The sequence below is a fragment of the Lithobates pipiens genome, unplaced genomic scaffold (genome assembly GCF_037356315.1).
Source record: "Lithobates pipiens isolate NorthernLeopardFrog02 unplaced genomic scaffold, aLitPip1_a1.2 Scaffold_27, whole genome shotgun sequence".
NCBI lineage: Eukaryota > Metazoa > Chordata > Amphibia > Anura > Ranidae > Lithobates > Lithobates pipiens.
The window spans coordinates 196,053,461-196,194,457 of NW_027507788.1; the positions used below are offsets into that span (position 1 = coordinate 196,053,461).

Here is a 140,997-nt window from a genome sequence, read left to right on the forward strand (position 1 = left end):
GCACCAAAAGCAATATAACAGGTCACATCTCCAGTGCATCTCATACCCCCATAACCCTTATAACTTTTATCATTTATAATTAGAATTCTTTCTCTCGACAGCCCGTGTTTTCAGTTTACTGATCTCTGGACTGTTCCTCATCTTTTTCCTGTTAGACAGAATGTTCTGGTTGATTTGTGATCTGTAATGTGATTACTTGTGTGCAGTATTATATTTCCCCTCCCATACTGGAAAAAAAAAAAAAGGGCAGGGAGCTAGGAAATACCTGGTTGTGGACAGAATTGGACTTGTAAGAGTTTTTCCTACGTGTCACTCTTGTCCTGATATCGTTGAAGATTTTCTGCCTGCCAAGTCCATGTATTCTAAAGTTCACCGGAATGCCTCCTTTTGTTGGAACTCCTTCCCTTCTTCGCAATTCTCTACTAGAGGGGACGGTGACAGCAAGTGTCACTTGTAATTAAAGGCCCGGCATCTTGGACTGGTATAATAAGGGTTAAGGTCCTTTCACTTTTTCCTTTGTCAGTCTTTTCTCCTACTCTCACCCAGCCCATAAGCTCTTTTCTTTCTGTGAAATTGAGAAACTTTGCTGAGCCTCCCTCCCTCCCCCCCCTCAGGTCATCTCATTCTACAGGAAAAAGAAACAAGCTTGAATCTAACAGGAAGCTCTCTCTATTTCACACTGCCGGTTTGTGAGTTTTTCTAGCATATTGTCTGTATCCAGCTCCAATCCTGATCTGTAGGAGGAAGGATGTGGGAGGCCATCCCAGCTCCCTACATCTCTCTGGCTGGCTCCTAGGAGCTGTACTGCTCAGTAGCTTGGAATGACACCCATGTCCTAGGATGGGCTGCTGTAGTGTGACCGCCAGGGGTTCCAACACCAGCAACGATGGCCACGAAGAGGTGGAACTGCTGAAGAGAGACAACCGGTAAGCTTTTGCTATTCTAATAATGCTTAAATAAATTGAACACAAACATAGCAAGAGTAAGGGGGCTTTAAAAATGTTTAAATTGTTTGATTACTGTGTACTTGTATTTACTCCAAGATTAAAGTGGTTGTAAATCCTTACAAACCACTTTGACCTATAGGTAAACCTAGATTAAGGCTTACTTGTAGGTCCAAGAAATATCTCCTAAGCCTACACGGTTTAGGAGATATTTACAAAAAGACAGGTATCGCTGTGTACGGTGCATGCGCCATAGACAGCAGTGTGCAGGAGCACTGGGCATGCCGCTGCTAACGGTGATATGCCGTTAGTGGCGGCTCCTGTGCGCATGTACGGGAGTTACGTCATTGTTGCTCCGGCGCTGTGAGTGGTACCCGGACGAAGATGGACGCCCCGGTCTACAGGGGACAGTAGTGACTTCGCTGGCTCCTGTGTCAGGTAAGTGACACATAATGGACTACTACAATGCGATGCATAGTAGTCCATTATGCGTTACCTTTGCAGGGAGACAAAGAGGAAGTAAACCCATCATGGTTTACTTCCTCTTTAAAAGCAGGATTAAAAGCAGGACTAAAGACCGAAAGAAAGTGCAGGTTATTTTACAGCAACATCGTTTTGGAGAACAATGTGTGGGTTGCTATTGCTGATCTTTTTCTGAAAGTGACAGCTGCCTGTCTGTTACTGGTGTCAGTACTACTCGAGTCCCTGAGCAAGAACATCGTACAGCAAGTGAAGGCAGACTGGAGTCAGATCTTCAGATCTGCATACTTGCTTTAGGACCATGACGCTGAAAGAAGTGCACCAATCTTTCTCAGCAGGAGGTTAGCAATGGCAGCCTACACATTGTTCTCAGTACAGTTTCCCTTCAAGAGAGTATGTTACCAAAATGTTATTACAGGGGATACCTGCAATCTGAATTTAAAGCGTTTGTTAACCCAAAAAAATAAAATAAAGATCCTGTTCCCTTAAAGCATGTTATACAGCACAGTGCTTGTGCTGTGTCATTTGGACCCCCGTATCACCTGAAATACCTGGCTGATCCTGCCTGGCTACAAGCTTCCCTCTGCAAACAGACCACAATAATCATGGCTGCTGAGCCCTGACACCGTGGTCAGTTTGCATGATTCCATCAGTCGCAGCCTGCTGTTTCCTGTGTCCTTCTCCCCCTCCTCCCACCTCCCCTCTCTGCCTGTCTCTACCCAATTGTACATGCATGAGCTCCACTCCTGGTGCTCAGCTGATTCCTCTCTCCTCTCTCTCACTCCTTCCCAGCTGACGTCAGCGGAAGGGTTTGACCTCATCCACTGCAGCTGTGAGCCAGAGAGAGAAGAGAGGAATCAGCTGAACGCCAGGAGCAGAGCTCATGCAGGTACAATCAGACAGTTATTTTACAGAACACAGGGACAATTATTATAATGGTGCAGAGAGGATGGAAGAATTTAATAAAAGTAGGTTAACAACCACTTTCAAGAGGAAGTAAATCATGGGTTTTAGTTCCTCTGTCGTTCCCTGCAAGGTAAAAGAATAACGGGCTAGTATGCACCGCATAGTAGCCCATTATGTGACACTTACCTGCAATCGAAGCCCGCAATATCCCAGCTGGTGGAAGCACCTATCTTCTGCCCTCTTCCTTCTGGAACCGCAGACTCTGGCTCTGTGACATCACTCTCGCGCATGCGCACAGGAGCAGTCAGTCTCGGCACATACGAGTGAAGAAACAGCACAGAGGTTAGTTTCTTCACAGTGCATGCGCCAATGACATCATCTGTGCACTGCAAGATAGATATATCCTAAACAGTGCACATTTAGGAGATATTTCCACTACCTATAGATAAGCCTCATTATAGGCTAACCTATAGGCTATAGGTTAAAGTGACGCAGGAGGGTTTATAACCACTGTAAGCTCTGTGCAGACTGTTGTGTTAAAAAAGGAAGAGCGAGCATTATTTTAAATGTTCTATTAAAGTGATTCTAAAGCTTTAAGGTTTTTCACTTTAATGCATTCTATGCATTAAGGTGAAAACCCTTCTGTGCTGCAGCTCCCCCCAACCCCCCAATTTTCTTACCTGAGCCCTATCCAATCCAGCAATGTGCATGATAGCATCGGCTCCCGCCACTGTCTCAATCCTCATTGAGCAGCTTGATAGCAGCGGGAGCCATTGGCTCCTGCTGATGTCAATGAAATGTTGTGATGTGGGGGGCGGGCCAAGTCCGTCTGTGTCTGTGTCAATAGATGCAGCAGCGGGACTCTGGAAAATAGTTTTTCAGGGGGAGACCCGCCGAAGAGGAGGGGCCTGGAACATCAGTGGGGGACTCCAGAAAAGGAGGATCTGGGCTGCTCTGTGCAAAACCATTACACAGAGCAGGTACCCTGTTTTCCCAAAAATAAGACCTAGCGTGATTGTCGGTGATGGCTGTAATATAAGCCCTACGCCCCAAATAAGCCCTACCCTGTTTCCCCGAAAATAAGCCTTACCCTGAAAATAAGACCTACAAGGACTTTAACTAAGGCTTATTTGGGGGGGTAAGGCTTATATTGCAGCCATCACTGACAATCACGCTAGGTCTTATTTTCGGGGAAACAGGGTACTTATAGACATAGACAAGTATAAAGGTTTACAAGCACTGAACAAGAACAAGGCTATATAGATGCCTTCATTATGTTTTTAATCCAAGAGTGATCTCAAACAATATGTACATGTTGGTTTTATTGGTCTATACCAAGTTCTCATGGACCTGTTACATTATGTGAACATAGATTTTAGAGTCTGACGGTTTCCTTTTATCATGTTGTTAATATCATGTACTTTCATGTTACCATGTTACTATGTTACTATGTTATCTTCTCACTATGTGGTTCATATGTAATTAAATAATATAGTCATGCAATTGGTTTATGTTCTGTTACTATGTACATGCCATAACACTATGCGACAAGGTTATTTATCATTTTATATCCACCAGTCACTCTTTGTTCATGTTGTTCAATTTGGCCGCCTGCTTCACACAAAGTCCCAAACTCTCTCCTTATGTCTACATAAAGGTCGTGTCATCATCACTAGATAGGGAAGGTCTTGCCTTGGGTCAAATTAACTCCATATTGACTAGACCTCAAGCATTAGGGTGGCTATATACCCGTGGATTCTGGTAGAAAATCAAATAGATCCCTCCATCCACCCTAACAGCAGAGATGGACAACCCCCCCCCCCCCCCCCCTGCCGGGCTATTGAATTCTGATGGCTGCTACTGATTGGATGCGGCCACTGTTCACCTGGCCTCTTTAATGTTTTAATTCGAAGAATGTCGGCAGGATTTGGGGGGTCCAACAAGGCCTCCCACAAAGGGATCTTCCTCTGGTTCATCAGGAATCGGATGGAATTTGCACAGTGTATGGCCAGCTTCACTCAACCTCATTTGACCTTGCTGGGCCTTTTAGGACCCATGTACAATGGCACAGGGAATGTGTCCACCCATGACTCGGTAGCGTGCAACAAAAAATTGTTAAGGTGTATGTAAAGCCAAAACATATTTTTGTCATTTTGCAAAGCGGATCACTTTGAGATTTCCTTAGCTGGTTTTCTATTGTTCTCTGTGTCCGGTTGGGGAAAATTTCCCTTTACTTCCTGTCCCAGAGACACTGCAGGAAATTAGAGGAAATATTTCCAAAGTGAACAGAAACTGCCTCTTTGCCAGTTGTCACCAATACAGGTGTCTTCTTAGGAAGATTTCCCATCATCTCCTGTTCCTGTAACAATTTTGCAAATGTGGCTGTTCCTTCACTTTCTGTACAATGGTCACCAGGACCAAAAAAAAGGGTGAATCCCCCCAGCAGGGACAGACACAACAACCTACAGACCAACGAGAGCACCAAACAAATGTTCAATCCAATATATATATATATATATATATATATTTCAAGAAAGAGGTTGTACAAGAGAGTGTCGCAAAGTCAAAATTGTCCAAAATGAGACAGTATGTATTCAAATCAACTATATTTCCCCCGTACACAGGAAATGTATGTCAAACATGAACCATTTGGTGATAGAATCCAAGAGTCCAATATTTTAAATGATAAAATGTGTATGTTATCAATAAAAACCTTAGACTCTTGGAAATTTGTTTGGTGCTCTTATGGGATTGTATGTACTGTATGTGGTCTATCTGGGTTCTTTCCCTATTTCTAAAGCCTCATACACACGATAGGACTTTGTACAAACTTTCCTGTGGATTTTTGTACAAAGGGCGTCGGCCCTGAACTTGTATTGCATACACACAGCAGGACTTTTTCAGCCAACTTTCACCAAATCTCGTGGTTTTTCTGCTCTTTACTGCCACCTTTGGTCAACTTCTGTATTGTTGTCTGATCTTTTGCATTGGTTCTGAGCATGCGTGTTTGTACTTTGTACAAAAGTCCTATGGTTTTCTGTACACACGATCGGACTTTGCTCCATCAGACTTTTGTTGCCAGAAAGTTTGTCCGTTCGCACAGCCAACAAAAGTCAGATGAAAACCAAAAAAGTTTGTCCGATGGAGCGTACACACGGTCGGATGTTGCTGCAAAACAGCAAATTTTTATGTTTGTTGTCAAAAAAGTCTGGGCCTTTAGGGGCGTTCCCATATTATGGCGTGCAGCCAAACTAGAGCCAGTGTGCCTAGTGACAATTGCAGTGACCCTTAAGGCCCGTACACACGATCAGACTTTTTGACAACAAACATGCAAATTAGCTGTTTTGGAGCAACATCCGTCCGTGTGTACACTCCATTGGACAAACTCTTTCAGTTTTCATCGGACTTTTCTTGGCTGTGCGAACGGACAAACTTTTTGACAACATAAGTCCGATTGAGCGAAGTCCGATCGTGTGTACACAAAACCATCAGACTTTTGTACAAGGTACAAACACGCATGCTCAGAACCAATGCAAAAGATCAGATAGCAATACAGAAGTTGACCAAAGGTGGCGCTGGAGTAATTGAACGTCCTCTTTTGAAGTGTCATCAGTACGTTGAAACATCACTACGTTCGTGGTTGTTGCCTAAAAAGTCCGATCGTGTGTATGCAATACAAACTTGTGGACTACGCCCTTTGTACAAAAGTCCACTGGAAAGTTTGTCCGATCGTGTGTATGAGGCTTTAGAAAACAAGGATCTGTTTGTTCTTGTGTTTAGCTATAACAATCTGACAAGGTTCTAAAGGCCCATACACACGATCAGACTTTTTGACAACAAACATGCAAATTAGCTGTTTTGGAGCAACATCCGACCGTGTGTACGCTCCATCGGACAAACTTTTTTGGTTTTCATCGGACTTTTGTTGGCTGTGCGAACGGACAAACTTTCTGGCAACAAAAGTCCGATGGAGCAAAGTCTGATCGTGTGTACAGAAAACCATAGGACTTTTGTACAAAGTACAAACAGGCATGCTCAGAACCAATGCAAAAGATCAGACAACAATACAGAAGTTGACCAAAGGTGGCGGTAAAGAGCAGAAAAACCACATGATTTGGTGAAAGTTGGCTGAAAAAGTCCTGCTGTGTGTATGCAATACAAGTTCAGGGCCGACGCCCTTTGTACAAAAATCCAAGGGAAAGTTGGTACAAAGTCCTATCGTGTGTATGAGGCTTAACCCATCCACACTTTATGTAAAATTCAAAGGAAAAGTTTTAGCATTGGGCACGCTTTAAATTGATTATTTTTGTATGCATTGGGGTTGATTTACGAAAGGCAAATCCACTTTGCACTATAAGTGCACTTGGAGTCGCTGTAGATCTGAGGGGGACATGCAAGGAAAATAAAAAACAGCATTTTTGCTTGTACATGATTGTGTGATACAATCAGCAGAGCTTCCCCTCATTTCAGATCTTCCCATCAGATCTAAAGAAACTGCAATTCCAAGTGCACCGTAGTGCAAAGTGGATTTTCCTTTAGTAAATCAACCCCCATTGTATCACTGAATACATCGCCATTACATCTGAACATTAGATCAACATAGCGGGTATGCCTTCACTTCCGAGGCAACACAGATACTGCGAAACGTCACATTTCTCTTCCGCAACTTCACAGCTTTTTAGGTTTTGTTCATCAACCACAATGGCACATGTGCTAACAGATACTCTGTAACCACATATTAGGAAGACAGAGAATACGAAGATGTGACACTTGCTCATTTTGCTTTGTCATTTTCACGCCAGTACAGTCATTTAAACTGTAAGTCAAAATCAGCAAATTATATAAAATCCATGGGTAGAAAAGTTCTAGTTGCTAATACTATGCACTTATAGTGGTTTTATGTGTGCAGATGAGTGAATTTTTAAAGGGAATTTGAAGTATTGCAAGAATATTCCCTGATTGTCTCATTGTAGCAAAATTTCATATTGCAAACACTAAACTATTTACAACAAGTACCATAAACATTATGTGGCTGGCATATAAAATATAAAAAGGAAATGCTAAAGTATAAGATCAAATGGCATTGTAATAAAAAAAACCACTGGCAATGTTTTTGTTTTTCGTGTCATCCAAAACTGATGTTTTTTTCCTTTTGTAGGGTAGTTGCAAAGTTCTTCACTAGCTAGCCCTTTATAGTGCAAGGACTCCATCATTTAAATTATAGATAAATAAGAATTTTCTTGCAGCAAAATTTTCTTGCCCCTGAATTTTGCTCCACTAACATGTTCACGGTCCTGGATAAGATCCACATGTACTGCACCTACTGTGCTCGTAGTATGGAGTAGAGGTCCTTTGCATGGTGGCCCTATGTTCATGGGGTATTCAAATGACCCGTTCCAACAGTGATGCTTCCCATTTATAGGAAATTGTGCTCAGGTTCCCTAAAGCTGCCTACACACAATACAAATTTCTTAAGATTTTTTCCTTTAAATTTACCAAAAGCATATAATATGAGGCCAAACCTAAACATTTTCAATTTGTATGCAATCAGACAGGCCCTTGCACTACATAGTTGAAGGTAACTCTAAAGGAAATTGAACAATAAAAGTTGTATAATGTGTATCCAGCTTAAAGCGGAGGTCCACCCTAAAGTGGACCTTCCGCTCATTGGAATCCTCCCCCCCTCCGGCGCCACAATTGGCACCTTTCAGGGGGGAGGGGGGTGCAGGTACCTGTACAGTACAGGTATCTGCACCCACTTCCTGGATAGCTCTCTGTGGAAAGGGGCGTAGATTACGCCCCTTTCCAAAAGTCCCCCGCTGCCTGCTGGGAAACACAAAGATCCCAGAGGCAGCGGATCCATCCTCATTGCGCAGCGCGACTCGCGCATGCGCAGTAGGGAACCGGGAAATGAAGCCGAAAGGCTCCACTTCCTGATTCCCATACCCAAGATGGCGGCGGCAGCACCCGAGAGACGATCGAGAGATCGGCTTCGGGTGCCGACATCGCGGGCGTGCTGGGCGGGTAAGTGTCACTATTTTAAAAGTCAGCAGCTGCTGTATTTGTAGCTGCTGGCTTTTAAAAAAAAAAACGCACACTCCCGGCGGACTCCCGCTTTAAGACAAGCAATGCCCAATCAAGCTAGTCATGGATGTTTATTAATCATGCGTTCTCCAAAAATGCAGAATTACTGTATTTTCTAAATTGGAAACATACATGGTAAATCAGGCTTCTGTGACAATATTTGGAAGATCCTGACCACTTTTGGACCATTTTTGTCCTTGGAGAAATCCTAAGCTACATTTAGGAATGTTGTAAATTATGCTACTAAGCATCATGCAGTGACTATGAAGAGGTCAAGTATTATCAACCATCTACCCTGTTGCCCCGAAAATAAGACCTAGCGTGATTGTCAGTGATGGTTGCAATATAAGCCTTACCCCCCCCCCCCAAATAAGCCCTAGTTAAAGTCCTTGTAGGTCTTATTTTCAGGGTAAGGCTTATTTTTGGGGAAACAGGGTAGGGCATATTTGGGTGGTAGGGCTTATATTACAGCCACATCACCGACAATCACGATAGGTCTTATTTTTGGGGAAACAGGGTATCAAATGTTATTTTATTCAGTTGGTTATCTTAGTACACATACTTCTATTTATTTTGACGTATTATCAGTGATGGTTAGTGTTGCAATGCTACAGCCGCTGGCTGATGATGATCGTCAAAGACTCAGTCACTTTACACTTCCAGTACAGATAATGGCGATGGCCCAGGTTCTCCCTCACTAATGCGGAGACTGCCAGCCCACAGACAGCACCATCCAGGCACACTAACACATTGAACAGTCTAGGAGATGTCTTGTGGTTTTATTGTTGAATAACTTGGATGGGGTGTAGGATAACATGGCATACTAGCTGGAACACTGGTACACACAACCGGACTTTCCAGCAGACTAAGTCCGAAGGGATTAGTCCTTTGGACAATCTGATCATGTGTGGGCTAGTCCGATCGTAAAAAAAATCAGACGGCCCTAGAAATATAACATGTTTCAAATCTATCCGATGGATTCAATTCCGACAGACTAAAATCGGGAAAACCGTTCGTCTGTGTGCTGGTCCGACTGACCAAATACGACGCAAGGGAAGCTATTGGCTACTGGCTATTGCACTTCTTTGTTTAGTCCCGTCTTACGTCATCACGTTCAAAACGATCAGACTTTCAAATGGACTTATTCCGTTCGTGTGTGGTCAAGTCCGTTTGTTCGGAAAGTCCGTCGGAACTCCGCCAAAAGTCCGTCGGGAAGACCCTCAGACCAAGTGTATGCAGCATTACAGAACAAGAAGACACTCTTCTCAATGTTGCAAACAGTTCTTCTACTCAACTCAGCATACAATCCTCCTGTGAGAGGTCAGAGGTATGTACTCCTCAAGAGGGGAACTACTTGACTTAGCTTGCAAGGACAGTCCTCCCATGAGAAGTCAGAGGAGACTAATGTATCTACCTCTCAGGGAAGATGCTACTTAGCTCAGAAGCTTTCCACAAAACTATAGGGGACTGGTCAGTATGTACTATCTCAGAAAAGTAACTATAAGACCCAGCAATCCCAATAGAATACAGTCACTAGGATCTTGCAACAAAGCAGCACTCACAAATCCAGGGGAGTAGCTGATCCTATTCAGCTTTTTCCAGATGCCTGTCAGTGAGGTCAGATCCTTAGGTGAAGCTTCACGGAGTCCGGTACCCTCTGCCACAGCTGGGAACTTGATGATTATCCATTTGAGACAGCAGGATGTATGGAACAAGGAGGTAGTCACCTCCAACCTAAACAGGTGGAATTTATGTTCTTCTCAGCCACCTTCTAGGCACACATCCCAAGGGATTGGTTGCAGCGCCATAAATATTCATACTGTCTATTTGCCTTGCTCCACTTCTATGTTCTAGAACTTTCTGGAAGGCAGGGGAGAGGAATCAAACTTGCGGGCTGTGACACCCAGAACAGCCAAAGAAATCAACAACTGCTCCAATGATTACAAATGAGACAAAGAAAGACTAAATGTACCTAAGATCCTAGCAGCCTAACTAGGTGGGTGCTACATCGTAATTGTTTATCACAGGTATTTATATAGCTCCAAAAATGTATGTAGCATTTTACATGTACGTATATTGTTCATTCACATTAGCCTCTGCCCTCACTGAGCTTACAATGTAAGGCCTATACCTCACATGCATACACATACTAGTGCAAGTTTCCCTACCAACATGTCTTTAACTGCTTGCCGGCCGCCGGCTGTCAAATGACGGCCAGGTGGCGCGGCTCTTGTGGCGGGAGGCCGTCATATGACGGGCCTCCCATTTAAACAGGGAATGTGCGTGATTGTGCACACACATCCCTGTTCCTTCCGTGGCGGCGTGTCACCAAAACACCGCTCGCCACTGAGGGGGGTGAACAGCCATTGGGTATGGCTATTTACCATGTGATTGACCGTGATGAAGTCACGGCCGATCACAGATGGTTACACCCCCACTGTGCACGGATCGTGCGTGCGATCTCGAGCACGCTGCCCGTGCACGTCGGTGGCGGCATGTTCCCGGGAACACTGCTCGTCACCGACGCTGGTAAACAGCCATTGGCCAGCTGTTTACCCAAGTGATCGGCTGTGATCCTTTTACAGCCGATCACTAAATGTAAACAAACTGCGGTAATGAGATGTTACCGGGTTCTCCCCCTTACACACTGATCGTCATGAGGAGGAGATTGCGGTAACATCTCGTTACCGCTTACAGTGTACACACAAATCACACTGATTGCCCCCCCAATAAAGAGGACCTGTCACCACCCATCATAGTACCTGTCACAGTCCATCTGAGTACCCGAGTACCTATCACAGCCCATCAGAGTACCTGAGTACCTGCCACAGTCCATCAGAGTACCCGAGATCCTGTCACAGCCCATCAGAGTACCCAAGTACCTGTCACAGCCCATCAGAGTACCCAAGTACCTGTCACAGCCCATCAGAGTACCTGTTACAGCCCATCAGAGTACCCGAGTACCTGTCACAGCTCATCAGAGTACCCGAGTACCTGTCACAGCTCATCAGAGTACCCAAGTACCTGTCACAGCCCATCAGAGTACCCGAGTACCTGTCACAGCCCATCAGAGTACCCGAGTACCTGTCACAGTCCATCAGAGTACCTGAGTACCTGTCACAGTCCATCTGAGTACCCGAGATCCTGTCACAGCCCATCAGAGTACCCGAGTATCTGTCACAGCCCATCAGAGTTCCTGTCACAGCCCATCAGAGTACCTGTCACAGCTCATCAGAGTACCCAAGTACCTGTCACAGTCCATCAGAGTACCCGAGTACCTGTCACAGTCCATCTGAGTACCCGAGTACCTGTCACAGTCTATCTGAGTACCCAAATACCTGTCCCAGTCCATCTGAGTACCCATGTACCTGTCACAGTTCATCTGAGTACCTGTCAAAGTCCATGTGAGTACCTGAATACCTGTCACAGTTCATCTGAGTACCTGGGTACCTGTCAGTCCATCTGAGTACCCGAGTAACTGTCACAGTCCATATGAGTACCTGAGTACCTATCACCGCCCTTCAGAGTACCTGAATACCAGTCACCAGGCCATCAGAGAACCTGTCACTAGGCCATCAGAGTACCCGAGTACCTGTCACCAGGCCATCAGAGTACCCGAGTACTTGTCACCAGGCGATCAGAGTACTCAAGTACCTGTCACCAGCCCATCAGAGTACCCGAGTACCTATCTGCAGCCCATCAGAGTACCAAGTACCTATTTGCAGCCCATGCCTCATAGAATATACATTGGTTTGTTTGCTTTCCAAAATTGGGTCATTTTGTGGGTAATTCCATTGTCCTGGTGCTCCTGGACCTTCAAAAGTGTGATGGGTAGGAATGAAATGAGATGTGTCATTTATGCTCCTAGAACGCCTGAAGGTACTTCTTTAATGTTCGGCCTCTCTATGTGACCAGGCTGTGTAAAAGTCCTACACATGTTTCATAGTTTCATAGTTAGTAAGGTTGAATAAAGACACTAGTCCATCCATTTCAACCTGAGTGAGAGTCTACCCCTATCCCTGTACATTGCACACTCACATTGGTCCCTACCCTCAAGGAGCCCACAATCCAAGGTCCCCATTCATATACTAGGGCCAATTTTTTGACAGAAGCCAATTAGCCTACCTGCATGTCTTTGGAGTGCGGGAGGAAACCGGAGTACCCGGAGGAAACCCACGCAGGCACAGGGAGAACATGCAAACTCCAGGCAGGTAGTGTCGTGGTTGGGATTCGGGGACCACTACACCACTGTGCTGCCCAACATGTGGTATCGCCATACTCGGGAGGAGTAGCAGAATGTGTTTTGGGGTGTAATTTTTGCTATATACATGCTATGTGTTAGAAATATCTTATAAATTTACAACTTTGTGTAAAAAAAAAAGCGTTTAAATTTTTTCCCACATATTCCAAAAACTTCTGGAAAAAAATGAACCATTCAAAAGACTCATTATGCCTCATAGATTACACATTGGGGTGTTAGCTTTCCAAAATGGGGTCATTTTGTGGGCAATTCCAATGTCCTGGTTCTCCAGGGCCTTCAAAAGTGTAATAGGTGGTTGTGAAATTAGATGTTTAATTTTTGCTCGTAGAACGCCTGAAGGTGCCACTTCAATGTTGGGCCTCTGTATGTGGCCATGCTGCGTAAAAGTCTCACACATGTGGTATTGCCATACTCGGGAAGAGTAGCATAATGTATTTAGGGGTGTAATTTGTTGTATGCATATGCTGTGTGTGAGAAATAACCTGAATTTTGTAAAAAATTTAAATAAAATCGACATTTTGCAAATAATTGAGGTAAAAAACTCACCATGCTACTTACTTAATAACTTGGAATGTCTACTTTCTAAAAAGGGGTCATTTGGGGGGTATTTGTACTTTCCTGACTTGTTAGTGTCCCAAGAAATGACATACACCTGATGTACTGAAGGCCTGATCAGATGTGGTAAATTTTCAGTGATTGGCACCATAGTTTGTACACTCTATAAATTTCACAAAGACCAAATTTTGGCCATTTATGAAGAAAAATTACTAATTAGCAAAATTTTATGACAGAAACAAAGAAAAGGCATTTTTTTCACAAAATGTATAGCACAAAAAATAAAAAAAACCTACTAGTGATTAAATACCACTAACAGAAAGCTCTATTTGTGTGGAAAAAAGGACGCAAGTTTCATATAGGTAAAGTGTTGCATGACTGAATAATTGTCATTCAAACTGTGAGAGCGCTGAAAGCTGTAAATTGACCTGGTCAGGAAGGGGGTGTAAGTGCACTGTATTGAGGTGGTTAAAGTATGGGAGGAAACCTACCAAGCGCAGGGAGAACAGGCAAACTCAATGCAGGCAGCATTGTGGTTGGGATTTGAACCGATGACCCCAGGGCTGCAAAGCAGTAGTGCACTGTAGCAAAGTAACTTCTCTATATTGATGAAGTAAATAATTTTGCGTGTGCTGGGTGCACATTAAGTCACTAATGTGCCGTTCAAAGGGATATCATTTGCAGGGTTGCACAGGAGTGGACTGATTTTTCCATTGCATTGCATTGGACGTTCCAGAAATGGAAACATTCAGTGGTTTCAAGCGGAATTAAACTCTCTCAATCACCAATTACTATAGGTAATAATTATGTTGCTAGCATTATTCAATAGATAGGAAGGTATGTAATATTTACTTCTTTCAGGCTGGGTTCATACTATTGTGAATTGGATGTGGGTTTCCCGGCATTCAATTCGCATGACAGGAGATTGTGACCAGCTCTCAATGGAGCAGGTTCACACATCACTGGAGCAAATTGCACAGGAGTCCTGTGCGTCGTCTTGTAGGTTTCAGGTCCAAAGCCAAAAATTTGGACCAAAATTGGATCTGAAATGGTGAATGGGGACGCACCCAACCCCTGCTTTGAGCTGCTCTGTAATGCAGCGTGAACTCAGCCTTAAACTTTTTTTCAACATTCCTTCAGTTGCGCCCTGGTTTCTGGCCTAGGCAAAAATGGTATCATAGACCCAGGAGTCTTCATGGGCATTGTTTTCCTTTCATCTGGAGGAGGGTTGGAGGAGCTTTCTCAGCTAAGCACACCCCTCTACCTGCATGCCTGCACTAAGGGCAGATGGAGTCCAGGAAGGGAATGCTACATGAATCATCTGCCCTTATCCAATATGACTGCAGCTAGAAATATTAGAGGGGTGTTTTCCAAAATGATTTCTCAACAAAATAAAGCACAGAGACAAAGGTGGATTGTTAAGCCTGCTTTGAATGTTAAAAAATAATCAAATAGTGTTTTCAGTTTGTAGTGCTCAGATACAGTTAAGTTCCGCTTTAAGAAACAAAAATAATGTAAATTTTTTCATTATTTAAAGACTGTTTTTGATGGGAGGTTAATGAAGGACACAAGAAGGAATATACATTAGTTGAAAGGATTTTTTGTAAGCCTCAAGAGCCTAATTACAAGAAACCAAAAAGAATCAATGTTTCTCATCCATTTTATAAGAAAAACAGACACTTTTCACATAAAATGTTTGTGTGTATGTATATATATATATATAATCTCAAAAACGTGAGTACTCCCCTCACATTTTTGTAAATATTTTATTATATCTTTTCATGTGACAACACTGAAGAAATTACACTTTTCTACAATGTAAAGTAGTGAGTGTACGGTTTGTATGACATTGTCAATTTGCTGTCTCCTCAAATACACACAGCTATTTATGTCTAAACCGCTGGCAACAAAAATGAGTACACCCCTAAGTGAAAATGTCCAAATTGGGACCAAAATGTCAATATTCTGTGTGGCAACCATTATTTTCCAGGACTGCCTTAACCCTCTTGGGCATGAAGTTCACCAGAGCTTCTCAAGTTGCTACTAAAGTCCTCTTCCACTCCTCCATGATGACATCACGGAGCTGGTGGATGTTAGAAACCTTGCGCTTCTCCACCTTCCATTTGAGGATGTCCCACAGATGCTCATTAGGATTTAGGTCTGGAGACATGCTTGGCCACTCCATCACCTTTACCCTCAGCTTCTTTAGCAAGGCAGTGGTGGTCTTGGAGGTTTGTTTGGGGTCGTTATCATGTTGTAATTCTGCCCTGCAGGTCAGTCTCTGAAGGGAGGGGATCATGCTCTGCTTCAGTATGTCACAGTACATGTTGGCATTCATGGTTCCCTCAATGAACTGTAGCTCCCCAGTGCTGGCAGCACTCATGCAGCCCCAGACTTTGACACTTCCACCACCATGCTCAAGTTGCTGCCACACACGCTTGACACCATCTGAACCAACTAAGTTTATCTTGGTCTCATCAGACCACAGGACATGGCTTCAGTAAGCCATGTCCTTAGTCTGCTTGCCTTCAGTAAACTGTTTGCAGGCTTTCTTCTGCATCATCTTTAAAAGAGGCTTCCTTCTGGGACGGCAGCCTTGCAGACCAATTTAATGCAGCGTGCGGCGTATGGTCTGAGCACTGACAGGCTGACCCCCCACCCCTTCAACCTCTGCAGCAATGCTGGAAGCACTCATATGTCTATTTTCCAAAGACAACCTCTGGATGTGAAACTGAGCATGTGCACTCAACTTCTTTGGTCGACCATGGCGAGGCCTGTTCTGAGTGGAACCCGTCCTGTTAAACCGCTGTATGGTCTTGGCCACCATGCAGCTCAGTTTCAGGGTCGTGGCAATCTTCTTATAGCCTAGGCCATATTTATGTAGAGCAACAATTCTTTTTTTCAGATCCTCAGAGAGCTCTTTGCCTTAAGTTGCCATGTTGAACTTCCAGTGACCGGTATGAGGGAATGAGAGTGATAACACCAAATTTAACACACCTGCTCCCCTTGTAAACCTTGTAACATTAATGACATGACACAGAGAAAATGGCTAATTGGGCCCAACTTGGACATTTTCACTTAGGGGTGTACTCACTTTTGTTGCCAGTGGTTTAGACATTAATGGTTGTGTGTTGCGTTATTTTGAGGGGACAAAACATTTACACTGTTATACAAGCTGTACATTCAATACTTTACATTGTAGCAAAGTGTAATTTCTTATCTGAGATACTGTATATACAATATATATATATATATATATTTACTTATATTTATATTTATTTATTTATGTGTGGACTTTGTTATTCAGTGCTACAAAATATTAAAGAAAAAGATACATTTTCTATTTCATTTTGCAGCCGTTGTGATTTTCTGAAACTGGAAATCCAAATTCCAGGTCTTTGCAATAGAGCAAACTGGAATTATTTTATATTCTGCATGTGTACAGAACACCATTCAAAAAATATTATATTAATCTTCAAAAAGCTTGCTAAAACCTTTCCAATGCATAGGCACTTATTTCTCCCTATTCTTAACAAAAACAACTCAAGCTAAACTCTACACCGGGATTTCTCAAGAAATAGAATTAAATAACAGAATAAATGTTAAAACTTCCCTATTTTATGTGAAACTTATGTTGGCTTTTTTTCTGCACAGATGCTGAATTCTGGGTCAAACTTGAGATAAGCAGTGTACAGGGGGTCACTATGGCAAAGTATAGCAATCAGCATGGCAGAGCACATGGGGTCAGGAGGGTACATTCCATGGGGGCAACAGCAGAGCACATTAGGTTAAGGGCGACAGCAGGGCACATTACATGGGGGTGGCAGCAAGGCACATATGTGGGCGGCAGCAAGGCACATATGTGGGCGGCAGCAGGGCACAATATGTAGGGGGCGGTAGCAGGAAAAATTATGGGAGGCAGTAGCAGGGCACATTATGTGGTGGGCATCAGCAGGGCACATTAGGTTAGGGGCGGCATCAGGGCACATTACATGGGGGTGGCAGCAAGGCACATATGTGGGCGGCAGCAGCAGGGCACAATATGTAGGGGATGGTAGTAGGACAAATGATGGGGGGGCAGCAGCAGGGCACATTATTATTGTCCAGGTTTTATATAGTGCCAACAGTTTGCACAGTGCTTTACAACATGAGGGCAGACATTACAGTTACATTACAATTTGGTACAAGAGGAATCAGAGGGCCCTGCTCGTTAGATGTGGTGGGCATCAGCAGGGCACATTGTGTGGTGGACAAGAGCAGGACACATTACATGGGGAGCATCAGCAGGGCACATTACATGGGGGGCACAGCAGGGCATATAAACATGGGGGCAATAGGACATATAAACATGGAGGCAGCAGGATACATTACACTAGCTGAGCAGTTTCCTTCACATGTAGAAGTCCTGTTGTGGTTACACACAAGCTCCTGGGCACTACAGGGGACAGCGGTGACATTGCTGGCTCCTGTGTCAGGTAAGTGACACATAATGGACTACTATGCGATGCATAGGAGCCCATTATGCTTTACCTTTGCAGGGAATCAAACAGGAAGTAAACCCATCAGGGTTTACTTCCTCTTTAATAACTCAGTAATAATAATACATTATTAAATGTATTTTTTAATGCAAGCATTTTAAGCACCAGAATAGTCCTGGTATCGGCCTCTTGCATGACAGGGAGGAAAAGTCGATCATTTCATATGCTGACAGAAATCATGCTAATAGGAAAATAAAGTGGAGTGACAGAAAGATTAGCTTATCACTGCTGCTTTTCCTTACACTGTGCAGTCTCAGGCAGGGAGCTGCCCAGGGTAACCTGGGCTCAGAGGAAGTGGGTACATTTTGCTGGCTTTAACACTGGGGATAGCCTAGTGGCAGAATAAAGTACTGTGAGGGAAATCTTTGGATTGAAGGCTAGTACCGCAGCAAAGGTTGGCTTTATAACTTTATCCTTCACTGAGTTATTCATTTTTTATCTTGTTGTTTGTGGCTGGAGTTATACCTTAGAACAAAAGCTTTATTGTCAGTCTAGCTCATTGAAATATAGTTGAAATACAAACACAATTTCTCTCTAGACTCTAGAATAGTTTTGTTGGTGGGCCCCATGCAACTACCCTTTTGCCCCTTTGTTTAAAATAACCTTGCATATTTTTCATTACACGACAACAGTCATCAGTGGAAAGTGCTGCAATATCTCTTTAAACGGAATTGCTGCTGTTAGAAATGAATTATTTTATTATCCCCTCGGGCTCCACCTTAGCTCCTGTCTAATGACTGTGTCTCAAGTTACAGACAACTGCAGAAATAATAAAATGGTCTGACTTTGCAGGGAGGATAGAAGCCAAAGTAATTTGACTCTTTTTATTAATTTATAACCCATTAAGTTATCATTATGCTATTGTTATTTTATAATAGTTTTACATATGTCATTACACTGCAGAATACTTTTCTCATTAAACTATTTTTGCTACGTTGCTAGTACTTCTTTTGTTAGGACACACATTTCAGGTTACAGATGGCTGTTAATTTTGTCAATTAGAAGATTTAAGAGTAGTTTTACACCTTTTACTTTATACCCTGCTGCCTCTTGTTTCTTTACAAAAGTCTACCTAGAAAATAAAGCCCACTATAGTATTCTAGGTACATATATTAAGATAAACACACAATTTAGAAATATATGAATATGTGAACTGTTCCCCTTTTATGCAGGATCTCTTTTTCCCCCTCTTCTCTTTAAGCAGACCCCAGTTCTCCCTTCTCTCTTTTTGCAGGGCCCCTTTTCTTTACTCCTTATATGCAGGGTCGCTCTTTACATCCTTCCCTTCTTTATGCAAGACTTCATTTATTTCTTCTGCTCTATATACAGGATCACCCTTTATTATTATTAATATTATTATACAGGATTTATATAGTGCCAACAGTTTGCGCAGCACTTTACAATATGAGGGCAGACATTACAGTTAAAATAGAATTGAATACAGGAGGAATCAGAGGGCCCTGCTCGTTAAAGCGGAGCTCCACCCTAGAGTGGAACTTCCACTCATTGGAATCCTCCCCCCCCTCCGCAGCCACAATTGGCACCTTTCAGGGGGGAGGGGGGTGCAGGTACCTGTACAGTACAGGTATCTGCACCCACTTCCGGCGTAAATTCTGCAGAAGCTACGCCCCTTTCCGCAGAATCTACGCCCTTTTCCGAAGGTCCCCGCTGTCTCCTGGGAAACACACGGATCCCAGAGACAGCGGGGACCATCCTTATTGTGCAGCGCAACTCGCGCATGCGCAGTAGGGAACCGGGAAATGAAACTGCAAGGCTCCACTTCCTGGTTCCCATACCCAAGATGACGGCGGCAGCACCCGAGAGACGATCGAGAGATCGGCTTCGGGTGCCGACATCGCGGGCGCGCTGGGTGGGTAAGTGTCATTATTTTAAAAGTCAGCAGCTGCAGTATTTGTAGCTGCTGGCTTTTAAAAAAAAAAAAAAACGGCGGACTCCCTCTTTAAAGTTTACAATCTAGAAGGGAGGGTCATATGAAACAAAAGGTAATAACTGTGAGGGATGAACTGATGGAGAAAATGAAAATCGAGTTGTTAGGTGTGGGTAGGGTAGGCTTCTCTGAAGAGAAAGGTTTTCATGGATTGTCTAAAACCTAATAGAGTAGGAGATAATTGGACAGATTGGGGTAAGGAGTTCCATAAGATTGGAGAGGCTCTGAAAAAGTCCTGGAGGCGAGCTTGGGCGGAGGTGATGAGGGAACTAGAGAGCAGGAGGTCTTGAAGGAACAAAGAGAATGATTAGTTTGGTATTTTGAGACTAGGCTAGTGATGTAGCTGGGGGCTAGGTTGTGAATGGCTTTGTAAGTTGTTGTTAGTAATTTGAATTTAATTTGTTGGGTGAGCGGAATTCAGTGGAGGGATTGACAGAGAGGAGTAGCAGACACAGAGCGATATGGTAAGGTGGATGAGTCTGGCAGCAGTATTCATGATGGATTTAAGGGGGGATAGTCTATGTAGAGGTAAACCAATAGAAGGGAGTTGCAGTAGTCGACGCGAGAGATGACCAGTTAAGAGCTTTGTTGTGTCATTGGTTAGAAAGGGGTGTATTTTGGAGATGTAGAGCAGGTTGAGGCGGCAAGATTTGGACAGTGATTGGACGTTTGGCTTAAAGGAGAGTTCAGAGTCCACGAATACACCTAGGACCTTGGCATGCGGAGATGGGCTTATAGTTGTGCCATTGATTTTGACAGAAAGATTAGGGGAAGGGGCATGTGGGGGAGGCACATATAAGTTCAGTTTTGGATAGATTTAGTTTGAGGAAGTGGCGTGACATCCAGACTGATATATCTGTTAGTAAATTAGTGATATGTGAGGAGACAGGGGGAGTGAGCTGAGGGGTAGTGAAATAGATTTGGGTGTCATCAGCATAGAGATGGCATTGGAAGCCATGGGAGGTGTAGATTGAAAATAGGAGAGGTCCAAGAACAGAACCTTGGGGGACCCCAACAGAGAAAGGAAGAGGAGAGGAGGAAGTAGAATTGTAAGTAACTCTAAAGGTGCAGTTGGATAAGTAGGAAGAGAACCAGCAAAGAGTACAGTCACAGAGACCAAAGGCATGGAGTTCTTTGAGGAAGAAGGGGTGGTCAACTGTATCAAAGGCAGCAGAAAGGTCCAGTAGTAGGAGTACAGAATAGTGTCCATTGGTTTTGGCCGTTAGTAGATCGTTTGTTAGTTTTAGGAGAGCAGTTTCTGTGGAGTGTTGAGGATGAAATCCAGACTGAAGGGGATCAAGAAAGCTATTCTCAGTAAGGTGATCACTCAGTCGGTTGTAGACCAGACATTCCAGGAGTTTGGATAAAAAGGGGAGCAAGGAGATAGGGTGTAGGTTGTTAAGTGTGAGGGCTTTTTAAGCATGGGGCTGACTAGTACATTTTTTTTTTTTTTCAATAATTTTTATTGGTTTATCAAAAATTGCATAGAATAACAATCATTTGAAGCAAAATAGGAAAAAGAAAATACAAAGTACAGAGTACAAAGAATTCCAGTACGGCTTAGAAACAACTACATTGCGTAATCTAGTGGAAAAACAACAAGGGTTTGTTGTATTAAAGCACATGAACCTTGACAACACTGAAATCCCAAACAATATTGACAGTCTCCCCTGGTGGACAACAGAACATCCCCCTCTCCTAATCTGTATAACATTTTTTTTTTTTTTAATAATGTTTTATTGGTTTTAAACAAGTAAGACATTGAACAACAGTAAGTCAATAAGTCAATAAACAATCAAGACATCCAGATTTTGATGGTGAGCATTGAAATAGACCAAATGAGTTCAGAAAGTCAGAAACACATATGTATTACAATATCGTTACTCCTTATTCCGATTCGCTGGCAAAACAAGGCCAAAGGATTAACCTACGGCAAAACCTGGGGGGGAATCCTCCGAGGTTATAAGAGCAGTATGCAAAGATTATTATTATTATTATTACTATTATGGAGGAGCCATGTAAAGTATCTTAAAAGGTGAAAGGGAATGAAGAGATAGAAACGTTTCACCGACCAGAAGGTCAGATGCTATTACCACCCAAAGATTTAGTGCTAGTTGCAATTTACGTCAACATTAAGCTAGGGCAGCAGGATAGGCAAAGGCGTTGTGCTAAAAGTACTTATATAAGAACTAGTAAGACTCAAACTTGGACTTACTACTGTCCGAGTCTCTTCCGCCCGTCAAACACCCTTTTCGGGAGCTTGCTGTGAACGGCGGGGGGGATGTCTTGTAGCTAGTTCTACAGGCTATGACGTGGACAGGGATGTGGGACCAATATACAGGTCCTTGTTGAGAGAAGGGGGAAGGGGGTGAGGGGGATCCAGTGACTACGAATATGATTAAACCCATGATATGATATCCCTCCAGAGGGTAAGTAAGTGCAGGGCTTGTAAGGACCATCTGGAGTTTCGTGATTCCTTAATGGGGAGGATCGTCATGTGGGGGGTGCAGGGGAGACCAGAACGGGAGGCAAGGTCGAAGAGGGAGTCGATCTGAAGTGTAACCAGCAAGACCAGGTCGTTGAGAATTTGGTAGGATTATCGTGCGCTTGGTGGATCAGTTTCTCCATATCGACTAGTACATATTTAAGCGAGTTGGGGAAGATGCCAGAAGAGAGGGAGAGATTGAAGATGGGGATTAGAGAGTGTAGAATAGAGCCAGAGGGTGAACGTAGCATTTGCGACACAACAAGATCCAGAGGGCAGGTGCTTAGGTGGATGCTAGCAAGTAATTTAGCAACCTAGTCTATAGTGATGGGTTTGAAAGAAGGAAGTAATGATTGTACCTGTGGGCATGAGGGTATCTGAACAGCAGAGACCCCCTCACTAATTTATTGGAGATCTCCTAGGCAGTGAGTGAGTTAGTGCGTGGAGGCAGTGGAGGGCGAGGTAGAGTGGTGAAGTTAGAGAATAGTTGATGGGGACAGGATGATAAGTTGTTAATGAGAGTGATAAAATAGGTCTGCTTGGCAGTGAGGAGGCTGGAATTGTATTCTTGGAGGAATTGTATTTTTGGAGGGCAGATTTATAATGGTTACAATTTTCCTGAGAATTAGTTTTACGCCACACATGTGCTCCTGACCTCGGCTATGCTTTTTCAGACTTCTAGTGTCATCTGTTTGCCTCTTTAAGCATCTGTACAGCCTTTCTATATATGTGCAAGACGCTTTTTCTTCGTCCCACTCCATATGCAGGACCCCTTTTTTAAACCTGTCCTCTCCCTTCCCCTCTATGAGCAGAGACTCATAGAGACCCGCCCCCATTGTCTCTTCTTCTATACATGCAAGACCCCTTTTCTCCATTCCCATTTATATGTGGGGCCCCTTTTTCCCACTCCTCTCACCCTATATGGAGGACTGATTTTGTCCTCCGCTCTGTGTGCAGGATTCCTTTTCTACCCTCTCCTCTATGAGCAGGTCCCTTTCTGCAGTTTGAATGATGATTCTACCCCTGCCTTCATAAAAAAAACATAGCAGTAACACTTAAGTAATTAAGAAGAATTATGAGGTGTAGTCTTCTGTGGTTTAGCTAAACATTTATTTGTACAATCAGTCTTATGCCACGTACACACGACCGGACTTTTCGAGGGACTAGGTCCGACAGACTTTCGACAGAGTTCTGACGGAGTTCTGACAGAGTTCTGACGGACTTTCCGAATGAACGGACTTGGCCACACACAATCACACCAAAGTCAGATGGATTCGAATGTGATGATGTACGACCGGACTAGAATAAGGAAGTTCATAGCCAGTAGCCAATAGCTGCCCTCGCAACGTTTTTTGTCCGTCAGACTAGCATACACATGAGCGGATTTCTCGGTAGGAACTGGGTCCGGCGGAGTTCCGGCGGAAAAATTTGAAACATGTTCCATTTCTAAAGTCTGTTGGATTTTTGCAAATCAAAAGTCCACTGCAGCCCACACACGATCGAATGGTCTGCTGTAATCGTTCCGTCGTATCTTTGATGTTGAAAAGTCCGGTCGTGTGTACGCGGCATAACTGCAACCAAATCTGCTTTCAAATTTCCAACAAAAAATTATATTAATATGCTAATAGCAGACGCATGTTCATTTGTAGAGTTGTGCAAGAAAAGGAGAACAGTAAAGAAAAGCTTTACAGTATATGATTTCCCAGCATAGAGGGAAAAATATTTGTTTTAAAAAGTAAAATAAAGGGTATAGATCCTGTTTAAAATAATGGGTGTGCGTGTGTGTGTGTTGGTGTAATTAATGACATATGCTGTGTGATTCATGTGATTGGGTGGAGCTATGTCCATCAGTCTGTGGACATGAAAGCAAGGCTGTCAGTCCAGGCAGTGGGTTGTTGTATGTGGCCATCAGTCCTTGGAGTGAGCGGATCATGGAGTGGGCTGAAGATGTCATTAGAATGTAGCTGCAAGTTGGTATAAAGTGCCTAATTTCTGTGCTGCATTGCATCATATTATCTTATACTGTATACAAACACATACATTTGTTCCATCTGTCACATAGATGCATTATGTATAGATGTAGGCAGGTGCAGTCTACCTTCTCCACTGCAGGTGGCGCTCAAACACAGTGGCATTGCCAGTGGTGTACCAAGGGGGGGGGGGTGGGCCACTCACCCCGGGTACCACACACTGGGGGGATGCCAGGCCGGCGCCCCCCTCCGTGACCGAAGTGGTGACAGCACCTATGGTGACTGGCAGGTTAGAACAGGGAAAGAGAGGCGAGCTGCAGGCAGTGGCGTTGCAAGGGGGGGGGGGTGACCCCACTGCACCTAACCAATCATCCCCTTTTCTCGTGGCCACGGGCTGTCTAAGTGGATGTCACACAGGCACAGCTGAGCAGAGTGAAGCCACCTCTCCCTCCAGTGCTTATGTGTACACAGGGGAAGGGGACCTGCTGTGCCTGGGCCGTACTGATCTGAGGTACTGAATGGGGGGTTCTGTGCTGAATGGGGGGTCTGTGCTGAAGGGTGGGGGGGTCTGTGCTGAAAGGTGGGGGGGTTCTGTGTAGCATGCAGGGGGTCCAGAGCTGTTGGGGGATGGGGACCATATCTCACCTGGGGATGGGGACCCCATCCTGCCTAGGGACAGGAACCCCATCTCCCCTGGCAACGGGGACTCCATCTTATTTAGGGACCCCATCTTCCCTGGGGATGGGGATCCCACCTCCCCTAAGAACAGAAACCCCATCTACAGACCATGTTGACTGGCAGGGATGGTGTCAGCCACCCTAGGGTGCCAGGATGGACGAGACGGCAGAATATACAGAGGTAATCTGAAAGCCCCAGCCATTTGGGGGGTGTACCAGCAGGGATCACTGGACACCAGGGGATGAGGGGAGGTGTAGCAGTACCAGCATGGGGAGGTTGGAGGACAGACAGGGGTCTAGCAGTACTAGTGTGGGGTGGCTGGAGGATGGAGGGGTACAGCAGTACCAGCGTGGGGTCACTGGAGATGGGGGTGGGTACAGCAGTACCAGCAAGGTGTGCTCTCCAGCCCCTGTGTGCTCTTTCCAGGACTCCTCGTCAGCTCTGCCAGGTTCCCCCACCCCCTCTCCTGCTGGCTGCTGCTGGGGATCTGTCAGGACGGAGAGTGGGAAATGGGTCGGTGAACATGCAATTTACCAAGCCCTTTTTTTTCTGAATTGAGAGTCAGCGATCTGAACCGATCACTGACTCTGTCCATTCATAACTGTGGCATATACTAAGCTGCATTTACTATGCTTCAGTTTATGGATGGATAGGAAGCTCTGTACAGAGCTAGTCCTGTCTATTCATTATATGTAGCTAAGGCTGCAGAGAAGGAGATTGGGGGCGGTGTCCTCAGTCTTCCTCTTTGTCTCAAAAGGTGGAACATCAGAGGTCTGTTTAGACCTCAGATATCTCACCAAGGTCCCCCAACAGGACTCCTAAAAAATGGTAAAAAAATTATAAAAAAACTACTGATACCAGTGGCGGAACTACAGGGCTCACAAAGGTCGTACCTGTGACTGGGCCCTGGAGTTCCACCATCGGAGGGAAGGGCCCCGTCTTAGGTTCAGGGGGCCCTTCATGGTTTCCTGCCCTGAAGGTTATAGTTATGCCACTGCATTCATGGTTCCCTCAATGACTTGTAGCTCCTCAGTTCCGGCAGCACTCATGCAGCCCCAGACCATGACACTCCCACCACCATGCTTGACTGTAGGCAAGACACACTTGCCTTTGTACTCCTCAGTTGGTTGCCACCACACATGCTTGAGACCACCTGAACCAAATAAGTTTATCCCATGCATACCAATTGAATGCAGTGTGTGGCGTATGGTTTGAGCACTGACAGGCTGACCCCCCACCCCTTAAACCTCTGCAGCAATGCGGGCAGCACTCGTACGTCTATTTCCCAAAGGCAACCTCTGGATATGATGCTGAGCACATGCACTCAACCTCTTTGGTCGACCATGGCGAGGCCTGTTCTGAGTGAAACCTGTCCTGTTAAACAGCTGTATAGTCTTGGCCATTGTGCTGCAGCTCAGTTTCAGAGTCTTGGCAATCTTCTTATAGCCTAGGCCATCTTTATGTTGAGCAACAATTCCTTTTTTCAGGTGCCATGTTGAACTTCAAGTGACTAGTATGAGAGAGTGAGAACGATAACACCAAATTTAACACACCTGCTCCCCATTCACACCCGAGACCTTGTATCAATAATGAGTCACATGGCACCGGGGAGGGAAAATGGCTAATTGGGCCCAATTTAGACATTTGCACTTAGGAGTGTACTCAATTTTGTTGCCAGTTGTTTAGACAGTAATGGCTGTGTGTTAAGTTATTTTGAGAGGACAGCAAAATTACAATGTTATACAAGCTGTACACTCACTACTTTACATTGTAGCAAAGCGTCCTTTCTTCAGTGTTGTCACATGAAAAGATATAATAAAATATTTACAAAAATGTGAGGGGTGTACTCACTTTTGTGAGATACTGTACACTCATTTAAAGTGGTATTAAACCCTAAAACAAAAATGTATTCTTTTTCATCTTACACATTATTAGATGTGATGGCTGCATTCGTTTTCTTTATTTTATATTCATATTCTTTATATTTATATAATAGACAAGGCTCTGTCCAAACCCTGCAGAATTTTAGCATGTATTAAAAAGGGAATTTACTCCAGAGATAAAGTGATTATTCTGCCACTTTATAAAACTCTGGTTCGGCCACATCTGGAGTATTCTGCCCAGTTCTGGTCACCAGTCCTCAGAAAGGATGTACTGGAGCTGGAGAGAGTCCAGAGAAGGGTGACTACATTAATATGGGGACTGGAGGACCTCAATTATGACGGACTACAAGCTCTAAATGTATTCTCCTTGGAGAAAAGTTGCGTGAGAGGAGATTCGATAGTGATATACAAATATCTCAACGGTGATCCCATCCTAAGTATGAAACTTTTCAGTCCCAGGGAGTGTAAGAGGACACGGGGCCACACAATGAAACTGGAAGAGAAGCGGTTTAACCTTAAGCTGCATAGAGGTTTCTTTACTATCAGGGCGGTAGGAATGTGGAACTCTCTTCCACAATCGGTGGTGTTGGCAGGAAGTATGGATAGTTTTAAAAGACTCTTTGACATGCATTTTAGCGAAAACAATATACGGGGATATGGGAAAAGCCTGGATTACCACTGTAATCCAGCAAGTAAAAGTGTGACAACTCTATGCATAATTCCACTGTCACCTTATAACTTTGCCACCCATAGAAAGGGAATGAGAACTTTTACTGGCAGGATTAATTAACCACTTCCCGACCAGCGCACGACAATGTACGTCGACAGAATGGCACGGGCAGGCATACTGGCATACAGGTACGTCCAATATTTAACGCCGCCCTGCCGTCGGGAGCGCGCCGCCGGCGGCGTGCTCCCGCGCTGGTCGGGACCCCCGTGAGTCCGGTTGCGGGACACGCGGACTCGATCGCCACGGGCATCCCCGCAATTGTCTCACAGAGCGGCCGAATGGAGGAAATGCTGTGTAAACAGCATTTCTCCATTCTGCCTAGCAACTAGTGACGCTGATCTCTGCTTCATGTGATTAGAGTAGAGATCAGTGTTCACTAAATGAAAGCCCAACCCCCCCACAGTTAGTAACACACCCCTAGGAACACTTAACCCCTACACTGCCACCCACTGGTTAACCCCTTCACTGCCAGTGTCATTTAAACAGGAATCACTGCATTTATATAGCAGTGATTACTGTATAAATGACAATGGTCCCAAAAATGTGTCAAAAATGTCCGATGGGTCCCCCACAATGTCGCAGTCACAATAAAAATCGCTGATCGCCGCCATTACTAGTAAAAAAAAAATAATAAAAAATTATTAATAAAAATGCTATAAAACTATCCCTATTTTGTAATCGCTATAACTTTTCCGCAAACCAATCAATAATCGCTTATTGCGATTTTTTTTAACCAAAAATATGTAGAATAATACGTATCGGCCTAAACTGAGGGAAAATTTTTTTTTTTTATATATTTTTGGGGGATATTTATTATAACAAAAAGTAAAAAATAATGCGTTTTTTTCAAAATTGTCGCTCTATTTTTGTTTATAGCGCAAAAAATAAAAACCGCAGGGGTGATCAAATACCACCAAAAGAAAGCTCTATTTGTGGGAAAAAAAGGACGTCAATTTTGTTTGGGAGCCACATCGCACGACCACGCAATTGTCAGTTAAAGAGACGCAGTGCCGAATCGCAAAAAGTGGTCTGGTCTTTGACCAGCAAAATGGTCCTGTCTGCAAGTGGTTAACAGGTATAAATACTGATAAAGAAATGGAACCTAGAGAAGCCATTTAGCTACTCAGAGGTGTAGAGCCTCCGCCTTTACATGGGCAGTTTTGCATTTTGAATCAACTTGCACTTTAAATAAATAACATAACAGTTCCCCTTATTGTTTCAATGGTATTTTTTTTTTACAAAGCAGATAATACAGGATGTTCTTGTAATAAGTATCAAGCTTTTAAAATATCCACTTGTGTATTGGTCATCATCACTTCTGCATTTCACACAATCTCTAAACCAGGAGTCATTAGATCTTTTCCATCTACTCATTGCCTCATGGTGAACATTTTCCACTCTGGGCTAGAATTGGTCAACACATCATCACAGGGCCTGTACTATGAGAGTGCTCATTATATACTCTATATATACTATATATTGGATTCATTAAACACACAGGTAGTTTTAACATTCTGTGGTTTGCTCAGTTGACATAAGCTTGTCCTCTGGGCAAGATCAAAACAGGGAATTTAGATTTATTTATTTAACGCTTTTTAACAAATTGCCTCCTTTTTTATTTGTCTCTTTACTTCTTTAACATACAGCATTTACATGCACAATTTATAAATTATTTATCTTATTTATAAAACTCAATGGGAATACTATAGAAAGGAAACAAGATAATCTAAAAGATATACAATACTCTGTCAATTAAAAACTTAGTGAATAGGATACCCTTTTAAAAACCTCAATACTTAGGGTGTTCTTACTTATAATCTGTAAGAATTGGCATTATTAATCCCTTTTAGTTATCAGCCAACCTGCCTGGGTTTTGTTCAGGAGCAGTTTAGCAAATCTTACTTGCAAAATTCACAGTGACCCCCCCCCCCCACCCCCCCCAAAGAAGTCTGGTGGGGGGGGGGGGGTGAAAACAGTTTTTTTTATTCTGGTCTTTTATGAGTGGTATGAATAAAACAAGGCAAGACAATGGGCACTGCCATAGGAAGCAGGTACCGTTGAAAAAAGTATAAATTAGTTCCAAAACACAATGAAAATATGGTTGCTGTAAACCCACCCTTTTATAGAAAGCTTGGCTTTTGTGACTCAGCTGACCAGTGGCAAAAACCCTTGCATTGCATCATAGGTTTAATAATTAACATCATAGGGGCATTATATTAATCACCCATATTGGTGTTGAATGTTGTCTATTTTAAACAAAAATTATCGTGGGCGCCTTAAGTGCATGTTGGAACGCACGTGCGTTCCATCAGTAGTATTTTTCCACAATTAATTATCCCTGTGTGCTGGATGCATAGACTATTATGGTTTTGTCCATATGTTTGAGGTATTTTCGAGGCGAATATGCATTCCATTTATAGCATTCTAAGTGGGGAGTTCACTTCGTTGAGCGCACGGCGAATTGAATGTTCCAGTCTTTGCTCTTTTACCCATGTCACTCCTGGGGGGGAGTGACGTGGGTATTGTTTACTAATGGTGGAGCCAATTCAGGACCTATGTATTGCTCCTTTTATGGGGATTGGCAATCCATGACCGACCGGAAGTTTCGGCCGTTGGAACGCACGGAAGTTCCGGCCATTGGAACGCATGGTAGACCGGAAGGCCTGCATCAGGCGCACACATATGTCACTTCCGGGGGGATTGTTTGCTACTCCGGGTGGATGTTTTATTATCAATGAAACTATTAGTGTGACACTTATATGCCACTTCTGGGCGGAATGTTTATTATTCCGGGGGATGGCTCATTACCATTGTGACACACTGGGGATGTATTATTTATTCCTTTCCTTTTTACAAGTTGGTTCCGGCCGTTGGAACGCACGATGAACCGGAAGTTCTGGTCATTGGAACGCATGGCGGACTGGAAGTTCCGCATTTAGTTTATTTCATTTCCTTTATGTGATGGAACGCACGCTAATCATGGCGGGAACACACATTGCGGAATGGCAGTTTCCTTCACACATGGAAGATAACACCTGCAAAAGGTTAATTTTTTAATTAATAATTTTTTTAACATTGATCCTTATATAAAGCTCTCTCTCTATTGTCACGGTTATGCCCCTGAGGACGCACGTTTGTGACGAAACGTTGGGCGAATGAGGGACTTGTGACATTAGAAGGAGCATGAGAGTGGTTTCCATCCCTGTTGTCGGATGCTGCTAATACTTTTTATGCTGTTTGTATCTCATCTGAAATGTGAGTTTAAAATCTCTTTATTAAAGAGTGATTGGCTTATCATGAAGTCTGCGCAATGAAACTATTCTTCTTATATTTTTTTATGTGGCCATTGGGGAAATAAATTTTTCTGAGAACGCTTTTGAGGAGGTCTTGAGAAGCGCAAAAAAAATAAATAAATTCCTTTATGGCCTTTGGACGGTTCCCTTTATGTGGATTAATCATATTGTGATAAGGAGAAGTCTGGAAATACGATCTTTTACAATTCAATCTTACGTGCATGTAATATGTGCACTGACGGTAAGGCCTCATGCACACGAGACGCAGATGAAACCTCTGTTAAAAAAAAGCTGAAACGCGCGTTTAGAAACGCGCGTTTTGCCGCGTTTGCATGCCGCGTTTAGACGCGTTTGCGTTTAAACGCGTTTATAAAGATAACATCATGTAGACCCTCCCCAAGCTCTCAAAGCATTTTTTTTTAACTATTTCTGCTATTTTGATCAGAGTGAGCAGCAGCAGCATAGAGAGCAGTTGTACACTTGCATTTGCCGTGTCACTTGCCACGGCACCTGCCACAAGTTGTGGATTGTCCACTTGCCACGTCACTTGCCACAAGTTGGGGATTGTCCACTTGCCACATCACCTGCCACGTCACCTGCCACAAATTGTGGATTGTCCACTTGCCACGTCACTTGCCACATCACCTGCCACGTCACTTGCCACGAGATGTGGATTGTCCACTTTCCACGTCATCTGCCATGCCACCTGCCACAAGCTGTGGATTGTCCACTTGCCACGTCACCAGCCACATCACCTGCCACAAGTTGTGGATTGTCCACTTGCCACGTGACTTGCCACATCACCTGCCACGTCACTTGCCACATCACCTGCCACAAGTTGTGGATTGTCTACTTGCCGCGTCACTTGCCACATCACCTGCCACGTCACTTGCCACGTCACCTGCCACAAGTTGTGGATTGTTCACTTGCCACGTCACCTGCCACGTCACCTGCCACAAGTTGTGGATTGTCCACTTGCCACGTCACTTGCCACAAGCTGTGGATTGTCCACTTGCCACATCACTTGCCACGTCACCTGCCACGTCACTTGCCACGTCACCTGCCACAAGTTGTGGATTGTCCACTTGCCACGTCACTTGCCACAAGCTGTGGATTGTCCACTTGCCACATCACTTGCCACGTCACCTGCCACGTCACTTGCCACGTCACCTGCCACAAGTTTTGGATTGTCCACTTGCCACGTCACTTGCCACGTCAGCTGCCACGTCACTTGCCACGAGATGTGGATTGTCCACTTTCCACGTCATCTGCCATGCCACCTGCCACAAGCTGTGGATTGTCCACTTGCCACAAGCTGTGGATTGTCCACTTGCCACATCACTTGCCACGTCACCTGCCACGTCACTTGCCACGTCACCTGCCAGAAGTTTTGGATTGTCCACTTGCCACGTCAGCTGCCACGTCACTTGCCACGAGATGTGGATTGTCCACTTTCCACGTCATCTGCCATGCCACCTGCCACAAGCTGTGGATTGTCCACTTGCCACGTCACCAGCCACATCACCTGCCACAAGTTGTGGATTGTCCACTTGCCACATGACTTGCCACATCACCTGCCACGTCACTTGCCACATCACCTGCCACAAGTTGTGGATTGTCTACTTGCCGCGTCACTTGCCACATCACCTGCCACGTCACTTGCCACGTCACCTGCCACAAGTTGTGGATTGTTCACTTGCCACGTCACCTGCCACGTCACCTGCCACAAGTTGTGGATTGTCCACTTGCCACGTCACTTGCCACAAGCTGTGGATTGTCCACTTGCCACATCACTTGCCACGTCACCTGCCACGTCACCTGCCACGTCACTTGCCACGTCACCTGCCACAAGTTTTGGATTGTCCACTTGCCATGTCACTTGCCACATCAGCTGCCACGTCACTTGCCACATCACCTGCCACGTCACCTGCCACAAGTTGTGGATTGTCCACTTGCCACGTCACTTGCCACATCACCTGCCACGTCACTTGCCACGAGATGTGGATTGTCCACTTGCCATGTCACTTGCCACGTCACCTGCCACGTCACTTGCCACGTCACCTGCCACGTCACTTGCCACAAGATGTGGATTGTCCACTTGTCACATCACCTGCCACATCACTTGCCACATCACCTGCCACGTCACCTGCCACAAGTTGTGGATTGTCCACTTGCCACGTCACTTGCCACATCACCTGCCACGTCACTTGCCACAAGATGTGGATTGTCCACTTTCCACGTCACCTGCCATGCCATCTGCCACAAGTTGTGGATTGTCCACTTACCACGTCACCAGCCACATCACCTGCCACAAGTTGTGGATTGTCCACTTGCCACACCACTTTCCACGTCACCTGCCACGTCACCTGCCACAAGATGTGGATTGTCCACTTGCCACATCACCAGCCACATCACCTGCCACAAGTTGTGGATTGTCCACTTGCCACGTCCCTTGCCACGTCCCCTGCCACGTCACCTGCCACAAGTGGATTGTCCACTTGCCACATCACTTGCCACATCACCTGCCACAAGTTGTGGATTGTCCACTCGCCACGTCACTTGCCACATCACCTGCCACAAGTGGATTGTCCACTTGCCACGTCACTTGCCACGTCCCCTGCCACAAGTGGATTGTCCACTTGCCACGTCACTTGCCACGTCACCTGCCACAAGTTATGGATTGTCCACTTGCCACGTCACATGCCAGTCACCTGCCACAAGTTGTTGATTTTCCACTTGCCACGTCACCTGCCAAGTCACTTGCCACGTCACCTGCCAGGTCACTTGCCACGTCACTTGCCACAAGTTGTGGATTGTCCACTTTCCACGTCACTTGCCACTTCACCTGCCATGTCACTTGCCACAAGTTGTGGATTGTCCACTTGCCACATCACTTGCCACCTGCCATGTCACTTGCCACAAGTTGTGGATTGTCCACTTGCCACGTCACTTGCCACAAGTTGTGGATTGTCCACTTGCAATTGCAATTGTTTAAAATATTTTTCTAATGGTTTTTCATCATTTGCAATCATTTTTGAGATTTTTAATGTAAAAAAAAAGGTCACCTTTAAAAACGCATATAAACGCAAACGCGGCTAAACGCGGGTGCCGCGTTTAGCCGCGTTTAGCCGCGTTTTGCGTCTGAAACGCAGAAATTTTTGTTTCTGAACGCATTTTTTTGCTTCTGGAAAAACGAGATTAAACGCAACTGCATATAAACGGAAAAAAACGAGACTGTGTGCATGGACACATAGGATAACATTGAATGAGTTCAGGTGCAGTTGAAAAAACTGTCCAACTGCATCTGAACGCGCGTTTAACTGCGTCTCGTGTGCATGAGGCCTAAGAGTCAGTAATATCAGGTGTTGGTGGTGGTTCCCTCTGTTCCTTTCATGAATTAAAAGACAACGATTTCGTTTAGACCGTTTCCTTGGAATCCGTCCATCAATAATTTGAATTTTATATTTATTACTGTTTAAGCGCTATATCATATTTTATATTTGTTTCCATATTGTTTCCAGCAATATTTGTGTTAGCCGCTGTATTTTCTTTGTTTATTTTCTTATGCTTTTAGCGCAACAAAAACTTTGTTCTGCATCATAGGTTTTACCTGATTTCTGGTGGTGAAACTGTAGTGTTTTTGGTCAAAGTCGCAAGCTTCAGCAATCTTGGGGTTTCGCCATAAACTCATGGTATAAGAGAACCTAAACCTTATCCCCAATCTCTTTTATTATTCTGCCTCAGCTTTAGCAAATCAAACATTTTTAAATCACAACAGCAAGAGAGGAAATTTATTCTAAAATCTTCAATAGGCTCACAAAATAAAAGCATAAGTATGGACAACCTTGCCAACACTTTGGGTCTTACTTTTTTCATTTCTTTATAAAACCTGGAATATTACTGTCTATGTATAGTGTCTTGGATCCTGCAGGGTGGTCGTGCAATTTAGGACCCCCCCCCCCCCCCCACAGTATCAATGTCTCACACAATCCAGGGTACTGGGCACTTGCTGATTATGGATGTTACCAGCCTTGCCAGTGCCTGGTGTACTAAGAATAGGGATGAGCTCTTTGTTCGACTCAAATGCATGTTCGACTCGAAAATCGGCGGTTCATCTGTTCAGCGAATTCAGACCACCCTCACCAAATTCGTGTGGCATGAGCGGCCCACAATGCACTACGCCATCACAGTGCATTGCTGGCTCATGATTGGCCAAGCATGCACTGTGACCCCGCATGCTTGGCCAATCACAGCACCGGCAGCGAGGAGAGCCATAATTGGCCACAGGCAGGAAGCCTGTGGCCAATTATAGCTCAGGGGGTTTAGTACACGCCCCACACTATATAAGGCCGCCAGCACTGTGGCCTTGTGTAGTGTGTTCCAGTGTGCAGGGAAGGAGCAAGATAGGCAGGGACAGTGTGTATTCTCTAATACAGGCACCTGCAGGAGTTAGTGGGTGTTGTGTGCCTCCAGCACAGTATACACCTGTATCTACCCTTTTATGCTGGTGTTCTCTAATACAGGCATCTGCAGGAGTTAGTGGGTGTTGTGTGCCTGCAGCACAGCACAGTATACACCTGTATCTACCCTTTATTGCTGGTGGTCTCTAATACAGGCATCTGCAGGAGTTAAAATGGATGTTGTGTGCCTCCAGCACAGTATACACCTGAAGATACCCCTTATTCCTGGTGTTGTCTGTTGCATATCTTGCATATTAGCCTTTAAAATGAGCACTTTTGATTTTGAACGCTCAAGTCCCATAGACTTTAATAGGGTTCTAAAGTTCGTACGAATTTTTGGTCCGTTCGAAGGTTCTGGTGCGAACCGAACTGGGGGGGTGTTTGGCTTATCCCTAAGAAGACAATGGTAAGGAGAGGAGGTCACATGATGTGTGACCCTATGGTTTTTGGGCCACCCTTTCCAATCAACGCTTCTTCTTCCTTGCACTTGTGTTACTGCTGTAAGGCTGGATACTGCGAAGCACATGATCTGATACAAAATCATTTGGTTACCTGTCATCAGTTCTTCCAGGAAGCTGTATTTTTTAGCTGGGGCCTAAGGTGGGAGCGATGGAGAGTCTGGTTCACTGGCTTTATGGAAATAAATGGCGGGTTTGCAGCACTTTGGTGGCTGCATGGGGGTGGAGGTACATGGCATTATCACAGTGCCACAGTTTCCCTTGACTCATACAGCAGTGCCACACCCGATCCTTGCAGCTTGCCTGGGAAGCGGCTCTACAGCAATTTGGAGAAGGGGATTCTGTTATTGGCACAGTGTTCACAGAATATCCATGATTTGGGGCTTATTTGTCCCACTAAAGATTATGATTTTGGGCTTTTTTTATTCCACTGATACAAAAAATGCGGAGCTTATTTTATCCCACTAACATCAATGATGGGACTTATTTTTTCTAACTGCCCTTGATGATATGGGTCTTATTTTATCCAACTGCCTTCAGTAATATGGAGCTTATTTTAACCCACTGACACCAGTGATATGGGGTATATTTTACTTCCAATTACACCAATGATGCAGGGCTTATTTTATTCCCAATTACACCAATAATATGGTACTTATTTTACCCCCAACTACACAAATGATGTGGGGATTATTTTATATCATGATATGGAGCTAATTTTATACCAATGACAGTGACAATTTCGGGCTTATTTTATCCCACTGACACTAATCATAGGGCTTATTTTATCCCACTTACACCAATGATTAGGCTTATTTTGTCCAACTGACACCAACTATATGAGGCTTATTTTATCTAACTGCTATCAACATGAGACTTATTTTATCCCATTGTCACCAAACATATGGGGCTTACTTTACTCCTAATGATACCAATTATATCATACTTATTTTACTCCTACTAACACCAGTGATTATTTTTTATTAAAGCTTATTTTTATATCTGCATATAGGCTGCTGTATGAATGGGAGACACTTATAAAATGGGGTTGGATACATTTAGGCATGAGTGGGGCTACAACAAAATGGCGCCCAATAGTGAAATATAGGAGACTAAAGCAAAATGTTGCCAGACGCTAATACATAAGGGATGGACTCCAACAAAGTGGCTGCAATACATTATATAAAGAGAGGAGTGCTGTGCCTGCCAATTATATCCCCCTGAGGAAGTTATGTGTCCCTGTGGCGCAACGCATAGGGGGGAGCTTTGATGTCACAACGCTCTAACAGTGGATGCCGGGAATAGCGATCTGTGGTAATATAACATCTAGGAATTTCATGCTGGTGAAAATAGTTGATGTAAAATGGGCTTTACAATCTGGTGCACTGGAAGCACCTTGTAAATGTGAGTGTAATACTTGGAGATTTTAGAAATAAAGGGTGTGTTTTTAAAGATAAAGCACTATTGCCGTTTTTATATTCATATGTACATGGCTGACAGAAGAAACTGGTAGGAGAAGGAGGAAGTGATTCTATCATTGAACCCCAGGATTGGAACTACACTTCCAGTCCCCTTGAGAGGGACAAAGGCGCTATTTGATCATACTAATACTTATGATCCATTATCCCAGGTGCAAGCAAATCCGGTGGAGGGATAGAGCACAGCATACAGCATGAGTGATACACAAACAGTGAATTGTCACCTGAGGAACACTGAATATAAATGTGGATCACAGTGTATGGCCTAATACTAAAAGGCAATATTTATAGACACGTTTTATAGATGGACTTTATTTTGGTGGACATTTAATTTAATTTGTGGTTTACACAATTACAGAAAACTGGTATAGGGTGTATAGTGGCAAGATCTACACTTATACGTTTGAATACAGTATATATACATGGTGTTTTTGATCTTAAGGTGAAGTGCGGCACTTATATTATTTAATTTATTTTATCCCACGATAACTGGTTATACAATGGCTTATTATATTTCACCGACACCAAGGATGGGACTTATGATCTTCCCACTGGCATGAGCAATGAGATTTATTTTACACACACTGACACCAACGTCAGAATGTATTTTAACTTCCACTAACATAAATCATTTTTTTATATAAAACATAGCATGGGAGGGGGAGATGCAGCATTATAAGCTATACACCATGAAGCCACACCCACTTTACTGACCATGCTTAGTTTCTGGCCACACACATTTACGTCTGATGGGTGCTGCGTTTTTCATACCATAGTTTTCTCACCCTTTGACCTGTATACCTTAGTCAATTTTTATATATATATATATATATATATATATATATATATATATATATATATATATATATATATACATATATACATACACACACATACACATGGGACAGCCATATTTACCTATTACTTACATTTGCAAGTTCTGCTTTCTGTTTTGATTTGAATTTGATTATCAGTAAAATCAAATGTTACTAGGCTATTTTTACTCCAGATCATTTATTTTCCATTCATAAGAATAGAATGAATCAGGAAAATACTACATTATGACCACTAGATGGAGGTCCCAATCATAGTAAATAATATTTCAATTTTTACGTTCATCAGCTCCGTCTATTGATGATAATGCAGTATTTTCCTGATTTACGCTATGGAGAATGAAGAATGCAGAAAAAAAAGATCTGGTCCCGCTTTGTCCCACACTGTTTGTGGTCAGGGACCACAGCCGCACCCACGCGGATGTCATACTGGGACACAGACACTGTCTCCTTGCAGCTGCTGTGTCACAATAGACATCAATAAATCTGTCTGCACTGGGACGCATAAAATGCCTGTTTATCTCTATGCGGGTAAATGTGGCCTTTCACAGGTGTACACTTTTGTGTGCTCTGTGTGAATAAGGCCTATGACAGTGATGGTGAACCTTGGCACCCCAGATGTTTTGGAACTACATTTCCCATGATGCTCATGCACTCTGCAGTGTAGGGGAGCATCATGGGAAATGTAGTTCCAAAACATCTGGGGTGCCAAGGTTCGCCATCACTGGTCTATGAGGTGCAAATATGCATATGATTTAATCCATAAAAAATTTGTATTTAGATGGTTGATAAACAAGTGTGTACATTTCAGAGGGTCTGTTTTATATTTTTCTCCTACCGTGCTTTGAGTCGAATGGATAATTCAATTTACAGAAGTAAAACTGGCAATTCCCTTTGGCTAACAAATCTAATGGGAAGACACTTTTCACAGTAGTACATAGTCCTCCTAGCATGGGTTTGCTGAGAAGATATTCATTTTTACATTGTGAGCAAAGGATGGGCTTGACATGTAAAAACGCATTTTCACGTCTGATCAAACAATGCTTGCATTTCAAAGATAGATTTGCACCAGTTAAAAGCTAGATTTCGTTATCAACTGAAATAAGCAAGTGCAAAAATAACAGATTGAATTGTTTTCTTTTTTTTCTGTGCAGAAAAAAGTTGACAGATAGTTCTCATTGTACTCCTTCTCCAAATGGAGGACCATGCTGTATTCCAGAAGAGCTGGCGGGAGGGGTAAGTGTCTGCAAAATGCTTCCCTTCCGACAGGATCTAATCCCTTTGTTTCCCCTTCCATCCAACAAGATCGGATCCAACTGCCTCCCTTTCAATCAGAATGTGACCCTGCTGTCTCCTCTCCACTTCTATCACAACCTAATCCAGCTACCTCCTCTTCCACCATGACCTGATCTCATTGGTCTCATTGGTTTCTGCTCCATTAGAATCTGGTTCAGCAGCAGGTTCCATCTATGACAACCAGCCCATGTTGTCTCCTTCTTGTCCATAAACTGATCCCACTGCCTTCTTCTCCACCAAAATCTGATTCAGCTGCCTCCTCTCCTCATCTATTAGAATCCGACCTCACTGTCTCTTCTTTGAGCACGATCCATTCCCAATATGTCCTCCCACCTCAGCACCTTTAATCTGATACCATTTCCTCCATTTCTAATCCACTTTTAATCCAATATTGCTAATGCATTTTTTACTCTCTCATTGTATCATAATGCTGCCTTCCCTTCCATCATATTCTGATCCTGTTGCCTCCTCCTTCCTTACCATAATGGCATCCAGTAGCTAGAGCTGCATGATTCTGGTTAAAATGAGAATCACAATTTTTTTGCTTAGAAGATAGATCGCGATTCTCTCACGATTCTCTCACGATTCTCTCACGATTCTCGCGGCGTAACATCATCTTTCACATTAAAACAAAACAAATTGTGCTATCTTTATTGTTTTTTATTCATTGAAGTGTATTTTTCCCAAAAAATTGCATTTGAAAGACTGCAGTGTGATATAAAATTGCCATTTTATTCCCTAGGGTCTCTGCTAAAATTATATATATATATATATATAATGTTTGGGGGTTCCAAGTAAATTTCTAGCAAAACATATTGATTTTAACTTAAGAAAGAAGTGTCAGAAAAAGATTTAGACTTTAAGTGGTTAAACTTCCTGCATTTACAGTGGTTGAAAGCCTGGCAGACTGCCCAGATTATTTGTTTACACAAGAAATTCTATCCCTTTGATCTAAGAAGTAAGGGTTAGTTACAATGTTTAAAGTTCTAAACTTGGCAGATTGCCCGGGGTGCTTTCTTTTGATAGCTGAGTTAGCAGATAATGTCTCCACTTGTTTATATGAAAGAATCGCCTACTCTCAGCGGAAGAGATTGTCGGGGGGGGGGGGTTTGAATCGAGATCGCATTTTTTTTAACGATTAATCGTGCAGCTCTACCAGTAGCTTCCTTTCTTCCATTTACCATTAACTGATCCTGTTGCCTCCCTTTCCCTTTCTCCACAATCCTATTACACTGCCTCATTTCCGCTGCCTTAAATCCGATACCACTAGAGCTTATTCCTATTCACTTCTAATCCAATCCTGCTAGTACCCTTACCTCCAACATGGTCTAATACTGCTGCTTCCATTTGTATGTAGATGCAGTCTACATTCTCCATTGCAGGTGGCGTTCAACCACAGCTGCAATGTAGAGGGAAAGTTAAGAAGAACCTGGTTCATCTATGGCTTCCTGGGTCACAGGGAGCAGCTATCCGATTGAATACCAGTGCCCCATGTGACATTGAGGGCCATCTTGGGTCAGGCAGAGTCTACTTAAGAACCTAGCTCCGTGGCTTGGTGTGAATTTTGTGTGTGGTTAGAGTAGGGACATGTCTTCTGTCTGACAGGGACAGTGCTTAGCATCAAGGAAAGGTTCCAGAGGAGTAGGGAAAGTGCATCGACACACCATCCTTCCTTTAATCCTCCCTGCTCGGAAATAGACTGACCTAGCTGCATTCCGCTCCCCAAGACAGACACTGTCGGCTCACCTGTGACCTCCTGCTACTGACACATCCTGTGAGCGCTCCCGGTCGAGTTGGCTTCTCATCAAACTTGCTGACTATTGCTGAACTTCTATTACAATATATTCCTGTTACTCTGCACCTGGACTCTTGGGTGTTTTCTGCCGCTGCAACATGCTCCACCTATCCACAAACTTCCATCACAATCTGACCCTGCTGCCTTCTCTTTCGTTACCACAATTCCATCCAGCTGCCTCATTTCCCGATTTACCATTAACCAACCCTGCTGCCTCCCATCTCTGCCACTGCAATCCAATTACACTCCATCTTTCTCTCTCTGCCTTCAATCTGATCCAACTTCCTCTCTTCTTCTAATCCAAACCTGCTGATACCTCCACCATGGTCTGCTACCGCTGTCTCTCCATTCATCACAATCTGATTCCACTGCCTTCTCCTTCTTTACTACAATTCCTATCTGCTGCCTCCTTTCTCCATCTGCAATTATCCGATCTTGCTGTCTCTCTTTCCCATCCACCAAAATCCCATTCCACTGCCTCATTCTATAATATAATCCCATCTTGCTGCCTCTTTTTCCTACAACGTCTTCTGATACCATTTGGCTCTCTTTGAGCCAGGACACAAATCAGCACCTAATAAAGGATTAGAAAAGAGAGAATACATTTTACATACAGTATGTCATGATCTACAATGAGATAGCTAACACAATTTTCTCCTCTGCACAAGATCATCCCAAATTCTGTTTTATTACCCATCTATATATATAGCTTTATTTAATAAAATTTATTTAACCCCCCTGGCGAGTCTGGCTCGGGGTGGAATTTTTATACCAAAAGCGGTAACCCCGAGCCAGACTCAGGACCGCATCGCTGGATCCAGGAGGACGCTTACTTACCTTCTCCCTCGGATCCAGCGATGTCCCCACGCTGTACGAGTGAGCCGTGTCTCGCTCGATCTATCACGGAGCCGAACTCCGTTCCCTGCGAGCACTGCGACGTACGGGGACGGAGATCGGCGCCAAATTTAAAAAGTATAACACTCACTATACATACAGTATATGGTAATTTTACAAATTACATTGCTGTATGTAATTATTTCACATCCCCTTTGTCCCTAGTGTTCTGCCCAGTGTCCTGCATGCAGTTTTATATTATAAATACTGTTCTTTATGCCTGGAAACTGGAGATTGTCCATAGCAACCAAAACTGTCACTTTACATCAAAAATGATTTTAGACCAGCTGGAAAACAGTGATAATAAATTGAAATCACTCACAGAATTAAGCGATAGCGATTTGTGGGGAGATCCGTCATCAAATACTGAACAGTAATGACAGTGACAATTCTGCAACTGAGCAAATTTCTGTGTTTTTGATTTGATTACATTATTGAATAATTTTTATTATTGTTATATTATATTTGGTATAATTATTTATAGTTATTTATTATATAATAATTTATCATTTCATTTTTCAAACTTTATCATACCCGGGATGTCTGCTAGACTCTGGTTTGGACAGATTTAAGTTATTCCTAAGAATTATAGGACTACAATATAAAACGCCAAATTTTCATGCAAAATAATTGTACCGCTTTTAGCACCTAAAATCCGAAATAATCGTACTGCCAGGGAGGTTAATACACTAGAATTTGGTTTACCTCCACCATTCTGTTCATTAATGCCGCATTTTGAAGAATGTTTGCGACCACGAATGAATATGTGCTAAATAATCAATCATTTTGCCATCAGAGATGTTTATCTTTGAAGCTGAACTCTGGGCACAAAACGTTCACATTAAATATATTGCTCAATAATCACAAAAGATGTACAGTAAATCCTTTGTGTGCACCAAATTCCTTTGTAAACCAGGTTATAACCATTTAAAGTAGCAGTGAACATACCTTGTGCAGAGAACAAAGCTATGCGAGAGACTCAGTATGGATGCCCCATAACAGGCTACCTGCGAAAAAACTATAGGAGGAGGAGGAGGAGGATACAAGATCAATCACCCTGCACAAGGAGACAGAGCAGCAGGGACTGGTCTTTGTTACAGGAAGCTTCTGCACATATACAAAGTTGTACACTGGATTACTGCACAGATGTGGAAGAAATACACAAAACACTCCAAGATGCAAGAAACAAAACATGCATTTTATATTCAGACAGTATGATTTACTAAAATTGGGGAAGGCAACATCTGGTGCAGCTGTGCATAGAAGCCAATCAGCTTCCAGTTTTTTTTTCTTTTTTCAAAGCTTAATTGAACAAGCTGAACTTAGAAGCTGATTGGCTACCATGCACAGCTGCACCAGATTTTGCACTCTCCAGTTTCAGTAAATCAAGCCCAATGTGTTTATCCCAGAGTTAAGCTTTAAATCTCATTTGTTATGCTAATTAAAACACCCATTTCGTACATGCAGAAAGATTCCCAGTTACTTTCTTTATGCCTTTTTTCACATACTGTAGATGACAAACCGAGAGTGTTTATTTTAAATAACTGATTGTTCAAAGGGTAATAATTCTAATTCAAATGATCCCTAGCAAAACATTGATGCCGCACACACGAGCAGACTTTTTGAAGGACTAGGTCCGACGGTCTTCGCGACGGACTTTTGGCGGAGTTCCGACAGACTTTCTGAATTAATGGACTTGGCCACATACAATCACACCAATGTCCGACAGATTTGAACGTGATGACGTACGACCGGACTAGAATAAGAAAGTTCATAGTCAGTAGCCAATAGCTGCCCTAGCGTTGGTTTTTAGTCCGTCGGACTAGCATACACACGAGCGGATTTCTGAATAGGAACTGGGTCCGGCTGTCACGTACCTAGTAGTTGAGCCTGGAATGCAGGGAGCGGCCCCTCGTATCCCCTGGCTAATGAACCCCTGGAGATGGAGACAGGTATTCAAAAGTTCAGGGGGCACAAGTGCCTGGCAGATAGGACCGGTCCGGATAGCAGCTGGGCACCGACAGCGGGTAGGTAGAGCTGATGGTACTTGACTGTAGCAGGCAGGCACAAGTGAGGAGACTGGCAGGCAGGTGGACGTCAGGAAATACAGGAACCCCAACAGGTAAGCAGGAACAGCAGGGTCAGGTGCAGGCCGGGTCAGCAGGAATCGATCAGCAAGGTACAAGAGGATGAGGCAGAGACGTGGTCAGACAAGCAGAGGTCGTAGGCAGGCAGCAACGGATCAGGGTCAAAGAACAAGCCGGGTATTAGGAATCAAGGTAACAGGTACAGGTACAGGAAGCAAGGTCACGGACACGCTGTAGACTGGACAGCACGGATGGAAGGGAGCAAGTGCCTTAAGAAGACCTTAGGGCGCCAAACGGTCGTACGACGGGTCAGCGCGCCCCCGCGAGTAGACGTGCGCCCGTTCGTGACCCACGTGCGTGCGCGCGCTCGTTCATGTTGACGCGAGTGCGTTCGTTAGCTTTAGCGCGCATCAAGGGGAAACGACGGGTTCTCCACGACAGGTTCCTACGGGTAAGTCTCCTGTGTACGGCCGAAACGCCCGAGTGATCGTGACACCGGCAGAGTTCCGGTGAAAAAATTTGAAACATTCTATTTCTAAAGTCCATCAGATTTTTGGACAGCAAAGGTCCGATGGAGCCCACACACGATCGAAAGCTTTGCTGTCAAAGTCTGCTCGTGTGTAGGTGGCATTAGTAGGCCATTCAGATACCAGAATGCTGTTTAGAGTACAGGTATGCCAATGTACATGATTGACCCTCTGAACCACCCTGTTAATGTTGCAGTTCTACTGCTTATTGCAGATTTTGCTGTAATAGAGAGACTAGAGTGTATTCCCAGTGGAGAGAGACTGTTTCCTGACCTGCAGACCTTTGCAGGAAAGCAACTTTTTCTATACCTCCCAAATGTATGAGTAAGGAAAAACTCTTCTTATCCTCTGATAACTTACATCATTTTAGCCTGCACATTAGAATAACCTATAAATTACTCTCATGTTTTTAAAGCAACTTTAAACCATATACAAGTATTATCAACTATCCAAGCCTGTAAACGCATCTTAATGGGTACTTGGTGACATGTGGGGATATGAAGCAATATTTTGCATGGCAAACTGTAATATACCAACCTAATTGTTGTGTCCCCTAATTGTTGTGTCCCCAGATAGAAGCTTACAATGCCAATCAATCTATAATGCTAGTCTTGAAGTCATTAGCCTTTAGCAGATTTATATATAGCATAATAAATGCGGCTAAAGACAATTTAAAGAGGACAGTACTTAATTTTGCTCACTTGGTTTCCCATGCATATCATTTGTTTTTAAAATACATATTATTCTAATATTTTTTCTAGCAGCCCATGAGAAGCCATTGGCATTGCACTCATGACCGACCACTTTCTCCTGATGTCTTCTTGCTCCAGAAGTAAAGTCTTTATTTTATGTATCCTACTCCTGCACTGGATGCTCTGTTAATCCAGGGTTGAGACTGAAGCAGGGCGGAATGTGTTTTCTGAACCAGGGTGCAGTCTCTTTTTCATAATCATAATGCTATTCCGTGATAGATAGGGACAGAAAAGTGGTGCTACTATGCCTAAAAATCTGCAGATAAGAAGTAAGAATTACCAACTAAGGGGCAAAGGGCCAGCACAGTTCTCTATAAGATTTTTAAAGGGTATTTGACAATACGAAGAAAGTGGAATTTTTAGGCATCACACCATATCTGTACATATTAACAACAAGTGTTGGCTTGGGTGTTGAAGTTTAGCCCCCCCCAACGTCCTCTGGCTGGTTGACATTGGGACCCTTCCAGGACACTACATGAAAAAAACTAACCTTATGTGGCCAATCCAGGCGGCACACTTCTATGTTTGACTAACCACATACATTTGACACTGATATATTTGGGAGACAGGAGCTTCAGGGACCGGTCTTGTGCTGGGAGGATCGGAGAACTAGGAAAATATCTCTCTACTCTCCAATCCCCCAGACAGAAATTAGCAGTTAAACCGTGCAGTGTGGGCACAGCCCCACTGCATGCAAGAAAAACAAAAATGTGCAGAATTCGGCTTTAGGCTGGGTTCACACCATAGCGATGCGGGAACGCCGTGAATCCGCAGCGTTTTCCCGCATCGCATGCCTCCCGTCGGCAGTTCACACTGCCCTATGCGGACTGCTGGGAGTGTCAATGAAATCTTAATGACACCCCCAGACCAGTCCGCATATCGCAGTGCGATCTGCAAACTCGGACAGGAATCGGATCGCATGGTGTGAACACCCATGCGATCCGATTCTGCTGCGGACCAAAAAAAGGGTCCTGTGCGAGTTTGCGGCGGGTGCGATGCGAATTCAGCCATACTATCTGTATGGCTGAACTCGCATCGCACAGACAGATCGGATGTGATTTGCACTGCAGTGCGGTGCGAATCACATCCGGATCTCTCACCCGCAGCTGTGTGAACCGAGCCTTAAGCTTTGACAATAAAACCTAGAAGCTAATTGGTTACCCTGCACAGCTGCACCAGATTCTGTGTGCACCAGTTTTAGTAAAAGTGGTTCTAAAGCCTCAAGGTTTTTTTTTTTTACCTTAATGCATTCTATGTATTGAGGTAAAAAAACTTCTGTGCTGCAGGAGCCCCTCACCCCCCCCCCCCCACTTACTCTTAGCCCTTGTACACACGGTCGGACATTCTGACAACCAAATCCGTTGGATTTTGTCTGACGGATTTTGTCCGAAACTGTTGCATACACACGGTCGGACAAAGTTGTCGGAAAATCCGATTGTACATAACGTGATGACGTTATTTCGTTACGACGGGACTACGTTCAGGCTAGTAGCCAATAGCTTTGGTCTAGGAATTTGATCTGAGCATGCGTGGCACTTTGTCCGTCGGAGTAGGCTACACATGATCGGAGTATGTACGATCGGAGCATTTTGTCGGAAAATTTTACGGACAAATTGGTCCGTCGGATACTCAGACGGAAACAGTCCGATGGAGACCACACACAGTCGGATTATCTGACAAAACAGTCACGTAAGAACACATTCCGTCGGAATCTCTGACCGTGTGTACAAGGGCTTACATGAGCCTGATCCAATCCAGTGCAAGAAAGCAGTGGCTTTCGCTGCTGTCTCCATCCTAATTAGGCAGATTGATAGCATCCATTGACTCCCACTGCAATGGCGTGATGAGGGAGCAGGGTACGGGGCCGAGTCGTCCAGTTTGTGTCAATAGACGCAAACTGGGTGGCTCAGGAGCGAGCATGCATGGGTGCCCCCAGGGAGAGTGGTTTTAACATGGTGGCATGGTGGGGACCTGGAGCCCCAGCAGGGGACCCCAGAAAAGGAGAATCGGGGCTGCTCTGTGCAAAACTGTTGCACAGAGCATGTAGGTATGAAATGTTGTTAAATCTCCCCCACTGAGTTTTAAATGGTAAAAAGCAACTATATAGGAACTTTATGTGGTTGTTCACATAATAGCATTACCATTTATACATTTTTATTTAGGTATTTTATGGAACAAGATATTTACATGATTTTACAAAGATTTATTCATTTTCCAAAATGTACAGAAATGGGTTGACGCCTTAAAAATTAAGCTTTGTACTTTTAGAATACCTTCTAATATAGTAATGTGGTGTCTAGATCTACTCTCCTACTTAAATTTACCTGTACCGACAGAACCTATCATGCCGCGTACACACGATCGGAATTCCGGCCAGAAAAAGACAGATGAGAGCTTTTCATCGGAAAATGCGACCGTGTGTATGCTCCATCGGAATTTAGCTGTCCGAATTTCCGCCAGCCAAAAATTGATAACATGTTCTCAATTTTCCCGACAGAAAAACTTTCTATCGGTAATTCTGATCGTGTGTATGCAATTCCGACACGGCAAAAATCACGCATGCTCAGATTCAACTACAAGAAAGAAGCTATTGGCTACTGGCTATTGAACTTCCTTTTTCAAGTCCCGTCGTATGTGTTGTACGTCACCGCGTTATAAATGATCGGAATTTGATGTGACCGTGTGTAGGCAAGACAGCTTGAGCCGAATTCCATCGGAATTCCATCGGGAAAACCATCAGAGCTTTTTCCGACGAGAATTCCGATCGTGTGTACGTGGCATCACACTACACTTCTTTCACCTACCTATGATAGAGGGTGCTACAATAAGTATTTTAGTTCTTGTATCTCTGCAGGCACCGAAAGACTCTCAACTTTTTGGAGTTACTAAGCCTGTCTGCAGCTGAGTATCTAATTTTTTACACTTTAAACTGATGTTTTATATATATCTACATAGATATATATATACAGTATCACACAAAAGTGAGTACACCCCTCACATTTTTTGAAAATATTTTATTGATTTAATTACTTTCTTTTGATGTGACAACACTTAAGGAATGACACTTTGCTACAATATAAAGTAGTGAGTGTACAGCTTGTATAACAGTGTAAATTTGCTGTCCCCTCAAAATAACTTAACACACAGCCATTAATGTCTAAATCGCTGGCAACTAAAGTGAGTACACCCCTAATTCAAAATGTCCAAATTGGGCCTAATTAGCCATTTCTCCTCCCCGGTGTCATATGACTTGTTAGTGTTACAAGGTCTCAGGTGTGAATGGGGACCAGGTGTGTTAAATTTGGTGTTATCACTCTCACTCTCTCATACTGGTCACTGGAAGTTCAACATGGCACCTCATGGCAAAGAACTCTCTGAGGATCTGAAAAAAAGAATTGTTGCTCTATATAAAGATGGCCTAGGCTATAACAAGATTGCCAAGACCCTGAAACTGAGCTGCAGCACAGTAGCCAAGACCATTCAGCGGTTTAACAGGACAGGTTCTACTCACAACAGGTCCCACCATTGACCAAAGAAGTTGAGTGCACATGCTCAGCGTCATATCCAGAGCTTGTCTTTGTGAAATAGACGTATGAGTGCTGCTAGTATTGCTGCAGAGGTTTAAGGGGTGGGGGGGTCAGCCTGTCAGTGCTCAGACCGTACGTTGCACACTGCATCAAATTGGTCTGCATGGCTGTCTTCCCAGAAGGAAGCCTCTTCTGAAGATGATGCACAAGAAAGCCCACAAACAGTTTGCTGAAGACAAGCAGACTAAGCACATGGCTTACTAAAGCCATGTCCTGTGGTCTGATGAGACCAAGATAAACGTATTTGGTTCAGATGGTGTCAAGCGTGTGTGGCGGCAACCAGGTGAGGAGTACAAAGACAAGTGTGTCTTGCCTGCAGTCAAGAATGGTGGTGGGAGTGTCATGGTCTGGGGCTGCATAAGTGCTGCCAGCACTGGGTAGCTACAGTTCATTGAGGGAACCATGAATGTCTACATGTACTGTTACATACTGAAGCAGAGCATGATCCCCTCCCTTCAGAGACTGGGACGAAGGGCAGTATTCCAACATGACAACGACCCCACACACACCTACAAGATGACCACTGTCTTGCTAAAGAAGCTGAGGGTAAAGGTGATGGAGTGGCCAAGAATGTCTCCAGACTTGAACCCTATTGAGCATCTGTGGGGCCTCCTAAAACAGAAGGTGGAGGAGCACAAGGTCTCTAACATCCATCAGCTCTGTGATGTCGTCATGGAGGAGGGGAAGAGGACTCCAGTGGCAACCTGTGAAACCAAGAGAGTTAAGGCAGTGCTGGAAAATAATGGTGGCCACACAAAATATTGACACTTTGCGCCCAATGTTGACATTTTCAATTAGGGGTGTACTCACTTTTGTTGCCAGCGGTTTAGACAATAATGGCTGTGTGTTGCATTATTTTGAGGGGACAGCAAATTTACACCGTTATACAAGCTGTACACTCACTACTTTATATTGTAGCAAAGTGTCATTTCTTCAGTGTTGTCACATGAAAAGATATAATAAAATATTTACAAAAATGTGAGCGGTGTACTCACTTTTGTGAGATATTGTGTGTATATATATATATATATATATATATATATATATATATATATATATATATATCTATATATATATATATATATAGATATATACATTGTATAATATACTCTATATCCTGGTTAACCGGTTCCCGACCGGCAGAATGGCACGGGCAGGCATATTGGCGTACAGGTACGTCCAATCTTCAATGCCGCCCTGCCATCGCAAGCGCGTCGCTGCCGGCGCGCTCACGTGCCTGTTGGGACCCCCGTGAGTCCGGTCGCGGGTCCCGCGGACTCGATCGCCGCGGGCATACCCGCGATCATCTCACGGGGCGGCTGAATGGACGAAATGCCGTGTAAACAGCATTTTCCCATTCTGCCTAGCAACTAGTGACGCTGATCTCTGCTCCATGTGATTGGAGCAGAGATCAGTGTTCACTAAATGAAAGCCCAGCCCCCACACAGTTAGTAACACACCCCTAGGAACACTTAACTCCTACACTGCCACCCACTGGTTAACCCCTTCACTGCCAGTGTCATTTACACAGGAATCACTGCATTTATATAGCAGTGTTTACTGTATAAATGACAATGATCCCAAAAATGTGTCAAAAATGTCCGATGTGTCCGCGGCAATGTCGCAGTCACAATAAAAATCGCTGATCGCTGCAATTACTAGTAAAAAAAATAATAATAAAAAAATTATTAATAAAAATGCCATAAAACTATCCCTATTTTGTAAACGCTATAACTTTTGCGCAAACCAATCAATAATCACTTATTGCGATTTATTTTTTTACCAAAAATATGTAGAAGAATACGTATCGGCCTAAACTGAGGGAAAAAAATGTTTTTTTATATATTTTTGGGGGGATATTTATTATGACAAAAAAGTAAAAAATAATGCGTTTTTTTTCAAAATTGTCGCTTTATTTTTGTTTATAGCACAAAAAATAAAAACCGCAGAGGTGATCAAATACCACCAAAAGAAAGCTCTATTTGTGGGAAAAAAAGGACATCAATTTTGTTTGGGACCCACGTCGCATGACTGCGCAATTGCCAGTTAAAGAGACGCAGTGCCGAATCGCAAAAAGTGGTCTGGTCTTTGGCCAGCAAAATGGTCCGGTCTGCAAGTGGTTGAGTTAATTAAAGAAAATATGTTCAATTCCACTGTACATGAATTTATGAATTTATTTAGAGTTGAGTGCTGTGAGTATCTTTGCATTTAGTAATAGATGGGAAGACAAGTAGCAGCACTTTCTTTATGTTGCAACCAAATTATGGGCTGTAACAAAAGGAAACAAAACACATTTACAAATATTTATCTAAGCTGTGTAAATTTTAACCTTCATGAATAACTTCCTTTTTAATTTAACAGAAGACTGTCTTAGCAAATACACGAATTCTATTAGAACTTAAGTATGGAGCAGATTTAAAAAAAAAACTTTTGGAGTTTTTAAAGCCTTTGCCACATCAACATAGATGCTGTCTCGTATTTTCTAGTGAAGTACTACATCTATGTGCATTGTTCTGATGATCCTGTATTCTGGGCTGCATCCCAAGAACACATCTAGACATGCAAAGTACCTCCGAAAGGGTTATTACTGAGAGGCCACATAGAAAGTGAACCGCCCAGAAAGAGGGTGTGATGTGTGTAGGTTGTGGACCATATATACTAATGCCGCGTACACACGAGCAGACTTTTGAACATCCAAAGTCCGACGGAATGATTCCGTCAGACTATTCGATCGTGTGTGGGCTGCAACGGACTTTTGATTCGCCAAAGTCTGACGGACTTTAGAATATGGAACATGCTTCAAATTTTTCCGACGGAACTCCGCCGGACCCGGTCCCTCCGAAAAATTCATTCGTGTGTGTGCTATTCCGACGGACTAAAACCGACGCTAGGGCAGCTATTGGCTACTGGCTATGAATTTCCTTATTCGAGTCCAGTCGTAGGTCATCACGTTCGAATCCGTCGGAGTTTAGTGTGATTGTGTGTGGCCAAGTCCGCTCAGTCGAAAAGTCCGTCAGAACTCTGTCGGAACTCCGGCAGAACTCCGGCAGAACTCCTTCGGAAGTCTGTCGGACATAAGTTCTCTCGTGTGTACGGGGCTTATCAGTTTTTCTGCTGAGTCTTTCCTTCAGGTTTACCAAAATCATGTAGTAGAAGGACCTGCCTGATTGCATACAAATTGAAACTCCTATGCCGCGTACACACGAGCGGACTTTTCAACATCCAAAGTCCGACGGAATGATTCCGTCAGACTATTCGATCGTGTGCGGGCTGCAACGGACTTTTGATTCGCAAAAGTCTGACGGACTTTAGAAAATGGAACATGCTTCAAATTTTTCCGACGGAACTCCGCCGGACCCGGTCCCTTCGAAAAATTCGCTCGTGTGTATGCTATTCCAACGGACTAAAACCGACGCTAGGGCAGCTATTGGCTACTGGCTATGAACTTCCTTATTCGAGTCCAGTCATACGTCATCACGTTCGAATCCGTCGGAGTTTGGTGTGATTGTGTGTGGCCAAGTCCGCTTAGTCGAAAAGTCCGTCAGAACTCTGTCGGAACTCCGGCAGAACTCCGGCAGGACTCCTTCGGAAGTCTGTCGGACATAAGTCCTCTCGTGTGTACGGGGCTTTAAGGTTTGACCTCATATTATGATATTGGTAAATCTGAAGGAAAAACAGCAGAAAATCTGATAGTGTGTATGGGGAAGGTGACCAGATTTTTAACCACTCAATACAGTGCACTTTCCTGCAAAAGCCAATTTTCAGCATTTAGTGCTGTTGCATTTTAAATGACAATTACGCGGTCATGCAACACTGTACCCACCCAACTGTTATCATTTTGTTCCCACAAATAGAGCTTTCTTTTGGAGGTATTTGATCACCACTGAGGTTATTATCTTTTTCTACATAAATAAAAAAAGACCAATTTAAAAAAAAAAAAAAAAGTTTTTCTTTGTTTCTGTTATAACATTTTGTAAATAAGTACCCTTTCTCCTTCACTGATGGGCACTGATGAGGTGGTACTGATGGGCACTAGTGAGGTGGCATAAATGAGGTGACGCTGATGGGCACCGATGATGGGCACTAATATGCATCACTGATGGGCACTGATAAACGGCACTGATAGGTAGCACTGATATGTAGCACTAATGGGCATTGATAGTCGGCACGAATGATGGGTGCTGATAGGCGTCAGTGATGGGCACTTAAAGGCCGCACTTATGGGTACTTATAGGTGGCACTGATGGGCACTTATAGGTGGCACTGATAGGTGGCACTAATGGACACTGATAGATGGCACTGATAGGCATCACTGATGAGGCACTGGCAGGCATTACTGATGGACATGGATTGGCATCTACAATGGACACAGATTGGCATCCCTGGTGGTCATGGGTGGGCATCCTTGGTGGGCATACCTGGTGGACATGGTTGGGCATCCTCGGGGGGGCTGCACTGATAATAAATCACCACAGACCCCCCCGCCCCGCCAGGAGTGCAGCCAATTCGCTTTCCTCTATTCGTGGCTGTCAGTGCGATTGGAGGAAAATCCGATGAACGGCTCTTCCTGGTTACACTGTGATCAGTTGTGTGTCCAATCACATAATAAAATGTACAATTGATGCAAACATTTTACATTTTATTAAGATTATATATAGGGGGTTCACCACGATTTGCACATTACAGCTCTGCAATATTTCTTACCGTTTGCAGAAAGGGTGACACCATCACTACCATGTTCTAATACATTGGTTAATTTGCATCTCTGTTATTATTATTGTATGTAAGGGGTTTCACCATTATTTGCACATTGAAGCTCTGCGATTTCTCAAAATGTTTTTACAGAGGGGGTGATACCATCACTACTCTACTGCAATACATTGGTTGATTTGCACTGGATATTCATTTATAGATTTTACCATTGCACTTATAAGTACATTTGTACAATTTTATAGATGAAGTGTAGGGCAGCGCTGCATTTTTTGCTTTTTATTGATCCGCGTTAGATGAGGGAACCTCTAATTACTTTTGAGGGGTTTTTTTTGTTGCATGGTAGTTGTTTTACTTGATTTGTTATGTCCTCTGTATACTGCTAACCACTGGCCCTGCATATTGGTGGTCAGTGTGCCCCCTGTATGCTGGTGGTCAGTGTGCCCCTGTATGCTTTTGCTATGTGCAGGGTGCAGGAGGATGCTACATTCAGGATGTAGGGTTAAACAGGATGCTAAATGCAGGGGGCAGGAGGATGCTGCGTGCAGGGTTCAGGAGGATGCTACGTGCAGGGTTCAGGAGGATACTATGTGCAGGGTGCAGCAGGATGCTACGTACAGGATTCAGGAAGTTGCGACGTGCAGGGTGCAGCATTCAGGAGGATACTACGTGCAGGTTTCAGGGGGATGCTACATACAGAGTGCAGGATTCAGGAGGATGCTACATACAGATTGCAGGATTCAGGAGGATGCTACATACAGAGTACAGGGCTCAGGCAGATGCTACATAAAGTGTGCAGGGCTCAGGAGGATGCTACGTACAGAGTAAAAAACACAACAAAAGGAAAGCGCTGAATCCTGGCAGAGGCATAACACAATTCTTCAATGTATGAAAAATGTCTGTTTATTATAAAATAATCCAAGGCATACAGGTGTCCAGGGATGTGGATTAAAAAGCAAAAGCAAAGCTGGTCCAAGTGAATTACCTGGAGAGGGAGACCATATGAGTGACAGGAGGAATCCAGAGGAACCACAGGAACACTGGCTGGCCTGGTGAAATAGCACACTGCAGGACTCGAAGAGAGGTCATAATCCCATAGGATGGATCCAGAAAACTGGGGTGGAGGTGCTGCAATCAGCGAGGGTGATGGGCGGAACCAACAGGGTGGGTGGGCATGGCCGGGGCACCAGAGATTGATGACTGCTCCACCGAGGAAGCCACTTCTGTTGCCTGGGGATTGTGTCACAAGCTGGCAGAAGAAGATGGTGAGCCGTGAGCTATGGGCAGCACTTGGATGGGTTTTTAGTCCAGAGAGAACACTACAGCTGAGGAGGCAAGGGATAATGGCAGATGTCAGCAGCAAGGACATACTACTGTATGTGCACCCACAGTGGTGTATAATAAACCTGAATTTTAATAAACCTGTAGTAGTTATAATTGGCACCTTCTTCCCCGCCCACCAATGTATAAACTCCAGCTGTTGTCTATGCATGGGCTGTCTGACAAAGGGGGTGGAGCTTTGCATATCAGCCCCGCCCATCTCCTACAGCAGAGCTTTGATTCGACAGCTCCACTCACTGTTATTGCGACTGTAGGCCCCGGCTTGTTCACCAATCCCTGAAGCGCTAGATGGATGTTCACACTGCTGCAGGTCCTGCTAGGCTGTTAGCAATGGGTATGTTCCCCACCCCTGAAACCGGGAACAGACTTAGTCCTGGGACAGTGTCCTCGGTCCGGGGACTGTCCCAGAAAACCGGGATCGTCTGGTCACCCTATTGTGGACAGGAGTGATGCGTCTCAGGGACTGGGAATAAGATGGTCACAAGTATGTATGTATTAAGAAGTGCCATTCATAATCTGTAAAAGAAATAAGATTGAAAAAAATACTGTTAGACGGTCAATGCGGAACTAAAGGAATTATATACTTACCTTTCTGTTCCTCACTGCTGCAGGCATATTCTCCTGTGTGCTGGTTTTCAGCCAACTTTATTGGCTGTTGTGGTATGATGTCGCTCCTGAGCATGTGCAGGATGTCGCCATTCCAGCGCACAAGGATTGGGACATATGCTGTAAGCTGAGCTGTGCATGCACAGCTCAATTTACATGCTGGGATACACTGCAAAGAGGAAAGTAAGTGTATTTTACTGCAAAAGAGACATTGGGGTTGATTTACTAAAACTGGAGAGTGGAAAATCTGGCGCATCTCTGCATAGAAACCAGAAATCAGCTTCCAGATTTTTATCGTCAAACCTTAATTGAAGAGCTTACTCTCAAAGGGGACGCTGGAAATTTTCCCAGGTTCTTCAACACCGGATTGCCTCACAGCCAGGCACATGATCTCAGCCCACTTTTTCTCTAAACCAGTCTAAGGGTGTTGTTTTTGTTGTTTCTATTTTTGGAGAACTTGGATAGGGTTGGGAGAATTGAGTGGGATACTCAAAAAACAGAAACTATATACAAGTTGAGGACAGTGAACTCCTTTCTGAAAAGCTAAAGAAGAAGTCCATGCTTGTAGAAAACTGTGGTCTTGGCTTGTGGTAGAATCAGTTAAATGCAGATTTTTTTTCTTTAGAGTCTCTTCACAAAGAATCAGACTAAGCCAGGAGTCCCCAATCCCCAGGCCACAGATCGGTGCTGGTCCATGGCCTGTTGATGAACAGGCTGCACAGCAGGCCTATCACAGGACTATCACATGCCTGTGTTTTCCTCTCCATGCTCCTCCACTTGCCCGCCCAACGATGTCATCCTATCAGCAGGGCAGGGGACGGGAGGAGCTGCAAATAGAGATGCTTCCCTGCTGATAGGATGACAATGTTGAGCAGGCAGAGTAGCCGGGAGAGGACACATGGACGATATCAGGTAGGAGTCCTGTGCAGGAGATGCAGAGCTTGGAATTGGGAAGTGTGCTGTGTGATGTTAGAAAGGAAAGAAGGGGGCAGACTGCAGGGTCTCTGTGATGGAGGAGGGTGCGATTGCTAGGGGCACTGTACTATAAGGGGGACTACACTCTAAAGGGGTACTGTAGTAATTAAAGTGCCCCTTTACAGTGCAGTCCCCTTTATATGACAGTGCTCCCTTTACAGCATAGTCCCCTTTATATCACAGTGCCCCCTTTACAACACAGCCCCCATTTACATTATAGTGCCTCCTTTACAACACAGACCCCTTTACATTATAGTGTCCCCTTTACAACACAGCCCCCCTTTACATTATAGTGCCCCCTTTACAACACAGCCCCCCTTTACATTATAGTGCCCCCTTTACAACACAGCCCCCCTTTACATTATAGTGCCCCCTTTACAACACAGCCCCCCTTTACATTATAGTGCCCCCTTTACAACACAGACCCCTTTACATTATACTGCCCCCTTTGCTTAGCAATTCCTAGAAGGGGGAGAGGAATGTCAAAATTACCCCATACTTGAAGTGGTTTTAAATTTTGAGATTTTTTTTGTGGTTTTAGATTTTTTTTTTTAACCAGAGTTTAATGTCACTTTTATTAGGAAATTGACAACTCTTGTAGCTCAAGATGATGTAAAAAACCTAATGAGTGTGCACATCATCACATCAAAAGATCTTGTTTAAAAGGCATATAGAAAACTGCTGGCTTTTATAGCTAATGACTAGGATGCAACATTTAGAAAGCAGGCACTGGGAGAAAGATATATAAATGATTAACTTCATTTTTAGCGATTGAAACAAGGTTATTCCCATGTATGACAGACATCAATTATTTTACTTTGAAGCTAACTTGGGAGGTAAGATATATTATTTATAAGCTTATATAAACAGTACATATGGACTTAGAACTTGGACCTGCCAGTAATGTGGAACTCCAGTCTTTTATTCCAAGCTAGTCAATGAATTGCATTTGAAAAACAAACAAAAGTGCAGCGCTTCAAAATATATAGTGAATTATAAGTCTTTGAAAAATAATATTAATAAAAATGGAGTGTAAAACTCCAACAAGTCTATATATGAGTTAAATTAGAAAATCTTGAGAGGTGAGAAGAATCCAGCATGTAATGAAGAGGGTACTATCAATCCATCACCCCTATATCACCAGAAATCAATGGTATAAACGCATATCCATAACATGAAAAACAACGGTGCTATGCCTCCACCACCATATATGCATTTACCAGAAGTACATTAAATATATGCATGTCACAATCTTCACTTAGTAAAACAGTCCCCCAGATCTCCAGGCGTAACCCCTGATGACGTGCTTGCATGTGTGGCGAGCTTGTTTATTACAGCACTCAGGAAGGTACTGTGGTAACTTGGAGATCTGGAGGACCCTTTTACTACCCTAGAGGCTGTAGATGTTGCGGCAAGTGCAGCAGAAAAATATTGCTGGGGGTGAGAAAGATGCAGAAAACAGGGGAGTGTGGGTCTCTTGTTATCGACTTGTCTCTTTGAGGTGCTGCTCCCACTCATGTATTTTCCCATGCATGTAGTACCCAAATGACTGGTGCTTTTGTTATGGCTGATATACTGCAGGCAGAGGCTGCAGACCACAATGGAGCTGTTGGCAGCAGATTTGTTGAAAAAAAGCCCACATTGCGTAACCCTGTGAACCAGCCCTAGAGATAACATTGGCCTGTAAGGGTCGGCTCACATTGGGACTACTTATCAGACGACTTAGCCACCTGACAAGTCGAGTCCCATTCTGTACAATGGATCCGACTTAGAAAAAGGTTCCTGTATGACTTTGGGGGCGATTTGGGGCACTGACTTCTATAGAGAAATCATTTTGCAAGTCACCACAGCAGTCGTGTCCAGGTCGCCTGAGGCAGTCTCGCTGCAAGTCGTGCTACCTTAGTCTGAACCGACACTAAATGTGGGACAGTGCTGCCAAATGTATCAAAATAAGCGCAGGGACGTGCAGTCAGGGGAGGCAGGTGAGGCAGAGCCATGAACATAATAAAAAACAAAAAAAACAAACAATCAAGCTTTGAGGGTCATAGCTCAGGGATGGACGGCTTGAAGCCTTGGACCAATGGTAAAGCACCGTTGGAATAAGCTATCCAATAAAAATGCTGCAGTGGAGGCTGTCCTCTCAGCTTCCTTCCAGCCCAACCCTCTTAAAGTGGTTGTAAACCCTTACAACACACTTTGACCTACAGGTAAGCCTAGATTAAGGCTTACCTGTAGGTCCAAGAAATATCTCCTAAACCTACATGGTTTAGGAGATATTTGCTGACAGACAGGCGCATGTGCCGTAGACAGCGGCGCGCAGGCGCACTGAGCACGGCACCGTCAACGATGAAGATGCCGTGCATTTCGGCTCCCGTGCGCATGCGCGGGAGTGACGACATTGCGGCTTCGCCGAATGACAGTGGCGTAGCAGCGAGACCCACGAGAAGATGGATGCGCCGGACTACAGGGGACAGCGTTGACATCGCTGGCTCCTGTGTCAGGTAAGTGACACATAATGGACTACTATGCGATGCATAGTAGTCCATTATGCTTTGCCTTTGCAAGGAATGAAAGAGGAAGTAAACTCATCAGGGTTTACTTCCTCTTTAACTACAAGGAAAAAACATGTGTTTATGTTTATAGGATTTACCCATAATCCCATGTTTTTTCTCACACAGTTAAGAGGGAGAATGAGAATCTTCTGCTGCTGAAAAGGTACTGTTTTAATCAAGCTAAATCATATATTATCATTATTATTATGCTATACGTTATAACATAATAATTTATTGTTTATCTATTTACTGTGAAATTACTGGTTTGAAGTTATAACTTCAAACTTCAGTAATTTGTCCGTTAAGCCACCAGCTTGAGTACAGTTTTTGAAAATATACTAAATTACCTTAAAAACAATATATATTCATTATTTGTATATTACTTATGGTAATTAACCCCTTGACACGCAAGCCAATTCTGATACTCGAACTCCCAAGCATTATATATATTGCTTTAGCAGACACCCTAGGGAATAAAATGGTGGTCGTTGCAACTTTTTATGTTAAACAGTATTTGCGGAGCAATTTTTCAAATGCGTTTTTTTCATGAATATAGAAAAAAAACACACTAAAGTTAGCCCGATTTTTTTTGTAAAATGTGAAAGATGATGTTATGCCAAGTAAATAGATACCTAACATGTCACACTTTGAAATTGAGCACACTCATGGAATGGCGCCAAACTTCGGTACTTAACCTGTTCAGATCCGCGCTATAGCTGAATGATGGCTTCAGCGCGGACATGCTTTAGCATTGACATCCTCCCATGCCTGAGCAGCCTGCGCGTGCCCTGTGATCAGTGAGTCTATGACACTCACTGGATCACAGATCGGAGTAAGGGGTCGATCCTGAACCCTTGCCACGTAAGCTGTAAGCCAATGACAGCTGATCATGTGATGTAAACAGAGCCATATTTGGCTATTTTTTCTCCTCATGCTGACAGCGTGAGGAGAAAAAAAAGCCTATCACCGGTGGCCGTGAAAGGGACATCTCGTCAGCTCATCAGTGCCCACCTGTACCACCTGCCAGTGCCACCAACAGTACACAACAGAGCCACCTACCAGTGCCCACGGGGGGAGGGGGGTTAAGTGCCCAGTAAGCAAGTGGTTAATTATTAATCTCCCTAGGCGATACTTTAAAAATGTGTACAGGTTAAAAGTTTAGAGTTACAGAGGAGGTCTAGTGCTTAAATTATTGTTATTATTATCTCGCTCTAATGTTCATGGCGTATGTAACCTGTGTGTATCTGTCTCTGATACTAGCTAGTGCCTCACCAGCCACTGGCCTCACCACACATCCCTGGTGCAACGCTGAATAAAACATAAAAATATCCAATTAGGATATAAAGAGCAATGCTGTAAACAATTATAAATTAAAGTGCAATATGCAAAAATTCTCCACAAAGTGTCCTTATATGAATCAAACAATATGATTTGAAATAAAGTGTCCTTATACGAATCAAACGATGGTGAAGACAACGTGCAAGTCCATTTTGTGAATAATGGAAACAAATAAAAATGAAAACGGTCTCTCCACACTCATCCACCTCTGTGCATATACTCAAAATCCTTGTGCTCCCTCCACCGGTTGTGCCCTCACCTTGTAGGCTTTGTAAAAGCGCTTTTGAGAATAATCAATCATCTGGATATCCCCCCCCCCCCCCTTTTAAACTGCCCATGAGCTCAGGTCACATTGATCACCTTTTAATATAATGCCTCCTTATTGCTGCCCATGAACGCCAATCTCATCGACCACGTGCAAAGCAATCAGATCTTGCAATAGTCCTTTATCGTTTTAAAATGAATTCAGAAACGTCATACAACAAATATACACTCACATTTGGAATAAATTAATCAGGCCTGTGTATGTTACATGTGCCACTGGTGCTAAGACAAATGTATCACCCTTCAACTGGATCTGCAGCCCTGGCTGTCAGTGCTTCCTCTGTCCATTACACACTGAATATCCCTTCCTGGCTCCATGTTCATCAGCCTCTCAGGTCCCTCCAAGTCTAGGAGGGGCTTTTTAGCATGGACAATCTGAGAAAGAAAATGCAGACGTACCCTGCCTCTTGATAGTGAGTGAGAAATGTCACCAGCACACCATGGGTCTCCATAAATGGATCCAAAACTTTATTCAGTGACCACATACAGTAGTTACAAGCAAACAGCAACGTTTCGGAGCCTTGCATGACTCCTCCATCAGGCATGTGATGTCCCATGCCTGATGAAGAGGTCCTACGAGGCTCCTCTGTTTGCTGTAATGATGTGATTGCTGAATAAAGTTTTGGACCAACTTTTGGAAACCCATGGTGTGCTGGTGACATTTCTAGCTCTGATTGCTCACGGTTCCAGCCGGTGGTCACATCAGCATCCACTTATACATACAGCCACTTCTAGGGAAACATGTGCATTGGGAATAGTACCTTGGCTGCTTCTTGATGGGTGCGTGGCCTGACTACTTGTTTGCCCTGCAAATCCTGCTTGCCCCCTACTGCCTCATGTGTGGAGTCTTTTGACTAAAATGCCATTTTAATTTTAGTTGTATTTTAGTCAACTAAAATCAAATGGGTTTAGTTAAAGTGTAATACATTTTTTAACCACTTGCTTACTGGGCACTTAAACCCCCCTCAGTCCCAGACCAATTTTCAGCTTTCAGCGCTGATGCACTTTGAATGAAATTGCGCGGGCATACAACACTGTACCCAAATGAAATTTTTATCATTTTTTTCCCACAAATAGAGCTTTCTTTTGGTGGTATTTAGTTACAGCTCGGAGTTTTATTTTTTGCTAAACAAACAAAAAAAGATGCAAAAAAATAAATAAATAAATCATGTTTTAATAGTTTGTTATAAAATTTTGCAAACGGGTCATTTTTCTCCTTCATTGAAGTGCGCTGATTAGGCGGCACTGATAGGCTGCATTGGTGGGCACTGATGGGCTGCATTGGTGGGCACTGATAGGCTGCATTGGTGGGCACTGATAGGCTGCACTGATGGGCACTGATAGGCATAATTAAGGCGGCACTAATAGGCACATATAAGGCGGCACCGATGGGCACAGATAAGGCGGCACTGATGGGCAAAGATGGGCACAGATAAGATGGCACGGATGGGTGGCATGGATGGGTGGCACGGATGGGTGGCACGGATGGGCACTGATAGGTACCACTGATAGATGGGACTGATGGGCACTGATAGGTGGCACTGATAGGTGGCTCTGATAGGTGGCACTGCTGGGCACTGATGGGCGGCACTGCTGGGCACTGATGGGCGGCACTGCTGGGCACTGATGGGCGGCACTGGGGTGCAGCACCTTTGAGGCAGATTGTGGGCACTGTGGGTGGCACTGCTGGGTGGCACTGTGGGCACTGCTGGGTGGCACTGACGGGGGGCACTTACTTTTTATTAGGGTGGCACTGCAGGGGGCAGGTGGGCACTGGCAGGGGGCAGGTGGGCGCTTGCATTGCTGGCCGTGATCGGGACTGATGTCCCAATCACGGCCGCCGGTGATCGGCTTTTTTTTTCTCCTCGCGCTGTCAGCGCGAGGAGGAATACTAGCCGATTACCGGCTCCGTTATATCACCTGATCAGCTGTCATTGGCTGACAGCTGATCACGTGATAAGGGGTCGGGATTGACCCCTTGCACGGATCGGTGATCAGGCGAGTCTCATGGACTCGCCGATCACAGAGAGCGCCGCGCGCGCCCCTCAGGGGGCGCGCAGGCCGTTCGTACACGGGACTACGTCAATAGACGTAGTCCCGGAAAAGGTGATCCGCGCTGTAGCCGTCATTTGGCTATAGCGCGGATCTCAAGTGGTTAAGCATTTCCAAACTCATTATATATTCCTGGGGTAAAAAAAACTAATAACATATTATTATTTATGGTATTAAGATTTGAACATGCACTACAGATACAGGTTTAGCCATTGTGATATATACAGCCATAGCCAAAAGTTTTGAGAATGTCACAAATATTAATTTTCACAAAGTCTGCTGCCTCCATTTTTATTATGGCAATTTGCATATACTCCAGAATGCTATGAAGAGTGATCAGATGAATTGCAAATAATTGCAAAGTCCCTCCATGAAAATGAACTTAATCCCATAAAAAACCTTTCCACTGCATTTATGAAGAAGGTTTCAGAGCACCCAAGAAAGTCAGCAAGTACTACAGCTGATTCAGCTGCGAGATCGGGGCACCACAAGTGCAGAGCTTGCTCAGGATTGGCAGCAGGCAGGTGTGAGTGCATCTTCATGCATAGTAAGCAGAAAACTTTTGGGTGATGGCCTGGTGTCAAGAAGGGTGGCAAAGAAGCCACTTCTCTCCTGGAAAAACATCAGGGACAGACTGATATTCTGCAAAAGGTACAGGGATTGGACTGCTGAGGACTGGGGTAAAGTCATTTTCTCTGATGAATCACCCTTTCTGACTGTTTGAGACATAAAAAAAAACCTTGTCTGGAGAAGAAAAGGTGAGCACTACCATGAGTCCTGTGCCATGCCAACAGTAAAGCATTCTGAGACCATTCATGTGCGGGGATGCTTCTCAGCCAAGGGAGTGGGCTCACTTACAATTTTACCTGAACAAAAGAGAGGGTATGACAGGGTCACGTAAATTTGTTGTGCCACATCCTAAAACATCACAACAAAGAAGAGGGGGGCCCCTGGGGGTGGACTTTTAAGGCACGTACAAATTATAATAGTATATAAATTATTTTATTACATAAAACCAACAAAAGGTAATTGAATATACAGTATACATTAAAAAGTACACCAACAGGTATATATACAACCAGTATTGATGCTATGTCGTATCATTCATTTGAACAGAAACACCTTACGCGTTTCGGAGCTTGGAAAAGCGTGTCCTTCTTCAGGGGTGTGTGGATACAATGTTTCTGTAGAATAATACTGTTAACATATATGACACACACATGTCCCCGCACAGTAAAAACACCTGTCCCACATATGTAAGTAAAATCATATGTCCCAATGATCATCTGCACACATATGTCTGTGATCATCTGCACACATATGTACATGATCATCTGCGTACATATGTCTGTGGTCACAGAAACCTATTATACACTTAACGGGACTTTTTTTTACCAAAGACAGATTACATTTTAGAAAGTAGAAAATATTAGTTTTTTTGGTTTTTGTTTTTTTTAATTTCTGCTTTTTTCACTTATATTGCAAAAAACAAACAAACTGATTTGTGAATAAATACCACCAAAATGAAGCTCTATTTATGTGAACAAATTGCTAAAAATGTCATTTGGGTACAGTGTTGCATGACCGCACAATTCTTATTGAAAGTGCTGAAAGCTGAAAATTGGCCTGGGAAGGAAGGTGGCGAAAGCGCCCAGTATTGAAGTGGTCAATACCATAAACCCAAGAGTATATAATGAGCTTGATAATTCTAGAAAAATGCTTAAAAAATGCATTACAACTTAACTAAACCCATTTGATTTTAGTCGACTAAAATGTACAGATTTCGATTTCGTTTTAGTCAGTCTTTTGACTAAAATTCCATTTTACATACTATGAGTATCACCTCTGATCTATATCGTTATATAATATATAAAGTACCATCATCCAGAAATTAAAATTTTAAAGGAAAAGCTGGAATGGAAATGCCGGGTAGTCGCTCACACTACACCCATAGGCAGTTCCATCCAACCATATGGTGGATTGGACTATACCGGTACTTGATAATAAGCAAAAACTAATGAAATTTAAAATTTAATATAGTTTTAATAAACACAAAATTCCATTTTAGTTTTAGTCATATTTTAGTCATCTGAATCGCTTTAGTTTTAATTTTGTATTTTAGTCGAGAAAAATATTTTCGTGGACAAAATTAACACTGCTTGCAGCATCAGTTATAGACCTGTTTGTAGAAATTGCTTTTACCAGGTACAGTTAACAGATAAGAAATATTATAATATTCAAAGAGTAAAAAATATATGATTTTTGAAGACTTTAATATTGGGAGAGTATAATATAATACATTATCTCACAAAAGTGAGTAGAACCCTCACATTTTTGTAAATATTTTAAATCTTTTCATGTGACAACACTAAAGAAATTACACTTTACTACAACAAAGTAGTGGTCCAAAATTGGGCCCAAAATGTCAATATTTTGTGTGGCCACCATTATTTCCCAGCACTGCCTTAACCCTCTTGGGCATGGAGTTAACCAGAGATTCACAGGTTGCCACTGGAGTCCTCTTCCCCTCCTCCATGATGACATCACGGAGCTGGTGGATGTTAGCAACTTTGCGCTTCTCCACCTTCCATATGAGGATGCCTACAGATGCTCATTAGGGTTTAGGTCTGGAGACATGCTTGGCCAGTCCATCACCTTTACCCTCGGCTTCTTTAGCAAGGCAGTGGTCATCTTGGAGGTATGTTTGGGGTCTTTAACATGTTGGAATACTGCCCTGCGGCCCAGTCTCCAAAGAGAGGGGATCATGCTCTGCTTCAGTATGTCACAGTACATGTTGGCATTCATGGGTCTCTCAATGAACTGTAGCTCCCAAGTGCTGGCAGCACTCATGCAGCCCCAGACCATGACACTCTAATCACCATGCTTGACTGTAGGCAAGATACACTTGTCTTTGTACTCCTCACCTGGTTGCTGCCACACATGCTTGACACCATCTGAACCAAATATGTTTATCTTGGTCTCATCAGACCACAGGACATGCTCTAGTAATCCATGTCCTTAATCTGCTTGTCTTCAGCAAACTGTTTGTGGGCTTTCTTGTGCATCATCTTTAGAAGAGGGTGGCTGGGACGACAGGCCAATTTGATGCAGCGTGTGACATATGATCTGAGCACTGACAGGCTGACCCCCCCACCCCTTCAACCTCTGCAGCAATGCTGGCAGCACTCATATGTCTATTTCCCAAAGACAACCTCTGGATATGACGCTGAACACATGCACTCAACTTGGTCGACCATGACGAGGTCTGTTCTGAGTGGAACCTGTCCTGGTAAACTGCTGTATGGTCTTGGCCACGGTGCTGCAGCTAAGTTTCAGGGTCTTGGCAATATTCTTATAGCTTATACCATCTTTATGTAGAGAAACAATCCTTTTTTTTGCAAATCCTCAGAGAGTTCTTTGCCATGAGGTGCCATGTTGAACTTCCAGTGACCAGTATGAGAGAGGGAGAGTGATGACACTAAATTTAACACACCTGCTCCCCATTCACACCTGAGACCTTGTAACACTAATGAGTCACATGACCCGGGGAGGAAAAATGGCTAATTGGGCCCAATTCAGACATTTTCACTTAGGGGTGTACTCACTTTTGTTGCCAGTGGTTTAGACGTTAAGGGCTGTGTGTTGAGTTATTTTGAGGGGGCAACACATTTACACTGTCAATTCTTCAGTGTTGTCACATGAAAAGATATAATAAAAAAAATTACAAAAATGTGAGGGGTGTACTCACTTTTGTGAGATTGTGTATGTATATATATGGTTACCTAATGGGGGTCACCTTCCCTGGCAAAAAGATAGTCCAAACGGCAGGTTTTCTTAAAAATCTGACTTGTAGCCAGTTTTATTTTAAACGGTTACATGAAAACTAAACAAGTAAAACAGAAAATCAATCCTTGTCATCCAGGAACTAACTGAACATTACAGGTTCCTAACTCAAATGGCTTTTCCCAGTCACCCACAAAACAAAGATAATGCAAACCTTTTCTTTCTCTCACAAAGCAAACTTTACATAAGCAGCTCTCTCAGGTTTTGGCTTCCTGAGTCCCAGGCCAAGAGCAATTCTTTGCTCTAGTCCTGCTTTATTTTTTACCACCTATTGGTGGACACAAGTGGACCACAAAATCTTATCCGGAACCAACCCAGCCAGGGTGGCTGGTAAAACCCGGACTGGATTACACTTTCATTCTCAGCAAATGAACACATGTGAGGTGAAACATAATGTCTTTCAATCATCTCGCCTTTATATTGATATCAAAAATTATTTGCTCAAATGTATATCATGTACTGATATGTGGGAATGATACTAGAATGACTACTAATTTTGTTGCTTCTCTGTGTCTGCAGCTTCTAACTCCTGGAATATTGGACCCTCATACAATACATACACAGTTTGTATCTAAGGTGAGAAGCATAACTGTTTTGAAAGCAAATCTACAACAATGATATTGACTAACATTTTCTAAGGCAGTGTTTCTCAACTCCAGTCCTCAAGGCGCCCCAACAGGTCATGTTTTCAGGATTTCTCTTAGATGAAACAGCTGTGGTAATTACGAAGGCAGTGAAATTGATCAAATCTCCTGTGCAACATAATGGAAAGCCCGAAACATGACCTATTGGGTCGCCTTGAGAAACAATGTTCTAAGGTATGGAATATAGTTAGTAAGGTTGAATAAAGACACCAGTCCAACCCAAGTTAGTGTCTACAATTGTCCCTATCCCTGTACATTGCACACTCACATCGCTCCCTACCCTCAAGGAGCCCACAATCCAAGGCCCCCCATTCATATACTAGGGGCAATTTTAGACAGAAGCCAATTGACCTACCTGCATGTCTTTGGAGTGTGGGAGGAAACCCACACAGGCACAGGTAGAACATGCAAACTCCAGGCAGGTAGTGTCGTGGTTGGGATTCAAACCAGTGACCCTTTTTACTGCTAGGTGAGAGTGCTAACCACTACACCGCTGTGCCGGAATAAAGGATTCTGATATCCAATGACACTTTTATGTTCAGTAATGTGCAGCCATAATTATGTAAGATAAGCCAGACCACATAATTTAGCTCTAACCTACCATTATATAGTATGGCTTTGGGTTAATTTATGACTTATAGCAACCAATAAGAGTTCTTATTTTGTAAGATCAGCAAATGAGCTTTGCTCATTGGTGCTACAAGCTATTATCATTTGCATGCTTTTTTTTTTGCATTAGAAAATTATTCTACAGGTGTATACACTGATTAACATATGATAGTATTCTCCATTGGGATGGTATGTGGACTGTATATATTAGTGAAGTGGTTTTTAAAATTAGTCTTCTAGGTATTGGCATCATACCTTGTTCTAAATCTGATCAGAGCCTGTATTTTTACTGACTTTTTCTGTTTTTTATCAAGGATTGATTTTAAATTAGGGACAACAGGCTGACAGCACCATATTTACCAGAAATTGTATTTCTGCTTCTTTTAGAGCCATATCGCTTTATTAAACTTGTCACTAAGTTCAACTTGCTCATAACAGGAACCTTAAAGAGAACATTCATTTGCATTCTGTGGCTACACCAAGCTGATTCAGGAAGTTAGGGGTGACAACATGAGAGGAGTTGATCTCCTTTTTTTAGGGGTGCATATTAAAGCAGCGATATGACCTTATTATCCCACTTAGTAATGCTGTTGCTGGTGAGTGAGTTGCTGCCAGGTAGTGCTGAGACAAGGTCATTCAGTTCCCAAGCAGAAGAATGCCGAACTTCACCCATCTTCCCCACTGGTTAGTTATGCATTAGTCAGTGTGTGCCCAATTGTCTTCTGCAGCTGACATACCACTGCCAGCTGCTACTATGCTTTTGTCCCTATGTTTCTGCCCAGCTCTGGGTCCCCCAATTGGGTTTTATGTGGACCCACAAGTAAACAGTGAGATAAAGGTCCTCCCTGCTGGGTGTTGTCTGCCTCAGCTAGTCTCATTGCATTCATTGTAAATAGGGCAGGGCGAGCCAAAGACAAAACAAAAGGCGGGACCCAGCTCACCATGTCCCCCCCCCCCCCCCCACACACACATTAATCACTACTCCTGGGTTAGCCGTATCTCCTGTCTCCCCAATTTTTCCCTTCCCCTCTGTGTTAGTTTATAGGACTCTCCTCTCCACCTGGATCTCTTGGCAAAAAAAAAACAGGGTGTGTATATGAGTAGGGATGAGCTTGATGTTCGAGTCGAACATACATCCGACTCAAACATCGGGTGTTCACCCATTCCCCGAATAGCGAACATTACAGGGTGTTCGCAGCAATTTAGAGTATCGCGGAACGCTCCATAATGCACTGCAAGATCACATTGCATCGCTGTATGATGATTTTCCAAAGCATGCACCTGATCTACATGCTTTTGCCAATCCCAGCGCCCTCTGCTAAGAGAGCCATAAGTGGCCAAAGGCAGGGTACCTTTGGCCAATCATGGCTCAGGGGGACTAAGTCCATGCCCCACACTATTTAAGACTGCCTACACGGAGGCCGCGTGTATTGTTGTTGGTGTGATTGGAGAGATAGCTTGATTTAGATTAAGCAGGTGGGTTATTCGGTTAGTAGCAGTGAATTTGATATATACCGTATTTATCGGCGTATAACACGCACTTTTCCCCCCTGAAAATTGGGGAAATCATGTGTGCGTATTATACGCTGATCCCTGCTGTCTCTGAGGGAAGAGGAGCACGTATTACATCTCCTGTGTACCCTGCGCTCCGTCACGCACAGCCACACCTCCTGGCCCTGCATCAGGCCACTGTTCTGCCTAGAGCCAGGATGTGTGGCTGTGAGTGACGGAGCACTGGGTCTGTGTAATTTAGCTGTCCTCGCTCCTCCTCTTCCCTCTGAGAGAGCAGGGATAATCCAACACTGTGTAATCCAACACTAGCGAGGCTTCAATGATGGGAAAGGTGAGGCTGCAGATGAGCACTGAACAGGCTGCATTGTTGTGCAATTTAATGGCTGCAAATGGGCACTGAGCAGGGTGCATTTTTGGGCATTTTAGTGGCTGCAGATGGGCACTGGTGATGTTGCATTGATGCGCTGTGACCCTAATTTTGCTTCAAAGTTCTTTATTTAAAATTTACGTTGTTTTCCTGAAACTTCCTTCTTAAAATGAGGGTGCATGTTATACGCCTGTGTGTGTAGTATGCCGATAAATATGGTATATATATATATATATATATATTGTGGCAGCACGCAGGTAAAGTCACCTGGTTGTATCCAGGATGGGAAATATGTGTACCCTAGATTCAGGCTTTATGCAGACTTTTACAATCAGAGGGGAAGAGTTAATGAGCCCAGCTGAAGTAAGTGGGCTCCTTAAGACCTCTACAAAAAACCCCAGCATGCTTAGGGAGATGCTCCATCCTGGAACCAGTTTTGTGTTGTATAGACTGGGGAGTGTGACACCTGTTCTGTGCGGTGAGTTAACGCCTGTGTGGCAAACCTCTACAACAGAGACAGGGACTGGTGCAGCACAAGGCTGCACTCAGTTGTTAGATAGGGAATCTAAGTGTGTAATTAGAGGTCAAGCTGACCAGGATTTATTTTCATGTTTTATTTTTGTTTGGCTGTTATGTTTCACTGCATGTAGCATAAATAAACCGCATCTTTTGTTTTTTTTTTTGCACCTACAACGCTGTCTGCTGTGCCTGATTTTGTGTTGTGCACCCATCCAGGGGGTCACACACACCCGCTGCCGAGCTAACCCTTCACAGTTGGTGGAGAATGCGGGCAGTTTTTTTTTTTGAAGGCCAGCATGGAGGAGATACTGAGACAGCTGGCTCTAGCAAATGCAAATCAGCAGCAAACAAATGCGGGTTTACAAAAGAGCCTTGCAGCCCAGCAGCAGACAAATGCAACTTTGCAGCAGAGTCTGGAAGCTCAGCAACAAGCCCAGCAGCAGGCAAATGCAAATCAGCAGCAGACAAATGCAACTTTGCAGCAGAGTCTGGAAGCTCAGCAACAAGCCCAGCAGCAATCTGAAGCCCGCTTCATAGGCCTGTTGCAGAAGCAAGAGCAGAGTTTTCAACAGCAAATAGAGACATTAATACAGCAACGTCCGCAGACCAATGAGGCAAGTGGTTACACTAATACCGCATCCTTTGGTGTGAGCCGTTTACTGACAAAAATGACTGGAGAGGATGATCCGGAGGTGTTTTTGACCACATTTGAAAGGACTGCTGAAAGGGAAAAGTGGCCTAAGGAGCAATGGGCTGGACTGGTGGCCCCTCTGTTAACTGGGGAATCGCAGAACGCTTATTATGACCTAGAGCCTGACCAAGCAAAAGACTATGTGGTGCTAAAAACAGAAATATTGGCACGGCTGGGTGTCACCCTGGCCGTCCGGGCTCAGCGTGTGCATAATTGGACTTTTCAGGTTGGAAAACCCCCCAGGTCTCAAATGTATGATCTCATTCACCTGAGCAGAAAGTGGCTGCAGCCAGAGACTTTGACCGCACCAAACATTGTGGAACGTGTGGTTATGGATCGTTTCCTGAGAGCTCTTCCTACTGCCATCCAAAAATGGGTAAGCCATGGAGACCCAGAAAATGCAGATAAACTTGTGGATCTGGTTGAGAGGTACTTGGCTACAGAGAACCTGACCACCTCTTCCAGGGACTCACGGACTTTCTACCCTAAGACCAGATCATCCCCAGTGGCGGGTAAGATGACTCCAAGGGGTGAGGGTGGAGAGAGTGAGAGGATGGGAGTTCTACCTAAGGTCTGGCGGGAGCAGCCCAGGAAGCCCATGCTGCAAGAGGCAGCGAAAAAGATTATTTGCTACCGCTGCCGGCAAGAGGGACATATTACAGCCAATTGCCCCGTTGTGGATGAGCCTATGCAATGTGACTTTATAAGGGAGAGACGTCAGTCGCTGTTTGCGACAGTTGCATGCACTGCCATTCGGGGACCTGAGAAACATTTATGTAAAATGTGTATTAATGGTAGAAATGTTGATGTGTTGCTGGATTCAGGTAGCCTGGTAACATTGATAAAAGCTGAATTAGTTACTACAGAGGTCTCTGGGAAGAACAGGGTGGCTGTTATTTGTGTGCATGGGGACACCCGAGAGTATCCTGTAACTTCAGTGTTTTTTGAGACCCCCAAAGGTAACCTCTCTCATCAGGTGGGGTTAGTGTCTCACTTACCACATGATGCTATTGTGGGAAGGGATTTTCCAAAATTCTGGGAACTCTGGGATTGTCCTGAGCCCCCCACTGGTGCCCCTATAAACCAGGAAGATGACCAGAATTCCTCTGGGAGTGGTGAGGACTCTCCTGACTTTCCCTTGTCGGTATTGGCGGGGGAAACTCGAGAAACTGGGGAGGAGCCAACATCCTCAGATGAAAACGTGCCGTCTGTGGAGTTTTCGGATCTTGAGGTTCACAGGGAAAATTTTGCCACAGAACAGTTAAAAGACCCCACCCTAATAAAGGCACGGGAAAATGTGGTGAAAATAGATGGCGAGTTAGTGAACCCAGATAAGACTTGCACTTATCCTTACTTCACTATGGAAAGGGACCTGCTGTATCGAGTGGCTCAAAGGGCAGAAGAAACCATAGAGCAACTTGTAGTGCCCAAACCTTACAGGAAGTTGGTGTTAGAATTGGCTCATGGGCACATTCTGGGAGGTCATCTGGGGACAGAGAAAACCAGAGAGAGGATATTACAGAGATTCTATTGGCCTAGGGTCATGAAGGAAATAGAAAATTATTGTTCCTCCTGCCCCGTGTGTCAGAAGTCGGCACCTATGCCACATTTCCGTAACCCGCTGGTACCTCTTCCTATCATTGAGGTCCCCTTTGAAAGGATCGCAATGGATTTGGTAGGTCCGATAATGAAGTCCGCCAGGGGGCATCAGTACATTTTGATTATATTGGACTATGCCACCCGTTATCCGGAAGCAATTCCTCTCCGAAATACCTCGGCCAAAACCATAGCCAAAGAGCTATCTCTTGTTTTTAGCCGCGTGGGTATTTGTAAGGAACTGCTTACGAACCAAGGTACACCCTTTATGTCCCGGGTTATGAAAGAATTATGCAAGTTGTACAAAGTGACGCAATTGCGTACATCTGTGTATCACCCCCAAACAGATGGGTTGGTTGAAAGATTCAACAAAACCCTAAAACAAATGTTAAAGAAGGTGGTGGATAGAGATGAAAAGAATTGGGACTGTCTAATACCCTATCTGATGTTTGCCATTAGGGAGGTACCCCAATCCTCTACGGGTTTTTCACCCTTCGAGTTGCTCTATGGGAGACACCCAAGAGGGCTGCTGGATATCGCCAAGGAAACTTGGGAAAATTAGAGTTCTCCTCACAGGAGTGTGATTGAGCATGTCGCCCTGATGCAAGATAGAATTGCACAGGTAATGCCAATTGTAAAGGAACATTTAACCCAAGCGCCTTTAACACAGCAGAGAGTGTACAACCGTGGGGCCAAGACCCGTACTTTTTCCCCGGGGGATAGGGTCTTGGTGCTAGTCCCTACGGTTGAAAGCAAATTTCTGGCCAAATGACAAGGTCCATATGAAGTAATTGAAAAAATTAGTGAGGTGAACTACAGGGTTAGACAGCCAGGAAGGCGAAAGCCGGAGCAGATCTATCACGTCAATCTGCTGAAAGCCTGGAGGGATAGGGAATCCCTAGTCGCAGAGACTTTGTCACAAGTACAGCCTGATTGCTTAGTTCCTGAGGTTGGAATAGCAGACACCTTATCGAAACCCCAACAACAGGAGGTTAAAGAGTTTGTAATTCGTAACAAAGAGATCTTCTCTGAGCTTCCGGGACAAACATCTGGCGTAGAGCATGACATTATCACCCTGCCAGGAGAAAGGGTAAAACTAAAACCTTATAGAATACCAGAGGCCCGACGGGAGGCAATACGTGGGGAGGTTCAAAGGATGCTGAAATTGGGTGTGATAGAGGAGTCCCAGAGTGACTGGTCCAGTCCTATCGTACTAGTGCCCAAACCTGATGGGAGCTGGCGGTTTTGTAACGATTTTCGACAATTAAATAAAGTTACAAAATTTGACACCTACCCCATGCCGCATATAGATGAGTTGATTGACCGGCTGGGAACAGCCCGATATATGACAACTCTTGATCTCACCAAAGGGTATTGGCAAATTCCCCTGGCCGAGTCGGCCAAGGAGAAAACTGCGTTTGTAACCCCAGATGGGGCATTCCAATATAAGAGAATGCCGTTTGGGTTACAGAATGCACCGGCAACATTCCAGCGGAAAATGGATAAGATTCTGAGGCCCCATCAGAAATATGCTGCAGCTTACCTGGATGATGTGATTATCCATAGCACAGACTGGGTCTCACATTTTCCAAAAGTACAAGCAGTCCTAGACTCTATCCGGGAAGCTGGGTTTACGGCCAATCCAAAGAAGTGTACCATTGGACAGGAGGAGGCCAAATATCTTGGGTACACTATTGGGAGAGGGGTGATAAAACCCCAAGTCAATAAAGTCGAGGCCATACAGAGTTGGCCACGTCCCAACAGCAAGAAACAGGTACGAGCCTTTCTGGGAATCGCTGGCTATAATCGACGATTCATTCCCCATTTTGCTTCTCAGGCTGTGCCCCTCACAATATATATATATATATATATATATATATATATATATATATATATATATATGCATTCTGTGGTGTACTGTTTCTAATATACTTCAGGTAGTGTACACAGTATTTAATACAGTGTGTACAGTTTCTACTACACTTCTGGAGGTGTACACAATACAGTGCAGTCATAGTACAGTTGCTAATTTAGTGCAGGTGGTGTACACAGTATCTAATACAGTGTGTACAGTGTCTACTACACTTCTGGTGGTATACCCAGTACACGATACAGTGCAGCCGTAGTACAGTTTTTACTACGTATCTGGTGTACACAGTATCTAATATAGTGTGTACATTTTCTACTACATTTCTAGTGGTGTACACAGTACACAATACAGTGCAGCCGTAGTACAGTTGTTAACACAGTGCAGGCGGTGTCCACAGTATCTAATACAGTGCGTACAGTGTCTACTACACTTCTGATGGTGTACACAATAAAGTGCAGTCGTAGTACAGTTGTTAATACAGTGCAGGTGATGTACGCAGTATCTAATACAGTGTGTACAGTGTCTATTACACTTCTGGTGGTGTACACAGTATAAAATACAGTGCATCTGTAATACAGTTGCTAATGTAGTGCAGGCATTGTGCACAGTATCTAATACAGTGTGTACAGTTTCTACTACACTTCTGGTTGTGTACACAGTACACAATACAGTTTAGCCATAGTACAGTTTTTACTACACTTCTGGAGATGTACACAGTATACAATACAGTGCAGCCATAGTACAGTTGCTAATACAGTGTAGGTGGTGTACACAGTATCTAATACAGTATGTACAGTTTCTACTACACGTCTGGTGGTGTACACAGTACACAATACAGTTTAGCCGTAGTGCAGTTTCTACTACTTTTCTGTTGATGTATACAGTATCTATTACAGTGTGTACAGTTTCTACTACACTTCTGGTAGTATACACAATTCAGTGCAGCCATAGTACAGTTGTTAATACAGTGCAGGCGGTGTACACAGTATCTAATACAGTGTGTACAGTATCTACTACACTTCTGGTGGTATACACAGTATAAAATACAGTGTAGCCATAGTACAGTTGCTAATACAGTGCAGGCGGTGTACACAGTATCTAATACACTATGTACAGTGTCTACTACACTTCTGGTGGTGTACTCAGTATCTAATACAGTGTAGTGTGGTATTGCAATACAAAATATACATTTTGTATTGGGCAATTGACAACGTCATTTGTGACGAAACGCGTCTGGAAAGGCACGCAGTAACGCCACCACGCTATACGAGGGGAGGACGGGCTTCTGAATGCCGGCCGGCTTTTTGAAAACAATTTATTGTGCTGTTTTTAATGGATGTTCTAAGTAAGTGCAATTGTCTATAGCATAATAAATTCCCTGAGCGGTTTTACACTATGGGGGCATCCTCTTCTTTTTTGAGCCATTGTTAGTGTTATTTCCGATTGCTGACCGTGGAAGTTATTTGTGCGGTGTCGCCACACACTGGGGATAGCTGATCTGTTAGCGTCTGATGTATGGAGAAAGACACAGATGATTTATTATTAAGGCTGCAATTTGATCTCTATCTAGTAAGCGCATCCACTTCTCGGTGACGGGCACTGGTTTGCAGTTTCGTGTGGATTCACCGTGGTGTCCTTATGAGAACATATATAGTGGACTCTATTTCTCAGCTTTGGCTTTTTCAAGCTGTTTTCTTATTATTCATGCTGTTTTTTTTTTGCTAAATTAATTTGTGTGAGACCAATGTTATTTATTTATTTATGTATCATACACTTATTCATTTATCTGTGTGCATATTAAGTATTCATTTATTTCACATCGATTTGGTTAGTCAAATAGGGGTTGTGGCGCAGCTTTCAAAATCTTTCTATAATTTACTCTAGTGTGTGTATCCCACTTAGAGCTGCGGCCTTTATTTTAGTATTCTTATTTTTATTTTTATTTTTTATTTTTATTTTTGTTTTTACCTGAGCGCAGTTTATTTTCTATTTTCCTAAATTATAGCAGAACCTAACTCCACAAATAAAGTGCTTTATGCCTATATTCCCTTACATGTGAAATGTGTAGTGTGTTTTCACAAATGTATCCAAAAACGTTAAATGGGTTAATAAATCAAGGTTGTAAAGTTTTCCATGTACTTTACTTTCTTGTCTATAGACCTCTGGTGCAACTGTTGGTACACATTCGAGACTCTAGGTATAAAAATGATAGCCTTTATTTAATATACTGTATCTTTTCTTATTTCAGCCTATCCTATTTTGGGGGCGAACTCGCGAAAATCTAAATGAAATGATTTTGATAGAGCCAATCCTAGGCTGGGAAGGACGAGAAATTAAGTCTTATGGAAATGTGGCTATGTCTTCTTTAGCAGTTATGCAAATTAGCCATACAAAGGTAATAATAATCTGTGTTGCACATTATCTGTTAAAATAGGACATTACAAGACTGGAGCACAACTGTCAACAGCTAGCCAAGAATCTACTCAAATACAGTGACACTATATGGGAATTTTTTTCTATTGGTTGAATTTTCTTAACTTAACTTTTCCTAACCTTCCTTAAAGTGGTTGTAAACCCATATAAGAAAAGAAAAACTGCAAGACAGAGGCATGATGAGCTAGTTTGCATTGCATACTAGCTTATTATGAAACACTTACCTTAGATCGAAGCTGTTGCAGGGGCCCCCGTACACCGCTGTGGCCAGCGACATGTCTCCCGGAGTCATTTTCGGGTTCGCAGGCTCCGGCGCTATGATTGGCCGGAGCCGTGAAGATGTCGCATGCATGTGGGCGGTAGCCTCCGGTCACGACAGCCTCCGGTCACAGCACAGGCCCTTTAGAAATGGCATAATCGAGCCATTTCTTCAGTACGCATGCACCGGTGACGTCAACGCAAACGCATATGGTAATTTTTTTGGGGGAAAAAAGAGAGTAACTGCGCTGATCCAAACATTTACTGGTGTAATTTTACCACTAATACGGTTTGTAAATCCTATACTACCTCACAGTGTATTTACCCTGTAAACCAACCTTACTGTAAAGTGCAACGTGACAATAAAGTGCCAAATATTGAAAAATTGTGCAAACTATTATATATTCTGAATGAATTGGTGAAAACATCCAGTATAAAGCACGCATGAAAATTTGGGAATATAAAGACAAATGGAAATGGACTCTGGAAATATTATACACTCATGCATTTTTTGATATTTGCCACTTTGTTGTCAAGTTGCACTTTACAGTGTTCTTTGGGAATATTATTGATGTTCTAAGGAGTGATCGTTTGCACAATTTTTCAATATTTGGCACTTTATTGTCACGTTGCACTTTACAGTAAGGTTGGTTTACATAGTATATACACAGTGAGGTTGTTGTATAGGGTTTACACATCGTATTAGTGGTAACATTACACCAGTAAATGTTTGGATCTGCACAGTTACTTTCTTTTTTCAAATACAACTTTTCCTAAGCCTATGGTATATGATATTTTAACTGCAGCAGATCAAATTATAATGTATTAATATATATTATTTACTTTATATATTTTTTTGCGCCGGTGACACAAAAACTTTCACATATACATTTTTATTTACCTACAGGTAAGCCTTACTATAGGCTTACTTGTAGGTATAAGTGGTGTAATGGGGTTTATAACCACTTTAACATTCTATTTTCTTAAGAATAAACATTAGAAAATGTTACATTTGCCTTGTGAAAGGCAACTAGAAATTTTATTTAAAACATTATTGTGGATTCTTTGCATGAATGCTAAAAATTTCAAACCGCCAGTTTTTTTTCTAAATGTGTGATGCTTCTTTTTGGAAGCTCTCATTTTGTGTTGTGCAATGCAGACAGATGCGGTGTACATTAAACACCTACTCAGTGCAAATTGTATCTGTTGCTTTTTATTAATGGACATGTTGGACAGTCATTTATTTGAATTTTAACCTCTATATTGTTTTTTAAGATCCAGTACTTGACCTTGTGACAGAGACAAGAGAGAAATATATCACAGACATGGTGCACATCATAAAATATGTTTAAGTAGTCTGAATATCAAGAAGAAGAGATGAGACAGGTTTTATTAAAAAACAAAAATTACAAAGCAGTGTGTCATAAACGATAGCAAGAAAAATAGCAGAGAAACACTGCACATCATGTAAGCTTTTTTACTAGGCCACATTTTAAGATAGAGAGAGAGAAAAAACAAGACAGAAACTAGGCAGGTTTAATGTGAAATAAAAATTACAATGTTTTGTGTCATAGATGAGCCAAAATTATAGCACAGATGCACTGCACATTATTTAAGCCTTTTCAGCAGGCTGCATGTGGGCGAGACAGGGCAGGTTATAATACAAAATAAAAAATGAGTAGTGTAGCTTATCATAGAAAATAAGCCACAATTATAGCACAAACCTACTATTCATCCTGGGTGCCTTTTTTTGTTTGACAACATTTAAAGAGAGGCAAATAACTTTTTATCAGGAAATTTAAAAAATGGATTATATCAGAGACAAGAGACAGAAATATATCAAAGACATACTTCACATCATATAAGCCTTTTATGAGGCCACATTTAAAAAGAGAATTGCAAGGTACTTTTTTTAATCAAGAGATAAAAAAGAAGGTGGATTATGTCAGAGACAAGAGCCATAAATATAACATAGCCGTGCTGCTCATTGTGGAAGACTTTTTACTAGGCTGCAATTAAAGAAGGAGAGACGAGACAGATTTTGATGAAATATAATTTACAGTGTATTATGCCACAGACAATAGACAGAAATATAGCACAGATGCACTGCACATCATGAAATCCTTTTTACTAGGCTACATTTAAAAAGAGAAAGGCAAGGTAATTTCTATCAAGAAAAAAAATAGAAAGTGAATTATGTCAGACGCAAGAGCTAAAATTAAAACATAGCTACGCTGCTCATTCTGGAAGACATTTACTAGGATGCATTTCAAGAGGGAAAAGTATGACAGGTTTTGAAGTGAAATAAAATTGACAGTACATTATGTTATAGACAATAGAAGTCTTTATATTATCACAGAAGAAATATATCACAGACATTCTGCACCTCATGAAGCCTTTTTATTAGGTAGCATATGAAGAGAGATGTGGCATGTTTTACAGTGACATAAACATTACAGTGTAGTATGTCAGAGACAAGAGTCAGAAAATAGAAAATAGCACAGACACACTGCACACCATGAAAGCTTTTTAGTATGTCATATGAAAAGAGAGAAGATACACTTTTTATTAAGAAATGTCAGAAAAGAAAGAAAGAAAGAAAGAAAGAAAGAAAGAAAGAAAGAAAGAAAGAAAGAAAGAAAGAAAGAAAAATGACAGTGTATTATGTCAGAGACAAGAGCCAGAAATATATTTACATATATGTTGCACGTCATGTAATGCTTTTTTTACTAGGTAACATATAAAGAGAGAGACAAGGCACTTTTCATAAAGCAATAAAAAAATTGTGGACTTTGTCAAAGACAAGAGCAAGAAATATACTACAGACATGCTGCAAATCATGAAAGCTTTTTTACTAGTTGGCATTTTAGAAGTGAGAGATTTTTAGAAGACAGAGACAGCAAGCTGCACATCATTTAAGACTTTTTTTTATAGATTACATTTAAAGAGAGAGAAAGTGAGAAGGTGTGTTTTATTAAAGTGGCTCTAAAGCCAAAAGATTTTTTTACTTCAATGCATTACTTGAATTAAGGTACACAAACTTCCACTAGTTGTTCCTCTATCGATCCAGCACTGTGCCCATGTGCTACTGCGTTGGTTCTCTCTCTTTACCTTCTCACAAGCTCAGAGACAGAAGCTAGAGCCATTGGCCTGATCGTTGTTTACATCTTTAATGCCAGCTTGGTTCTATATGTAAGTGCAAATACAACATTTTTTAAAGCCTCCTGAGGATTTTACACTATTTGGGGGTTTTCTATTTTTTATATGCCATACACCACCATTTCTATTTGCAAAAAAAACTTTGAGGCAATCCAGAGTTGTGTTATACAGAGTCTGGGGGACAACTACATAGCAGAGTTCTAGGATTTTTACACACGCCTATCATGACCATTCCTATTTAGAGGGTCATGGTTTTCTGGTAAGCTGCTCCGGATCTCTTTTATTCAGGTAGTGGACTTGTGCAGTGGTTTTCCTCTATGTGAAATATGTTTACAACATTATTGGTGGACACACTCTGCACTAAGTGTTGAAGCACTACATCTTTCTTGGGGAACTTTCTCATTAATATAATTGGATGCACTATATTTGTGAATGATTTATTCTCCAAGCACTTTTGTGACATTGCATATTTATTTTCATCTCCATATATATTTGGTGATAGTGGTTGCATTTAGTCAATGTGATTTATATTGAGATGTAGTGTTGCCTTTTACTTTACATTATTGAGATGTTTTATATACCCGCACATTAGACTAGCTGCTATTTAACCCATCATTTTTTTTTTGTTCTTGTGGTGAGCATGTTTTTTTTTCCTTTTTGTTATATGGATGTACACAGCCCAGCTCAGGAGTGAGCCCACAAATGTGCCACCATCCTGTGAGGAGGGAGCAGAGGTGGGGTCGAGCCATGCTCTGTGTGTCTATAGACACATACAGCCTGGCTTGGAAAAAAATCCTGCACAAGGGTTACCATAGCAAGCGGCTTGCTATGGGGGCACCTGGAGAAGAGGAGGAGCCAAGATCACCGGCGGGGGACCCCAGAAAAGGAGGTACCAAAACCATGGCACAGATCAGTTAAGTATAACGTTATTTTGAGAGGAAAATAAAGCATTACAAGAGCTTTAATTGCTTTTAATATTAATTTACCCCCATTTAATACCTTTATTGTGAAAATATTTGCATGACAGTTCTCACTATTCTACTCTATTCTATTCCATTCTCACAGGAAATGACTGAGGTTTTCATGGTTCTCTTCCCTCTCCACTTACTCATTTTGTCCATGGATCACCAAGAAAGGCGATTTATGTATCAGGTAAAACATAATTTATATATAGATAAATACTGAGAGGTAACTGCAAGGGGTGTGGAGTGTAAAACTGCCTATGAGGTCATGAACCCTAAACATAAAAGAATAAAGCAGAAACGATGTTCTCTTCCCATGTTTTCGTCAATCTGAATCCTTATTTAAGATATTAAACTTTAAATATAATAATAATTAGATTGCAAGGTTTCAGGGGCCCAAATCTTGGTGTATGTGTCCTTATAGCACTGCATTGTTTAATAAGGCAGTTGAATATATGGCTACAGAGAAGGAATGTCACAGCTTCTAGATAAATATTTGAGGAAAGTATCAATCTTGAATTACAATTTGTAATCCAAAGAAATACTACTGTACTACTACAAAATAGTGTATATGTATTGTAGACCAGGCTTTTTCAACCTTTTTACCCCGGGGGATAATAAATCATTTTCAAGTCTCTGGGAACCCAAGCTAAAAAAATAATTGGGTATCAGTGGGAACAATTGAAGATGGAAGGTACAGTAATTCAGTCACAACTCCAGCCCCTAATAACCTCAGGAGGAACCCTATGTTTCCATAGAACCATGGTTGAGAATGGCTGTTGTAGAGTAATAATAGATGTACCATAGACAACATTTATTTAGAAAAAAACCTTAAAGCTGATCTTCACTCACTATTTTCCCATAGCATGCTTGCTCTGTCTTCAACCCCCACCCCCAGCTCCTGCAGCCTCCTGAGATAATGTAGCACATCCCAGGAAGCTACAGGACCAGTCAACCTCAACTGACAGATCTCACTCTGCACATGGGTGAGCAGGCTGTGACTCATCAGGAAGTGTTATCAGGCTCCCAAATCCAAGATTGTGATGTAGAAACCTATTAAGTGTTGAAGACTTTGTGTGTTAGTAAGAGGACACTGGTCCTAATAGATTGGTAAGAATATTGCTTTTAAAAGTACTAGTAGCTGCTGACTTCCATTTTTGTAAATGAATAAAAAAACAATTAATAAAAGAATATAACTGACAGCTGTGGGTTACTGCAGTTTGGACCTGGTGGTATATCATTCCTGGAAAGTAAAGGCTTATGTCTTTTTTATAGGGACTTTTACCTCTTTCTGGAATGAAAGTAGTTTGTGACCAAAGAAATAATGGCTATACTTTTGAAATCAGTGGTGAGTATATAAACTCATAATACCTATTGTCATGAATCTGCAGTAATACTTTCATGCCCTGTCTGTCTGCTTACCTCTGGTCTGTGTATCAGTCTTAGGGCCTGCACTCTCAAACCTGCATGGTTATGGTATGTTCTTTGGCTATACTTGTCTGCTAGTTGCCCCGACCTTTGGCTTATCTCCTGACTATCCCTTGTTGTCCTGGACTGTTGCTTCCTCTCTATCCTCCAATAGCCGACCAGAGACCCTGGAGGCCACAACCTGGAGCCCGTTGCAGCGCAGTCCAACCTCAACACTAGAGGCTCTGGTGAACACCTGCTGGCTCTTATACTCTGTGCCCCAGGGAATCTTATGCTCTAGCTCCCAGTGGGATCCGTATTGGTGCTAGAGTGGACCTGCTTTCCTGAACCACCAGAGTTCCATCTGCAGCAGTCAGCCATAGGGTCCACTACCTTAGTGATGCACTCCTGACTCCAATGGTGGTCATCTGTCACCTGGCCTAAGGTGACCTGACACCTATAATTACATCAAGAATCATTAAACAAAATGGTCTGTACCTTCCCTCAAAAGGAGTCATGTTGATTATATTTAGACTAAACTTCTTTGGCCAGATGGGGTGAACAGCATTATGTAAAATGTTATGCAGAAAGAACTGGGTCAGGGGTGTCCTCCTGCCCAGCTAGGTTCTGTTCACTACAGGCATTGCCATGTGTCTGATGTTAGAGCATAGGCGTGCACACAGGGTGTGGCAGGTGTGCCAGGGCACACCCTATTCACCTTGTGCGGCACATATTTCCCCTGTTTAGAACCCTGATATTTCACAAAAAAAAACATTTCTGCTTTTTTTTTCTGCTAAACATAGTTGTAAAAAAAATTGTAAAAATAAAATTGCGGGGGCGTGGCCTGGACGGCGATGGAGTAGGTCGCAAGTGAGTTGCGCTCCGCTCCCGGTATATCCTGTACGCTTATCCTGCCCTCAGCGACTGCCTTTTTAGCACGGAGAATCGGCGGATAGGGGTCCGGTCATCCTTCCAGACATGTCTCCGTCAAAGAAGCACAGCTCGGCGGCGGCTTCCTTGGAGAAATTCCGTAGGCAGGATAGAGAGCCGGCCCAAGATGGCGCTTCCTCGCCTTCCGCAACCCCTCCGGCGGCAAACGACACGGACAAGGTGCTTGAAGCTATATCTGCCTGCCAATCTTCCCTTACAACCAAGATTGAGGAGATCAAAGTCGACATCTCTCTCATGCGGCAGGACATGTCCAAGATCAGGGATCGTGTAAAGGAGGCCGAGGACAGGCTTGGTCGGGTGGAAGACGAGCTACATCCGCTCCAGCAATCCCACGAGGAGGTGAGGCGCCAACTCCATCTTCTAGCTCAAAAGCAAGATGATCTAGAAAACAGGGCGCGCAGGTCGAACGTTCGGTTTATCGGCCTGCCGGAGGGAGCAGAGGGCCACGATCCGTCTACTTTTCTAGAGACTCTTTTGACCAACACCTACGGTCGGGAAGCATTTTCTAATACCTTTGTTGTGGAACGAGCGCATCGCATGCCAGCGAGGCGCCCGCCGGAAGGCGCACCACCACGTACGTTTATCGCCAAACTGCTCAACTTTCGGGACAGAGATGCAATTCTGCGCCTTAGCAGGGAGAAGGGCAACATTCCGTTTCAAGCAGGCCATGTTATGGCGTTTCCAGACTTCTCTGCAGAAGTGCAAAAACAGCGCGCCCGCTTCATGGAAGTTAAGAAGAGGCTGAGAATCCAACATTTGAAATATGCTATGATGTACCCAGCGCGGCTGCGAGTTCTGGGCGAAGACCGAGCTCATTTCTTTGATGACCCGGCGCAGGCGATGGACTGGTTGGAAAGGAGGGAGGCTGATAGGAACCGCCGGGTGCAGTGACTGGCCCGGTCCCCCTAATTTGGGATGTTGTCCTAGAGTTTCACCTCCCCGATATACTTACCTATCACCGGTGAAGAGGTACTTATCTTGGAATGGCCTACCTATTACCGAACATCATACTGATGATGACTGCTACCACTGTGGGCCTTCCCCAAGGCGGCCCGTGCCTGTTTTGTTCCCATTAGACTGTTGCGAGGGCAGTAGATGACCTGCACCTATTCTGGAGTGCCCTGCCGGACTGCTTACGGCTTTTGCTTCTCCTCATTCTACCTGAAATGGACTTGAAACTTTTTACAGCGTGGCCCCGAGTTTTCCTCGGGCTGCCCTTTACCGTGGGTATTCCGTGCTGGGACGTGTGCCCCCCTCTTTCTTCCCTTCTTTTTCCTCTCCTCTTCTCTTTTCCTCCTCTTCTTTTGCTCTGTTTCTGATCGCCTTACCTCAGTTCTTCTGTCTTCTCTGTTATTGACCCCAATATTGATTTGCCTATTCCACATGTGTCGCTGATGGGATCACCCCTTTGTTTTTGTTGGCACCGGGGGCGGAGGCTGTGACCCTTGTTTTACGGCTTAGCACGATGGGCTACTCTATGCGCCTTATGCAGCGAGTAGTCGCCCCCTGTGTAGTTAAACGCCCGACCTATCCCCGTGTGGCTGTGTGCAGTCCGAGCAGTGGAGGGAGGTTCTGCTGGCTGCATTCGCTACGGGGGATGAGGGCGAAGGTTTGGATGTTTGGGGACGTGTGCTCCAGTTCAGTTGGAAGGACTGAGAGCTGGGTGGGGGGTGGGGGGGTGGTTTGGGGGTTTGGGTTCATGTTATTTTCTTGGTTGTTGTTTTTTGGGGTTATGGTACAAAGGGAAATACTTCAATGTCTGATGATGAGATGGTGGGTGGGAAAATCGAGAGTTATGCTGGGCTCTGCACTGGGGGTCAGTCCGCCTAGCGAGTTGTATCATTTAAACGCCACTAGTAAATGGCCCCAGTTAAATTTTTGACGTGGAATGTCCGTGGGATTAGAGATAAGCTAAAGCGTACGGCTGTCTTTGCATGCCTCAAATCCTACAGAGCAGACATTATAGTGCTGGTGGAAACGCATGTAACGGGCCAGCTACAGCTGGCGCTTCGGAGGCCGTGGGTTGGCTGGACTTACCACGCTACCCACACTCCATATTCCAGAGGAGTTTCCTTATTAATAGCCAAGACAGTGCCCTTTCACCTCCTTGATTTGCGGACTGATCCCCAGGGCAGGTTTATATTTCTTAATTGCACTATTCAGGGCAGGAGGTTTCTGATTCTGGCAGTATACATACCGCCCCCATACTCGGCTGCTGTCGTGTCTGAGGGCATGTCATATATGGCCCGATACCCTGATACCCCGGCCATCTGGCTAGGGGACTTCAACCTTGCCCTTGACCCAAGCATGGATAGACTTCGGGGTGGCTCTGCCCCTGCGATCCATATGGGGTCTAGGCTGAGTCGCACCCTTCGGGAATTTGCATTGACAGATGTGTGGCGCTATAGAAACCCCACATCCCGGGTATACTCCTGTTTTTCGGCTACGCACTCTACTATGTCCCGCATAGACTATATTTTGACGTCAAATGTCCTACTCCCTCAGCTGGAGGATGCAGGGTTTCATGCGCGGTCCCTCTCAGATCACGCCCCCTGTTGGGCTACCCTGTCTCTGATGCAACAACTGGGGCCTAGGGGCTGGCGCCTGAATCCCTTCTGGCTGAAAGCGCTGGAGGAGAGAGACGACCTGTCTGGGGAATGGAGTAATTTTTTTGCAGCTAATAGGGGGACGGCTACGGGTGGACATGTTTGGGAGGCTTTTAAACTGCATGCACGGTCCTTGTTGATCAGGCGGATAAATAGATTAAAATGTTCCTCTAAACTGATCCTCCGTCAGGCGGAGGAGCAGTTGGAGGTTATCACCCGGGAGTTTACGTCACATCCCACTGAGGCGAATGCCTCGGCCCTCAGGCTTCAGACCCGTGTTCTTGACCAACTACACTTTGAGCAGGCTAAACGCAAGCATTTTTTTACACGGCAGCGGATTTTTGAACAAGGCGAGAGAGCGGGTAGGCTTTTGGCTTACCTCGCCCATCAGGATGCGAGGCCACCTGTAGTGGTGTCGCTGATGGATGGGAGCGGCGCTCTTGTGTCTGAACCGGGAGCGGTGACCGAGATGTTCCGGTCTTACTTTGCTGACCTCTACGCCTCTCGTGTGGGGGTCACGGCTCAGGAGACCCAAACTTTTCTACGAGATGTTCCTTTCCCTCAATTATCGGTAGCTCAGATAGCTGATCTGGAGGCTCCGATCTCACTAGACGAGGTAGTGGTGGCGTTATCTTCCCTGGCAGCGGCCAAGGCTCCGGGACACGACGGTCTACCGCTGGATTTTTACGCGACATACTCCGACGTTCTGGCCCCTGAGCTGCTGAATTTATATAATTACTTATTTGAGTCCGCTTCCCTTCCGGAAACGCTGCGCCAAGCGACGATTATAGTCATTCCAAAACCGGGCAAAGACCCACATTGCCTAGATTCATTTCGTCCGATTTCCCTGTTACAGGTGGACATAAAGATCTTAGCCAAGATCCTGGCATCCCGATTGTGCTCCCACGTTTTGTCCCTTATCCACCCGGATCAAACCGGTTTCATGCCTGGCAAAAATACGGCCATGAATATTCGTAGACTCCACATGAATTTACAAGCCACGCACGACAATGGTGGTACCAGGGCCGTGGTGGCGTTGGACGCGGCCAAGGCGTTTGATTCGGTGGAGTGGGGATATCTGTGGGAGTGCCTTCGGCGCTTTGGATTTGGGCCTAAGTTTCTGCAATGGGTCCAGATATTATATTTTTCCCCGGAGGCGCGCGTGGCGGTGAATGGTTGCCTGTCCGAGCCCTTTCCTCTGGGGCGCGGGACCAGACAGGGGTGTCCCTTGTCGCCGCTCCTGTACGCCCTAGCAGTAGAACCACTGGCTATTTCCCTTAGGTCCAGCGTCCAAGTTGGGGGTCTTAGAGCAGGGCCCCTAACGGAAACGGTAAGCATGTACGCGGACGACATGCTTCTGTACCTTGCGGATGAGGGACCCTCCCTGAGAGCGGCCCTGGGTATTATTGAAGAGTTCGGTAGGCACTCGGGCCTCACTATAAATTGGGCAAAATCATTGATTCTTCCCATTGACCTCTCTCCGCCGGAGAGGGACACTTCGTCCCTTCCGCTGCGTAGAGTGGCCACTATTCAGTATCTGGGGGTTCAGATCACCAGGGATCCCTCCGATTATATAACCCTTAATATAGAACCACTGATCTTATATTTAAAATCCAAAACTCAATCTTGGGCTAGGCTCCCTCTAGGTGTCATGGGACGGATAAATTTAATCAAGATGATCCTCCTCCCCAAATTCCTCTACAAACTCTGGCAGGCCCCTACCCTTATCCCCCTTAAATATTTTAAAACTATAGACACAATTCTAAATTCTTTTATCTGGGGCTCTGGTAGACATAAATTAGCCTGGAATACTCTTAAAAACCCTACGGATATGGGAGGAGCTGCGCTCCCCGACTTTCGTGCCTACTACGTAGCTGCTCAGCTCTCCCACTTTTTTCACCTCCACAAGATGGACGCTTCCAGATACCAGTCGCTACTCTGTGGGGGGTCTTCTGGTAGCGCCCATTCCCCCCTGCAGGTCTTGTTTAGGGGGAGAGAGTCTAATGAGAGGAGGAGGAAATCTGCTCCATTACTGCTACAGCACAGGCGGATCTGGGGTATCGCACAAAAGATGCTGGGAGCGGACTGGATACACTCACATACACCCCTATGGTACAACTCCCAATTGAAGGAGCTCAGGGGGCTGCCGGGAGCGGACCTCTGGGCCTCCCGGGGAGTGATGTACCTATACCAGGTCGTCTCCCCACGAGGGGTGCGTGGTTTCCAGGCGCTGCAAAGAGAGTTTGAGCTCCCCGCCTATATGCTATTTCGTTATGCACAATTATCCCATGCCCTTCGGGCTCAATTCGGGGAGGGATTCCCGGATCCACAGGAATTATCGGTAGTGGGTGTTATAGTGGGAGAGGAGCCCACAAAATTAATTTCGACCCTATACAACTCCCTTAGAAGAAGATCGGTAGCTGCAATTACGGAGAATACGAGATACCGATGGGAGGAGGATGTGGGCCCGATCTCGGGGGAGGAGTGGGAGGAGATCATGACTACAGTTAAGAGAGTGTCCCCTAGGGTGCCAGATAGGTTAACTCAATTATATATCCTCCATAAGTCATATCTTACGCCGGCCCGGGTCTGTAGATACAGGCCCTCCCTGGGGCCGGGGTGTCCGCGATGTGGGAGCCTCCCGTGCTCCTTTTACCATCTACTGTGGTCCTGCCCCGATATTCAGGCCTTCTGGTTACAGGTGGTACGGTTTCTGCACGATCAAATGGGCTCCCCCCTTCTGATGGATCCTAAGGCTTGTTTGTTAGGCCTGGAGCTGGGCGCCCCGGAGGCACCCTCCGATGCGACCTTTACCCAAGAAACATTGTTCAGTGCGAGGAAACTGATTGCCAGGTTGTGGATGCGGCCTGAGACTCCGACATTCGGGGCATGGGTGGCTGAGGTTAACTCTAATTTACCGCTGAAAAAAGTTATCTACACACACAGGGGGTGCCCTGGCAAATTTAATAAGATTTGGGATCGCTGGCTTAATGACCCGGATACTTGTGGGAGCTGAGTCCATGTCAGGGTTGGGTTTGATTAGATCTTATGTGCTATCATGTTTCACCTTCTGCTATTTAGTTCAATGAACTTTGCAACTCCAATATTGATGTCTGTATATCTGACTTTGTTTATATAGCTATGCTCTGGATATCTTGTTGTGCTAATACGGCATTTAGATGTTTTTTGCTGTTGACCGCTGAATGTACCATTGATTGATTGTTTATTCTTTCCTTTTTCTTTCCCTGTAACCTGTACCATTGCCCAATAAACTTGTTTTTTCAAAAAAAAAAATAAATAAAATTGCAAAAAATAATAATAAAAAAAAACTACTGACACCATCTACTGCCCTACTGACACCAATCCCTGCGCTTATGTCACCATCCACTGCTCTAATGACACCGTCCATTGCTCTACTGACACCACCAGTATATATACCCATGCACACATACACATACAGTATGTGTTTGAGCTTTTGGGGTGCACACACTAATGGAATAGGCTGTGCACACCTATGTGCTAGTGTAAATAAAATAAACTGCAACAATGTAATTTAGACATTTTTTTTTACTTGTTCTGAATCCTTTCCCAATCTATTGTAATATTGGCCACAGAATTGTATGTAAAGTTTAAAGGTATACATTGTTTTTATTTTAATAACTATATTGTATACTGCAAATTTTGAGATTATTTAAAGTGCACTTGTTTTTGAAAAAAAGAAATAAAAAAATAATAAGGAGAACCTGTCAAGTTTATGTTAGTTGTATGTAAGTAAGTATGTTATGTTAGTCCTAAGTGACATTCATACTATATTGTGTTGCAGTAATGCACATTACATGCATTGGTGTGCTGTGGTTCCATTTATTGTGAATGGAATCCCATTGCAATGCAATGCACAGTAAAGTGAAAAATGCTAAATGCTATAAAAAATGCTTCAAAGGTAATTTTTGGTTTGATGTTTCATGCATTATGCAGCTGATTCTAATTAATGGGCTGCGGTTGTGCCTGTTGGCACAAGGCATAAAACACATAAATGAAAACACACTGCAACAGACCACTCCTGTGAGAATGAGCCCCTACAAGTGACACTGTTGCTAAAAAAAAAAATGGCAGCCTATTAAAGTAATTCAGTTGTTTTGTTCTCCATGGCAATCTGTGGTTTCTCCAGCTGTATTCAGCATTCAAGTGACCTTCAATGAAAAATCCCATGTCCAGTCTCCTGGTGGGTACGAACTTTAAAGCACAATTCAAAACCTCCTTTTCTTCATCTGATAACACGACTTTACTATTACTATGTTAAAAATGCCTGAGCAGTCTAAAATGTTCTTCTTTGCCCTTGTACACACGGTCGGACATTTCGACAACCAAATCCGTCGGATTTTGTCCATCGGATCTTGTCCGAAACTGTTGCGGACAAAGTTGTCGAAAAATCCGATCTTTCAGAACGTGATGACGTAATTTCATTACGATGGGACTACGTTCACGCTAGTAGCCAATAGCTTTGATGTAGGAATTTGATCTGAGCATGCGTGGCACTTTGTCCGATCGAAATTCTCTACACATGATCGGAGTATGTCCGATCGGAGCAGTTTGTCGGAAAATATTTCCAGCAAGTTAGAAAATTTGGTCCGACGGATATTCCGACGGAAACAGTCCGATGCATACCACACACAGTCGGGTTATCCGACAACACGGTCCGATAGGACACATTCCGATGGATTCTCCGACCGTGTGTACAAGGGCTTTGATTGGGCCTTCCTCCCCCTTGTGGATCCTCTCTTGGCTCCATTCCTTTCTTTTTTAGGTCGTCCAGGTTTCAGGTAGGAGACATCTCAACCAAATATTCCCCTTCTCCGGATATTGTCATCTTCATCTGCAGATTTATTGTTAGGAAGCGGAGGAGAGGTTAAAATTTGACAGTATACGATCAAATCTGGTCTTATTTGACAACTTAAATAACTGTATGCAACATGCAAAAAGTTAACAGCTATAATGAGAAATAATTATTCATTGCTGTGACACCTCCAATGTGATGAAACGAAGTTTAACGGTTTCTGTGGCTTGTATTGTTGCTTTTTGCAAAAAATTGGTGTGTCTTCTGTACTAACCATAAATTCAATATTAAAATGTATCATTTACATTGTTAATTTTTCCTCATTGTAATGTTTGCAGGCCCAATGATAGAGCCGCGGCAGGTGTCCTGTCTCAGCTCCAGTGAGAGGAGTCTGTGGATTTCAGCTCTACATGATCACATCCAGGCGGCCAACACCCATTACCCCCCAGCCTCACCATCTATCAGCATCTTGTCTTATTTAGTGAGTTTACAGATATAACAACATCTTCACATATTAACATTTGACTTTAGTTGACCATCTGGTGCCTACAGGATGCGCACGACCTTTATTATGCTATAAAGTCAAGCCATAAGCACTCCACAACTCTGTATATTTGAATAGAAAGCTGCAGAGCTGGGGAATCCAACAAAATGTTCTTCATAGCCAAAATGTAAAGCTTGCCATACTGTACACAGTAGACTTCTGTTTAAATGTTTGTTTGGAGAGTCTGAAAAATTGTTCATCAGAGCATTTGATCTGGCCATCATTGAGTGAAATGATTTACCGTATTTGCCGGCGTATAAGACGACCTTTTACAGTAAAAAAAAATGAGCAAAAAGCGGGGGTCGATTATACGCCGGATATAAAGCTGGGGTTATCATATGCCAGCCGGCCGCTGGATGTTAAGCCCTCTGGATACTCGCCAAGTGTGCGGTAATACTGTATACATACAATATACACCGCTGAGCCAATCCCGGCGAGCGATGTATTCTATTAATGAATACAGCGCCTGCTCGGATTGGAGTAACAACCTCTGCAGCCTGCTCGGATTGGCTGTGAGAGTCAGAGGTGCGGGCTGATGATGTAACAGCCTCTGCCAATCCGAGCAGGCATTGTATGCAATAATAGAATGCATAGCTTGCCGTGATTGGCTCAGGGCGATATACTATATGTATACTGTGAGACAGCATGTTACCCGGCGCCAACTTCGTTTCTGAACATACGGAATTCCCGCACAAGGGGGTCGTCTTATACAGTGAGTACAACACAAAACCAACTTTTTAAATTGAAAAGTAGGGGGGTCGTCTTATATGCCCAGCCGCCTTATACGCCGGCAAATACGGTAGTTTTAAAGCCTTTACATTTTTTTCCAGGTCTGCTACTTTTTGAATCCCAGATATATTTAACAGGTATATTTAGAGCCTACACCATGCGCATTACAATATATATGTTTTTTTCCCGAATGAGCACCACATCCATAGTCAAAATTTAGTTTGTTTGAGAAAAACATTTTCATCCTGTTACCTTGAATTTTCTTGGTCAGTGCGGTAGCAAACAACGTCGATGTGACCCTACTAACCACTAGGAAATGGAACGAATGTTAAGAAAATGAAAATTTTTGACTGAAATTCTATTGGTGTGTGTTCATCTTAAGTTTTGGGTGGACTGAGATATTATTGTCAATTTGAATGAAGTTTCTTATCCCTTGAGCGTATACACTATATGGCTTGATTGTATCCTGAGTCCAGGCTGAATCTGGGCTTGTCCCTTGAATCCGGGCTGAGTCCTCACTGGACTCCGCCGATCCCCCTGTCAGCTGCACACCATACTGCAGTTGTCAAGCTGAGGCTCGCTCAGTGTCCAGCAGAACAATCTCCCCACTTCCCTCGACCCACTCACCGGCTTGCCTGCCTGCTGTACATAACTTACAAGGAAGGAGGAGGAGGTAAGTTCGGTCTTGTCCACCTCCTTCCCATGTCCCCCTGCGCCCACCCACAATCCCTGGCTTGCAGCCAATCTGTCCCTAGGAAGGGGTTGTGTGGGCAGGAGATTTTAAAGCAGCCAGTGCTCCTGATGTCTGCCTGAGCCCCTGGAGACTATTGAGCCTCCATGAGTGAATTCTCCTTTCATGTGCCATAGTGTTCCTGCCTTCCATGTGCCATAGTGTTCCTGCCTTCCATGTGCCATAGTGCTCCTGCCTTCCATGTACCCTAGTGATCCTTCCTGCCTTCCATGTGCCATAGTGATCCTTCCTGCCTTCCATGTGCCATAGTGATCCTTCCTGCCATCCAGGTGTCATAGTGACCCTTCCTTCCTGACTTCCATATACCATAGTGATCCTTCTTTCCTGCCTTCCATGTACCATAGTGATCCTTCCTGCCTTCCATGTGCCATAGTGATCCTTCCTGCCATCCAGGTGTCATAGTGACCCTTCCTTCTTGACTTCCTTATACCATAGTGATCCTTCTTTCCTGCCTTCAATGTACCATAGTGACCCCTCCAGTCTGTCTTCCATGAACCATAGTGGTCCTTTGCAGCCTGACCTCTCAAATGCACTTCTGGAAGAATGGTCAAATATTAAGAGTTGAAGTTGTTATAGCTGCAAAAGGGTGGGCCAACGCAATATTGAACCCTATGGACTAAGACTGGGATGCCATTAAAGTTCATGTGCGTATAAAGGCTGGCGTCCCAATACCCTTGACAATATAGTGTATGTTTGTTGAAAAGTATAAGATATTACGGGAACATCACTTTTTAGTTGATTGTGCCACTGAATTCCTCCTAGAGTGTTGGAGGATGTGCCTTTTACTGACAGCCTACAATTTCTTCCTCATTCATCCTTGCCTCCCCCATGTGTTTTTTCTGCCTCCCATGGAACTCATCCAAGTTCTTCAACACTTTTTTGAGACCCTCCTTTCTTTTGTCTGTCTTTTTCCATTGGTAGGCAGGAGGCTGGATTACTGTCCCTGCCTGAATGAGACTTTCCTTACAGTACTGATTTTCTATTAAATCAATTTGTGTATTTAATCAGTGTACATTTATATTTTGTGTACAGTGTAGACATGTAGGACCTGTATGTTCACTTGTACACACTATTATTATTAGAGGAGCTGAAATCATGTGCAGTAATTCATAGCAACAAGAATTCAAATGATATCAGTGCACAGAAAATCATTTTATTTGGATATTTAGGGTTGTTTTCTGCCTTACAAAAATATCTGATGAATGAATGAATGAATAAAATACTTGTATAGCGCACAATGCGAACTGAATCGCCTAAGCATAATACAGTTAGGTTACCTGTAATATTACTATATGTTAAATTATTTTTTCAAGATGATGGTATTTAGGTTCAATTGCTAAAAATATAATATCTTTGACAAATAAAGATGAGATATTTATCTAAACAATAGCTTGTAGGCAGTGAAAGGGTGCCCCCTACTGGTGGAAAAGGTTGCTTAAAATGATTTCAGGAGTTTTTCTTAGATCCATCCTTTGCTCTGATTGATGTGAAACCAATTTCACCTGTAATTGCCTCCAGTGTGTTTTCTAAGTGAAATTTCTCATTCCTTGAGAAAGACTGAGGTTACTCATTATGCAAAATTTTGAAGAAATGCTTTGGATCAATTGGGCAATTATAATATTTGATAGTATGAAATATTTTTAATTTTCAACTGGGGTGTCTTTTTGACGGTGAAAATAGCCTTATATAGCTTTTGTATTACACATTGCAGCTAATATGTATCTTTTTATCCCTTCTTAAAGATTCCATGTGACCATTTGTGGAAGAAGAAGGAGCTAGTGAGGTATCTGTCATCATGCCCCATCCTGAATTGGGAAGGCAAGCCGATCCAACACATGGGTAGCGCCGTCTACCTTTCTGCAGTGAGAGCAGCTCACACGATAGATGGAGTAGGTCACATTGACCAGATCTGAATGCAATAAGTTACCCGTTTTTGTTCAATATCACCTTATTTGTATAGAAGACATTTCATGTTTTTTTTTTTTTCCAGCTGGCCTTCATGACTTCTTTAATCGGCATATCCATGAATTAATTAATTAAACAGCGCTGATATATTTCCAGGAGTTCGAGAAACAGAATATGTACATAGCCATGCTTAGATTTGTGTTTTAATCGCTGATATATTTTCAGGAGTTCACGAAACATAATATGTAAATAGCCATGCTTAGATGTGGGCCATAATGCCTAGCATTCAAAAGATGTAGCCAGAAACCCTAAGGGTTGGGTCGCTTCCTAGGAGTTTTAGGACTCATTCAAGTATTTAAATTCAGTTTTTGTGTTTAGAAAACTAAAGAAAATATTTAAGCAGATAGTATGTCAGAACAGATGATTGCAGGTGTGTATTTGCTAGAATCCACAATTCAAATGAGGTATGTTGTCCACATAATGTCTTGTGCATATTATTTCTGGATCAATGGAGAACAGACTCAGTTGTGTGAGGTCTTGGCTTCATGGCTTATTGGGGATTTTAAAACCAAAACAGTATGCCACACCATGTGAAAACCAGTCTGTGACTTAATAGACCCGTGCACAATAAAACATATTTTACATCAATACAAATAATGAAAAAGTCACTAATTACACACATATAAAGGACAATCAAAAGTTAACTCATACAATTGTTCAAAAAACATATGTGAAAAATAAAGTCCACATCCAGTGTACACAAATAGTCCAAAGGGATGCTAACTCATGGTATTAAACTTGTGCATTGAAACCAAACGTTTGGTGTTCCCATCTTACCAGACCACCAAAAGTGCCAACTTCTTACCAGAAAGATATGATCTCTGTGTTATAGAGCTTAAATGTGCTTGTGAAAAGGGTTAAACCCAGGCACACTGTATGTTTCCATGTATTTCATCTGCAGTAGGACATCCTCAGGGTACGCCAGATACTCCCTGAGGATGTCCTACTGCAGACAAAACACACGTAGGATCAGGGCTTGCAGCCAGTGATGTTATAGTATAATGTTTGATTTCAATGCACAAACTTCTTTAGCAGCCTTTTGAGCTATTGGTGGACACTGGGTGTGGAATTTGTTTTTTACATAAGCTTTATGAACAGTTGTATGAGTTAACATTTGATTGTACTTTATATTTGTGTAAACAGTTAATTTTTAATTATTTTTATTGATGTAAACAGAGCTGAAATATATTTTGTTGTGCACAAGTATATTTAGTCACAGACTGGTTTTCATGTGGTTTTGGGCACTATTTTGGTTTTATAGTTAATATTCCTATATCCAGATATAGTGCTGCGATTTTGCGGTACACCAAGCGCATCTGATTTTTAGTTTTATATCATTTTTATTGGGGACTATTGGTGGTAAGGATGTTGAGTGCATGGGGGTTATGGGAAGCGCTGATGCATTAAATGGAAGGAGGAGAATACATTTTTCTTGTAGATGTTTTGTGATAAGGACTAGCAAGTGTAAAACAAAATATCCACACCAAGCTTTCATTTTCCCTGTAGCTGTTTTAAAAACACGCTTGATTCAGAATGGATGCATTTTGCATCCCGTTTGCATGAGATTTGTTTCAGATCTGCTTCCAAGGAAAGCTGAAGGCTATATTCTGATAATCTGCAACCCCATATTATTATTATTATAATACAGGATTTATATAGCACCACCAGTTAGCACAGCACTTTACAACATGATGGCAGACAGTACATTTACAATACAAATCAACACAGAGGGATCAAAGGGCTCTGCTCATTAGAGCTTATAATCCCTAGAAAGTAGGGTCAAGTGGGCCAAAAGGTAACAACTATGGGGGATGAGCTGATGGAGAAAATGAAAATACAGTTGTTCGGTGTGGGTAGGGTAGGCTTCTCTGAAGAGGAGGGTTTTCAGGGATTGTCTCAAAGCTAACAGAGTAGGAGATAATAAGACAGATTGGGGTAAGGCATTCCATAGGATTAGAGAGGCTCTGAAAAAGTCCTGGAGGCAAGCATGGGAGGAGGTGAGAGCAGGAAATCTTGAGAGGAACAAAGAGAACGAGTAGGTTGGTATTTATGCCGCGTACACACACGACCGTTTTTTCTGTCAGAATAAACTCTGATGGTTTTTTCCGACGGAGTTCCGCTGAAATAGACTTGCCTACACACAATCACACCAGAGTCCGATCGTTTAGAACACGTTGACGTACAACACCTGTGACGGGACTAGAAAAATTAAGTTCAATAGCCAGTAGCCAATAGCTGCCCTTGCATCATTTTTGGTCCGTAGAAACAGCATACAAACGGTTTTCCCAATAGGAATTGATTATGTCGGAAAGATTTAGAACATGTTCTATTTCTAGGTCCGTCAGAATTTTCGAAAAAAAAAAGTCAGCTGAAGCCCACACATGATCGGAATATCTGATGAAATGATTCCATCTGACTTTTTCTGCCGGAAAGTCCGACCGTTTATACATGGAATTAGAGACTAGGCTAGTGATGTAGGTGGGGGCTAAATTGTGGATGGCTTTGTAAGTAGTTATTAGTATTTTGAATTTAATTTGTTGGGTGAGTGGAAGCCAGTGGAGGGATTGAGACACAGAGCGATTGGTAAGGTGGATAAGTCTGGCAGCAGCATTCATGATGGATTGAAGGGGGGATAGACTATGTAGAGGTAATCCAATGAGAAGGGAGTTGCAGTAGTTGAGATGCCCAGTTAAGAGCTTTGTTGTGTATTTTGGAGTTGTTGCAGAGGTTGAGGCAGCAAGATTTGGACAGTGATTGGACGTGGGGCTTAAAAGAGAGTTCAGAGTCCAGGACTACACCAAGGACATTGGCATGCGGGGATGGGCTTATAGCTGTGCCATTGATTTTAACAGAGAGATCAGAGGAAGGGGCACACAGGGAGGAAGAATTATAAGTTCGGTTTTGGATAGATTGAGTTTGAGCAAGTGGTGTGACATTGAAGGTGTGACATTACATACTGTATAAACATACATACGATGCAAACTGGCCCTCTGAATACAATGACACAGACTTCCTGTATTCTTTCTGTGCAGTTTGGTTAGCAAATAGAAAAAGTCCCAATTCATTATCTTGCACATATGTAGGGAAGTCACAGATTAATGTTAAAGTGATGTAGGTTGTACTATGATTTTCTAAGTGGCTGCTAGAACATTTTGTAAATGACCGATGATGCCATGTTGCAGTAGAACCGTTGGATAGTCACTTCCTTTCATACAGAGAAAATTCTCATCCTTCTGCAGTTAAATCACTGCAGCATTGCCACCCTTGCTGCTGCTGTAGCTATTTAGATGCTGGCACCCTTGGAAGCCATATCAGTGACCGGTGCTGCCCAGCTGTGCCCACAGCCATTTAATCTTTGGGCCCTTTCACATAGAGCAGTTCCCTTGCAATCAGCAGAGGATCCATGAGCTTAACCAAGAATCGTAGGAAAAAAATAAAAATTCCTGACCTTATAAATTCTGGATTAACATTCCGCTGTGAAAAAAAAAAAAGTGAACAAAAAGGCTATGGGGGTACCTCATACGATATACAATTTACAAAAAAAAGGAGAACCAACTAAATGGATTATCCCGGTACCATCGAGGAATTATAACAAAATACTTTTCAATAATTTTATTCTACAAAAGTTTGATACACAAAAAAAATTATGTAATTAAGTAATTTCTTGAGGTTCAACAGTAATAGCCACAGATAGTATCAAAAAGAATGGTTGATGCATTTCACATAACAGCTTCTTCAGAACCAATTACTTTCTGACTTCTAACCAGAGAACCTTAACCACTTCAGATCCGCGCTATTGCCAAATGACGGCATTAGTGCGGACCTACATTTTCGGCGCGCTCTGTGATCGGCGAGTCCGTGAGACTCGCCTGATCACCGATCCGTGTAAGGGGTCGATCCCGACCCCTTATCACGTGATCAGCTGTCAGCCAATGACAGCTGATCATGTGATAGAACGGAGCCGGTAATCGGCTATTATTCCTCCTCGCGCTGACAGCGCGAGGAGAGAAAAAAAAAGCCGATCACCGGCGGCCGTGATCGGGACATCAGTCCCGATCACGGCCATCAATACAAGGGACCACCTGCCACCTGCCTGTGCCCACCTGCCTCCCGCAGTGCCATCCTGAAATTAAATAAAAGCAAAAGTAAGTGCCCCCCGTCAGTGCCCATAGTGCCCACAGTGCCACCCACAGTGCCACCCACAGTGCCACCCACAGTGCCACCCCACAGTGCCACCCACAGTGCCACCCAATCTGCTCAAAGGTGCTGCACCCCAGTGCCGCCCATCAGTGCCCAGCAGTGCCGCCCATCAGTGCCCAGCAGTGCCGCCCATCAGTGCCCAGCAGTGCCACCTATCAGAGCCACCTATCAGTGCCACCTATCAGTGCCCATCAGTCCCATCTATCTGTGGTACCTATCAGTGCCCATCCGTGCCACCCATCCGTGCCACCCATCCGTGCCATCTTATCTGTGCCCATCTTTGCCCATCAGTGCCGCCTTATCTGTGCCCATCGGTGCTGCCTTATCTGTGCCTATTAGTGCCGCCTTAACTATGCCTATCAGTGCCCACCGGTGCAGCCTATCAGTGCCCACCAATGCAGCCCATCAGTGCCCACCAATGCAGCCCATCAGTGCCCACCAATGCAGCCTATCAGTGCCGCCTAATCAGCGCACTTCAATGAAGGAGAAAAATGACCCGTTTGCAAAATTTTATAACAAACTATTAAAACATGATTTTATTTTTTTTTTTTTTTGCATCTTTTTTTGTTTGTTTAGCAAAAAATAAAACTCCGAGCTGTAACTAAATACCACCAAAAGAAAGCTCTATTTGTGGGAAAAAAATGATAAAAATTTCATTTGGGTACAGTGTTGTATGCCCGCGCAATTGTCACTCAAAGTGCATCAGCGCTGAAAGCTGAAAATTGGTCTGGGACTGAGGGGGGTTTAAGTGCCCAGTAAGCAAGTGGTTAAATTAGAAGACGTGGGAGAAATTAATATCATAAACAATACAAATATGTACTACATAGGCCAGAAAAGGAATATATATATATATATATATATATATATACATATATATACATATATATATATATACATATATATATATATACATATATATATATATATATATATATATATATATATATATATATATACATATATATATATACACATATATATATATATATATATATATATATATATATATATATATATATATATATATATATATATATATATATATATATATACATATACATATACATATATACATATACATATATATATATATATATATATATAATATTATTATTATTATCGATTTATATAGCGCCAACAGTTTACGCAGCGCTTTACAATGTATAGGGGGACAACACAATTACAGTGCAATACAAAAGGTACAGGAGGGCCCGGCTCGTAGAGCTTACATTCTAAAGGGAGGGGGTGGTGGTACAAAAGGTAATAGCTGCAGAGAATGATTTGATGGGGGTGGCTCGGGGACAGTTAGGTGGGTGTGGGATAGGCTTCCCTGAATAAATGAGTTTTCAGGGAACTCTTAAAGGTGGACAGGGTAGGGGCTGAGCGGACAGACTGGGGCAGGGAGTTCCAGAGGATGGGAGAGGCTCTGGAGAAGTCTTGAATTCTTGAAGTCTTATATGTAAATAAAATCTCATTTAATTAGTGCAATACTTCTCATAAAAAAGAGCATTATTACTTACATGCTGTGAACTCAACATAGTATAACCAATAGATCGGAAGCGGTGTGCCTATAAAAAATGGGAGGAGTAGATGGTATCCAGGAGATGCAGGATTTAGACCAGTATAATCACTACACAAAAATATATACCAATATAATTACCAAAGTAATTCTCCAATTCCGACATTGCCCCCAACACTACTCAAAATGTGAAGAAAGTAGAAAAAAGGAGAAAAAAAGTGGGGGGAAAAGAGATTAATTGTATGTACTTACTATAGAGTTATCCCCAATGTAATCGTACCAGAAGCCAATAATGGATTCCCACTTATATAGGAGATAATGGTTGTTTGTGATGTAAACCGGGCACCTATATGATTATCAGATAAAATCCCATTACAAGATTGAACCTGGGGTCTTGGGTCATAGAAATGTTGTAAGGAGAGAAAAATAGATCAACTGCAAAAAGCAGTATACCTGTATGTGTTTGACGAGAAAGCTCACACACTCCCCAAGGGGGGGGGGGGGGGGGGGGGACCGACCGTTTCCAAGCCCAGATTTCACTATTTCAATCTGGTATGATTGAAAAAGGTAGATGGAAAAATTCAACTTCACATATAACACCGCTAAGCTTTCTGCTGTGTGTATGATTCTTATGTTTTTTTAATTCTTGAAAGAAACCTAAGAATCCTTTACACAGTTGGAGACCAGATTTCCATTCAATTCATTGTGTTGATCTTAAAGGAGAACTCCAGCTCTATATTTGCATGCTAAGACTAGGTTAAAGACCAAACACCCTATACATACCTTTTCATTGCAGATCTCTAGCTGGTCCAATGTTGTCATGAGTCCTTTCTCTTCTTTTCGTGGTAAAGTTGGGGGGGCAGCACATCCTCCTAGACTGAACATTGAGACATGTATTGAGGGAATATCAATCCAGGAGTACTGTGAACGAAGGCTGTGTGATGGCGCACCCCTAGGGTGTGTGTCAATGACAAGCTTGGCTCACAGGAAATGGGTAGAATAAAGCTGACTGTCGATCATCTAGCCAGTGCAGGATATAGGAAGAATCTGGGGGCAGCACTGGAGTACGGAGAGACATATTTTTTTTAACAGGGGGTCTTCTGAAAATAAAAAAAAGTAGCATTTTCTATGTTTTTAATTGTTTTAATGTTTTTTTCTTACTAGCATCTCCTGTGAAGTAAACCGATTCATTTCCAGTGTTTGTTTCTCATTAATATGGTCCTCTATGCCCCTCATGAATGCAGTGGCTGTACTGAACTTCTAATACAATCTTCTTTCAATAGTTACTGTATATTCATATTCTGTGTGTTCCAGCATTAACACTGCCAGGTTTCAGATGAAAACTACTCATGCAGTACCTATGAATCATAGTGCGTGACTTCCCTATATATTTGCAATTGTATGAAACTATGACTTCTGCTTTTATTTTGGATTTAGATGTCAATTTTTAATTGAGGCTTGTACTAATTTTATTTGCATTTGCACAAATAATGACACCTATTTATTATTTTTAAGGATTTTGAGGATCGGATTCTGGTGCTTTTTCAGGAAGATCTAATCTTCCTATCTGTCGATCCTGATAGAACAACTGTTATGCACCATGTAAGTTTTTGTGGAGTATTCAGAATTTCTTTCACTAATGCCAGTCCTTAATTTAATGGCCACAAGATAAGTGTATATGGGTGTGTTTGTAGGTGCTGTATTCCATCCAATGTCTCAGTAACTGTTGCTTGGATGGAACGTGACCAGCTGGGGGCCTATGTATTATTACCTAAAAGGAATCGATCTGAAGGACCCCTACATAGTAATCAAGCTTGGCATCAGTGTTAAAATGTTAGTCTCATAGATATGCCAGCCTATTGCATTAGGGTGTGCACCCAAAAGCTCAAACACATATGAATGTCTGTGCATGTGTATATATACTGGCAGCGTTGGTAGAGGAATGGGGGTGTCAGTAGGGCAGAGATTGGTGTCAGTAGGGCAGTGGACGATGTCAGTAGTCTTTATTTTTATTATTTTTTACAATCTTATTTTCTTTCTTTATTTTTTTAAATGAGGGGCTTTAGTGAAATAGCAGGGGTCTAAACAGCGGGAATCTGCGCCACACTGGGCGATTAGGGTGTGCTGGGGTGATTAGGGTGTGCCTGGGCACACCTGGCACACCCTGTGCACACGTTTATGGTTAGTCTTCGGTGTAATTAATAATTTAATGAGCAATGCCACGCAGAATCCTCTAACAATCAATTAAAGGTCAGTTTTCAGGAGCATAATGTAAGGGATGGTTGGCACTCCGTTTTACCAGATATTGGTTTAACACTTTTCAAATGTCTTTGACAGGTTGCTTAAAATTTTATTCTTCTATATTGATTTCAATAGACAGCGTATGCATTACATGTGTGCAGGACATGCAGATTTACTCTATAAAGAACCTATAAGTACAAAAACTACTTGATATGCTATAAATGCCCCCCTAAGTCTTCTTATAGGCTGACAACACACAGAATTTTTGCCCACTTTTCTCTCGCTATACTATTCAGACCCACTTACTCTACCATCTCCAAAACACAAAGGCCGCGTACACACGTGCGGACTGTTCGCCCAACCTTGTCCGCTGAACAGTGTTTGGGCGGACAGTCCGCTCGTGTGTGGGCCTTCAGCGGACAGTTTCAGCGGACAGTTGGCCGAACAAGGTCTTACGGAAATTCCGAAAAACTGTCCGCTGAAACAAGGTTTCAGCGGACTGTTCGCTCGTGTGTAGGCTTGTTCGGCCAACTAAGTCTCGCGCATGCTCAGAAAGGATTTCCACGTCGGAAGGTTGCATTGCAGTGTATAGGACGTCGTATTTTTCGTCCCGTCGTACGTGCCGTTCACGTCATCGCGCACGGTTTCAGCAAACTGTTCGTCCGTCGTGTGTGGCCATGTCCGTCCATGCTAAGTTTGAGCGGACTGTTCGCTCAAACTGTTGGACGGACAAAGTTGGGCCAACAGTCCGCGCGTGTGTACGCGGCCAAAGGCTAAACATTCTATAGTCCCAAAATAAGGACTAAAAAGACTAACCACTCTCTTTGAGACAATGCAGGAAGTAGGCACAGGAAACAAAGCACTGAATTTCTGACACAAGCAGTGTCTTTTTTTGTTCACTTACTGAACAGATATAACAAACGCTTAAAATGGTTTCCAAAAAAAACAAACAGGGGGTGCAAATGCCTAATGCATTATCCAAGGTTTATTAAAGGAAATCAAACAGCCATGACACTCTCTTATGGTCAATCATTGTGGCAATGGATGACTGAACGGTTGGCGATGTCAGCAGGATGACACGTTTCAGGGATACGTCTCCCTCAAGCTGAAGCCAACAAATGTTTGCCTCCTGAATATATATACACTAGGCACCCTATTGCTCCACCCCCCAATTGGGCAGGGAGTCATGGCATCAGACAAGGTCAGGGGTCAAAAAGCCAAAAAAATTAAAAAAATGTTTCCCCCCACATATGTATATACCGTATATATATTTTTGGAAAGGACTATTCATTTGATTTGGATAAACCTTTTACAAATGTACAGTATACAGTATGTGTGTGTAATATTCACTAACACTTGCACCTACAGTTTCGGATGGGCAATCCAAATACCTGGAATAAGCTCAGTGTCATGCTATCCTACTCATGGTGCGTATTGCCCCATCTGGGGTACACCAAGCCAACATACTGCAGCTGCCAGCCTAATTTTTGGTCTGTTACATATAATATTAAAAACATTTTGTTATATCTGTTGGATAAGTTCAAAAAGATACCTGTTAATCATGCTAGACCAGTGAGCTGACAACTTCCTGCACTCTCTGCTTGTGCTGTCATCAGTTAACATTATTCCCTGTTCTCTCTATAGAATACAAACCATCTCTTATGAGGATAAGAAGATAGCGATGTGTTCTAAAGTCCTACAATTTTGAATGTCCTAAGGTGATAAGATTGTCTTTCCATAGATACAGTATGGTTAGTTTTTAGCTGGTGAGCCTACGACAACACACTTCCTCTTCTAATGTGTCAATAAAGAAAAAACGCATGGAAAGAAAACAAATGCAGTCATCAGCTAAGAATTAATAAACTGTAATATATTACATTTTTGTTCTTGGAATTAGATATACTGTTGTTCACAACAACATTTCTGACAAATACCTTTTATTACAGGGTACCCTGCCATTAAATGCAATTCATATTGAAGGAGGTCTAGCTTGGAATGAAAGACTGGAATTCCAAATTATGGGCAAGTTATAATTTTCATATTCATATACATTTATATGTGTTTATCACTGATACCCGTATTTGTATTGGGAACAACATGTTTATGCTTAGCCCCTGTACACACGGTCGGACATTCTGCCAACCAAATCCGTTGGATTTTGTCCGACGGATTGTGTCCGAAACTGTTGCATACACACGGTCGGACCAAGTTGTCGGAAAATCCGATCGTTCAGAACGTGATGACGTTATTTTGTTACGACGGGACTACGTTCAGGCTAGTAGCCAATAGCTTTGGTGTAGGAATTTGATCTGAGCATGCGTGGCACTTTGTCTGATCAGAATTCTCTACACATGATCGGAGTTTGTCAGAAAATATTTCCAACAAGTTGGAAAATTGGGTCAGACGGATATTCCGACAGAATCAGTCCGATGCATACCACACACAGTCGGATTATCCGACAACACGGTCCGATAGGACACATTCCGACGGATTCTCTGACCGTGTGTACAAGGACTTATGCCGCGTACACACGACCAGACTTATGTCCGACAGACTTTCGAAGGAGTTCTGCCGGAGTTCTGACAGAGTTCTGACGGACTTTCCGAATGAGCGGACTTGGCCACACACAATCACACCAAACTCCGACGGATTCGAACGTGATGACGTACGACTGGACTCGAATAAGGAAGTTCATAGCCAGTAGCCAATAGCTGCCCTAGCGTCGGTTTTAGTCCGTCAGACTAGCACACACACGAGCGGATTTCTGGGTCCGGCAGAGTTCTGGCGGAAAAATTTGAAGCATGTTCCATTTCTAAAGTCTGTCAGACTTTTGCGAATCAAAAGTCCGTTGCAGCCCACACACGATCGAATAGTCTGCCGGAATCATTCCGTCAGACTTTGGATGTTGAAAAGTCCGGTCGTGTGTCGGGGCTTTAGTGATAACCCAAAACCCTTAGTATCAGTTGTGGTGAAGAGTAATGGAACTCGTTGGAAAGAAAAGTTTAATAGATGAAGCTTGACTTACCTTTGAAAACCTGTTATTCAGATCCATATCTGTGGTTCCTCCGGAGTCTCCTTCATTACAGTTCCAACCTGTAATTCTGGCCATACAGTTTTGGAGGCTTTTAGCTATATAAATAATGGCAAGTGATAGAACCGTCTGCAGAAGACTGCCACCAACTGTTTTAACTTCCCAATTCCAACTGCATAGGCAATTGAAACAAAGGAAGACTTCAATTGAAACATCCTCAGTAGAAGTTGAAGTACATTTCCAATTGGTTTCTATCCTAGATTAAACACTGTGTTTAATCTACATATTCAGCAATCTGCCACATTATTTCTCAATTTCTTCCCAGTTACTGACAAAGAAATCAAAGAAGTTTGTGACAAGCTTTGGTACAAGCCATTTAATTAAAGTATAATAAACCCTTCAGGAAAACAGCATCTTGAGAAATTTGTTAAGTCATAGGTTTTTTGAACATTTTGTACCTGTGCACCATGTTACACGTACTGCAAGTAGACAACGCTCCTCTTGCATAAACTCATTAATGGCCATTGTTACCCTAGAAATTGAAACTCTAGGGAAGATGGGATAATCAGGTAAAAAAGATTGAAAAGTAATGCCGCGTACACACGACAGGACTTAAGTCCGGCAGACTTTCAACGGAGTTCTGACGGAGTTCTGACAGAGTTCTGACGGACTTTCCGAATGAACGGACTTGGCCACACACAATCACACCAAAGTCCGACGTATTCGAACGTGATGACGTATGACTGGACTAGAATAAGGAAGTTCATAGCCAGTAGCCAATAGCTGCCCTAGCATCGGTTTTAGTCCGTCAGACTAGCACACACACGAGCGGATTTCTGGGTCCGGCAGAGTTCTGTCGGAAAAATTTGAAACATGTTCCATTTCTAAAGTCTGTCAGACTTTTGCAAATCAAAAGTCCGCTGCAGCCCACACACGTTCGAATAGTCTGCCGGAATCATTCCGTCAGACTTTTGATGTTGAAAAGTCTGGTCGTGTGTACGGGGCATTAGCCTGCAGAAGAAGAGAACATACTTTAGGGGGAAACTGTCTGGCATGCTGCTGTCTACATTTTTTGTATTGGAGTGCTTAGAAACACTTAAATTAACTGAAAAATTGTATGGACAGTCTGAGAGTTGGTTTTAGTGACTTAACTGCAGACCCTTCACCACTAGGCCCAGTTTTAGACAAAAAGAATCGCTGGGTAGAAATATATTTAGGGCTTTCTATGGCCAAACACTTACTAGGCAGTAAAACACTGTTCCCTAATTAAACTCAACACTATAATGTTATAGATTAATACAGATTGCTTTGCATGGTCCAAGTATCTACATCATAGTGAACTACAATCCCATTCATAGTAGATTATTGCACTAGACAAATTAACAACTAGAACACAAAACCTTTAATCTCTGTAGTCAATGTTAGCGGTTAGTCTTAAGTTGACCATTGATGAATGAAAATTTAACTGGTTCAGCAGTGACCTGCTGAATTTCGATTCATCTATTGCTGTTCCCGTTCTAGAGAAGTCAATCTAATGATCTTTGTGCAGGCTGCAGTGGAAACTCCTGTGGAGGAGTAGAGAAGATCAGAAAGTCTGCTGGCCATAGGGATATTTAGCACCATCTAACTTCTTCCAACAAAAATGTGTCCGGGGTTATAACCTTTTCCTACTTTATCCAAAATGTAAAAAAGATAGGTTTTATATTTTTTTGCTTTAATACAATTTTATAATATATACACTTTTTGTGTCAAAGGCATTTCATTGACCTTTTATTACTTTAGAGTCAGCCACTAGAGGGCTCCCCTTGCTTCACAATAGACTGTGATAACTAAAACAGAGCTTCTATATTTAAATCTAACTTTTATTTGTTTGTGTGTATAATAGGAAAAAGACAACATGTTGTAATAGTGTGGGCAGAGCCACATGTGGAAATTCCGACATCAGCAGATGTATATATACCCAAGAGTTTTGTATATGTACACTAATTACAATAAATGAGAGTTACAGTTTTAATTTAGTTTACAGACACAATAACTACATTTTATTGATTGTTTTATCCTATTATGCCGCTTCAATCTGTGCATCTCGTTAACATATGTACTTAAAATACGCTCAATCCTTCATTGAAGCCACTGCTATGTACATTACGATATATACTGTATATATACCTTAGTTCAAAGGGTGTGTGAACCAGTCACTTGGGAAGCCAGGTCTTTCCTCTAGAGGGTATAAGAGACACCGACACACCACTAGCTCAACAATTGAAGGGAAACGTGAATAGCCTCAGCCTTGCACTCCTCCTAAGCCATGCCCCTGATGCAGTTCGCCTCCCCCCCCCACCATGGCTCCTGGGAAAGGTGGTCCAGACCTGGGGAGTGTTCCTGTCTGTGCCTTAATGGGTAGGAATCCAAATTACACTTGAGGTCTGACCTGAAAAAATTGCAGTGGCTGTGATGCCGCGTACACATGATCAGAGGTCCGCCGGACTTTTGAAATGAACAGACTTGCCCACACACGGAGAAAAGTCCGTTCATTTTGAACATGGCTTCAGGTAGACGGAACAAGCGAAGTAAGTCAATGTCGCCACCTCCATCGGCGAGATTTACACCTCATGAGCCCCGTCACCTGGTATGAATTTAAAGGGGAAGCCCTACGCCGAAAAAAACGGCGTGGGGGTCCCCCCCAAAGTTCATAGCAGACCCTTATCCGAGCACGCAGCCCGGCCGGTCAGGAAAGGGGGTGGGGACGAGCGAGCGCCCCCCCTCCTGAGCCGTACCAGACCGCGTGCCCTCAACATGGGGGGGTGTTTTGGGGAAGGGGGCCCTGTGGCCCCCCACCCCAAAGCACCTTGTCCCCTTGTTGATAAGGACAAGGGCCTCTTCCCGACAACCCTGGCCATTGGTTGTCGCGGTCTACGGGTGGGGGGCTTATCAGAATCCGGGGCCCCCTTTAATAAGGGGGCCCCCATATTCCGGCCCCCTACCCTATGTGAATAAGTATGGGGTACGATGTACCCCTACCCATTCACCTGGGGAAAAAATGTGTACATAAAAAAAAACACAACACAGGTTTTTAAAATACTTTATTAGACAGCTCCGGGGGGTCTTCTTCCTTCTTCGAGGGTCTTCTCGTCGGACTCCTCCACTATCTTCTGCTCTTTTGCTAGCTCTTTTACTAGCGGAGGAGCCCGGCTTTCTCCTTTGTCGCCGCCGCTGTCCGGGGGTCTTCTTCCAACTTCGGGGAAGTCCGCCGGATAATCCGATCGTGTGTACGCGACATTAGAAGAGCTGGCCTGTGACTGGAATACATCAGATGAGATTCAGTCTTGCAGGTCTGCTGAGATTGAGAAATGGCTAGCTAGTAATATTAAATAAGACCGACACCTGGGTCTCACTTGGGTGAGTGGATTCACTCCTTAAAATGGTCTACATTTGATGCCGAAACTCTACAGTAGTTTTTTACTAACCTAGAATAAGTATGCAGGATGGGAGTTCAAAGTGCATGCTAAGTCAAGGTCAACAATTCACCAAATAGAGAAGTAAAGATGAGAATGACAACCCTGGTGCTTGGACCTTTAGAAAAAAACAAATCAGAAATGGCAACTGTCATATTTATATTTTAAAGCCCAACTTCATGAAACCTAAAAATACTAAAAATACCCAGTGCAAGGGTTAAATGCTTATGTATGTCTGGGGGACAGAAAAGCAGCTTTACTTAAAAGATCGTCTGCTCCACTGGCAGACAGCACTCCCCTAGGCTCTAGTGGTGGACTGTTCCTCAGTGTCCTTACATCCAATGCAGAGCTCTGGTTTCTTCATTTGTCTTGATCAAATCAGAGGACCTTAGACCACCATGGCATAGAGGAGAGGAGGCTCTGGGGACCAGCCTAGAAGAAAGGAGGATAGGGTAGGTAAAAGTGTAGATGCAGCAAGGGATGCTTTTTAGGTTTCCTAGTGTTCAGGTTTAAAAGTAGATGTGAACCCAAGCACTAAAATCTCATATAAGCTTTCATTAAAATGATACCTTGTGATCCCGCCATGAAGGTTCTTCTTCACATGCTTTTCTGTTTGGTGACATATCCCTGTTGCCCAACTGTGCTCCCATGTTGTCATCCAAAAGAGACAACAAGTGAATGTTTGAACACACATCGAGCATGATCCATGATGTCTTCCTAATTAGGAAACTCTCTATGAGAAATGCCGTGCAGTTGTTACATGTAGTCAGGTAGTGACAGAAAAGAAGATACAAAAGATCAACAGTAGGCTTGTGCAATTCGTTTCGTAACGAATCGAAATTCGGACGAATTTTGCATCTTTCGGACATTCGGATGCATCCGAATGTCCGAATAAAAAAATAACAAATTACAACGAATACGAAAGAAATATAACGAATGAATTCGAATGAATTAGACATGATTCGAAATTATTTCAACCGCATTCGAAATTATTTCAACATGATTCGACATTATTTCAACCGCATTCGAAAATATTTTGTGACTCGACTTTAGGGCCATGTATCTCGGGGTCACTTGCTGCTAAAAACTCCAAATTCGGATATGTTGTAGTGCTAGTACTATTGTGTTTGCATACCAAATTTGGGGTTGAATGCATTCGAAATTATTTCAACATGATTCAACATTATTTCAACCGCATTCGAAATGATTTCAACATCATTCGACATTATTTCAACCGCATTCGAAAATATTTTGTGACCCGACTTTAGGGCCATGTATCTCGGGGTTACTTGTTGCTAGACACTACAAATTTGGATATGTTGTAGTGCTAGTATTATTGTGTTTGCATACCAAATTTGGGGTTTCTAGCTATAAGTGACCCCGAGATATGTGGCCCCAAAATCGGGTCGCAAAATGTTATTAGTTATTAGAGCAGAGAATGACATTTTGCGACCCGATTTTGGGGCCACATATCTCGGGGTCACTTATAGCTAGAAACCCCAAATTTGGTATGCAAACAAAATAGTACTAGCACTACAACATATCCAAATTTGGAGTTTCTAGCACTAAGTGACCCTGAGATACATGGCCCTAAAGTCGAGTCACAAAATATTTTCGAATGTGGTTGAAATAATGTCGAATCATGTTGAAATCATTTCGAATGCGGTTGAAATAATGTCGAATCATGTTGAAATCATTTCGAATCCGGTAGAAATATTTTCGAATTTGGTTGAAATATTTTCGAATGTGGCCGATTTTTCGAATTCGAATTTAAGGAAGTTAACGAATATAACTAAACGAAATTAATGAATTAACGAATTAAAACGAAACGAAACTAAACAAATTTTTTCCTTTTGCACATGTCTAATCAACAGCACTTAGATGCAACAAGGGGTGAAAAAAGGTGAAATCTATTATTGTTTTTTTTTTTATTTAAAAAAAATAATTTTAGCAAACGCAATGTCATTAAATTAGGGCTCACTTTAAAATGTTCCTCTTTAACGTATCACAATGTTAACTTTACAATGTTGAAAATTATGAAACGCATTAGTCCTGCACATATTTAGTGGGAGCTAATGTTATTTTTCAATATTTATGCAATATTTTTGTAATTTTTAGGTGATCTTATGGAGCCAATCTTAATTTTGTGTTTGACGCCAGAAGATTACAGTAAATGGACTTATTATCTTCAAAAGGTAAATTATTTGTATCAATTGTGTATGTTTTGTATTCTGTTTGCAAAGACACTGAAGCCCAATAAAGCATTTCCTTTAGTTTTGGATATAGTGTTCAGGCATTGGAATCTGTTGCAGGTTTTTAATGCTGTCTGTGCCCCAATGTAAATGAAAACAAGAAATATGAGAAACGTACTCCCACAAAGGTACAAAAAGCAATAATACCACATTTATAACCACAGTAGAATGGAAAATAAGTAAAGCTTCAATAAGATTTTTATTGCTTTTGGTGTGTTTGTTTAGGATATCTCCCCTTGTGTTTTGCCCTTGTGACACCCTGTGTATCAAAGTACAATAGCGTATCAGAGGAACAGTAAGTGAGGGAAAGTCTCCCCTAAAGCCACACAGACAGCAATAAAAACAGTGGTTAGGGCCCCTGTTGGGTTTCTATTGATGTCTGTATCTCTGCTGGGGAGTACCCTCTTGATTTGTTCTTCAAAGTCATATAACTGAAAGCAAGAGAAAATGTAGCCTTTTGAGTTGTTAATGAGAATTAATACGAAATCTTCCAATTTGGAGAATTTGTTCTGGTGGCAACTGTCTGAGGCAATTTCCTGCACTTCAGATCTCTCACTTCCTGTTAGGACTTCAGACGAAAAAAAAAATATTTCCAATGGGACACAGATAACAATAAAATAATTTAAACGCACTATCCAAACCAAAAAACGTTTTAGATATACTGTAACCCCTTTTCCTACCTTGGACAAAACTAAGAAAATAGCTGGTGCTGGGCTTTTAGGAGACCCTCTCTCCTCCCCAGCATAATTTCTCGGCTTCATTGTCCCTGCCGGTGTAGAAAGAGTGACATCACTGGTCCTACTGACGTTATACGTTGTACCCCTAAGAGTCCTGGTATTTACTTCAGGCATGGAAGTGCTGTTATATTGGAAGCAGTGGATACTTCTGTGGCTCCGTGGGATCAATACATCCTGATTTTTGTCTTTTCACTCCTGAAATGTCTTCCTCATCTGCATCAAGTTAGAGGGCATTCCAGTGACCCTCATTGCTCCAGACTAGCCCAGGAGGACACCGAAGACCGACCTGGCAAAATTCCTGGAACACGCTCTGATTCCTGGAAAATGCTTTGTGGGCTCTTAGAATCCTCTCAAAGACCGATTTGCCATCCTGCTTCATAGTCGCTGGCTTTAGGTATGGCTGTTGAACTCTAGGTTTTGAAAAACAGAGAACTCCCTGAATCTGTGATTACTATGATGATAAAAGCTAGGAAGGTTACCTACCTAGATTACCTAGATTTATCAGACTTGGAAGACATTGGACATGGAAGGCATTCTTCACTTGGTGCGAGTATCAGGACTACCACTCCAGGAGTTCTCTGTGGAATAAATCTGCATCTTTCTGCGGCTGGATCTGAAACATCATGTGTTTCTCAGCACTATCAAAGGTTAGGTTTCTGTCCTTTTGATCTTGTTTCAGAGAAGACGGGCCTCTCACTCCATGATTAAATAATTTGTACAAGGAGTATGCCATTGTTTATTCCCCTGTGACTCCATGGTTTGGAGTCCTGTCTTTCTCTGTGCTTCAGAAACTGTCTTTTGAACACACCATATACATTGCTCTCTCTACTCCCACCTACAGGGTGCTATTCCTTGCAACTATTACCTTTAAAGTGGAAGTAAACCCTCCTATCGTTTTCAGTCAAGGAAGCTGCTATCTTGGCCTCTAATAATTCTTCAACTGCCATGATGCTGCACATGTGATCAGTTAGGACATCAGCCATTGGATGGTTTGAAAGTTTGGTTGAGAGCACAACCAATGTGAAAGTTAGCATTTCCGGCATGCCGGGAATGTAAGTGTTTTTTGAAACTGGGTTTACTCCCGCTTTAAGAGGTAAGTTCCTGAACTGGCAGCCTTATCCTGCAGGAACTTTTTCCTGGTTTTGCATATGGACAAGGTGGTGTTGAAGCCCAGGACTTTTTTCTTGCCAAAGATAGTTTCTGTCCTTCAGCTCAACCAAAACATTTTTCTTCAATCTCTCTGTATGACTCCAATTTGCCAAAATAATTAAATTTACCTCCATTTCCTGGATGTGGTTTGAGCTGTGAGGGTATCTCTCAGCCACTAATTTTCATAAAGACCAATTCCCTTTTTTTGCCATCTTGGATGGTTTCTGTGAGTGTGCACTGGCTTCTTGTTCCACTATTTCTTGGTGGCTCAGACAGTCATCCACAATTATGGTCTCAAGGATCAGCTTCCACCCTTTCTTGCCAAGGCACACTTTACTAGATCTGTGATCACTTCACTTTAGTAGATCTGTCATCACTTTTTGGCATCAAGCAACTTTCAGATTTGAAAGGCCTCAGCTTCAGGTATAAGGTCCTTCCGGCAGCTCTTTGAGCTGGAGGCAGCTCCCGGTTCTACTGTTTTTTTCTGGGCTATTCAGCACTGTTTGCTGTGTTATGCAATCCTTAGTTGGACTGCTATTGGACCTTTAGAAGGTTATAGATTTCCTGTATCCCTCAGTGCAATACCAATAAAATAGGGTTTTGGTACTTGCTGTAAAATTATTTTCTTGGAGTCTCTTGAGGGACACATTTCCCACTACCTCTCAGTGTTATAATCATAATCTTTGTATTGCTTTGCTACAAAACTAAGGCATGCTGGTAGTAGGAAGGATTATCCTGGGCTGGTCTATAGATTGTTCCTGTTTCCCTGAATGGACACCAAGAAAATAATTTTACGTTTAGTACAAAAATCATAATATTAATTTTCAAAATAAAATTTTATTTAAACAGTTAAAACAAACAAAAAATAAAATAAAAATCAAAACATTTTTACTTTTTTTTTTTTTGATAACGTAGGTTTTTATTGCTGTCTGTGTTCCCCCGAGAAGATTCACCCTCTCATATTCCCTATGCTGTCCAAAACTAAAAGAAAAAGTTTTGTTTTTTGCTATACCTGTGTTCCCTATTGTTAGGGATAGTTTTGTACAGTAATTTTTACTTTTTTGCCACTAAAAGCAGTCAGATGCAAGCCACAAAAACCACTATGCAGGCTTTCTCCAGTGTCCTGTATAATATTGTCATGTTTGATTTGAGAATCCACTAAAACCTTGGATTGCAAACATAATTCGTTCCGGAAACATGCTTGTAATCCAAAGCACTTTTATATCAAAGCAAATTTCCCCATAAGAAATAATGGAAACTCAGATGATTCGTTCCGCAAACCAATGTGAAAGGTTGTGTAACCATAAAATGTCCAGCCACAAATGGCAGCCTCCACAAGGGAATTAGAGGCAAAATCCCACAGGAGCTACAGGAGTATAAAAGAAGACGGGGATCCTCTAAGTGTAGCAATATGGTTACATTTAATGAAGGTACTACAACATTTAACAACTCACATGGTTGATGATTAAAAGAGGTACATCTAAATATGCAAGCACCTGGGGTAAAGCTGTCCACTTGAACCGTCCTCCAGCTTTTACCGCTGTCAGTCTTCAATTGTGACCAGGAAGACTACCCTGCAGTACAGCAATTTGAAAGCAAGGCTTCAAGCGCTCATGGAGTATAGTGTGGAAAGGATGATGTTGATGGCGATGTGGAGGACGGTCTATGTGGACAGCTTTCCCCTGGATGCCTGCATACTTAGATGTGCCTGTTTTAATCATCAACCATGTGAGTTGCTAAATGTTGTACCTTCATTAAATGCAACCATATTGCTACACTTAGAGGCGCATCTGTTCTGTTTTATACTCAGTTGTGACTTGACGCTGCTTGTATATCCAGACATCGCTTGTATATCAAGTCAAAATTTATTTAAAAATGTTGCTTGTCTTGCAAAACGCTCTCAAACCAAGTTACTCTCAAACCAAGGTTTTACTGTACCTTGAAAAACACAGCAATCCCTACATAGCTGCTGTGGCATGCAGATTAGCCTAGGAATTTAGTCCACTCAAAACTGACATTTCAGTATTGATATATCTGATCATTGTCATGTAAGGCAACATTTTAGGTTAGTGGCTTTTTGCAGGCTTTTTAGTATGGGTGTAATTGTTACTGTAACATTCAATCAAGATCTTTACCAGAATATCTTTGCATTTTAGCCACAGCAAATCCACTGTGGTGTCGGTCTGCATCCTCTGCCTTCAGTGCCGCCCAAATATCGAAGGTAAGAAGATAGAGTCTGGAAAATTATTACTGTGACAGTCTTCCTGGGCAAATGTCAAAGTACAACAGACGTCAGCAGAAGAGGAAGCCAGCTGGAGGAGTCACTGGACGCTCTTCTCTGTGTCACAGCTCGCATACTTGGTTGTAATGACTGTGAAAAAGAATACAAACAGAGGAAGTGGAAGTGTAAAATGTTCAACAATGGACAAGAATATAAATAAAGCAAGAAGATGGAACCAGAGATAAAAAGTCATACTCATGTCTGTGGCCTCCTGACATTCTCCTACTCTCTATTAGAAAAAGATGTCAGCTGAGATAAAATCAATGAAAAGTCAAAATAATCCAACTACTACATTAGTCATCTGTGCACATAGGAGTTCAGTAATTAAATGATTTCCAATAAAGGTATTTTATTTCAGCTGACACCTCATGTACGCTGTATGAAAGAATCTCTTAAAGTCATTGCAGCCAAGGTGAAGATGAAGGCTGTGACTTTTTATTGGGTCAGTTTCCGTAGCACAGCATATAGCTGTGGAATACAGAAATACATTACAGGTAGGGCAGGATTAAACTGTTACTAAACCCACAACAGTATCAGTAATCAGTCTGAATATGCAGTAAAGCATGCTTGTTATACTTACAGTGGAACCTAAGGCGTTAATCCTCCACACTTTGTAAAAAAGCTGTTTGCATAGGCGTGAGCAGGGGGTGTGCCAGGTGTGCCTAGGCACACCCTAATCACTATATGCAGTGCCGAATCCCCCTGCTGTCCGGGTTTCCCCTGTGTTGGGCACCCCACCCATCAGTGCTGCTGGGCTTCCCACCTCTCCCCCCCAGCTGCTTCAGGGAATGTTTTAAAGGTGGAGAGTGGGGGAAGGGGCTAGTAAATATTTAATTTACCAGCACCTTCCTTTTCTAAATGAACACAGTGAACACACTCACTCACTCACTGTGTTCAATCATAATTGAAGCAGAGTAAATTCAGCACAGAGCACTTCCCTTTGTGCTGAGCAGCTAAGGCTGCAGAGAATGTTTGAGCTTTGGGGTGTACACCCTAATGCAATAGGCTATGGACCCCTATGGCTTTTTGATCCTGTCTTCTCTGATCCTCCTCTTCTTCCACAGTCCCCAATCCATCTCCTGATAGTACAGAGCCTTGGGGGCACTCTGCACATGCTCAGTTAGGTGTGTTTTGCTAGAGTTTTTTTTTTTTTTGTCTTCGGAGGGTTCATGTAATTGGCACAGGACCAATCAGCACTGTCCAGACAGAGGGTCAGGGGTCCTGCAGCCTCATAGGACAGTCAGAGGAGAATTAAAACTCCTGCTACAAGCTTTAACCAGTGCTCAGCTGGACAATGATAGAAGTCACAGGACTGCTACAACCCCTAGCAAAAAGTATGGAATCACCACTCTTGGATAATGTTCATTCTATTGTTTAATTGTGTAGAAAAAAGACAAATCACAAACTATTTTCATTTAACATCCCAACCTTCTGGATTTAAGAAACTGTTAAAAAAAGAAAAAAAAAAGAAAGAAAACTGTAGTCAGTTGCAACTGTTGTTGCAGATCAAGCAGAAAATATGGAATCACTTCTGAGGAAAATACAAGGTTACAGTGGGCTAAAGAAAAGCAATCATGGACTGTGGATGACTGAATGAAACTGATATTCAGCGATGAATTACAAATCTGCATTGAGCAGGGTGATGATGCTGAAACTTTTGCTTGGTGTTGTTCCAATTAAATGTATCAAGACAACTGCCTGAAGAAAACATGCAAATTTCCACAATCATTGAAGATATGGGGTTGCATGTCAGGCAAAGGTACGGTGGAGATGACAGTCATTAAAATTTCAATAAATGCACAAGTTTATATTGCGATTTTGGACACTTTTCTTATTCTATCAATTGAAAGGATGTTTGGTGATGATGACATCATTCTTCGGGGTGTAATCTGATGCAGATGGTTGTTTTAGAACTGCAAAGTACATGGTGATTCCATAATATTTTCCTCAGAATTGAGTGATTCCATATTTTTCCACTGCTTGATCTGCAAAAACAATTGCATCTTAATACAGTTTTCTTTCTTTTTTCTTTTTTTTTTTTTTGTTTAAGTGTTTTTTAAAGCCAGGTTGGAATGTTAAATGAAAATAGATGTGAGGCATGTGTTTTTTTTTTTTTTACACAATTAACCACTTGCCGCCCACTATATAGCAAAATGACGTCGGCAAAGTGGTTGTGTTACCCTGACCGGACATCATATGCCATGGTCAGGATAACAAGCTGCTGCGTGCCCCCGGGGGCATGCATAGCAGAAATCATTATTGCGGCGTGTCAGTCTGACACACCGCAACTCCAATCTAGGTAAAGAGTCTCTGACAGAGACTTTTTACCATGTTATCAGCCGTGTCCAGTCACGGCTAATCACGATGTAAACAGGAAGAGCCATTGATCGTCTTTTCCTCACTCGCGTCTGACAGATGCCGATCGGCTGCTCTCTTGACAAGGGGGTCTGTGATAATTGTTTTTTCAGTGCAGCCCCCCCCTTGGATGCCCACCCAGGATCACCAGGATGCCGCCAGGACTACCAGGGATGACCACCACACTGGACCACCAGGCATGCCACCCTAGACCTCCAGGAAAATGACAATCAGTGCCCAGGCAGCTGCCAATCAGTGCAATGAAGAATGCCAGCCAGTGTCAATGCCATCAGTGAATGCCCATCAGTGCTGCATTTCAGTGCACATCAGTGCCTCCTTTCAGTGCTCATCAGTGCCGTCTATCAGTGCCACCCATAAGTACCTATCAGTGCAGCCTTTCAGTGCCCATCAGTGCCACCTATGAGCTCCCATCAGTGCCGTCTATCAATGCCCATCAGTGCAGCATGTCAGTGCCCATCAGTGCCGTCTATCAGTGGCATCTCATTGGTGCTACCTCTTCGGTCCCACCTTATCAGTGCCCATCAGCGCAGCTTATCAGTGGCCATCAGTGAAGGAGAAAAACTTAAACATTTACAAAATTTTATAACACAAACAAAGAAAAACTTTTTTCTTCAAAATTTTCGGTCTTTTTTTATTTGTTTAGCAAAAGATAAAAACTGCAGAGGTGATCAAATACCACCAAGAGAAAGCTCTATTTGTGGGAACAAAATGATAAAACTTTAGTTTGGGTACAGTGTAGCATGACCGCGCAATTGTCATTTAAAAAGTGACGACACTGAAAGCTGAAAATTGGCCTGTGCAGGAAAGTGTGAGAGTGCCCTGTATTGAAGTGTTTAAATAATTGAATGAACATTTTCCAAGAGTGGTGATTACCACTCTCTTACTTTTTGCCAGGGGTTGTATATACCACTGATAAGAAAAAGGTATTTAACAGTTTATGTTTAGTAAAATAATTGCATTTCCTTGTTCTGTGTACTGTTGGAGACCATATATAGTGAATGCAGGGTCCTGGGTTTAGTAACACTTTAAGGGAAGAATGCATAGGCCCAAGCACTTCCCCAAGCACATTAACATATTTAATCCCAGGTTTCTGTATTTCTGTTATTGTTTACATGTATCTCCTTGCTGAGTTGTCCCCAGATTCCTCTTCCTTGAAGAATTTGACTCCTTTGATCATCTCCAAAATTGTAAGATCTGATAGAAGGGGCATAAGAAATAGAAGATTTTTGAGTAGTCTCAAATAACAAGGCATAAAAAGTATCGTCATCCAAAAATGATATAGGAGGAAGGGATGGGAGCGCGAGGACAGTTGCTGAGTCTGGCCAAACATCTATTGCAACCAATAAGGTTTTGTGGTGGACTATCTCGGTACCGATACACAGAAAAATAAAACTTGGATGAAAATGAAATAATTTATTACATATAAAAGGACATAGATCACATTAAAAAAGTTTCAAAAAACAATATACAAATACTCAAAGGTTTCCCCAAGAGATATCTGTTGATGGAGTTTTTCTCATAGATTAACCAGTCCTCTACTAGTTTCACAGTACAAACATCGCTTCATCAGGAGGAATAATCTATAAAACAAATGATCAAATGAAACACAAGAAATCACAATCAAAGAATTACAGAAGCATACTATATATTATGCTTCTGTAATTCTTTGATTATGTGTTCTTGTGTTTTATTTGATCATTTGTTTTATAGATTACTCCTCCTGACGAAGCGGTCTATGTACCGTGAAACTAGTAGAGGACTGGTTAATCTATGAGAAAAACTCCATCAACAGATATCTCTTGAGGAAACCTTTGAGTATTTGTATATTGTTTTTGTTTTTTATGTTTTTAATGTGATTTATGTATGTCCTTTTATATATAATAAATTATTTAATTTTCATCCAAGATTTATTTTTCTGCGTATCAGTACCGAGATAGTCCGCCACAAAACCTTGTGAGAAGAAGGGGTATATAGTGGGTCACTGGAATAGCTGCATGTGGAAGAGGGCTTGGGTTGAGATGTATATCCCTACAAGAGCCAGGCAGCAATAGCATTTGCTTCCCAGGCAGAAGAGCAGGAGCAAATAGAGAATGTGTAAGGTCCAGACTATTATTTGTTGGGTCTGCAGTGTCACCATAACTAAAAAATGTGTCAATGCAATAGCTACTCTAGATAACCTTGATTATAAGCTGCATAACAGATTGGCATTGCCTGTATTCTGTATTTAGGTGCTGGCAGAGATGGAGCACATTTCACTCCAATGTATAATATAGCATGAAGGTACCACCGCACACTGTATTCAACTCCAATGTAAGGTGAATAAAAAACTGCCTTCAGCTCAAATCCTAGCCCATCAGATAAACCCCTTTGACATGCTTTAGCTACATTGGGCTTCATCTTTTAATCAATTAATCCCAATGTAGGTTAAACATCTCTCTGGGGCATGGCCGATGGGCTGGGATCTGAGCTGAAGCCAGTTTTTAATTTACATTATATCCGAGTTGAATACAGTGTGCACCGGTATCCCCATGCTATAGGTTATAAGCTGTTATGAACTCTATTAGCATAATATATGGTTGGGGTCACCAAACATTTCAGTCTAGGGGCACCATTGTACTTACAAATAATCACAGGCTGAAAAACATCAGGGTTTATAAAGATTCCCCATTTACATCCAGGAGAGCACGTCAATGTCCCCCTTACATCTAGGTGTGGCTTCTAGAATCCTCATTTATGCAGGCCATACATGCTCGCATTTCAAACAAATTTTCTTTTCAAAATCAGAAAGTTCTTTTTTTTTTGTGATCCGATGATGCCACCATTGATTTTCGAAATCCAGCCGACCAAGCCTTCAATTTCAACTCATGTTGCTACAGAGAAGAATTTTCTTATTACATTTCTCGCACGATTCCCCCATCATTGATTAGAAAATCGTTTGTTTTCAAAAAATTTCCAACATGTCCGACTCCTCAAATTTGATTGCTACACGAAAATCGGCTGTTGCTGCAGCCCACTAATGGTGTGGAATTCCTACGAAAATTCTTAGATACGATTTTCGAAAGAAAATTCTTTCGAAATTTGAACTGTGTATGGCCGGCATTAGACTGCAAAGAAACTGCCAAACTATTGTAAAGTCAAGATATAACATTTTTCCAAAGATAATTTTTTTTTAGACAATGGTCAATGAGCATATAGTCAATTAGATATGATAAGGCACCTTACCAGTGACCCATAGCAAGGGAACCTGAATTCATCTTTCATTTGTTTTGTTTTTGCAATGGAAACCTATGTGAATTTTCTATGATTTTTTCAAGAGTAGAAGTAGAGTTCATTTCTGCAATTAATTCTTTTATATTAAGGATTTTTGTTTTATTTCACATTATGCATATTTTACTAATAAGCCTTTAACAAACTGAAATTGAATTGGTTGTGATGGGTTACTGCACTTTGTATCTCCTTATTTTTGTATAAGCTTGCATCTCAGGAATCCAATACATTTGTAAATTTGCAAGACAAAGCTTAAGGCTACATAAAAGATTAACAACGGAATCTAGTGGAACCGCCAAATACACAGATGAAATACATATATGAGAGCTGTTTTACTTACCAAAGGATTTATGTTTCTGTTTATCCAATCCTAAGATTTACACAGCTCTGACACACAGCTCTCTCTGGCACAGGAGGAATAACACTTACAGGTCTTGTCCCTACTATTCTGTGATTGAACATTGAAAGGAGAAGCAGCCGACTGATACGCTCATCCCTTTTTCACTCTGGTCGCTTCTCCTGTCAGCATAAGCATTTTAGCCCATCTGACAGGCTCCTTGTGCTGCTTCTTCCTCCCCCAGTCTGAGCTTTGCTGTACAAGAACTGCAAGAGGATGATTACAAGACAAAATCTGGTACTTATACTGATAATGATTGCATTAATGATTACAAAGCTGTATTAATTTATGTCTTTAATATCTGCCCAGAGTTTAGCTTCAGATCTCTTTGCTACTGGTAGATTTCAATCAATATAAACTGAACGCAGCTGTAGGTTGGTTTGCTGACTCAGATGCCACTCACTCTTGGCTCTGGTGCCAGCCCAGCTCGTCATGCTGTACAATGTGAATGGAAAGAGGTCCGGATGGATGCACTTTGAAATTATTCCACCTTTGTTATAAATGTTAAAATGAAATCGAACAAATATACATTGATGGGTGCAGAGAGAAGTCGATGCATTTCATGCTGTTCTAACACTAATCAGTGTTTCTTGGGAGTTAGCTTGTTAGAATCACATTGATTTTAGTGTATAGGAAATGAGATGACTTCCAACATTTGGTTAATATCTCTTGATGGCAAAGCGATAAACTACAGTAACTGTGTAGCCGTAGCCTTCATGTTCTGCTGTTTATTATCAAATCAGGCTGTATGTATTTCTCAAAATACACTTTTGCACTCAAAGGCTTGTTACATCATGCAAGACGTTTGCGTGACTGTCAGGTGTTATTTATGATGAGGAGATGTCTTGTTCCATATTTTGCACACCCAAGAGACATTTTGTGTAGCGATATCTGTTGTTAATTACTGGTATTATTACATCTGTGAAAATATTTTAGATTTTTTTTGTGTTCAATTTACATGTTTCCTTATTGTTGTTGCTATATTTTTACTGTTTTTGCTATTAATAAAAAATAGGTTTACATGCAATGTTTATGACTGCAAACTTTGTAAAAAAAAAAGCAAAAACTTGTTATTAAAAAAAAAATCTTTATTTTCTTTCTTATGTGGCTCTGTATAATTTTTCATTAAAAAGTAGCATTGCGAAAATGTTTTTTTTTTTGTTTTTTTTTGTTTACAAACATTTTTATTAGTGTTTAACATACAAGCAGAATGTATAGGCATCAAGAGGACATTAAGTACAATTGCAAATAAATCATCTGACTAGTACATCTCTCAGGTTGCCTATGAACAAAATAGTGGAACAAGCAGTCATCCCAATAATTGGGGAGGAAAAGAAACATGAACAAAAAATCTAATAAAGCAGAAAAAATTAGAAACCTTGATATATATATAAAAAAAAAAAAAAACAAAAAAAAAAAAACGTACAAGCACAGGGACTTTTACACCATTCCACTGGGATAAAATTAACAACAGCTTAATGTGACCGTCCGGATGAGTAACCTAAGTATTTATCATATGAGTTATTTCAAGCAGTCTATTCTATCTGGGCAGCAATAGCAGGGATCCTCAAGCCCTGAGGTGAGTAGGTGGGCAGTCCAAAGATGGTCAAAGATGTGCATGGAGTCCAGGAGTGTATGGTGAATTCTTTCCATTAACCTAATGGACTCCATGCGGAGGAGTACCTGGGACCATGATATTGAAGGGCTCTTCCAGTTCAGTGCGACTGCCCACTGAATGGCACTGAAGAGTGTGTGAATTAATTTCTGTTGTGGAGGGATAACTTCTGGGAGTTCAGCATATAGTATGCACATTTGGTAGGTCAGAGTAACAGATTTTAGTTTGGTTTTCAGTGTGGCAGTTTTGTTCCAAATAGGCCCTAATACCTTGCAACTCCAGAACGTGTGCAGGAGTGTGCCCCTGTCCCGACATCCTCTAAAGCATGTGTCAGGAACCAGTGGGTACATCCTGTGTAAGCGATCCGGAGTGTAGTACCAATGGGTATGTAGTTTGAGAATCGTTTTTTTAATGGATATAGAGAGTGTTTTTTGTGCATAATGTCAATCATATCTTGCCAGTCCTCCTCTGGGAACTCCTGAGCCGTCTCCGCCTCCCAACCTATCATTGCAGCAGATTTAAGAGTAGTGTTATAGTCATTGAGATACCTGTATAAAGTTGAAATAGTCCCCCTATCCCTAAAAGTCTCTCCACACAGGTACTCAAATGGTGTTTTTGACAAATCGACACTCCACCTAATGCAGTAGAATAGAAGTGCCTTATCTGTAGGTATTGGCAAAAATCTAAACTGTTAAGGTGGTTTGTCTAGATGGTATAAAGCCCGTTTGGTCGGGGGTTATTAATGTGGTAATGACCAAGGCTAGACGGTCAGCTAAAATCCATCCAAAAAATCTTTAAAGCGCTATTAATAACAGAGATGGGGTGGAAATTTAGGGGTAGGGTATGGTCTTTTCCGGGTTTAGGTATGAGAGATATATTGGCCAATAGCATTTCTTCGGGAAAGTGCTTTAATTGCAGGATGAAATTATAGAGTTTGGTAAATTTGGGGGATTAAGGAGTTGGCAAATTTTTTATAATAGTTGGTGGAGAATCCGTCAGGGCCTGGAGTTTTAGAACGTTTGAGAGAAGAGATGATGGAGGCTATTTCCTCCATTGTGCATGAGGCATTGAGGATTTGTACCTGCTCCTCAGAGAGCTGGGGAAGTATAATGGCGTCTAACCAGGTTTGATGGGAGGAGGGGAGTGGGGAACTGGGGGCAGAAATTAGCTTTTGGTAAAAGGAGGAGAAGATGCTCAGAACGTCTTTGGGATGGGTGGTAAGGTTACCATTATGGTCCCTCAATTTTTAGAGGTGCGTCGGTTGGGTTGTCTGTTTTAGTTTCCAAGCAAACATAGTGGAAGCCGAATTGCTTTGGAGGAGGAAGCAAGCCTTTGCCCATCTAAGGGACTTTTGGCTGTGTTCTGAGAGTGAGGTGTCTAGGGCCCTTCTTTTTTTCATTAATTTGGACTAGTAAGTCGTTGGACGGAGTCTGGCCATGCTCGTGGTAAAGGCTATCAAGTTCACGAGTGAGTCTTTGAGATTCCTGTAGCTTTTGGCGTTTCCTTGTCATAGAAATTTCTATTAAGTGACCCCTCATCACAGCTTTGTGAGCTGCCCAAAGGGATGTGGGGAATATTTTGTCTATATCATTGTGAATAAAATAGTTCGTAAGGCGTTCAGTCAGTTGGGCTATTACAGTGGGGCCGTAAGCAATGAGTCATTGAGTCGCCAGGTTCTAGCAGCGTATGGGAGGCCTATGCAAGAAAGGTGGCTGGATACCATGTGATGGACTGACCATGGGCAAACATGCATGTTCGCCGAGGTGGTCTTTTTTTTTTAACAGAAGGAATGTTTATTTGTATAAAACAGCAGTATACATGTGAATACATCTGTAATACATGAAGATATACTGTATAAAGTCTGACAAATTAGGACAAAGAACATACAAAAATGAACAAAAGTCTAGCAATTATATCTCCAGTGATTCATACATGTCACATTATAAACAATAAGAAAGTCAGTCAACGCAGCTTACCAATAAGGCATAGTGTATTATTGTAATAATAATCAAGACCCAAGAAAGAAAAAGAAAAAAGAAGGGGGAAGAAAAAAAGGGGGGGCTAAAAAGTATTTTTTGCTCATTTAGTCTAGAGGGAGATGAATGAAGGTGAATGCCTTATTCCTTGCTCCCTTGGCAGGTTACATTCTTCTCCATTCTCTACGCTCTGGGAAGTGGATGGACTCTTGACTTTCCCATGTACAAAGCAGAACTGCTGGTCCTGCATAGTACAAGATGACATTGGGCAACTACAATATCATCAATAAATATTTAATAAAACAAAATATTAGGCCATTTACCATTAATAATATAGTCCTTTTTTTCCCTCAGGCCAAAAATATTATTCTCAATGCGAGGGGAGAATTTCGCTCCCATGGCAGCTCCTCTTAACTGCAAAAATATTATCCATGATACAACAAATTTTTTGTGCCCATAGCAAACTTTGAACATTTTAGTACACATTTTATCAATACACCATTCAAATTGTTTCTCTCCTTTAGGATCTACTTTACTGCTATAAGGACACAGCTGGGACTGGGGAGCATGATTACTATTTCATTACAATTGATTCAATTCTTTATATAAGAATATAAGGCAACCACATGCCCTTTTATAGATGATTATACACATCTCTGGAATCTGATCAGCAGGGCTGAAAAGTGGAGAGAGGTTCCTGTAATGCGCAAAAAAAATATGAGCGCTGTAAGACATGCTTTAAGGGTTCAGTGGAAAAAATGAAAAAAAAAAATGTTTTTGGAAGATTTTATGGATAAAAGGGATAAGTCTTTGGTTTGAAGATTGACTATTCATATACAGTATCTATTGCACTTTTTTGTGGACTTTGGTATATTTTACTGAATTGAAGAGAGGCACATATATTCAGTACACTTCATCAAGGACTTATTCATTGGGTTTGTCACTTTTTATAAACTTCATTTGTATGGTTTTGGCACGCTATCAGATGTTAAATTGTCACATCTAAGTGTGTTATATATTTATATATATTTGTTTAAAGAAGAACAAACCAAGGAAAGGAAGACAGACTATTAAGTTACCCAACATAGTAAACTCTGATAGAATCAATTGTTTTCTAATAATAACATACATCATTAAAATATATAAATAAAAAAACATCTGTTTCGCAGGAACAATTGGTATATTGCCTCCTTGTTCAAGAAGTCCGCAACCTGCACCTATTTGAGATAATTTTTATACATTTCATATACATGGATACACAGACAGGTTCAAGCTGGGGATGTCTTGAATAAGGAGACAATAAAGCAAGTATTACACTCAAACATATGTTTTTTTATCTATATATTTTCAATGAATTATGTTATTAATAAAAAAAAGAATTGTTTTTTTTCTGTATCGACTATGTTGGGTAACTTAAAAGTCTGTCTTCCTTTCTTTGGTTTGTTCTTCTCTATCACAACTGTGGTGGAGTACCCTACACTAGCACACAACCTAATCTGATTTCTATATATATATATATATATATTTTTTTTTTTTTTTATGCACGATTTGTGAATAGGTTTTAGGTAAGTTTTTTTTAAACATTTTTTTTGTTATTGAAGGCTAAGGAGTTTAAAGGGGTGGGGGGGATGGGGAACTGTATATGGTTTTTGTGTGCATTATAAAAACAAATCACAAGGACTTAATAGGGCCTTAAGTAAAACAAAGTTTTTTTTTGTGAGTCTATTTGTGACACAATTCATCAGATGTTTTAAGTAGTGGTTATATTAGTTACATTAGAAATCTGTTTAATCTTTACAAGTTATCTTTATTACTGCTGTCTACAAGGAGAGGAAGGGAGGGCCTTGTGTTCCACTTATTTTTGGTTTTGTGGTTGCATTCTTCAGAAAGTGATTTAAGTGTGTAAACAACTTTTCTTTTTTCTTTTAAATAAAGAAGTTGAAAAATTAAATTAGGGAAGTATTCACCTATCTTTTCTCTATTTTGCATGGAAACATGTGCTAAACAAACATTGGCTAGATACAAGCAAAAAGGCATGTGTATTCATGCCTAAAACTTTGTATAGTTCAGTATTTCATATTTGATGTAGTAATCCAGCATAAAACAACCTATGCGCAGAACTTTCCTGTAGTAAGCATATATACAGTTCCTATCAGTGCTACAAACTATTAGTCATGTGCATTGGCATGTACAACCTATAAAATATAAAGTAAACTAAGTTCCAGTGTGGCTACCAACCACTGGAAATATGGATATCAGGATACAGAAAACAAAACGCATGAAAACATATTAGTCTTTAGATTAGTAACATGATGAATTTATTGCACTAAGAGTCAAATATAAAAAGTTGCAGCAACAGTCAATAGTAGTATGAATATTTGTAGATGGTTGCAGAACAGTCATAAAAGCATATAGCTAAATAAGATACCGGTATAAATAATAAACTATACCACTGCGTCCGGATGAGAGGGGGTTAACATCAACCAATCGGCTTCAGGCTGGACCGTGGAGAGGGCTGTCACAACTCTAAATAGATGGTATGAAAATCCCAGTATGACAGGGGGGATGGTGTCTCAAATCTTGTAGCTGCCAGATGAAAGCACTCAGCCTTCAAACACACGTGCAGGCCCGGTAAGGAGGATCCTCAGATGGGCACAGCAAGCCCTACCGTGGGATGTGGGATGACGCTCCTATGAGGATGCTGTGTAGCTGAGCTGTGTGAAGGCTAGACAGAGACAACTGCAAGGGGGAAGGAAGCCAAAAGAGCCGAGCAGGCAGACTAGGAGCCGGACGCACTGGGGGACATAAGCGTTACCATGGAAACAAAGGGAAGCCAGAAACAACGGGAACTCGTCAGTAATCAGCAGTGGAACATTGTAGGCTCAGGGAAGCCATGACTGCATGTTTCACGCTTCAGCGCGTTTATCAAAGTCACAGGATGGATGGAAACACCATTCATTTAAGCAGATTGACAGGGAAGAGGAGGGATGGGGAGGATACAATCAAGACTTGATGTTAACCCATCACTCAACCTATTGCATATATATATAAGAAATCTATGGAAATCAATTGAAAAATAATGTGCAGACTGCCTCAATACATAAATACCTAGAAAAATAGAAAAAATAGAAAAAGTACACATATAGGCACATACACCTAAAACAAAGAACAATCAAAATAGTAATAGTGATGGCTACCGAAAGGTTATAACAATCTATATTTAAAAAAAAAAAAAAAAAATCGATTACACTACATTTATACTTCATTTATCTTGTTTAAAATTAAATTAAAATAAATTAAGAAAAAAAAAAATAATAATCTTGTTTTAAATATAAATTAAAAAATAAATGGATGGACCCAGGGTAAAGATCAAAAATAACAAACCTAAAAAGCATCATCATGTGACAACATCATGTGACGACTACTCATAGTATGCACTATACTTATATATGGTAAAAACAAATAATAATAAATTTCCTTTTTTTTTTCTTTTCCTCTTTTCTTTTTTAAAAATTAGTAAATTAGTAGCAACGTGTACTTGGCACAGAACATAACATAAATACATTATATGCACATGTGAGGGTGCCCCAAAAAGGTCAGTGAACAACTGTATACCCATTATGCTAACAATGAATAAAGAATAAACATTAAATTAAAATTAAACATGTGCCTGACAAAAGTCACCTGTACAATCAGATGATACTAAGCCCTTGTACACACGGTCGGAGAATCCGTCCTATCGGACCATGTCGTCGGATAATCCGACTGTGTGTGGTATGCATCGGACTGATTCCATCGGAATATCCGTCGGACCCAATTTTCCAACATGTTGGAAATATTTCCCGACCAACTGGGCCGGTCGGACATACCCTGATCATGTGTAGAGAATTTTGATCGGACTAAGTGCCACGCATGCTCAGATCAAATTCCTACATCAAAGCTATTGGCTACTAGCCTGAATGTAGTCCCATCGTAATGAAATTACGTCATCACGTTCTGAAAGATCTGATTGTTCGCCAACTTTGTCCAACTGTGTGTATGCAACAGTTTCGGACAAGATCCGACTGACTAATTCCGACAAGCAAAATCCGACGGATTTGGTTGTGGAAATCTCCGACCGTGTGCACAGGGGCTAAGGATATCTAGTTCTTCATTTAAGCCCTCAGGCGAGAGTGAACCCAACCGGAAGATCCAAAACGTTTCTCTCCTGCAAAGGAGAGAAAACCTCTCGTTAAAACGTTTCTCTCCTGCAAAGGAGAGAAAACCTCTCGTTGTCAGTAAGTGTCCCCTTGGGGATAGCCTCAATTGCCAGGACCTCCAAGCATCTAAAATCTTTATTGTGTGCTTGGAGGAAGTGGCGTGGGACACTATGTTTAACACAGCCCTTTTTAATAAGTCCGTGGTGCTCACCCACCCTAATGCGAAGGGTACGTATTGTGTGACCAACATACAAAAGTTTACATGGGCACAGCGGAACATAAACAACAAATTCTGTAGAACAGGTAATAAATTGTTTTATCTGGAAAGAAAAACATTTCCTAGTAATGATTTCTGGATGTCCGTGGGTAATTGATTGACAGGTCACGCACCCCCTTTTTTGGCACTGAAAAATGCCAATCCTATTATGGAAAAAAGGTCTGATATCAAGGGGAGGTCTTTTATTTGGATTTTGCAGTTTACTTGGAGCAATAATATTCCTTATAGTACAAGGTTTTCTAAAAGTAATTTGTGGTTTAGAGGGGAGCAAAGGGGCCAAATATAGGTCTAGTCTAAGAATATTAAAATGTTTATGAATAATTTTAGAAATGGCCCTGTATTTAGTGTTAAAAGTAGATACAAATCTGGCTGTATTCTCCTTATCTTTAATTGTATTGTCTTTAGTTTTAGATTGCTTGTTCATATTAGAAAGAAAGGCATCTGAGATCAAATCTCAGGGATATCCCTTCTCTTCAAACTTCTTCTTCTGCATGTGGGTGCCCTGGGCCATATAGTCTTCCAGATTTGTACAGTTTCTTCGTAATCTATGAAACTGACCTTTCAGGATATTATTCTTCCAAGTCGGATGGTGGCAGCTTTCGTAATGTAGGTACAAATTGCCACCTGTAGGTTTAGTATGATTGCTGGTAGTGATGTTTTCTTGGTCATGAGAAAGAATTAAGTCTAGAAAAACTAATTCTACAGGGTCCAACATGTGCGTAAAAGATAATCCTAACAAATTGTTATTGCAGTATTCAACAAAAGAAGAGAACACGTCTTGGCCACCACTCCAAATGAGCAAGACATCGTCAATGTAGCGCCCATAATAGACAATGTTCTAAAGGAAAGGATTGTTGGCCCAGACGTGCATCTCTTCCCAGTATCCCATAGTAAGGTTAGCGTATGCGGGGGCAAAATTAGCCCCCATCATGGTACCCTTCTGTTGAAAGTAAAATTGATCCAAGAAAGTAAAATAATTATGTTGTAAGCGAAAATCTATGGTTTTAATAAAAAATTCAGATTGCATAGAATTAATTGTGCCATTTTTAGTAAGGAAATATTGCACAGCCGAGATGCCCACCTCATGGGGTATGGACGTATAAACTGAGGCAACATCTAGAGAGGCCCACAAATATGCATTCTGCCAAGAGTAATTTTGGAAAGTATCGATTACATGGCTAGAGTCTCTAATGTATGAAGACAATTGACAGACTATGGGTTGCAGTAAGTGATCTATATACACTGACAGTCTATTGGTAAAGCTATCTCTTTCCTGTAGTAAGGACTGGTTACTGCTTCTCTCTCCCCTTGTGCAGGGTAATTGGTCTTGTATCCACTTCCATCGCACAGTGGTGTAGTGGTTAGCACTTTAACCTAGAAGCAAAAAGGGGAGCTGGTTCAAATCCCGCCCGTGACACCATCTGCCTGGAGTTGGCATGTTCTCTCTGTGTCTGCGTGGATTTCCTCCACATACTCCAGTTTCCTCGGTTTATTGGTTATTGTCCAAATTGATCTCCACAACCATCCCCATTCTTCACCAAAGGTATGGTGTCATCTGGGTAATAAGCAGTGTTGGCTTTATTACTACACTCAGCATTTTGTGCTATGGCAAAAATGTATGCTACATAAACTGGGATAGGATTTGTTCCTATCTATACACATAACAGAAAGCCAGCCCCTGCTCCCTATTTTTAACCTGGCCATACAAGAATTTCATTAGGGAAAAATGTTTTTATTTTTATTTTTTTGTTATTATTGCAAATGTACACGCAGTACCCTGGTAACAAAATAGATCTAAAACTACAGCAAAGGCGGAACCACCGCTCGTGTCTCCGCCGGCCGCCGCCATCTTGGGCCTGCCGGACCGACGAGGATCGCCGCTGCTGCACCGGAGGGAGAGGTAAGGGGCTAACATCGATCCCCCACCATCACCTCCCCCTTCGCTCGGGACCCTTCTGAGTCGTTTTTGGACTTCCGCGGGCCCCGGGGAGCTCGCGGCCGGCTCCGGCCTAGTGCGGCCTACTGAGGCCTGGGGATCCCCGGAGTTTCCTGCGGCTGCTGCCCGGGGAATCGCTCCGCGGCCTCTCCGGCCCACGTCCACAGCTGTGATCTGCCTCCCTACGCTGGCCTAGCTGCTCCCCCACATCCCCCCCTATAGGAGACCTGCTTCGCTTGCCACTTCCATGTGAATCTGCATCCATACTGAATTGCTCCCTTTAACTTGTTTTCCTGGCTCGCTGTACCAAGCATCCTACCTCGAGTACCCCCTGCAGCCTTCTGTTCCCCCTGTTTGCGGACCTGTTCTGGCTTGCACCGTATATTCATTTCTTCTACTGCAGCTGGAGATTAACACATTTCTTTTGCTCCCACCTAGATGAACTTTCCACTCTCTCAGGCTGCAAGCCAGTATACCTCTCAGAATTACTACTGTGGATGCTACCTCGCATTGTCGCATGCCTATGCCCGTATAATCACGTCTCACCGTATGCAAGCTCCCCCTAACTGACTGACCTGAACTTTCTCCTGTAAGGGCCTAAGCGGACGTATGGAGCATTGAGCCGGGCCACACTCGGCTCCTGGCTACCCCGGCCCCACGGGATTCATTTTTAGTTTGTAAACCGGACCATACCCAGCTCCATGGGGAAGGACAAGCCCAAGGCACACAGGGGCGGCAGTAGCCGTCACCCAGGAGGGGACTTGGATGACTACTTCGGCCATGGAAGGTTGTCTTCACAGCACCGCCCAACACCTAAAGAGCCGCCGGCTCCTCCGTCCCCAGCGCGCTCTGAACCGACCCTGCAATCTCAAGTGCGTTCCCACAACTTACTCTCACACCCCGAGGACGTTGCCCTCTCCCCCAGGCTTACCAGAAGCCGCTCTAATGCCTCCTTGGGATCCGGGGATGGGTGGGACATGGAATCGCAAATTAGATCCCTGCACGGCTACCTGAGGTCCCTTCCCACTAAAGATGACTTTGAACGCTGTGTGCATAGGATTGAGGAAACGTATCGGAAAGAGATTTCGGACTTGAGGAAAGATGTGGGGGTACGCTTTGATGTAGACAACACGGTTGATGGCCTGCGGGACACTGTACAGTCGCACGACCAGATCCTCAATACCCACACTGTCATGCTCCAGCAACTCTCATATCAGCAGGATGACCTCGAAAACCGCAGTCGCCGCAACAACATACGCATACGGGGGATACCTGAGTCGGTTGACCCCAAGAATCTCCCTGCTGCAGTTACGGCCATCTTTAACCAGATACTCCAACGACCCAAAGATGACCCGATTGAACTGGACCGGGTGCACCGTACATCGGGTCCTCGCACCCCTGACCCCTCCTTTGTCCGTGACACTCTGTGCCGGGTCCATTTTTACAAAGTAAAGGAGGACATTATGAGGGCCGCCAGCACACAACAGTCGATTCTATTCAACGACACGCCTATCATGCTCCTTCCTGATCTCTCCCGCCAAACCCTGGCAATGAGGAAATCCCTGAGGCCCCTCACGCAACTCCTTCAAGCAAGACAAATTAAATACCAGTGGCGCTTCCCGTTCCACCTTCGAGTGAACCACGCGGGTAAAACCGCCATATTCCGTACATTGGGGGATCTGCCTACTTTCCTCAGTACACTTGAACTGCCTCAAGTAGCGCTGCCTGATTGGCCGTTTGCTCCGACCACACCTGGTCTACCCTACACTTCGCAGTGGCAGAAACAAGGTCGCAGATGCACCCCTCGATCTTCGTTGCCTCAAGATCCTAACGGCTGACCCATGCCTGCGGGCCCACCTGGACCTGTTCTCTCCTTTTTTTTACTTCTGGGGCCCTCCCCCTGGATGTGCCTGGACCCGAATGGGTTGAATAGCTTTACTGTTGATTAACCCTTTTGTTTGCAGGTTATTGCATGTTTTTTGCACCCTCTGTTGCTATGTGCCCCCTCCCCTTTCCTTATAGTTGGGGTGCTCAGTTATGCCTTATTGGATGGATCTTGGATTGACTTCAGGACTTGTTCCCGCACCCCGCTATCTGCGGCTGCCCCCCCTGGGGTGCCCTTGCTATACCTACCAGTTGTTGCTATGTCTCCTCTAGATGTTTCTATTTCATGCCGGTTTACGAATGCATTTATTGATGACCGCTAGCATAATTTAAGTTGACATGTTATTTGGTTTACTTTTCAGGTCGCAACAGACTCCGGTTTACCCGTGGGGCCGGGGTGCGGGGAGCTGTCCGGCTTGGTGATTCTGCTCCTCGCCCCCCCTCCCCCCCTTTTTCTTTTTTTTTTTTTTACGGGTTCTTTATTTATTTTTTGTTTTTTGCTGTGTGCCCCACGGTGTTCCTATGACCGCTATGGGGCGCACCGATTTTTGCCTTTTTGACAGGCTTTTTTCCTGTATGCTGCTTCCCTTTTGGAGCCACCTAGTGGCCTTTTTTGTTTTTGTTCTACTCACTACTGTTCTATACCAGACCTCCTGGGCCTGTTCCCCACGATTGATGTTTACAGCTATTGTATTATATATGCCTCTGTTTATTTTATCGGGAACGGGTAACTCTGCCTATATTTCTCACTACTCCCTATGCGAGGTTGTTATGCTGTTTCTTCTCTCTCTTCTTACCTTTTTTCCTCCCTCCGTCTTCCCTCTGCTTGTACCCTCCCACTCTCTGCCCCCCCCCTTGCCCGACCTGTTCCCCACTCCCACGCCCCCCAGGGTTTGCCCATGGTGTCACTTATTGTATTGGTTATATTGATTCTCAGCTCCTCCCTACGACCCCCCCATGGCTAGTGACGGTTCCATAACCTTTGCTTCCTTTAATTGTAGGGGTTTCAACACGCCTGAGAAGCGGAGCCAGACGCTATACCATTTTCACAAGAAGCGTGCGAAAATTCTGCTGCTTCAAGAAACGCACTTTCGCGTGGGAGCTGTCCCAGCCCTACGCAATAGATACTACTCGCAATGGTTTCACAGTGTTAATCCTCAGGCCAAATCTAGGGGGGTATCTGTTGCCTTTCATAAATCTTTTAACCCGGAGGTTTCAGACTCTCTCATAGATGACTCAGGTCGTTATATTTTTCTGAAACTGAAACTAAATGATTTTCTTTTCACAGTGGCTAACATCTACGTACCGAACGTGGGCCAAGCTCGGTTCCTCTCCTCGGTCCTCACCAGACTATCCTCCTTTGGAGGGTCCACTTTCATTGTTGGCGGTGATCTCAATGTTGCCCTCTCCCCATCCGCAGACACATCCTCGGGTAAGTCTTCTGTTCCTCGCTCCACCTTGACACGCATTAAATCACTCTTACATTCATCCCACCTGGTGGATGCCTGGCGAATCCAGCATCCCACGGAAAGGGATTACAGCTACTTCTCCGTTGCACACAACTCCTACAGTAGATTGGACCACCTTCTCATATCACAATCCTTACTGGACACACCTCTCCAGACCTCGATCGGTAATCTTCTGTGGTCCGACCATGCCCCCGTCTACCTGACTCTGGTCCGCCCCCCTCCTAGCCGCCGGGGAGCGAGCTGGAGACTTAACGACAACCTGTTACGGGACGCCGTGTGTATGGCGGATGTCTCTAAGGCCATTAAAGACTTTATAGGTGACCATTCCGCTGACACTACCTCCCCTATGAACCAGTGGGACACTCTCAAATGTGTGCTACGGGGTACCCTTATACAACACGGTTCTCGCCTTAAAAAGGCCCGAGCTCATGACATATGCAGACTCCTCACTATCATTGCGGACCTCGAACCCCTCCACAAAAAGGATTTGGACCCTGCTGTTTTTGTTCAGCTTTCCAATGCCCGCAGGGACCTGCTCCAGTTACTAGACGCGCACTCCCTGATCGCCAGGGATAAAGCACGGAACCACTTCTACTCTCTGGCAAACAAGTGTGGTAAGCATTTGGCTAGGATTATTCATCCTAGACCCCCACGACATTCTATCCCATTCATCGTTAGATCAGACCATACGAAAACGTTTAACACCTCTGGGATATCCGCGCCCTTCAGGCAATACTACTCACAGCTCTATAACCTTCCGCATGCAACCCCCCCAGTTAGGCCCCTCCGTCTTCTGACCCCACACAGGCTTATATTCTGGAGACCGCTCTTCCTCCTGTGGACGCTGTGGACGCAGCGACCTTGGACGAGCCCCTGACTACCTTTGACTTTCTACAGGCTATTAAAGTCCTTAAAGTGGGAAAATGCCCGGGCCCTGACGGCTTTACACCCCGGTTTTACAAAACGTTTGCCCCCCAGCTCGCTCCTCTTTTGTCAAAAGCCTTTAACTCGGTGGACAGTTCTAACCTCCCGTCCAAGGAATCTTTATCTGCTAACATCTCTATTATCCCTAAAACAGGCAAGGACCCATCCCAATGCAGCAGCTATCGACCCATCTCCCTGCTCAACATAGATATTAAGCTATTTGCAAAAGTCCTAGCCACCCGTCTGTCCCCTCTATTACCTAAAATTATTCATAATGATCAGGTGGGGTTTGTCCCTGGCAGGGAGGCAAGGGACAACACCACCAAGATGATACATCTCATTTCTCTGATCCAACGTAAAGGTCTGAGAGCTTGCCTCTTATCCTTCGATGCTGAAAAGGCCTTCGATAGGGTCAGTTGGAGGTTTCTACAACTGTCTCTAGCACAACTCGGCCTTGGAGCTCCCTTCATTTCTAAAGTTATGTCCCTTTACTCCCGCCCCTCAGCTACGGTCCTGGTCAATGGTACCACATCGGCTCCCTTTGACATTGCAAACGGTACTCGACAGGGCTGTCCTCTACCCCCCCTCCTCTTTGTCATCATCATTGAGCATTTGGCATGTGCCATACGACAAAACCCCTCCATTCTTGGTATTCAAACTCCGTCTGCACATCACAAACTTTCTCTGTATGCTGATGACCTCCTTGTGTATATTCAGAATCCCCACATCTCCTTACCAGCCCTACTCAGTGAATTTCAACGTTTTGGTGTCTATAGTAACTTTAAGCTCAACATCTCTAAGACAGAAGCTCTTAACATATCCCTTACCCCCTCCACGCTGTCCCTTCTAAAATCCAACTACACATTTAAATGGCAGGCCAAAGGGATCTCTTACCTAGGGGTCATTATACCCTCCAACCTAGCTGATTTGTTTTCCCTGAATTATATCCCCCTGCTTAACCGTATACGGAAGGACCTTGAGGAGTGGGGGGGATCTTGCTTACCCTGGTTCGGACGGATTAATACCCTAAAGATGGACACTCTACCCAAGTTCCTGTATTTGTCCCAAACAATCCCCATCCTCGTCCCCAAATCATTTTTTATCTCCCTACGCTCGTTGGCAATTAGATTCATGTGGAACAGGAGCCTCCCCAGGGTTAAATTTAAACTACTAACGATCCCGAAGACTATGGGGGGAACAGGCCTCCCTGACTTTGAGACTTATCATAAGGCCGCTCACCTGACTCGCATCATAGAATGGTTCTCTCGCCCTTCCTGCAAGGCCTCGGTGTCTGTTGAACAGGACCTTTCTCCTGTGGATCTCCGAGCTCTTCCATGGGGTTATAAACAGGACTACTCTCATATGACTTTCTTGTCCCCACTGACTTTGGCCTCCCTGACGATGTGGTACAGGACGGGGCTAAACGCCACTCTCTCCTCGGATCCGGGCCCCCAAACGTCCCTCTTTGACCATCCCGCTTTACCACAAAGTACGGGGGCAGCCTCCCTAGGACCCTTTAAGCGTACAGAATGGCCGCAAGCCCGTACATTTGTGCATCCCTCTCGGGGGACCCCGGTCTCCGTGACAGATTCCGGAGATTGGCTCACGGCCCTACATGTGTCCACATTTGCCAAACGCCTACACTCCTCCTCTCAAATACATCGCAAGCTTACCGACTTCGAGGAACTGTGCTCGCTTCCAGAAACTCCCAAACACTTACTATCCTCCTTATATAACCTACTGCAGACTTTAGCACATGATCAACTCCCACATTACACCAGGCTGTGGTCTGCGGATTTGGGTGAAGACATCTCTGTGCCGGAATGGCATACCTCTTTTCATTTCACACATAAGTCAACAATCTCCTGCTACTCCCAAGAAAAGAACTACAAACTATTATCGAGGTGGTACAGGGACCCTGCTACCTTACACAGGATTTTCCCGTCTACACCTGCCACCTGCTGGCGCTGTGAAGCTTCAGTCGGAACCTACATGCATGTCTGGTGGGACTGTGAGAGGATCCGCCCCTTTTGGACACAGGTTTTTGAATGTTATAATCTTTTAGCTGATATTCCGGTTCCTATTTCTCCAAAAATTGCATTACTCTCTATACTGCCTGGGTCTCTTAAATCACAGAGACAAAGATTGCTCCGTTTCTTTATGTCCTCTGCTAGACAGCTGATACCCGCTTATTGGAAAACGACAACCACTCCCCCATTGTCACGGTGGGTGTCGATTATGAATGACACTATGAGAATGGAGGAGATGTTGGCACTGGACAATGACACTTACGCCAAATTTCTTTCTCAATGGTCGATCTGGCTCCGCTTCTCTTCCTCTGACACTTTAATGAACCATATCTTGAACTCATGAGGTCACTGTGGGCTCTTCCTTACCCTTCCCCATCCCCTGCCCATATTCCTTCCCCCTCCCCCCTCCCTCCCACTTTCCTCTCCTCCCCTCTCGCTTTTTAGCTTTCCCCTATACCGCCTTGCTCCTTTTTACTTTGCTCCTCTCTCTTCTCTCTTTCTTTCTATCTTTTCTATGTTATTGTTTAAATATTGCCTCATGTAGTAACCCATATGTATTTCTTACTACTGTGGCCTCGTGGATCGGTGAGCAGGCCGTCTTCTCTACTTTCCAAGCTTCCCGTCGGGGACCGGCTGTGGCCGATAGTCGTTAGCCGGCCTCCCGTAAATGTACTCATGTTACTGTTCCTGTCTGCATTTGCCTCATGATGGTTACTGTTTATTGTCTTTACTTGAAATGTTTCAATAAAAATATATTCAACACTAAAACTACAGCAAAGAGTTAAAGCTAAATTTCAGCAATTTAGCTAATTTATAAACAATGCAGGCACACTACGAGTTCAGTGAGATGCCTGCCATCCTTTTCATTTCAATCTGATTGGTTTATTGTGCTTTAGCAAGATAACTTTCTGAGCTGCAATGCCATTAGCTCTGGTCTCAGCTCCTTTAAGTCGGTGCAGCTACTATGCCAGTCCCTCCCCTCCTGTCCAATCACATAAGCCTTTGTATTATATAAACTCATTCACAAAAATACAAAGGCTTCTGTGAATGACAGCAGAGTGGAGGGGCAGGCATAGCTGCTCTGTATGCTTCTCTCCTCTCTCACAGCCCAGGGTGTCTCCAGTGTATCCTCCTGCAGAGCCATTAACCTGTCAGGTAATAATAATAGAGATAGGTCCATGTGATGACAGGCACCTGATTGGACTTAACTCATAGTGTGTCTGCGCTTTTTACAAAGTTGCTGAATACCTGTAATTCAGCTTTAGCTATAGCAAAAAATATACTGTAATTAGGTGAACAGTAGTAAGAAATATACTATAAAAACAAACAATTGCTATAGAGAGCAACTCCCCCCTAAACCCTATACTGGAGCAATACTAACTAAGGAGAGTTATTCCATCATAACAGTTCAGCATTCTGTAATGTACCCTGTCTATTTTCTGTTGGCCAGCTTGTTGGGGCCCAACGCTCATGTTGGAGCACTCAGGATAATGTCCTTTTAACCAGTTCCCGACCAGCGCACGCCAATGTACGTAGGCAGAATGGCACGGGCAGGCATATTGGCATACAGGTACGTCCATTTTTATATGCTGCCCTGCCATCACGTGCGCGCCACCAGCGGCGCGCTCGCATGCCGGTCAGGACCCTCGTGAGTTCGGTCACGGGTCCTGCGGACTCGATCGCCGTGGGCATACCCGCGATCGTCTCACGGGGCGGCTGAACGGGGAGATGCCGTTGTAAACAGCATCTCCCCGTTCTGCCTAGCAACAAGTGACGCTGATCTCTGCTCCATGTGATTTGAGCAGAGATCAGTGTTCACTAATGCCGCGTACACACGATCAGATTGTCCGGCGTACTTAGTCCACCGAAACACATTTCAGCGGACAATTCGATCGTGTGTGGGCTTCAGCGGACTTTTCCAGCGTGAAGTCCGGCGGACTAAGAAAGTATTTTTGCACTCCAATCTTCCCGTCGGACTTGGGTTTCAGCGGACAATACGTTCGTCAGTATGCTAGTACGGCGGACTAAGAATGATGCATGCTCAGAAGCAAGTACGAAAAAGGAAGCTATTGGCTACTGGCTATTGAACTTCCTTTTTCTAGTCCCATCGTACGTGCTGTACGTCATCGCGCAAGTGAACGTCTGACTTTCTGTGTGTCCGTGTGTGGCCAAGTCCGTTCGGTAGAAAGTCCGCCAGACTATCCGCCGGATTGTATGTCGGACTAAGTACGCCAGACAATTTGATCGTGTGCGACGCAGTGCCGAATCGCAAAAAGTGCTCTGGTCTTAAGGGAGATGAACTATTTTCATATTACTGGGTTTAGTAACACTTTAACAGTCAAGTTTGAGGTTGTATCTTCCACATATGTCCCTCCCTGTTGTTTATTACTGGAGGCTTTCAGCATGGCATCCTGTTGTCATCTGAGGAGGTTGCCTATGCGGGGAGCTCCTGAATGGGACCCTGTTTTTTGCCAACAGTAAATGTAATTTCCTTCTTTTTTTTTTTTTTTTTTTACCCAGGAATACCTTTCCCATATTCCAGTTGAAATACCAGTTGCTAACTCCTTTCTATTTCTCTAGCTGCTTTTTCTGTTTGCTGCCTGAAATAAGCAGTGCGCCACCCAAACAAGACCCTCTCTAACATTTAAGGTAGTCACCGTCATCCAACTGAGTAAAAATTACAATTAAATTAAAAAGAGAGCACGTATGCTG

At 43.0% G+C, this 140,997-nt stretch overlaps 1 protein-coding gene across 2 annotated transcripts; it reads left to right on the plus strand.

Moving 5' to 3' along the window:
• The first annotated feature begins 260 nt into the window (after window positions 1-260).
• On the plus strand, window positions 261-116,215 carry LOC143934462 (putative pleckstrin homology domain-containing family N member 1). 2 transcript variants are annotated; one of them, XM_077458112.1, is made up of 12 exons: window positions 261-926; window positions 39,139-39,220; window positions 67,183-67,239; window positions 76,720-76,866; window positions 81,387-81,473; window positions 82,559-82,631; window positions 91,420-91,562; window positions 94,848-94,994; window positions 102,305-102,391; window positions 104,977-105,052; window positions 111,635-111,711; window positions 115,811-116,215. In XM_077458112.1, exons 1-12 carry the CDS (start codon window positions 841-843, stop codon window positions 115,877-115,879), a joined length of 1,131 nt encoding a protein of 376 aa, XP_077314238.1. In that variant the 5' UTR covers window positions 261-840; the 3' UTR covers window positions 115,880-116,215. The 2 variants fall into 2 exon arrangements, with proteins under 2 accessions (XP_077314238.1, XP_077314239.1); XM_077458113.1 differs by lacking the exons at window positions 261-926; window positions 39,139-39,220; window positions 67,183-67,239 and adding an exon at window positions 69,653-69,759.
• Window positions 116,216-140,997: the final 24,782 nt, after the last annotated feature.

Excerpts from the sequence above, each read along its gene's own strand:
- LOC143934462 (XM_077458112.1), top strand. The coding sequence starts at position 841 with ATGGGCTGCTGTAGTGTGACCGCCAGGGGTTCCAACACCAGCAACGAT. Across the intron at positions 927-39,138 it reads CTGCTGAAGAGAGACAACCG|AAAAAAGTTGACAGATAGTT; the intron begins GTAAGCTTTTGC and ends TTTTCTGTGCAG. Across the intron at positions 105,053-111,634 it reads ACTGGAATTCCAAATTATGG|GTGATCTTATGGAGCCAATC; the intron begins GCAAGTTATAAT and ends TGTAATTTTTAG.